Source organism: Lactuca sativa, chromosome 1, assembly GCF_002870075.4.
Source record: "Lactuca sativa cultivar Salinas chromosome 1, Lsat_Salinas_v11, whole genome shotgun sequence".
NCBI lineage: Eukaryota > Viridiplantae > Streptophyta > Magnoliopsida > Asterales > Asteraceae > Lactuca > Lactuca sativa.
Window position 1 is genome coordinate 23634968 of NC_056623.2, and position 144179 is coordinate 23779146.

General features: G+C 34.6%; 7 protein-coding genes and 1 long non-coding RNA gene across 13 annotated transcripts in view; 4 read left to right on the top strand and 4 right to left on the bottom strand.

The window, feature by feature from the left end:
* The window catches only part of LOC111876247 (protein DA1), a 2705-nt gene extending 1783 nt beyond the window's left edge, over positions 1 to 922 (bottom strand). Inside the window, exons 1-3 of one of the 3 annotated variants that reach the window (XM_042899575.1) lie at positions 714 to 922; positions 269 to 381; positions 33 to 114 (exon numbers count right to left, since the gene is read on the bottom strand). In XM_042899575.1, coding sequence (XP_042755509.1) covers positions 33 to 114; positions 269 to 373 — 187 coding nt within the window. In that variant the 5' untranslated portion in view covers positions 374 to 381; positions 714 to 922. Of the gene's footprint in view, positions 1 to 32; positions 115 to 268; positions 382 to 618 lie in introns of all 3 variants that reach the window. The other 2 variants (XM_042899574.1, XM_042899572.2) reach the window with 2 other exon arrangements.
* Positions 923 to 25803: 24881 nt separating this feature from the next.
* LOC111876325 (dirigent protein 11) lies at positions 25804 to 26674 on the top strand. Its single transcript, XM_023872870.1, has 3 exons — positions 25804 to 25832; positions 25889 to 25974; positions 26154 to 26674. Exons 1-3 carry the CDS (start codon positions 25804 to 25806, stop codon positions 26672 to 26674), a joined length of 636 nt encoding a protein of 211 aa, XP_023728638.1.
* A 4306-nt stretch (positions 26675 to 30980) lies between these two features.
* LOC128127034 (uncharacterized) lies at positions 30981 to 32507 on the bottom strand. Its single transcript, XM_052765257.1, has one exon. The coding sequence runs from the start codon at positions 32505 to 32507 to the stop codon at positions 30981 to 30983; it is 1527 nt and encodes a 508-aa protein (XP_052621217.1).
* A 4068-nt stretch (positions 32508 to 36575) lies between these two features.
* LOC111876246 (exocyst complex component SEC3A) lies at positions 36576 to 44105 on the top strand. Its single transcript, XM_052769120.1, has 25 exons — positions 36576 to 36914; positions 38763 to 38833; positions 38973 to 39053; positions 39151 to 39218; positions 39294 to 39396; positions 39486 to 39637; positions 40188 to 40305; positions 40400 to 40504; positions 40585 to 40686; positions 40776 to 40913; positions 40996 to 41124; positions 41239 to 41319; positions 41394 to 41468; positions 41552 to 41725; positions 41808 to 41955; positions 42048 to 42106; positions 42194 to 42364; positions 42441 to 42520; positions 42606 to 42687; positions 42809 to 42906; positions 42983 to 43091; positions 43183 to 43251; positions 43441 to 43506; positions 43595 to 43684; positions 43802 to 44105. The coding sequence occupies exons 1-25, from the start codon at positions 36737 to 36739 to the stop codon at positions 43910 to 43912; spliced, it is 2658 nt and encodes an 885-aa protein (XP_052625080.1). The 5' UTR covers positions 36576 to 36736; the 3' UTR covers positions 43913 to 44105.
* Positions 44106 to 48506: 4401 nt separating this feature from the next.
* On the bottom strand, positions 48507 to 50726 carry LOC111876245 (mediator of RNA polymerase II transcription subunit 18). The gene is made up of 6 exons (XM_023872781.3): positions 50572 to 50726; positions 50276 to 50349; positions 49614 to 49713; positions 49426 to 49483; positions 48984 to 49340; positions 48507 to 48719 (listed from the first exon to the last, which is right to left on the bottom strand). The coding sequence occupies exons 2-6, from the start codon at positions 50309 to 50311 to the stop codon at positions 48617 to 48619; spliced, it is 654 nt and encodes a 217-aa protein (XP_023728549.1). The 5' UTR covers positions 50312 to 50349; positions 50572 to 50726; the 3' UTR covers positions 48507 to 48616.
* Positions 50727 to 68558: 17832 nt separating this feature from the next.
* LOC111876244 (uncharacterized) lies at positions 68559 to 69922 on the bottom strand. Its single transcript, XM_023872780.3, has 4 exons — positions 69509 to 69922; positions 69365 to 69442; positions 69049 to 69273; positions 68559 to 68940 (listed from the first exon to the last, which is right to left on the bottom strand). The coding sequence occupies exons 1-4, from the start codon at positions 69863 to 69865 to the stop codon at positions 68731 to 68733; spliced, it is 870 nt and encodes a 289-aa protein (XP_023728548.1). The 5' UTR covers positions 69866 to 69922; the 3' UTR covers positions 68559 to 68730.
* A 27375-nt stretch (positions 69923 to 97297) lies between these two features.
* On the top strand, positions 97298 to 99251 carry LOC111876243 (allene oxide synthase). The gene has a single exon (XM_023872779.3). The coding sequence runs from the start codon at positions 97352 to 97354 to the stop codon at positions 98948 to 98950; it is 1599 nt and encodes a 532-aa protein (XP_023728547.1). The 5' UTR covers positions 97298 to 97351; the 3' UTR covers positions 98951 to 99251.
* Positions 99252 to 124367: 25116 nt separating this feature from the next.
* LOC111876242 (uncharacterized) lies at positions 124368 to 126317 on the top strand. 4 transcript variants are annotated; one of them, XR_006186698.2, is made up of 5 exons: positions 124368 to 124574; positions 124658 to 124725; positions 124900 to 125029; positions 125108 to 125381; positions 126105 to 126317. It is a non-coding gene; the product is annotated as an uncharacterized LOC111876242 (long non-coding RNA). The 4 variants fall into 4 exon arrangements; XR_006186700.2 differs by having other exon boundaries at positions 124383 to 124574; positions 125108 to 125385; XR_006186701.2 differs by lacking the exon at positions 126105 to 126317 and adding an exon at positions 125761 to 126096 and having other exon boundaries at positions 124383 to 124574.
* The last annotated feature ends 17862 nt before the right edge of the window (positions 126318 to 144179 follow it).

Genomic DNA, 144179 nt, shown 5'->3' on the forward strand with positions numbered 1-144179 from the left:
AAACAAACTAAGAAATATATAGTTTCACTTACTGATCACGTGATTTCCTCTTCTTTCGTCTGCAAATGATTTTGCAATTGCCCTGTCAATGCTTTCGATCTCTCTCAGTGGTATCTACAAAGGTAAAGCAATCATGATTAACAGCATTGATGACATATAAAGATGAAAGGCCTCAATGTGTAATATCATTATGGCACAATAGTTAACTCCCTAAATTAAATGACTGCATATATATGTATAGGTGATACGAAATGATAGTGATCATTACCGATGATGTAGAAGGAAGTATTGTTCCCATTGATGTTGTTCTCCCTCCATATCTCCCATTATATCGCCTGCTTGAAACTTCATGGGTGCTGCCAAACCAATCCATTATGCAGTCTGCACGTTTTCTTACGAATCAGCAAAATCTTCAATTTTACAAAACTCAAGGCAGCGAAGGGCGAGCTTGATAAATTATAAGAAGAATTGAAGCTCAGTGACTATGGATGAAAAGCAGGTGATTGTATATGTGATTACAGAATGTCAATAAATAGGGAAAGGGGACGGCTTAGGTTTATGATTCGTTTGATGTATATTTTAATTAAATTTAAGGAATCAGGAATCAAGAACTGTTACCATCATCAGTTGTAATTGATGAACAACTCAACGCGCATTAACTTTACCGATTTAGCAAAGATGGGCATGATGTTTAGCAGACGCTTTATTCGAACCTGACGATGGTGATTAATTGATATGTTCCAAAATTATTCCTTTTATTACACATCGTCCATCTTTTCGCCATTTCAATCGTTGCTGGGAGAACTCCATTCCAATATCGTCTTTTGCTTCTCGTTCCTTTACATACTTCTAGTTGCTGACTAGTAGGATATGATCATATGTCCTTCCATGTTCTTTTTACACGGAGACACGTTCCTATCAAGTCATTAAACATTCTTTCTTTTTGCGTTTGTTTTTATAGGTAGGAGTTACTATTATATAAAGTGGATAATCTGAATTTAATACTATCAGATATCTCAATTTGAATTTCAATTATAATATATTTTAGATTTTTGTTAACCATCTCTTCAATTTTTCTTTGGTTAGTATATGCATGGATCGAACCAGGCCCGTCATATGACGATTGTCCATGACCTATCTTTTAAAGGGGCCCAAATTTTAAATAGATTTTATTGACAAAATTGCAAAAATAGTCATCGTGGTTGTCAAAATTATGTGGTTTTGGTTTAAAAAAGTTTGGTGATGCATCATTGGTCCAATTTCGGATACATTGTGTGGTTTTGGTCCTTATATGTGTTATTTTTGTATGGTTTTGGTCCATACCCCACATGAAATGACAAACATGCCCTTCATTACTTCCTTTTTAATTTCTTTTAATTATTTTCTTACTATTTTAATTTAAAAAAAATGAAATATAACACCTACTCCACCCCACCTCCTACTAACCCACTCACCCTTAACTCTTTCCCCATCTCCAATCAACATCTCTTTCTTCATTGTTGGCCTACACCTTTACTTGTCGGACCACCGCCACTTGCCGGGCACCACCAACTGTCGGACCCCCCCCCCCCCCCCCCCAACACCCATCTCTCCCTAATTGACACCAACAACTCAGTTGTCAAACACCACTAACCTCCTGTTGTCAAACCCAACGTTACCGCCTTTGCCATCAAACACCAACGCTACCATCTTTTCCATCAAACACCATTGCCCACCACCATCATAACGACTTCAACTACAATTAATTGCTAAAAATTGAAATTTAAAACCTTGAAACCGAAATCCTAAGTCACACCCACCCACTGCCTTTCTCATTTTGGATACCATCACCACCACCACCACTCGGTTGACCACCACTGTCGCAAAGATGAACAGATCTGACTGATGGGTTTTAGCCATAAGAACTTTCCAATGTGCGCATGCAAAACCCTAATGCTTGGATCTAGGCTTTCTAATTAAACATGCTTTGAATCCAAGACTTCTAATGACTAATTAGGTTAAATAACAACATTGAAACAGATCTAGAACCATACCTTTGTATTCCTTGTTGATCTTGTAGTCTTGGAGCTTCTAGAGTCACAAATGTCACTCCTCTAATGACTTACAAACACCAATAGCAAGGAAGATGAGTTAGGAGAGAGGAGAGGGGAGGAAATCGGCCAGGGTTCTCTTACTTTAGGTGAGGTCCCGATTTCCCTTAGCCATAGGGTCTATTTATACTTGTAGACTCCTTAAGGGTTACAATCTAAACCCTAATTGGATAATCATCTCTTAAGGCTATCCAAATCCTTTCCTTAGATAAGTCATGGACGATTTTGAAGCTATCCTAGCTTCTAGAATCCGTCCACTATATATCTATAAGGATTTACAGTCTAAAGCTTAACTATCAAACAATTGACAGTTTATACCCCTTTATTTAATTAATCTTTTTAAGTGGCCAAATTAATTCCAATTAATTCTATGACTTATATTAATCAAATAACAATATATTATTCTTTATATTATTCCCATAATATATTAATAATATTTACTCTCTCATAATAAATCATCCTATCAAGTTGCTATGGTGAAGGCAACCCAAAAGGACCATGCACAACCGGGTCAAATACTTGTCTAATATAGTTGCAGCCTTAGACACTATTCCAATAGTCTCCCACTTGGATAAGTCTAGCAACTATATGCACAAGTACAATTCGGTTTGCAATCGTAGCTCTCAAAGACGCTGTCAAACTCTGATCTAATCAATCTTGTCCTTCAGATAAGGGATCGTACAGTCCTCTGTTAGATATCATGCTGACAATCATATGGAACGGTTAGTCAAGCATTTAGGTTTCTCGATCTCTGATTTATTCGACATAGAACTTAATCGAACACATCAATTCAGTTCTGACCGGGCCCGGCACATAAGTCAAATCAAATCATCGAGCGGCCGAGATATCGCTTTTACCTTCTTAGATAAAAGTTACACATAAACTTCGACTTATATGCATTTACTTATTCATTATCCAACTATACACAACAATGCGTTTTATAACACCGAGTTACTGATGCGTTTTCGCATTATCAATGTACAATCAATTAACAAATAACAAACCATTTATCTAGGTTTTAAGACTATATGATATTATCGTCTTGCGATCACCCTTTTATATCATATTCCATAAGGTGATTCCAGCAAGCGCGGGTTTGTTCCAATACTCAAAACTAGTTCATAAGCACTCATAAACATTGCAGCAACCCTTTGTTATGTCTAAAACCATTTAGACAATCTACACACCAATTCATGACAATCTTCATTCATATTTACTTCCAACATATGAACGATTGTGGACAATTTGAACAATTCGATTATTCCTAATAAATTCAATTATTCTGGAAGTCAAAACATACAAAGTGAAACAATAGTTAAACAATTAACATAAGACAGTAACATTACTCATAAATAAAACTCCTTTATTTAATCATCAAATGTTAATTACATTTATCTATTACACGTTTCTAATACTATCTAATCTATGCTAATATCATCCTTCAGCCCAATACTCCTAGCATGCTGCAAGTGCTTAACACTACTCAGTCCCTTCGTAAGCGGATCTGTTGGGTTATCTTCTGATGATATCCTCTTCACTACGAGTTGTCCTTCTTCTACACGATGTCTAATGAAGTGATATTTTCTGTCGATATGTCTTGATCTACCATGATCCCTTGGTTCCTTGGTTAAGGCAACCGCTCCTTCGTTATCACAGAAAATCTCCATGGGCTCCTTTATGGCAGGTACGACTCCAAGATCACCGATGAAGTTCTTTAGCCATATTGCCTCCTTCGATGCTTCGCTCGCTACAATGTACTCTGATTCGCACGTTGAATCAGCTACGGTTTCCTGTTTGGAACTCTTCCATGTCACTGCTCCTCCATTTAGGGTAAAGACCCAGCCCGACTGCGAACGGTAGTTGTCTCTGTCGGTCTGAAAACTGGCGTCACTATACCCTCGCACCTTCAAGTCATCACTCCCTCCGAGGACTAAGAACCATTCCTTCGTCCTCCGAAGGTACTTAAGGATATTCTTCACCGCAATCCAATGTGCTCTGCCAGTATTCCCTTGATATCTGTTAACCATGCTCAAAGCGAAGGCTACATCAGGGCGAGTACAAGTCATAGCATACATGATTAAGCTAACTGCGGAAGCGTATGGTACTCGGCTCATTTCTGCTATCTCAGCTTCGGTACTCGGACTTTGAGTCTTACTCAACTTGGCATTACTTTGTATCGGTAATTCTTCCTTCTTTGAGTTTTCCATACTAAAACGTTTTAGTACTTTATCCAAGTAAGTATTCTGACTAAGTCCAATTAGTCTCTTACTTCTTTCTCTTACTATCCTTATTCCCCAAATGTAAGAAGCCTCTCCGAGGTCCTTCATAGCGAAGCACTTCCCGAGCCAGGACTTAACCTCCTGCAGAGTCGGGATGTCGTTTCCTATGAGTAATATGTCATCGACATATAGAACGAGGAAGCTTACTATACTCCCACTGGCTTTGACATATACACAGGATTCGTCTTCGCTTCGTACAAATCCAAACTCTTTGACTTTCTCATCGAAGCAAAGATTCCATCTGCGAGACGCTTGCTTAAGTCAATAAATGGACTTCTCAAGCTTACACACTCTGTTTGGATGCTTTGGATCCACAAACCCCTCTGGCTGAGCCATGTAAACATCCTCAGCCAACTTTCCGTTAAGGAAAACGGTCTTGACATCCATTTTCCAAATCTCATAATCATGAAATGCGACAATTGCTAGCATCACTCTAATAGATTTTATCTTCGCAACTGGTGAAAAGGTCTCATCATAGTCAACTCTGGGAGTTTGAGTAAAGCCCTTCGCAACCAATCGCGCTTTATATGTGTGTACTTTTCCATCCACGTCGGTCTTCTTCTTGAAGATCCATTTGCACCCAATGGTCTTACGTCCGGGCACATAATCAACCAAATTCCAAACTTGGTTATCATACATGGATTGGATCTCGCTATCCATTGCCTCTTTCCATTTTGCAGACTCCGGGCCTGCCATGGCTTCCTTATAGCTATTAGGTTCATCAAGATTTACTAGTGTACCATCACTAATATACGTGTCCCCTTCGGCAGTAATATGAAAACCATAAAACTGGGGATGAACTCTAACTCTATCGGAACGTCTAAGAGGTAAGGAATCGTCAATCGGTTCAACCGGAGTTTCCTCCTCGGGTTGAGAGCCAGCGGTAAAGGTACCTTCATCTATCGACTCTTGAATCTCTTCAAGCTCGATTTGCCTCCCACTGTCTCCTTGGCCTATGAGTTCTCGCTCTCGGAAAACTCCTCTCCTCGCAACAAAGACAACATTGTCCTTCGGTCTATAGAAGAGATATCCAAAGGATGTCTGCGGGTAGCCGATGAAAATACATCGCTCACTTCGAGGTTCGAGCTTGTCATGAGTATCTCGTCTTACAAAAGCCTCGCAACCCCAAACCTTGATATGTGCCAATGAGGGAGCTTTCCCTGTCCACATCTCGTGAGGTGTTTTGGCAACCTTCTTGGTAGGGACTCGGTTAAGGATATGGGCGGCAGTCTCTAAGGCATACCCCCAGAAAGAGATAGGTAGTGAAGCACGACTCATCATAGAGCGAACCATATTCAATAAGGTTCGATTACGCCTTTCTACCACACCATTCAACTGCGGTGTCCTAGGAGGCGTCAATTGCGAAAGTATTCCACACTCCTTGAGATAATCGTGGAATTCAAGACTTAGGTACTCTCCTCCTCGATCGGATCGAAGCATCTTGATTTTCCTGCCCAATTGATTCTCCACTTCATTCTTAAACTCTTTGAACTTTTCAAAGGTTTCTGACTTTTGCTTGATTAAGTAGATATACCCATATCTACTATAATCATCGGTGAAAGTCACGTAGAAGCGGTTCCCATCCTTTGTGGTTGATCTAAACGGTCTACATACATCGATATGTATTAGGTCCAATAGACCCTCACCCCTTTCACATGTACTCGTGAAGGGTGACTTAGTCATCTTTCCAAGTAAACAAGGCTCGCATGTGTCATCTTCCCTAAGGTCGAATGACTCCAACACTCCATCCTTTTGGAGTTGGGTTATGCGTTTCTTGTTGACATGTCCAAGACGACAATGCCACAAGGATGCTTTATCCATACTAGTGGAAGAATCTATATTCAAAACATCATTTCCTAAGTTATCAACAATCATAACAGTTTCATATATTCCATTACATGGTATAGCTTCAAAGTAAAAGACACCATTTAGATAAGCTAAAATAGAACCATTCTCATTATTAAAAGAAAATCTAAATCCTTGTCTATATAAACCATGAAATGAAATGATGTTTCTAGCCATTTCTGGCGAATAGCAACAATTGTTCAAATCTAAACACAAATTGTTCCTAAGCACTAAAGAATACACTCCAATCTTGGTCACAAGCGACGATCTTCTGTTCCCCATGATTAGATTGATCCTTCCTTTCTCCACATCCCTACTTCTTCTTAGTCCCTGCACATTAGAACAAATGTGGTAACCACAACCGGTATCAAGAACCCAAGAAATAGCATGATTAGAATCGTTAGATTTAATTGTGTATATACCTGCGAAAGATGGCTTGATCTTTCCTTCTTTGATTGCTTGCAGGTACTCTGGGCAGCTTCTCTTCCAATGTCCTATCTTGTGGCAGTGGTGGCACTCTGCCTCCTTCGGGTTAGGACAGGGCTTAGCGGGATCAACTTTGGTCCCACTAGAAGAGGCACCATCTCGGGCTTTAACCTTGTGATAGTTCTTCGATGAAGCTTTCCTCTTCTTTCCCTTTCCTTGACCAATAGCCAAGACAGGAGCAGTAGGCGGATTGGGAGTAGGTGCAACAGACTTGTCTTTGAAGTTGCTCTCAGCAACCCTCAAAAGACCTTGGAGTTTGCTTAGGGTGACCTCTTCTCTGTTTATGTGGTAGGTCATCCTAAATTGGTTGTACATCGGAGGCAAAGAGTGAAGCACCATGTCGATTGCCAAGTCTTCCCCAAAGTCAACATTTAACTTGCGAAGGCGGTCGACATACCTTTGCATCTTTTGCAGGTGCATGGTAAGAGATTCTCCATGACCCATCTTAGCTGAAATCATGTTGGTGAAAATCTCATAACTCTCTTGTCTTGCGTTTTGGTGGTATCTCTCCAATAAGTCTTGATGCATCTCGTACGGGTACATGTCCTCGTAGGACTTTTGGAATTCGGAGTTCATGGTGGCAATCATGATGCAATGTACCTTCGTTGCATCTCGCTCATGAGTTTCAAAAGCGGTGATTTCATCCGGAGTAGCGATTTCGGGGTTGATCTTCTCAAGCTTCTCATCGAGGACATACTCCTTATCCTCATAGCGAGCAATGGTGCGAATGTATCTTATCCATTCGCTAAAGTTCGTTCCATCGAAGGTGACCTTTTGGCAAAGGCTCATCAACGTGAAAGAACTAGCAGCAGCGTTGTTAGCGTTCGACATCTACAAATAGAAAGGACAAAGATAGATTAGAATAAGAATCCCTAATTATCACCCAACAAGAAAATTAGGGCTAGGATCCAACAATAACATCTACATACTAGAAAAGGGATGCCGTAATCTAACATGCAAATAAATTGAATGTAAGTGAATGACGATTCACTAATTCTCCATCACAAAAACCTAAACTATTAGTCCTAAGTGTATTGAGAATTCCAAGGTTCGGATGACATTCATTGAAACTATTCAATGGCATGTTTAAATCTCGATATGCCCCTCTTGTTTGTGACTGGGATACCGAGGATCACAAAGCGGGTGTGAATTACCATACAAATTCACATGGTGCCTTCATTGTAACGATCACCTATTCGATGTGCCGGTAAACCACACACGCTCCATCGAATTATGATAAACAATGAATCACCCTTTGCCACCTTTGCTTAGAACCAATTAGTGTGCCGGTAAACCACACATGCTCCACTAACTTCTTAGCAATGGTGCAAAGTGTAATTTCATGGGATTGCATCAATTCACTTTTCCTAAAGTAACTAAGATTGGGAAATTTTAAAATATGTGTAGTTACTTTGTATTACTTATTATACTTTTAATGAGAGGATGAGGTTGCCCTATCCTACCCGTTCGGCTAACGACCCTCCACCAATTAAGCAAGCGGTGGGTGTGAGTGTACACCCATTAAGCGCCATTTTATAGGTCGCAACCTTATACCCACCTTATAGATCGGCTTCGTGAATGAGGCCTACTAACGGTAAGACTAGCATTTAGTTATACATATATATATATATATATATATATATATATATATATATATATATATATATATATATATATAATTCTAGTAATATCATATTAGTATAGGGTTGTATTTTAAACCTTTTAAAATCTAGGGTTTGAAATTTAAGTTGTATAAATTAAAACTTTTAATCACAAAATATAAATTTCAAAACTTGAGGACAAGTTTTAAACATTTAAAACATGGAGGATCAAATAACAAATAATTCTAATTAACAATTAATATCCTAATTATCTTTATTTGATTTTATTCAAGATTTCTTTTTAAGATAATTACCAAAATAATCAAAATAATTAATTAATTATCATATAAGGAAATTAAATATTTTATTAGTTGATAAATATCTTTAATTAGATCAAGATAATAGTCATATATATCAAAAAATCGGATTAGGGTTGATCTAATATGATTAAGGTAAGTTTTCATAAGATAATTATGAGAAAATCCCGAATCTGGCCATAAGATATTAGTATAGGGTTGTATTTTAAACCTTTTAAAATCTAGGGTTTGAAATTTAAGTTGTATAAATTAAAACTTTTAATCACAAAATATAAATTTCAAAACTTGAGGACAAGTTTTAAACATTTAAAACATGGAGGATCAAATAACAAATAATTCTAATTAACAATTAATATCCTAATTATCTTTATTTGATTTTATTCAAGATTTCTTTTTAAGATAATTACCAAAATAATCAAAATAATTAATTAATTATCATATAAGGAAATTAAATATTTTATTAGTTGATAAATATCTTTAATTAGATCAAGATAATAGTCATATATATCAAAAAATCGGATTAGGGTTGATCTAATATGATTAAGGTAAGTTTCCATAAGATAATTATGAGAAAATCCCGAATCTGGCCATTCCTGACGCCTGGACTCGCCGAGTGCACAAAGGGACTCGCCGAGTGCACAAAGGGACTCGCCGAGTCCACTTTGGAACTCGCCGAGTCCATGACTCAGAAACCAAAAAATCGAATTTTGCAGGTTTGTTTCAGTTAATCAAGCAATAATTTAATGAAAACCAAGCTAGGCTCTGATACCACTGATTGGTTTTAGCCATAAGAACTTTCCTATGTGCGCATGCAAAACCCTAATGCTTGGATCTTTGCTTTCTAATTAAACATGCTTTGAATCCAAGACTTCTAATGACTAATTAGGTTAAATAACAACATTGAAACAGATCTAGAACCATACCTTTGTATTCCTTGTTGATCTTGTAGTCTTGGAGCTTCTAGAGTCACAAATGTCACTCCTCTAATGGCTTACAAACACCAATAGCAAGGAAGATGATTTAGGAGAGAGGAGAGGGGAGGAAATCGGCCAGGGTTCTCTTACTTTAGGTGAGGTCCCGATTTCCCTTAGCCATAGGGTCTATTTATACTTGTAGACTCCTTAAGGGTTACAATCTAAACCCTAATTGGATAATCTTCTCTTAAGGCTATCCAAATCCTTTCCTTAGATAAGTCATGGACGATTTTGAAGCTATCCTAGCTTCTAGAATCCGTCCACTATATATCTATAAGGATTTACAGTCTGAAGCTTAACTATCAAACAATTGACAGTTTATACCCCTTTATTTAATTAATCTTTTTAAGTCACCAATTTAATTCCAATTAATTCTATGAATTATATTAATCAAATAACAATATATTATTCTTTATATTATTCCCATAATATATTAATAATATTTACTCTCTCATAATAAATCATCCTATCAAGTTGCTATGGTGAAGGCAACCCAAAAGGACCATGCACAACCGGGTCAAATACTTGCCTAATATAGTTGCAGCCTTAGACACTATTCCAACACTGACCATTAATCTAAGGCTCCCACCGCGACTGCCACCATTAATTGGTCTTCCAGCATATGATTTTATTGTGCAACGGAAAGAAAAACAAATGGAGAATGCATTTTGAGTAGGTTAGGTTTTATCGTCGGCAACTACGGATTAAGGGAATTTATTGACGGCGGATTAGGGTAGATTAGGGATTTATGGTGCGATTGATGTTGATCAATGGAGGTCACCAGAGTTGTTGACTTTTCCAACAGTTCCATGTAGGAAGATATAGATAATTGAGGGATGGGGAGGGTTGCAGTAGGATTGAGGGGGCCCTTGCGACTGTGTGTTGGATATGAATTTATCAATGAGAAGAAAAATATGAGATTTGGGTTTGCAGGTGTCCGACGCCATTTGGGTTTGTAGGTATCCGAAGACACAGATGAATTATAAATCCAAAGATAAATATCAAGTGTGGGAGTCGGAGAAGGAGATAGATAAGACAATGTAATAGATCAAATTTATGGTGGCTATTGGCAGAAGTTTCTAACGGAAAAGGGTGTGTCGCTGATTGAGGGTGGAGTCACGGATGAAAGGGCTTCTCCCCAAACGATTTTGATGAGAGGGGGTTAATTTTTTTTTTTTGCTTAAGTTAAAAAAAATGAGAAAAGATAATAAGAAGGGTATAAAGGTAATTTTAAGTGTTTAGGGACCAAAATCACTAAAAATATCCAAAATCGGACCATTAATGCACCACCAAACGCTTTTGGACCAAAACCACATATCTTTGACAAGCACGGGGACCATTTTTGCAATTTTGTCGATTTTATTATTATTATTATTATTATTATTATATATATATATATATATATATATATATATATATAGAGAGAGAGAGAGAGAGAGAGAAAACTACAAAAATGGTCCCTGTGGTTTCAAAACTTTTAACATTTGGTCCTTCCGGCTAACTCCGTTACCATTTAGCCGTTAAGTCAGGGGCATTTTTGTCATTTCACTACAGAGGGACCATTTATGAGGTTTTTAATTACTTTTTTAAAATAAATAAATAAATAATATTTAATATGCAAGGGGTCCCACCCCCCCCCCCCCCCTCTCTCTCAGCTTAAGTCACTAGATCACCTGCTTCAAAGCTTATCACGATTGAAGTCTTCTTCATCAGTGCCAAAGTTATCAAGGACGACTTCAACATCAATTTCAGTACATAATACTTCCAAAACCACCAGAAGAACAAATCAGCATCGTCTTCAGCGAGACATCTGACATCAATGAAGAATACAAGTCACATGTTATGTGGTTTACACTCCTTACATTCTTATGCTTCCTAGTCCTTTACATATCCTCCCTCTCCTTACATTCTGAGTTTTTTAAAGTTACAAGCATCACTATTTCCTCCGATTTCATCGTTTTATTCCTGATTTTCATGTTCAAATGAGAAGCCCTAAATCTACAATTGGTGTTCTTTACCATTACATATACAACCTGGTATGATATTGATGGTGATTAGCAGATTCAAACATCGATATATCTAAAATCAAATACGAAATATATCTGTTGCACTTCTAGGAATCCATAGTACAACTAGAATTCGAAACGCCTCTTCTGCAAGTAGAGCCAATCACATAGAAATTAATAGCTATGGGTATTAAATTTCTGGATTTGCATCTAATTACAATTTTTGTTCTGCTATAAATTAGTGATCTATATAGGATGTGACAGGGAGTTACGATTATGGTCATTGTTAGCATGCTTGCATACTTAGGTTTCATTTAGCAGTTGCTCATAAGACTTACAAGATTATTAGATATTTGAAATTATGTAATGAATATATCAATTTGATGATTTTGTTGAATGAAGGTCAAGAGATTAGGAACAGGTGTAATCGTCTCTTTCATTGGTAAACCCAAATCAAAATCGCCGAAATCACGAACTGGGTCGCATCGAAACTCGCCGAAATCAAAATGTAAATTGGTAAGCCCAAATCAAAATCTAATATTGAAACCTAGATTCAAGCTCTGTGTGTAATATTTGACATAATCGAAAGCATCATCTCCATTATCGCCTTCCTCTAAAAGCTCCGCATCTGCAAGCTTCGTCAATACAAGCTCACCAGGTTGGGATCTTCCTCCATCGATTTCAATAGGAACCAATCATTTGATTTTTATGGCACTGTTGTGGTAGCTGATAAGAAGAGGTAGCTGAAAGGAGGAGGCAATCGTCAATGTTCAGATGTTATCCAAAGCTTAGTGTTTACCGCAGCTCATAAAGAGCTAGAAGATTGCACGTATGGTTATGGGAGGTGATTTAAGGCCAAAGTCAGGTGAATAACAAGATATGGATCTTGTTTGATACCGATCTTCTCTTTTTCTTGTTATACACAAGCTTTACAGTAAAGAAATGGTGGTCTAGATAGTTTAGCTTCTTTTCGATCGATCGATTGAGAGAGAGAGAGAGAGAGGGTGGGATCCCTTGCATATTAAATATTATTTATATATTTATTTTTAAAAAAAGTAATTAAAAACCTCATAAATTGTAACGTCCGTAGATCCGAGCTAGTCAGTTTAGAGACGATAAGCATCAAAAATGACTTTTTGATTATTTAGAAGGATTAATCTTAACTAAGTTATAATATATGTTACAAGGATTCCGTACACATAAAGAACGCCGAAATCCGAGTTATAACGAAGAAGTTATGACCTATCGAAGTTTCGCGAAAAAACCGGCATGACACATCGCGACGTAAATAGTGAATTTACGTTAGAGCGATATTTAGCCAAAACAATCTAAATGAGAATTGAAGATCTCATTGATAGTAGTGCAACGACGGAAAGACAGACGAAAACGGACGTCAGACGAAGGAGTTATGAGTTTATAACGGAGTTTTCCTGTCCCGGCCTACTAAAAATAATATAAAAATAACATAATAAAAATAAAGTCAAAATTAGCCGACGGAGTCTAAATGAAAGTTGTAGATCTTGTTTTTACCTACGCGTCGATATAAAGAACATCGAAAACGGAGTTCGTATGCGGAAGTTATGAATTTATGAAGTTCGAGGCGCGAAACCCCAAAACTGTCAGATACCACGACGTGGCAAGTCTTCTGACACCTCCTGGAGTCCCCCAGACGCAACTTGCGATGACGCATGCAGTGACGATCAAGCCCACGACGTGGAAACAGTGCCCACGACGTGGAAAATGAGAAATTTGCCCTATAAATAGAAATCAAGGGCCAGTCGAGTTGGTTGCTCATTCTCTCATCTCTCACCAGTATTGCATCGATTTACGTGCAAAGAAATACCCCCGAAGCCCCAGTATCAACCCCGATACCCGAAGCAAGTCCCGAAGCCCGAAGATCCCGAGAAGGAAAGAGTTTTCGAGCCGAAGCTTTGTCTGCAAGAAACCCGGTGTGTGAAGTGATCCCGGTTTCGCCGAAGAATACTACTCTTAGAGCCGTAGTGCTGTCCGATCATCTTCTGATCAAGTGAGTGTATAGTCACTTTCATCTTACACATAGATATGAAGTATTTTATAAAATACGTGCTATGTGTATATATATTGTTGTTTATATTGATGGGTTTTGGTCATAAGACATCCTATGTGCTCATACAAACCCTAATGCTTGGATCTAGGTTTCTCTATTGTACATACTTTGAATCCAAGACTATAAACCCTAATTCTAGCATATGGAAATCAGAATTTACATGTAATTAGGTTTAAGAACATACCTTGATTGTTATATAGCAATAATAATCCAATTCCTCCTTGAATTGACCTTGGAAGGCTTAGAGTCACAAGTGTCACTCCTCTAATGGCTTACAAACACCAAGAGCAAATGGAGAAGGTATAAAGAGAGAGGAGAGGTGTTAGAATTCGTCCCTAGGACTTCTTGGAAAGGGTTGGCCGAATTCACAAGCCTTAGGGGGTTTATATAGGTGTAAAGATTAGGGTTTTAGTCCTTATCCTTATCTAGTTGCTTGCCCACCAAGCAACCATAAGATAAGTCCTAGAAATCCTTATCCTAGTCAAATTCTAAGGGATTTACACCTCAAATTCGTTCACCATATATATAAGATAATCCTTACCTTATTTTGTAACTATCACATAATTATAATTCAGCCCCTCTAGTTTAATTAATTACACTTGATCACAAAATTAATTCTTAATTAATTATTGACCAATATTAATTAAAAAAATATGATTTCTTCTTTAATATATTATTCTTATAACATATTAATATATCATAATAACCTCTCTCTCTATTTCTTTCTCCAATCAAGTTGCTTTGGTGAAGGCAACCCAAAAGGACCATGCACCATCGGGTCAAGTACATACCAAAATAGTTATGGACTTAGACACTAATCCAACAGTCTCCCACTTGGATAAGTCTAACAACTATTCTGCGTATGACTTCGGATCCTGATCTGCAATCGTAGCTTTCCAAAGCCGCTGTCAACTCTGATCATATCAAATACGCGTGTCCTTAGATAAGGGATCATATATTCCTCCATTCTAGATATCATATGGGATATGATTTCTAATCATTCTCTTTGTACTACTTCTCGATTTCTGATTTATGACGACTGACTAATTGAACAAATCAAATTAGCCCTAGCCCGGACGAGCATTTACGTTTGTCATCACTAAACCATCGAGGGGCCCAAAGATATCGCTTTTATCCTACTTTGGATAAAAGGAACGGATAAACTTTGATACAATGCTTGCTTGTACTCACGCACCGAATCACACACAACAATATGTTTTATAACACCAAGTTACTAGTGCATTTACATATTATCAATGTGCAACCGATTTGCAAGATACAACTCACACATCTCGGTTTCAAGAATATAAGATGTTATCGTCTCACCAATCACTCGTGATACAATCCATGGAGTGATCCAAGTGAGCGTGGGTTTAATCCAATGCTCAAATCACATTCATAAGCACTCATGAACGTTGCAGCAAACATTTGCTTATGTCTAATACTTTTCTAGACATTCCACACACCAATTCACGACAGTCTTCATTCATATCTACTTCCAACATATGAACGACTGTGGCCCGTTCGAATAATTCGATTATTCTTAATAAACTCAATTATTCTGGAAGTCAAAACATGCAAATGTGAAACACAAGAATAATACTAATCACATATGGCCTCAACCCTTTGAGAATAAATAAAACACCTTTTATTTATCACCATATTGATTACTCATTATTTGTCGTTTCGGGTAATCAACTTCTTACTTGAATTACAACACTTGTCCCATGCTCCTAGCATGCACACAATGCTTACCTATGGTTCTTACTTTGTGAAATAGATCTCATTGAACACATTTCCAATCATTCTCATTTCACAACTCCAAATCCTTTTCATAAGTGAAAGAATATCAAATTCTTGCTTCTTATATATTATGTTAGATTCTAACATTCTATGCAACTTATCCTTTCGTAATGTCACTGCACCAAAGTCACAAAGACTATTGCCAATGATATTACAAAATCTTCTATCGGAGATTGTTACAAGACAATTCCATAGACGTGATGTCTCTCACTCAAAGTACATTCTTTGAACATCCTTTTGCATAGAAGTTTCTAATCTAATCATAGATTTCTCAATATTCAATTCCCAATATGGACACACTTCCATATGTTCCAAATGACAACTCATTCTTAATAGAATCTTATCTATTCGTAATGATGTCGATATGGTCCATCCAATATGGAAACATTTCCATATTTTACTATACTTCCAACTACTCACAAGCGACCAATCCTCGTCGAACTTTGGATTGTCCTTTGATAGTTGTTTAATTGTTTTAGTCAAAACCAATTCTTGTCCTTTTTCCCTCTAAATGCGCTAGACATTTGGAAAATTTTAGAATGGTCAAACATTAAAGCATTTGCAATCGATCCTATACCCGAAGCGTATGGGATACGACGCATAATGTTTTATTTCCTATGTTCTCAAAATTCGAATTGTGAAGAGGGATGCCGTAATCATAATCGAAATTTTAAGAACACATTATGTACCTTTGACTAAATTTATTAACATTCCACAACCTAAGCCTTTAGATTTGAAATGAAGCATAATATTCTCTCCCTTAATTATAGCAAAACAACTCTTCAACTATTGCGACTTTGCAAAGTATGACTCTTGTTTTCTATAATTAATATTGCTAATATTGCAATACTTTCCTTAATAATCATACAATCATAAATTTTATGCTCCCACTATCTTGATGATTATTATAAAACATAACACTTATGCTCCCACTAGCTTCGACATGTATTCATAAACATCTTAACTTTCAGAAAAAACAATGCTTATTGAATTTCTTAAGTTCATATTTCTAATACTTAGTGCTTTGATAATCTTTTATCAAGGTTTCTTGAACTTATACACATTTGCCATCGATAGTTCATATGTGTGTCTAAACAATTAAGACTAATTGCCAAACCTCACAATTCAAATTATGGAAAGGGATGCCGTAACCATAATTGAATTCGAGAATGCAATTTTACAATCACTATCTTCTTAAAATCTGTCTTAGTGAAAGCATTTCCTCACAATCATTTTCATGAAGGAGGAAATCTTATGACACTTAGATTTAAACAGTGTATTTGTTCCTATCCATGTGAATTTGTCAAAACCAAAGTTTACGACAAATTCAACCTCATATGGATCGAACCTTTCTTAATCTTGATTTCTTGCCTTATGGTAGCACAGCTACCCACCATGTCTTCCAAGTAGTTAAGCAGCTCACCCTTTCCTATCAATGTACCTTTCATTGATTAAGGTGCTTTGCCTTTTATGCGTTCAAAATGAGAACTCATAGAACTCACATGCATAATTAACTCGATTGGATTGGCACAGAAACAAAATAATGTCAACACGATAGGTTGTAAACCTCAACTCGTGGCTAATGATGATCGATAAGGTTTATTTGATTTGTTCTTGAAACCTTTCAAGACCATTAAGACTCCCACTGACTCCTTGACATATAAGATTCTCTTGTCAAAAACCATTTCTTGACAAACAAATATTCAAGAGTTAGTGTAGCTTTTATCAAAACACTTCATAAATTGGTCCTAGTTGGTCTTTGTCTTATCCAAGACATCACAACTTTCCACATTTAATGAAAGTTACAAACCTTCTTAATACCTTTCACTCAATGTCACAATCTTAACTTTAAGACTTGTTATTGGAACGAAGTATGATTGACTTATTGATTTAACCATTTCTTCAATTCTTGATTCCTCTTCTTAGACATACAATTGTACTAAGACTCACTTAGAGGATCAATTGAGATATGGTTCTTAATCATTAAGACTTATCATAAAGCATAAAAGGTACTCTCCCATCTTCTTAGAATGGATAAACTTTTATCTTTCTGCCTACTTGATTCTTCTTATTCGTTCTACTATTGATCTAAACCCTTTAATCAATTCAGAATTACACTTAATCTTGTAAGTATAATCATATTTACTAAACCTTTAGTAAATCATGATGAATATCATTGTTACTCTTATGGTGGACTTGATCAACACGCAACATTGTGTGCTCGATCTCTTATTCCTTCACTTGACACTTTGTCAATGAATTTGTCTAATTTCCAAATATGAAATTTCTCATTCATCGTGCAACCAAGTTGCGTGATTCCAAATTTCTGTCCAATTGAAACTTTGGGCAATGAGAAACTCTCCCTATTTGGTAAATTCTCGACTTTTCCATAAACACCATAAATAAGAATCATATCCATTTGTTGTAGAAATATGCAAACTCCAATTTTCATAACGATTTCATTGCAAGGAAATAAACAAATAAATAAATAAGTCAAACGAAAATTTATTTTATTTATAAAAGCAGCGGAAAACATTTGTCCTCACAATGCAAAATCCACTGAAAACTATGTATTTCAAAAGAAAATTTTCTAACAACTCTATCATAACTATCTAAGATCAAAAATCTAATCTTCAAGTCCATGCGATCAAGATCCATTCCTTGTGATTAGATTCATCTTGCTCTTTCACCAAGCTTCCTTTCTTTTCACCGATCCTGTAAAATATTCAAATGCAATCTTATTACACTATGTATTAAGAATTAATGAATAGGAACTTAATGGAGTTAGATAGTGGATTTTACCTGAAGCGCAGCCATACTCTTTGACTCTCCCAGCTTCTGGACTCTTCAGGCTCTTTGGGCAGACTTGTATCCAACGCCCTCTCTTTTGGTAGCAAACGCAGGTCGGTTCTCCTAGAACGTCCTCGGAAGCATGGTCAAATATCTTCAATTTATCAATTTACTCAAAATAATTAATCAATTATCTTATAAGGAAACAATTATCTTATTTATTGATAAATATCTTCAATTAGATCAAAATTATAGTCAAATATATCATATAATCGGATTAATAATGATCTAACATGATAAGGTAACTATCCATAAGCAAAAACAGCAAGAAATCCCGAAGTACCCTCCTTCTGACGAGTTGACTCGTCGAGTCACCTTGGACTCGGCGAGTTCAGCCATGGACTCGGCGAGTCCAGCCTCCAGAATGCAAAAAATCGAATTTTTCAGTTACAACAAGCATCAATACAATAGAAACCAATCAAAGCTCTGATACCACTGATGGGTTTTGGTCATAAGACATTCTATGTGCTCATACAAACCCTAATGCTTGGATCTAGGTTTCTCTATTGTACATACTTTGAATCCAAGACTATAAACCCTAATTCTAGCATATGGAAATCAGAATTTACATGTAATTAGGTTTAAGAACATACCTTGATTGTTATATAGCAATAATAATCCAATTCCTCCTTGAATTGACCTTGGAAGGCTTAGAGTCACAAGTGTCACTCCTCTAATGGCTTACAAACACCAAGAGCAAATGGAGAAGGTATAAAGAGAGAGGAGAGGTGTTAGAATTCGTCCCTAGGACTTCTTGGGAAGGGTTGGCCGAATTCACAAGCCTTAGGGGGTTTATATAGGTGTAAAGATTAGGGTTTTAGTCCTTATCCTTATCTAGTTGCTTGCCCACCAAGCAACCATAAGATAAGTCCTAGAAATCCTTATCCTAGTCAAATTCTAAGGGATTTACACCTCAAATTCGTTCACCATATATATAAGATAATCCTTACCTTATTTTGTAACTATCACATAATTACAATTCAGCCCCTCTAGTTTAATTAATTACACTTGATCACAAAATTAATTCTTAATTAATTATTGACCAATATTAATTAAACAAATATGATTTCTCCTTTAATATATTATTCTTATAACATATTAATAAATCATAATAACCTCTCTCTCTATTTATTTCTCCAATCAAGTTGCTTTGGTGAAGGCAACCCAAAAGGACCATACACCATCGGGTCAAGTACATACCAAAATAGTTATGGACTTAGACACTAATCCAACATATATGTGTGAGTGTGTGGTTATTTTCTTCTAACATAAAGATATGAAGTATTTGCTATGAAATACATGTTATGTGTTTATATATTGTTGTTTATTTGAGATGAGTGTGGAATGGATGTTTTATATAGGTGTTAAATGAGTTAATTTGTATATGTATTTTGTATCTACAAATATGTTGGGTAGAACATGGGTAGATGAATTAGATGATGTGTGATGATAATTAGGTGATGATAATTAGGTGATGAGAAATAGGTGATGATAATTAGGTGATGAGAGATAGCTGATGATAATTAGGTGATGATAGATAGGTGATGATAAATAGGTGATGTGAGATGAGAGGAGATACCATAACCTTGACCGGCGATGTAGTCATCTACCAGAGTATAGATGGCGACCACGGACTATTCTAGATGACCCCGTGGAAACACCAGCAGGCTCATAACCTGTAGGTGATGAATTACGAGTTCAGGCGATGTTGTAACTACGTACTCATGCGATGATACTCTAATCCTTACTATGAATTACGAGTCCATGCGATGTTGTGACTACGTATTCATGCGATGATAGCCTAACCCTTACTATGAGTTACGAGTCCAGGCGATGTTGTGACTGCGTATTCATGCTTTAGGAACGAATATATATAAAGGAAATGCGATGTAAGGAGATGAGAGGTAAATACGATGTAGGAGTTGACCCTTAGGATAATTCCTTAGGGAAGGTACTTAAGAAATAAATGGAGATAACGGGGATGGGTAATTGGGTTGATTGTTTGATGATTGAATATAATAAATGTATTATTGTGGGTTGAAAACCCTATATGCTCACCAGGCTCCCAAGCCTGACCCACTCAGTTTTCTTTGTATCACAGGTATCGATATGAAGACATATTTCACCGAGAGATTTAAAGGAGATATAAATCATTAGTATAATTGAATGTAAGTTCTGTTTATGCTTATGTGTCTGTATCGGAACATGACATCCTGCGGTTTTATTATTAAATGAAAATACATTCTCTTTGAGAAATGTTTTGATAAATGGTTATCATATTTTGTTTTTGGGACAAATCCCACAACTGTTTTCCTTAAAAAGGATTACTCTGATTTTAAAACAAAGCATAAACAAATCGGTCTTTTCTGGCCGTGAAATTCGGGATGTCACATAAATGGTCCCTCTGTAGTGAAATGACAAAAATGTCCCTGACTTAACGGCTAAATGGTAACATTGTTAGTCGGAAGGACCAAATGTTAAAAGTTTTGAAACCACAGGGACCATTTGTGAGGTTTTTTGAACTTAGGGATTAAAGTTGATATTTTTGAAAACCATAGGACCATTTTTGAAGTTTTGTCATATATATATATATATATATATATATATATATATATATATATATATATATATATGTATTATTTAGGGAGCATGTATGTATAAATTTTTTGTAATCGAAAATATTATATTTAGATGCTAGTACAAGTAATTTCCTTCAATTGTTGAGTTATTATAAAAAGGTTAATGAAATTTGTGTATTTTAAGGGTTTTTTATTCCGTCTTGTCTAGGACCCAAAATATGTTTGGAACGGCCATGGATAGAACCCATAACCTCATTGTTAGAAACTCCTTGTTAGCTAAGTGGGCTAGTCCCAACTCTAACCATCTCTTCAAATTTAATATATACAAAATCGGGTAAATATCATTAGGGCGGACGGAATGAAAACGGGTTGGTGGTTCTAGGATGGCGGTACCAACGGTATCACTGCGAACATTACCCCAACTAGCAACGGGTTGATGTTTTTGGCTCATATGCGAGTGGAGGAACCCGTAATTCCTCCTCTCCAACGAAGTTTGATTTTATTTATTTATTTATATAATAAAACTTTTTGTTATTATTACTCTCTTTTACCTTTTCAAACCATAGCTTTCTTTTGTTTAATTACATTCCATTTTACTATATTCTTTCTACATTCCAATTCATAATTTGAGAGTAGATGTCATTTCTAGTCCAGTTGTATTCGCAGAATGGTTTGAAATTAAAGAAGTAGCATTGGCCATAACATACACTAAGACTTTCAAAAATAGCTATGTGAATGAACATAGCTCGTCATATTTTTGGATATCAGTTCCAACTCATTTTAAGCAACACAATATATGTATGTATTCTGTCGACTCTTGGCTTGTTGGGTTCAAATGCCCTCAATCTTATCAAAGACTATATATAATTGTATGTAAGTGAAATCTCATATCACTTTACACCATGGGTACTTGTGTCAATAACTGCACTTAATAAGTATACGTTTTATCTGATACAATATAACTAAATAGATACTTGTTAAACTCATCTACATTAGGGATGAATGCAAAAAAAAAATCAGTAACTGGCTGTCGAGGGTATTTCCCATAAAATCTATGCTCTAACATATACAGCAGGGAGACTGTTACAATGTATGTATCATCTAACTGATGAAGTAAGTCACTGAACACATGCATAACATCAATCATTCTCACTAATGGAAATACACGATGTCTGAACTGTGCAACACATGAACTAGGAAGGAAATAGTCCCCGAACCGCAAGCCGGTAATAAGTCAGAAAGCTTTCCTGTCAAAGCAAACCTGATAGTCATGTACCGAAAATAGAAGCTCTTGCGGATCAATTGGACAAAAAGTAGTATATTCCTTGCATATAAGATAGTGACAGGGTAAAGGGTAATATTCGACACCAATCGACATGTTAACATAATCACCATAACAAGTGGCCTAAACATGACCGTACAAAGTGGTATGTGTTGTAAACGGGCCATGATTTCTCGCCCGAGTTAAGGCCTGCATGTTGCAATCACAACTATTGCATATGTTTTGTCATGTTACAATAAAAAAAATCATTAATTATGCATTTGTTGTATGTTCCAGACTTAAATATATGTTCTAGACGACATTCTAGAACACAATTCTGTATCAGCATATTTCGGAACCAAATTCCGGATCAACATTTTGGATGTGCTCTATGTATTCCAGACATGTTCTACGCTTTCCTAACTTGTTTTGGACAATTCATAATTATAATATTTTTAAGATTTGTTGATCTAGTAGTGTACACATAACCACATATACAATAGCCTAAAAATACTAAAAACCAAATAAAAAACAAATAATACCTATATAATTGCATTTATAGACATAAAATTATAAAGATAATGCAAACTTACATATAAAAAATGAATCACTTTATTGCTACATGTAGATATTATTTCATTTGGATTGGTGTCAGAAATATTGTCTAGAATAAAGTACGAAATAAGTGATTTCGAAATAAAATCTGCAATGGGTTCAAAATGCTATTTATATTATAGGGGTTGTTCCGAACATAGTGATCATTTTACAAAAATAAAAAAATTATGGTTATTTTTTATAAAATCTTTCTTCTTAATAAAAGAAACCTTAATCCATGTGTCGTTCCTCTCAATACAGAATTCAGCCATTTTGATTTTACCCTTCTGCCCTTCTCCATTTGGTTTTCCCCCGTGTAGAAATCCCTTCTAATTCGGAAACTCTTTCAAATTGAATTAAAAATCTTCCATCAGTCCCTCTTCACTCTGTTGTTGTCCATAACCTTTTTTATGCAATTGCTTCTGAGATAATATGTAGGCCATGAAAAGAGATGGTAAGGAACATAAAGAATAATACTGGCATCTCTCAAAATAATACAATAGCATTGCCAATCCAAGTAATGGTGCTTCCAGTATACATCATATATATTTTTACAGCTTTTATATTGTATTGACTGTCTCCGAGGTTAAAACTATCAATAGGATAAATTTAAATGGTAAGAACAAATAGGTAATTAGTTTGAATAATGAGATTGTAATTTGAAAATACCAAATTTTACTTCAAAAGTCCAAATTTTTGGGAAAAATATTTTGAGATTAAGATGGTCATTTGAATATACCAACATTTATGATAAGTCAAAATTTGAAAAAAAATAATAAAATAAAAAATAAGAAAAAAACTATTCCGATTGAAGTCAAATGTGTAATTAGTTTGAAAAATGATTTCTTTTTAACTTTGGGCTTATTTGGCAGAAAAAAAAACACCAAATTGTATGATTATATGAAAGGTTATAAACAATAAATGAAAGTATGTCATATGTTTTACATGCAACATAATATTCCATTTCGATAATGTTTATTGGGCAAATTGTAGTAAAAAGAATATGTGGGGAGATTTATGATGCAAGACATTACAATGTGAAGTTATAAAATATTGTGTCGTCAAATAAGTGTATGTCGTTCTTCGTTAAATCCTTTTAATCATTAAGTAGGATGCTCTTTTCGAATTATATTACATTGTTGATTTTGCTGTATGTGTATTTGTAACAAATTGTGTATGTTCTTCTATGTTACATGTTCGCCAAGTCCATTCTAATTGAGATTTATTGAATTCATTAACCTTTTCCTTTTTATGTAATAATTCAATTGTGTTAGGTTCTTTGAATTTCCGGTTATATGAAATGGTTTTACACAGTGTTTTAAAATCCGGTTTGAACCGGCCGGTCGAACCGGTTGGACCGGGAACCGGGGAAGAGAGCAGTTCAACTATCACCGGTTTTATACTAATTTCTGAACCGGCCGGTTTTTAGAAAACACCAGTTGAACCGGTCAAAATAAACCGGTTGAACCGGTTAAACTAAATAAAAATACATAGAAAAAAACCATTTTCAATAATAAACTTTGGTGAATTTTTTCACATCTATATAGATTTCTCTAAATAAAAACATATGATAAATATTATAATGTTTTTTGATGCACTTGTATTCATTTGAAACTATATTTTGTTTTGGTGTTATACTTTATTTTCTTTTTGCCGTGTGTGAATTGATGTAAAAACTTATAGTTATGTGTTGTTTTAATGTATTTATATTGATCTACAACTTATTTTTATGTGTATTTTTAATGTTTGAACTTGTAGACGTCAAATTCATAATTTATATATGCATGCATGTGCAGAAAAATAAGAAAAAAAATGAAAATTATAGAAACCGTTGACCTGGCGGTCGAACCGGAAACCGATCGTTATACCGGTTCAACTAAAAAACCGGTTTTTAAAACATCGGTTTTACATTATATTAAATGGCAGTACATTAATGCATGTCTCAATATTTGATGTTTATGTTTGTGTTTCGCATTCAAGTACTCAGATTTGTACTTTTATTAAATTTCAACCAAGTTTCTTTGTTTATTATTTTTTCCATAACTTTTTTTAATAGTTTACTTATACCATAACAATTTGTACGTATGATATAAATCATATCCTACTAATAAAAAAAATTGGATTGAATAGAACTTGATCTACCTTTCCTAATTTTTTGTTGTGTGGGTATGTATGTGTTATAATAAAATACAAAAAATATTATAAAACTGGAACAATATTTGTAAAAAATCATATCCTCTACTATCTAATACATATCGTACTTTAAGGTTTGAAACAGTATTTGTAAAAAGTTAAAAAAAAAAATAGCATGTTTGCTTGTTTTTTCTTACACTTTATTCAAATCTATATTATATTCTATATTTTATAATTATATTAAATGTCTTTAAATACAAAATATAAGTTTACACAAAATTTATATCTTATTAATTTAATAAAATTTTATAAATCTTTTACCCTTGAATTTCACGGGTTGTAACTAATAGTATTATAAAAAAAAAAAAAAAATTGAACATATTACTCGATTTCCCTTCATAAAATTACTAATTTATATCATTTTATCATTTACTTCTATTTTGTTGTATTTGGGCCAGGCTAAAAAAGAACTTACCTTACGCTTCATCTTTTTCTACCTCCTACACTTCTCCTACTTCCCCTTCCATGTCAACTGCCGCCGCAACAGCGTCGTCGGCCGCCACCGCTAACATTACCGCATCCGTGATACAACCCTTGCACCGCCGGGATTTTCCAACTCACTCGTGAACTACGACTGTGATGTGAAGAAGATGAGACCTGACGAACAATTCCCTTCCATACACAACACGATATGACTAGGAAACTAGAATGCTTTGGTGATCTGAAGGTGAAGGAGGAAACTTCTTCTTTGAATTCATGAGATCCTCTTTCCCATTCTATACATGATAAACCCAACTGGAGAGATGATCCATCTAAAACAGCATGCTCGAAAGTAGACTCACTATGTGCCTATAGAGACTCAAAAGTCAAAACCGTCTACTCCAAAAAGACCTGAAGCTATGGCGCGCCGCGGCGGCGGCGGCAATAGGTATTTTGACACCGTGAATGATTGTGAACTTAAGTTATGATTTTTTTACTGTCCAGTTTATTGGGAATTCATTGTTTAAACACATCGGTAGATGATTTCCAGCTTATTCACTTTGTTTACATATGGTTAATTTTTGCATTAGGTTTTTTTATTTGATTTATAAGTTTATGATCAAATAAAATAATGTGTGTGGAGTTGGTAGCAATGGTGATTTAGGTGGTCAGAAAATAAAAAGCTTATAAAGATCTCAACCAAACTTAAACAATATCAATCATAAATCATACATCATGATTTCTAACGTCTTCGTATTTTGTGGTGCAGTGACACTAGCGATACTTGTGGTGATACAACTGGCCACCGTTTCACCATTACCGCATTCAAACTCATCTTCAAAGCCATTGGTGGCATTATCTTTATACATCCAACAACCACAAACCGCCGCCCTACCAAATCCGCGCACAGTGGCACCACCACCAGATGCCGGTGCCTTGATCTTCCATCGTGTTTTAACGGAGGGGCCAAAGAACACGTCAAGAGTCGTGGGGAAAGCCCAAGGCTTCTTCATCCCTGTCAAACAATTTGCACATTCGGGATTCAACATTATTTATCTTACTTTTGATACACATGAATATTCAGGTAGCGTTAGTATTCAGGCCAAGAATCCGGAGGATGATCAAAAGGATGAATTGAGTGTTGTAGGGGGAACAGGTTCTTTCGCTTTTGTACGTGGAATGGCTGTTTTGACAAGGAAAGATGAGCATGATACTGATCTTGTGGTTCCATATCACATTAGATTGCATTTGAAGTACCCTAATCGGTCTGAAACAATACCTGCAGGATGATTTGTAAACTAGTTTATTTATTTGTTCTTTTATTGAGTAATGGTTTTGGGGAACTTTTATTTATAATAAGTTAATAGTTATTAAATCATTTGTAATAATACAATTACCAAAGATAATCAAATATCATATTTCACTAAAAGGAAAAAGGCTATTACCGGCGACAAAAGTTGCCGGTAAAAGTCTCAAAAGTCGCCGATAATACTAATAGCGGCGACGCATCGCCGGTACTGAGTCGCCGCTACTGCCTCGTCGCTATTGATCAGTTTGTCGCCGCTAATGATAATAGTCGCCGCTATTGGTATGTCGCCGCTAATGATTATTGTCGCCGCAAATAAGCTAGTCGCCGGTAATGACATCCGCCGGTAATTCTTTTTCAATTTTTTTTTTAAATAATGATTTTCGTTGCCGGTGATAATATCGCAGGTAAAAGTGTCGCCGGTAATAACAATATTCGATTAAATATAAAAACCAATAGTGTCGACGCTAATTACAAAACAAACATCCTATTAAATATCAAACATAATAGTGTCAATGCAAATTACAAACAAACATCCAAAATACAATTAAATATCAAAAGTCATAATATCCGAGTAGCAAAACAACAAAATTTTTACAATCTATCAAGTAGCAAAACAAGACAACATATGCAAATAAAACCCATTCTTACATACCTTCATCGCCGTTCCCATCGTTTCCTTGATTATTTTGGGATTGAAAAAACGAATAAAGCTCATCCCTACATGCCGGGTCGGCGAGCATTGCACGAAGATTTTCCAACTACATAATTAATAACAATATATATAAACTTATAAGTTAGATCGTCAAACATAAACAAAAACTATCAAAATACATTATTATTTTTAAAGTAAGATAGAAAAAAGTACATTGCTATTTCTTGTACTTTGGACAAAAACCAAATTACCAAACTTTTTAGCAAATAACCACCACAAAACCAAAACTACCAAATCAACTTGCATTTTACGATGCTAAAGTAGATTGCTATTTTACCTGTGATGGTTGTGATGGTGGTTGTGATGGTTGCGAAGGTTGTGGAATCGTCGGGAGACCAGAAGGTTTGCAGCCAATGCCTCTAATGTGGCCACGTCGCTCTCCTAATACTTTCTCGAACGTAGCTCTTTCTTGAGTTGGCGTTAACTCACTTTCACCTTGAGTTTGTTCTAGCAGCTCTTCAACTAACCGATTCTGTAACTCCCAAAAGTGAGTAACAATTAAGTATAAATAAACATTTAAATATATGATAAAATTATAATTAAATACTTACATATTGTTGTTCCGATTCAGCAGTAACAAATACACCATTCTTATCGGTATGAGCTTTGCGAAATGTTTCCACTCTCGAACCCCCACGATTCACATTTGTTTGCTTTTCACGAATTTTTTTGTTCCTTTCTGAAGCAATTTTGTGTTCGTCAGTTTGAAAATACTCAACTGTCTTCTCCCAGTTATCAACAAGCATACCATCCGGAGGATTTGCCAATGCTCTCGGGATATCTTCATACCCTCCGACCATCTTGAAATATTCTTTTGCGTCGGCTTTACGCTCTCGAAAACCTTTTAACAAGGCTGCTTGAAAACTCTCTATCAATAGAGTAGCTTGTGCATCCTGGTACATTTGATTGAGATCAAACTTTGTCTACAATAAAAAAAAAGTTAACCAAGTAAAAAACAATTATAGTTAAACCTATAAAATATATTTAAATAAATAATTACCGCTAAATGTTGTAATACAGTGTCCTTTATATCAGGGGAAACTCTTTTCCAACTCCATTTGTCGAAAGGGACCATCTGCCACATTGTTTTCCCAACTTCTCGGGAAAACATGTCTCCCGCCTCTCCTACGGGATTAAATGTGATATCCCTATCAGATTACATGCCTATTGGTTTCCCCTGGTTCTGCAAGATTGCTTTTTCAAGTTTTATATTTTTTGCTTTTCCTCGAACTTTCCTTCGGGCACGTCCCTCAACTACAAATGTAATTAAAAATTATTAGAAACGACATTTAATTTATGATAATTGAACAAAAATAGTAAATAAAAATTCATGATAAGACTTACCGTCCTGCTCGTGCTGGCCAGGACCTCTACCACCTGGGAAAGGTAGGTCCTCAGCTCCGTCTCCCCCATGTCCACGACCCATGACAGCAGCCATGGTAAACATAAACAACAACCACACTCTCATCATTTCCTGAAAAATTATAAGATATACAAATACAATTTTTATTATAGATACACATTACATAGAAATAAACATTTAGATAGGAATAAACATTTCTATTTAAACTAGAAATCCAAATAAAGTTCATATTACAAACACATATTACAAATACACATTACACAAGAACTATTCTAATCAGAATCTTCCTCATATCCTTCAGTGTCTTCTTCGGTATCATAGTCAGAATCGGTGTCATCGTAATTAGTCTCGCAATCAGAAACATCATTGACTCTACCAGTTGGCGGAGGAACTTCAGATGCACTTTCTACATCAACAATAACTCTAGGAATGTTTTGAAAGTACATGCTGAAATCGATAAAAAGTGGAGCATCGGATGAAGAGATATTTTGAAGTACATCGACATCGTCTACATTTTCGTGTGAGACATTGTCAATATTTTGAACAAGGTCATCATTCGATGGTAGATCCTAAATACTTCGATGATTAACATGCTCGACAACACACCGATGGTTATTGTTTGGCTCTCTGATGTAGAACACTTGTTTGGCTTGTGACGCATATATGAGTTGATCATCTTTGTATGCTTCGCGTCGTGTGTCGATACTGGTGAAACTATCACTAGAAATAACTCACGTTCGAGTATCAAACCACTTGCAACGAAATAGTACAGTTGAATAATCATGTGTATACCTCAACTCTATAATCTCTTCTAACTGGCCATAATATTTCTCGCCTTTCTCACCCACCGCTAAAACCCCAGAGTTTTGTGTTGTACGTTGTGTGTCACGACTAAGTACCATAAACCTAACACCATTGACTATACATGCGGTGTAAGAATAGGCATTCATTTGCGGGGCCATTGCAAGAACCGACAACTCTTTGTGGAATTCTGGAGATTTTTCTATTTTCATTTAATGAACCTAACAATTATAAATTAATATGTATTATGTATTCGTTAGATCAATGAAACAAATTTGTTTATTAATTTATATTACCTTTTCACGAAACCAATTACGAAATTCTCTCTTTTCATCACTTTGGGGATGCTCAGATTTGAATTTCCTATGTTGATGACCAAAAGATATAGATTTAAAAAGATAAAATAAAAAATTAAGAATGAAAGTTAGAGATAAGATTAATTACTTGATATACTGTCTGACTTCTTCACAGCTATTCAATACAAACCATTCCATGTTATGCATTTCCGTTAAATTAAGAGTTTTGATTTGAGTTGTGCTGGTCGGTCGACATTTAGACTCAAACATCCAAAACTTTGTTTTTTCAATGACAACATCTACATTTCTTTCCGGACGATTCTTTACATCTCGAAGGTACATTGAACAAAATGATAAAGCTTCTTCAGCAACATAACCCTCAGCTATAGAACCTTCTGGCTTCGCCTTGTTTCTGACATAGTTTTTTAGTTTTTTCATATATCTCTCGAATGGAAACATCCATCTCATACAAACCGGGCCTCCAACAATTGCTTCATCAGGTAAATGCAAAAGTAAATGAACCATAATGTCAAAAAACGCCGGAGGATAAATCAATTCTAACTTGCACAAGATTGCAATAATGTCTACTTTTGCTTTCCTCATATCCTCCACCTCAATGTTCTGGAACAAAGTTGCTTGAAAAACGTACAAAGGTCTACAATAGGTGTATAAGTATCTTTGTCTAACAACCCTCTTACTCTAATCGGTATCAAACGTTGCATAAGAATGTGGTGGTCATGCGATTTCAACCCAATAATGTTAGTATTGGTATCGTTCACTTTCTTACTAATGTTAGAACCAAACCCATCCGGCAGTTTAACCTCTTTTATAAATTGACAAAAGAGTTGTCGACTAGATTTCGTGAAAGAGTATCTTGCCTAGGGTCTATGAAACTTGTCACCATTTTTTTGCAACCATTCATTTCTCCGAATGTTTAGAATTCTCAAGTCCTCTCGTGCATTTGATGTGTCTTTGCTTTTATCGTTCATTAGGAGAGTACCTAACAAACTCTCATCCACATTTTTCTGGACATGCATGACATCTATGTTGTGTTTCAACTGTAGAGAAGACCAATACTCGAGTTCGAAGAAAATGCTTCATTTCGACCAGTTCAACTAATAATCTTGCCGCTTTGGCTCCCCGCCTCCATGCTCAGGATGTTTACCCGGTTTACGAGTTAGTAGACGACCTAGTTGCTCTTGTATGTCATCATTACTAAAGTGTCTCGGAGTGGGTCTTGTCTCTTCCATCCCGTTAAAGTCCAACCTCTTTCTTAACGAATCATTAGCATCTAGGAAACGACGATAACCGATATATACGACTTTGTTTGTTGCACGGTACGAAGGAATGTCTTCATTGCAAGTAGCACATGCTCTATACCCTTGCCCACTCCAACCTGATAAACTACTACGAGCTGGCCAATCGTTTATTGTCCACAACAACATAGCTCTCATCGTGAAGAATGTGTTTGTCGCCGCATCTTTAATATGTACGCCTGAGTTCCACAAATGTTTAAGCTCTTCCACCAACGGTCTAAGGAAAACATCCATATCCTTACCTGGAGCTTTCGGTCCTGGAATCAACAAAGTCAACATGAATGATGACTCTTTCATACAAAGCCAGGGTGACAAATTATATGTGGTGAGTATGACCGGCCATGTGCTATGTGGATTACACATGTTTCCAAATGGATTGAAACCGTCAGCTGAAAGACCTAGGCGTACGTTACGGGGTTCACTCGAGAAGTCGGGGTATTTTTTATCAAAATCTTGCCAATGTTCCCCATCAACGGGATGAATCATCACACCATCTTCTGAACGTCTGGTACTATGCCAAATCATATTTTTGGCAGTGTGCCTCGAACAATATAAACGTCGTAGTCTAGGGGTCACAGGAAAGTACCGTAACACCTTATGAGGTACTTTCTTACCCTTGGTGTTTTTATCGATCCATCGGCTCTCTTTACAAACGGGACAAACTTGCAATGAATCATGTTCTTTCCAAAAGAGACAACAATCGTTTTTGCACACATGTATCGACTCATACCCCAGGCCAATAGACTTTAGTTTCTTTTTGGCTAGATAATGTGAAAGGGGAACCTTGTTGCCTTTGGGAAATGCTAATTGCAAGAGCTCAAGGAGTTGATCAAATGAACTATCAATCCATTTGTTGTTCACCTTGATATGCATTAACTTTGCTAGAAACTCAAGGGAAGAAAAGATGCAACCAGTATACAATTGAGTTTCCATTTCTTCCAACAACTGTGCAAAATCATCATCTACACCGCTACCCCTTGTATTCGAGGTTCCTTCATCGAGGTTGGTATCATTTTCTCTCGACTCCCACATCACATCGTCGATTAAATCGACCATTTCGTTACTTGGCAAGACGACTGGAGGAATAAAAGATTCACCATGATAGATCCAAATTTTGTACGCCTTACTGAAATCATTTATAAATATATGGCGTTCAACTGCAGTCGGGTACTTGAAGTAACGGTTATCACATTTTTCACACGCACATCTGATTTTACCATTACTATCAAGGTGCGACTTGGACTTCTCAATAAAAGCTTTGAGTCCTGTTTGGAACTCGGTATGGTTTCGATATGGATTAGTAGTCCAGCTTTTATCAATAGACATGATGTTGCTGAAACATAATTTTGGGTTTAGAGTTTAGTATACAGAATTAGCATTGTTTTTTTTTTTCAATCCACATTTTTTTTACATCTAAAATAATACAAAAATTAAGTAATAAAGAAATGAAAAAAATAAATTAAAAATTTTTATTTATGCATTTTTTTAATTAATTTTAATTAAAATTACTTGTAAGTTTTTAAACAATTTTATAACAGACATTATGTTATTGTGTTGTTCTTTTTTACCGTCGAGATTAAAATATATATAAGTTTTTAAACAATTTTATAATTTTTTTTGTGTTTTTTTTCCAATTATAACAATAATTTATTTATTTATTTATTTTTTCAATTATAGCATCCTTTAACCTATTTTTATGGTAACCGATTATTATTGGTTATAGAAATATAATCTTATGAATTAATTTGAAGATTATAAATTAACTATATAACTTATTGGTTAATTAATTTGGAGTTAGCTTGGGTAAAGACTAGAAACTTTCTAGTTTTTGTATATAAGTTTTTAAACAATTATATATATATATATATATATATATATATATATATATATATATATATATATATATATATATATATATATATATATATATATATATATATATTGTGTTTTTTTTCCAATTATAACAATAATTAATTTTTATTTTCTTTTTCAATTATAGCATCCTACTTATAAGAAAACCACATAATTTTACATAATACATAAGAACATTAAATTCACATACTTTTACATACATATTATGTTGTTGTGTTGTTTTTTTTTACCGTCGAGATTAAAATATATATAAGTTTTTAAACAATTTTATAATTTTTTTTGTGTTTTTTTCCAATTATAAGTTAACTATATAACTTATTGGTTAATTAATTTGGAGTTAGCTTGGGTAAAAACTAGAAGCTTTCTAGTTTTTGTATATAAGTTGTTAAACAATTTTATAGTTTTTTTTGCGTTTTTTTTTTCAAATTATAAAAATAATGTATTTTTATTTTTTTCAATTATAGCATCCTACTTATACCAAAACCACATAGTTTTACATAATACATAAGAAGGTGAAATTCACATACTTTTACATACATATACCACATATACACCAAATACAAATACACACAAAATAACATCCTACTTAAACCAAATACACATAATTTCACATATATACATAATAACATCCTATTTATACCAAATACAAAAGTTTCACAATCATATATCACATTTACAACAAACATACATACATTCACATACAAACAATAACATTCTACTTATAACAAATACATATAATTTCTACCAAATACTAATATACCACATATACATCAAACACACATACATTGGAATATATATACCAAATTCACATATATTCAAACAAATACGGAATATACAATCTAATTTTCACATAATTTCACATATAAATACAACTTGAAGCTATACAACTAATTGCAATTCAATAACCACAAACAAAAAATTGAATAACTTGCTTCTAATCCAAAACAACACCACCAAAAACAAGAATATGAACAATTTATTATCATTCAATCACTACATAAAGCTACAAATCGAAATTCATACAAAATAAAAATGAAATCATCAAAAAAACTTACCTTTCTTCAAGAAATGGAGGTAGAAATTGATCCCAAATCTTTAACCACACCTAGAGACACTTGCTTGGAACAATGTGGGGAGAAATTTGCTTTGAAGAAGCAGATTGAAGAGGAAATCGGCGAGATGGTGAAGGAAATTGGAAGCAAACAGAAAGGAAAATGAAGAAGAGAGGGTATCTGCGTGCGTTTTTTTTTATCTGCGACAGGCAATAGCGGCGACACCAGGGGCTTTACCAGCGACAATGAGTAATAGCGGCGACAAACTGGAGGGAAGGGTACCGCGTCATTTTTAGCGGACTATTAGCGGCGACTTTTTTTAACCTTTAGCGGCGACATCTGTATCGCCGGTATTAGGTTAGACAGGATAAGGCACCCCACCCGTTGGATTTGATATCTCATCGAACGGTTGAGATGCAATAGAGGGGGAAAGTGCGGATTCGGGTGACAACCCTTTAGCGGCGACACTATTACCGGCGACAAGGGGCTTTACCGGCGACTTTAGATAAAGTCGCGGGTAAAGCCTCTTGTCGCCGGTAATAGTGTCGCTGCTAAAGAGTATGTTTCTTGTAGTGTTTGAATGTTCCTTTATATTCATACAACAAATATAATTAAAAACGGAAAGGGAAAAAAGTAGAAAGCAAGGATTAAATTTATCCCCATGCACCATTGATTAATCTACCTTCTACAATAATTAACCTGTTTGTTTTTCTGTTTTTACCTTTTCCTTAAACTTAATAGAGTTGCGACTTATGTTTCTCAACAAAATTAAAACATATTTAACATATAAGTATTGGATATACATTATGATATTCAATTTGGATAAGTACCCGTGAATCTTGAATAAATTTCATTGTCATCAAAGAGTGTATAAATAATAAATGCATAACAATCTACAATGGGCCCAACTATGGACTAGATAAAACAGTTGGGCTAATAAATATGGGCTAAACATATTTACAACGTATTTGACAGTAATACACCTTCGTAGTTAGAGTGAAAGGCAGAGACCAAATACTCAAGCTCGATAGAAAATTTGTGAAGAATGAAATAGGAAGGTCTTTGTGGAGAACCCAAATACTCAAGCTAAAGTGTTGAGGGTATATGGAGAATCCCAATTTGACCGGGCAACTTTGTCTCCAACAAAATTTACATCAATCTCACTATATTTCATATGTTGATATTGGAGTCAGATTGTTGGAGAGATACTACACTCAGGTTATCATAGTCGCCAGTGGTGGCTTTCTTGAGAGGGAAATAAAGTTTGTGGAGAAGGTTACATAGGCACCATGTCTCGACTACGACATTAGCCACGCCTCAATACTTAGTATTGACACTACAGCGGGATACAATAGTTTGTCGTTTTGACTGACTAAGATAAATTGTTATCTTCAAGAAATCATACATGGTCGAGTGGTAGAGTTGTAGGCCAAAGTATATAGTATTGTGAGCATAGCGCAAAATACATTTGAGATCATTCAATCAAGCGAGGCTCCTGCAGATCATGCATGTATAGACATATATGTCAGATGACATATAAAATAGTTGATATAGTGAACATGATATACTACCAATAAGGTTGCAATATAAACCCGGATATTAAGCAAATTCCCGATGTGGTCAAGCTTAGACTACGTGTCTGTGGGTATTTTGCAACTTAGGTTACAGTTCAACATGTTTGCCCGTAAAAGCAATTCAAGGAGCTAGTTTACTTAGATAAAACTTGTCCGTCTTTATCATTGTCGCTGATATAACAAGTCATTGAGATTAATCATGGTAAACTTGTTTGAAAGCGATAAGATCGGTGGATGATACGGTGAGAACAATGTCATCAATGTACAGAAGTAAGTAAGCCAACGTATCATCTCTTTGAAAATGAAATGTGAGGAATTATATTTCCTATGAACAAATCTCATGGTAGTAATCAAGGTTTTAAAAAGCTCGTTATGATTCTAATGTTTGTATTTGATGTCACGTTTTCACAAAATGTCGTTTTAAGTCATACATATATATAAAAATAAATGATAGTAGAATATATATATATATATATATATATATATATATATATATATATATATATATATATATATATATAATACAAAATTTCCGTCTTAAATCACGTTTTACCAACGACGTGCTTCGTAATGACCCGTAAAAACTTGAGACTTAACAATTTCTGTCAAGTTCACGCCTAACTTTATTTAGAACCATGGTTGTAATATATTTTACAAACCATTAAAAAACGATGAATAAAATAAATATGTGTTAGAATTATGAAAAACTTTCAACACAGTAATCAACTCCCAACTTATTCGTAAATGGTATGTTTCATTTTGGCATTTTTCATTTATTTGTATTAAATTGGAAAAGGTTTGTATTTTTATTATTATTATTTTTTGGCCGATACTAGAATTTAGGCTAAAGAACTGAACCATGTATATCTTCTGATTTCAACAAAGACGACTTCTAAAATAAAAAGAAAAAAAATTTGACTAAAACTGAATTTCATGAGATTAGTAAAAGGTAAAATCTTCTTCAATCGTCAAGTCCCAAACTGTAGAACAAAGTTCATTTATCTTGCTCCGAGATCTGGTCATCATCTTCCGTAAGAGGAGAGGTAAGCAGGAAGAAATGGCGAAATCGAGCGCCGATGATCTGGAGCTCCGGCGAGCCTGCGAAGCTGCAATTGAGGGCACCAGCCAGAAGGTTGTACTGTCGATCCGCGTCGCAAAAAGCCGTGGTGTTTGGGGTAAGACGGGCAAAATCGGCAAAGGTCAGATGGCTAAGCCTAGGGTTCTTGCAATCTCCAGTAAGCTTTCTCTTCATATCTCTATTTGTTTTCCTTTTTCTTTACTTTTTGTTTCAATCACCGGTTGCTAACATTAATAATCTGTTTGGGACGATGTGGTGCCGGTTTCTATATTGTAGTGTTTATTAGTTCAGCTGATGATTTACTTAGCCAATTGGTTGTTTTTGCCACTTGATGCACTTGATACTTTTCGAGAACTTGTGGATCTTTAATTGAACTTAGGAATTTTGTTAATGGCGCTAATTGAGCAATTCAGTGGTGCCACTACAGTTATTTGATTCTAGAGGTGTAAGCATAAGAATTCAAGAAAATACGCTGTACTGATTAGAGCAGAAAAGCTAATTACATAGTCGTTGGTGAAGTCAGGATTGAGGTAGATAACATAAACATGTTAAAAATGATGGAATTTATCTAGAAAAGAGTTGTCTGCCTTGGGCTTAGTGATAGAGAGAACAGTCCAATGAAGAAACTAAAAATGAAGGATAAATCACCATAAAGATCAATGTATTTCCAATCGAGCTAACAATGCAAATATCTTGTGCATTTTAAACAACTATGATGATTTTTAATATATGATTGTCCAAAGACTCCATATGTGGCATATCATACATGTTATGTGACAATGTGGCATGCCATTTTGGGTTTGAGAGCCTTATTGTTCTAAATTAGAAAAACAAAAGTTATGAGGCCTAACAATAATAAAACAAGAAAACTCTAGAGGAAGATGATGAACAGCCTCATACTGCCACCATCCTTTGTGTCACACTACCTCATCTACCCAATCCCTGCCACCATAGACAGAGAAACACATGCACTTTTTGGCTGGATAATTACAAACTTGTCAAACTGGCTATAAAAAACTAATACAATGGAAACTTGTGAATAACGAATAAATGGTGGTCATTTTGGTAATTAATACAAAAATGGACTAAAAAGTGATTAAGCAGAACAAAAGCTAGATAAATAGATTGAAGGTTTTAATGTTTTATGCTTATCATGTTGATTTGAAGTAGAATGGTATTAAATTACTTTAGAAACAAAGTGAAGTAGGGAATGCAATTAGACTATTAACAACAACAAGAACGTACACAGTAACAACTAGATACCATTTATCTCAAGGTCATCATTGATCCTACATTTTTATATGTTTTTGCGTTCATAGTAAAAGAAGTTACCATACTACACATGATCAGGCCATATAATAGAGGCTCATTCTGCTGATTAAGATCATCAAATATAAAGCTGTTAATTTTACATAGGTAATCTTTATAAGTGACAATATGATAAAGAAAAACATTAGTTACTACTTACTACATGTAGTCATCTTTGTTGTTACAACTTACAATGGTAGTGAGTAGTGACCATGATCAATTACTCAGTGGTTAGCTAGATCTTCCTATAATGCCCCTTTTTTGTATTTTCTAGAAACTGATGTATGTCCTAATGGCATAATTACAAGTATCTGATATAAATAACTATAAGATTCCTATATTTTCCTTTTTTTGGGGAACTACCATGATAAACTTACTTATACATAAGTCAATAAGTCAAGTTATATAATAAGAATCATAGACTATGTAAGACAGTTATGAAGATTTAGCAAATGATAAGGTCAAGGTCAAAGTCATACACATCAATTTGCTTTTTAACGTACAACGTAAGTTTTTATAGAATTTGATTTAAAATAATAAATGTATAAATATACTGAATAGAAACATAAACAATGATATAGATTTTTAAATATTTACTGGTTCCTATCATCTTCCTACTCTCCAAGTTGATTGCATGACCACAAAATAATAGTCATTTTGTGTAGTTTGGTCATTTAACTATTTGTGGTTAATGCAGCAAAAGAAAAAGCTCAACAAACTAAGGCTTTTCTCCATGTCTTAAAGTATTCAAATGGAGGAGTCCTTGAGGTACATAACACACTTTTCCTTCTTCCTCTCAATCTTGTTCTACCTAAATCCATGGACACAAATTTCATTTACAGGATAAGTTATTTGGTTTTGTTGCTTGAAATGTAATTTTTATTTTTATTTCTGAAACTGTGTTTAGCCTGCAAAATTATACAAGCTGAAGCATCTTTCAAAGGTGGAGGTTTTAACTAACGACCCTAGTGGATGCACTTTTATGCTGGTAATTCTTCTTTAATACCAAATTAATCCATCACATTACATTACATAATCTTCTCTTTAAATTCCTTAATTGACTTCATCTTTTTTTTTTTTTCTAGGGTTTTGATAATCTTAGAAGCCAGAGTGTTGCCCCTCCTCAATGGACCATGCGAAACATAGACGACAGGTATTCTTCCCTCAACCATAATACCAAAAAAAAATTAAAAATCTATAAATTCTAATGTATTTTTTAATATTTTAGGAACCGTTTGTTGCTCTATATATTAAACATATGTAAAGATGTGTTGGGCCGATTACCAAAAGTTGTGGGTATTGATGTAGTGGAGATGGCTCTTTGGGCCAAGGTATTTTTTTTTTTTTTACTTTTGATATTCATAATTTGCTTTATCTTCTATTACTACATATAATGTAGCTTTTTTTCATACTTGTATAGGAAAATACACCTGTAGCCCCTAAGAAGAGAAACATTGAAGATGGGCCCACCACAGAAGCAGATGTGGTTTCAGAAAGTGACATGAAGGTTACAGTTGAAAAAGAACTTGTGTCTCAAGCAGAAGAAGAGGACATGGAGGCTCTTTTAGGCGTGTGCGTATACTATATTACTATTATACATCTTTTGTCCCTGAGTATATCTGATTTTTGCAATTTTGGTCACCAAAAGATTTTTCTTGCAGTTGTGGTCCTTATTTGTGGTTTTGGTAACGTTTTCGGTCCCGTTCCAAGTAAAATAACTATATTTTTTACTCCAAAATTGGAAAAATCAGTTATAATCGGGGACCAAAAACGTTATAAGAACCTCAAATAAGGATCAAAATTGCAAGAGAAAACTTTTTGGGACCAAAATTGCAAAAATTAGATATACTAAGCAACAAAAATAATTTACTCTTATTAAGTTTGCACCATTTACCTTTTTCCCACTTGAAAAAAAAAAGAAGGCTGCATAATATATAGAGTAAATTACAAAAATGGTCCCTGTGGTATAGTGATTTCACAAGTTCGGTCCAGCTTTCTATTTCGTTACATGGGCAATCATTGTGGTGTTCGTTTGTTGCAAGTTTGCTTCCTACCATGAACTCTGTTAAAAATCAGATGCTACTTTTTTTTTATATGACCATTTTGCCCCTTGTGTTTCCAGATATGTGATGGGTATTGGGGAAGCGGAAGCCTTTTCTGAACGTTTGAAACGTGAACTTCATGCTTTGGAAGCAGCAAATGTACATGCCATTTTGGAAAGCGAGCCTTTGGTAGATGAGGTAAAAAAAACCTTTAACTATTTTAAAAAAAAGTTTAAAATTTTCACAATTTCTACCATTTTTTTATTATAGTTTTATTCTTGTTGTCTTGCAGGTTTTGCAGGGGCTTGAGGCAGCCTCAGTCTGTGTTGATGACATGGATGAATGGCTTGGGATTTTTAATGTTAAACTTAGACATATGCGAGAGGACATTGAATCAGTATGCATATATTTATTTTATTTTTCTTTTTAAAAAAATATGAAAATACTTAAAAAGTTATAAATTGTTTAATGTTTCAGATAGAAACACGAAATAACCAGCTGGAAATGCAGTCAGTAAATAATAAAGCTTTAATTGAGGAACTGGATAAGCTTCTTGAGAGACTACGTATACCTTCAGAGGTTGGTTATTAATCTGAAATTATATATATTATTTTTTTAAAAAAATTATATTATAATAAGTCTAATAATTGTATCTATCTTTATTCCAGTTTGCAGCATGTTTGACAGGTGGCTCATTCGATGAAGCCCGCATGCTTCAAAATATTGAAGCATGCGAATGGTTAACAGGCGCTTTACGTGGCCTTGAGCCACCTATTTTGGATCCAAGCTTTGCAAATATTAGAGCGGTATTTATTATTTAAATATATTTTTGTCTTTTTCTTTTTCTTTCAATATTCCCATATGTTTTTTTTATAATATGTCCTACAGGTCAGGGATAAGAAGACAGAACTTGACAAATTAAAAACCACTTTTGTTCGAAGAGCTTCCGAGTTTTTAAGAAACTATTTTGCTAGTTTGGTTGATTTTATGATAAGTGATAAAAGTTACTTCTCTCAGGTTTGACAAATTAAAAAAGAAAAAAAAACTACTTTTTCTTATTTATTTGATAAATGTTTAAGGAATTGGAATCAAGAACATTGAATTTTGGTGTTTTGACTTTTGATTGAACAGCGGGGGCAACTAAAGAGGCCGGATCATGCGGATCTCAGATTCAAATGCAGGACTTACGCTCGCCTCTTGCAACACTTGAAGGTCAATATTTTTTTAAAAGAATATTTTATTTAAAAAAAAATTGTGTTAAAATTTTGTTTATTTATTATTTGCAGAGTCTTGACAAAAATTGTTTAGGTCCTTTGAGGAAAGCTTATTGTAGCTCTCTTAATCTGCTTTTACGGCGTGAGGTAAGATCCACTAATAAATATAATACGTATTCAGACAGAAAATTTTAAATAGATATTAAAAAGTTAAAAAATATTTTTTCTAGGCACGTGAATTTGCTAATGAGCTTAGAGCAAGTACAAAAGCATCAAGAAATCCAACTGTTTGGCTCGAAGGTTCAACTGGCTCAAATCAAAATGTAAACAATGCAGATACTTCCACTGTTTCAGAAGCTTATGCCAAAATGCTCACCATATTTATCCCACTCCTTGTTGATGAGGTTATTAATATAATTCTTCTTCATTTTTTTTTGTTTATTTTATAACAAAGTTTCTAAATTGATTTATTCATTTCGTTTACAGAGTTCGTTTTTTTCACACTTCATGTGCTTTGGAGTTTCTGCACTCGCTCAACCAGGAAGTCCTGCAAATGGCAATAAATCCAACGAGGACGATTTAGGCATTATGGACATCGATGATAACGATGACAGCAACAATAACAACAACAAAAGTAAAAATAAAAAACAAAAAAGTTCAATTCATTTCCATTTTTCCACCTAATTTATATACTATTGTTGACCTTTTATATTTGAAATCTTGTAGGTATATCAGAGCTAGGGGCACTAAACGAGTCACTTCGTGATTTGCTTGATGGAATCCAAGTACTTAATCTTTCCTTTTAATAATTTTTCTTTTTTTTGTTCAGTTTAAGGTTTTTGTTATTTTAATTATATTTTGATTTTTTTCAGGAGGATTTTTATGCTGTTGTTGATTGGGCATACAAGATTGATCCTTTGAGATGCATATCAATGCATGGAATAACAGAAAGATATATTTCTGGTCAAAAAGCAGATGCAGCAGGATATGTTCGCCTCTTGCTTGATGCTTTAGAAGAAAGAATCACTGCACAATTTACACGCGTAAGTTTGACTTTTATGTTGACCATTTTAAAATTTTAGGATCCACCTCTAAAGTTTTTTCACTTGTAATATATAGTTTGTAGATGAAGCTTGTCACCAAATAGAAAGAAACGAAAGAAATGTCAGACAAATGGGTGTTTTGTCCTACATTCCCAGGTAAAAAACATATTTTTTTTTTTTAAAATACAATTCCAATTGGGTACTAAATTATAATAATAATTATTATTATTATTTTGTGTAGATTTGCGACACTTGCTACACGCATGGAACAGTATATCCAGGGGCAGTCTAGGGATTTGGTTGATCAAGCATACATTAAGTTTGTAAGTATTTAAAGATAGACCTCTTATAATTTTATTTTAGAATATTGACTTTTTTAATATATATATATATATATATATATATATATATATATATATATATATATATATATATGTTTGGTAGATTGGGGTGATGTTTGCAACTCTGGACAAGATTGCTCAGACAGATCCAAAATATGCTGATATTATACTTTTGGAGAACTATGCTGCATTCCAAAATAGGTAAAATGGTAATTTTAAGATATTATGATTATACAGTAAATTACGATATTAACCTTGTGTTTGACTTGACTTACAGTTTGTATGACCTGGCAAATGTAGTGCCGACTTTAGCAAAATTCTATCATCAAGCAAGTGAATCTTATGAACAAGCTTGCACACGTCATATCAGTGTCATTATATATTATGTAAGTAAACTGAATTTACTTTTATTTAAATTGAAACTGAAATTTTTTTACTTTTAGTAATTGTATTTGACTATTTTATAAAATTTTGCAGCAATTTGAGCGACTTTTCCAGTTTGCTAGAAGAATAGAAGATTTGATGTACACTATCACACCTGAAGAGGTTAGTTAGTGCTTGATAGATTGCTCTGCAAATACTTTAATTATTCTTTCTGAAAGTAATTTTTATTTCTATAGTTGGGGTAGATTTTTCAAAGTATAATGTCCTTCCTATTAATAATAATAAAAATAAAAATAAAAGTACAATGCCTTGATAAGAATAAAAAAAAATGATGTATTGGTGAATACATAGATTCCTTTCCAGCTTGGACTGTCAAAAATGGATCTTCGGAAGGTGGTGAAATCAAGTTTATCAGGAGTAAGTAATTAATATTTACATGATAATATATATTGTTTAGTTTTACTTTTATTAGTAAAAAAAATTGAGGTTTTTTGCATGCACGCAGGTGGACAAGCACATTGGTGCAATGTATAAAAAGCTTCAGAAAAATTTGACCTCCGAGGAATTATTACCATCATTATGGGATAAATGCAAGGTAGTTATTTCACCTTTCTTGAATTTTTACTAAAATAAATGGGTGCTTTAAAATCTGATGAAATGAAATGAAATGATATGATGATTGACTTATATAATTAATTTGTTATACTCGCAGAAAGAATTCTTGGACAAGTATGAGAGCTTTGCTCAACTTGTGGCCAAGATTTACCCGAGTGAAACCATTCCATCTGTTACTGAAATGAGAGACCTTTTGGCAACTATGTAAATTTGTGTCTTCCCCTTGTTTGTAAGTTCAGTTTTATTGTAACGCATCATTTTCAAGGTTTTTTGTTTTTTTCTTTTTTTTTTTTGTTGTACTTATTGGATTTTGATTATACATACAAAACATGGTGGTTTAAGGCTTAATGTTGTAAAAAAATCAGCCAATGATCTAAGAACTTCACGTTAGTCTCTCACAAGTTGTTTTTACTATTAAAAGTCTTCTTTAACATTATTTTTTACTTCAGCCATATGAAAATTATAAATGTATTTCTAAAATTTTTCTCAAGATTCAAGAACTTTCAAGAGGTATTAAGAAGGTGGTGGAATGGCATATAGTATTAAAGGGTTGTGTAGAATTTTCCTTTTAATAGTCTATAAGATGGTTTATTCATTTACTTGGCTCCTTGTATCACATGGGGACTCAAGTATATATATAGGGCGTTGGCTTTGTTTGTAAATCAGTCCTCAATTCTTTTACTTCTTTCTTGTAAACGTTCTTAGAGTAATACAAGTCTAAGAAAATAATTTTATGACTGCGTATGACTTAGTTAGTCTATAACTAGAGGCAGGGATGGTCCATTGGTTTTCCATGTCCAGGGTGATGCAGAAAAAACAATGCCCCTATGTTCTTAGAGTACTATAGTGAGCCTATGTAAAAAACAATAAAGTGAAACTAAAAAACATCAACAACTCCAAATGCTCAAATGCAAGACCAAAAAACAAACAAACAAACAAATTAAACTGCAACCAAGTTTAAGTGTGAGAAAAAACATCAAAACCCCAATAGGTTGGGCAAAAAACATTAACAACTTTGTATATAGTAGAGTCAAAACACACAGGAACTTAAGGGGGCGTATATACCAATGAACTTGTCCAAACCACCTAAAATGGCAATACACTTTGACAGCTACAATCCTACTTCATGAATTTATTTAGAATTTAACTAATACAGGAAGCCTACATCAATTTGAGCTGCCGAAGGCAAAACCAAAAGCTATATCGAAGCCAAAATCAATGATAACCCCCACCAGCTATATTAAAAATAGCTTGATTGCAATAAATGAATTTTTTTTGTTAATAGATAATAAACACAACTAGGGCACTCGGGTTACATCACATGTGCTACTTAGAAAGTTTCTATATGCCCCATTATCCATGGAAATCTTTGAACTTACACCACCTCTCAAATCTCCCAACAATGCCTCATGAATCACAAAAACAGAACACAACTAACTCTATAAGACTATAAATGTATATATGAAGCTAACCATAAAAACTTTGAAGTTCTACCTAAGCAACCCATAAAAATCAAACCTAAAAGCAATAGATTTTGAACTCAAATATAGAACAACTCGAGACTGGTCGTACTCCAGCAAGCCTTTCTACTACTGTAATCATCCTTCAACAGCCCACAATAAACAATCCACCTCCTGAAACAAACAACAATCAAACTCATTCAGAAATCTAACACAAATTGGAAATTAACTTGAGAAAAAAAGAATCAAAATATGAGTCGAAGTCTCCAATTCAGAAATTGAAAACCTCGAAAAAAAATCAAACTCAGAATACAAGGAAGGGTAAGCAATCGAACTCAGACCATAACCACCACACACACACTGGACAATGAACACAAATCGGGTCTCCCAATCGTCATTGGTTATGCAGTAGGTTTTAAAGAGAACTAGAGAAATTAAAATAGGAATGAAATATAATGAAAAACGTACCCAATCGATTATCGATTAGAGACTTCTCGATCTTTGCGTTTTTCTAGACGTCGGCAGATTTGGCGATTACGTTTTCATTTGGCGCCCACACTCTTATATTTCGTAGATATGATGCCTCCAAGACACGAGACGCCGATATATCAACATTGGACCAGTTAATGGACTAAATATTAGGCCGAACTCATATATACACTATCACTTATTGGATTAAATTTATGTCCACTATTTTTCTGTGCTGCCCTGGGCCATAGCCCAACTCGCCCATGTATTAGGTCGGGCCTGACTAGAGAGGATATAAATATTAAACATACGGGGGATAAAGATAATGGTTGAGGGATATGTGGACTCTAGTAACAACTCTTGGTTTGTATAAGAGAATATAAACATTATAACAGTCTTACTCTAAATTTTGCTTATGATAACAGTCTTGGTTTGGATAATAGTTTTTTTTTTCTATTTTGAATGTATGACTTAATCACAGAAAGAGGGACAAGGGAAAACACGATCAAATCGATTGAATGTAGGTTATTCGGTGTAGAAAGAAAAATACGATTAAAAAATGACTTTTCAATTTCGGGTCGGGTATTTAGAACCGAATAAGCCCTTATTTGGGTAACCCGGACCAAATAATCTGAGAACCGAATAAGCTAATATAGATACCCGAGAACCAAATCGAAGTGCTTATTTAGGCCTAATTCGGTTCAGTTCATGTTTCCGGGACAAATTCTCATCCTTACTTGTGAATACTCACTAGACAAAATGATCGATACTCACTCCAACTACTTACCCTCTATTTATAATATCCCTATACCGACCTAACTAAGAAAATAACCAAACTGCCCCTGGTTAGCTACTTTATGGCATACTTGTCACTTACTTCCTAACCTTTAACACAAGTGTACCAATTTTTTAGTTCTCGAGTTTATGTTTTCAAGCCCTAAATTGTTTTTCACATTGGTATAAAATTTATTTTACTTATTCATTGTGTTATGATGTTTGTCTTTTCAAGCCAAAAGAACTTAGTTTTTATAACTTTACATGGAATCATATAGACCATCCTAAATGTGGCTCTCTAATTGATTGTGAACATTGTATTGAATTAACTCGCATACCCAAATATATATATATATATATATATATATATATATATATATATATATATATATATATATATATATATATATATATATATATATATATATATATAAAGCTTGTGCTTGTGCACATGTATGTGTGGTGACAATGGTATATCTTCTCACTATGGTTGTGTTTGGCACGGAGCTTTTGGAAGCGTTTAGGAGCTTCTAGCTTTTAGCTTTTGACAAAACGCTCTAGTTTAAACAAAAAGTTTCGTTTGGCAGTACGAACGTTTAGCTTTTAGTTTAAACAAAACGTTTCAAATCTAAAAGCTTCTTCATGTAGCGTTTAACAAAACGCTATTGAACTTTAGAAATCAATTTTCCTAATTACCCTTAAAAATATATTTATATATTTATTTGTTTATAATCAATTTTCGTTTTATATAATTTTATATATTTCAAAAGTTTCCAACTACTTTTGCCAAACACTCATATAACAAATAAAAGCTACAACTTCCGCTACCAGCTACCCGCTACATGCTACCCGCTACCAGCTACCTGCTAACCGCTTCCAGCTAACAACTACTTTTGTCAAACACGCCATATATCTTCATTTTCCTTGTGTGTGTGATGTTTTACCTCTTGAGATTTTACTGCATGTATGTTTAGTGCAAACAATGACAATGTACTTTATTTATTATTTTAATGCATGTATGTTTAGTGCAAACAATGACAATGTACTTTATTTATTTGTTATAGCATTCTACTTATCTTGACTACCTTCCTGTTTTGATCTATATTTTCTATTAGTGGGTTCTCAGGCTGAACAGTGTCGTGATATTTTTGCCTACGAAAATTTGGTGCCACATAGGCGCCACATGAGTTTTACCATTCTTGCTAGGGTGTGTATGGGGCGGTTTGGTTCGGTTATTGGCCAAAGCCGAACCGTAACCATTATGATTGGTTAATGCATTTTTGTAGCCATTGGGTATGGTTAATATTGGTTATGGTTAATGGTTTTTTTCGGTTAACAGTTTTGGTTAATGGTTAATATTGGTTAACCATAATGTTCAAAACAATATAAATGGCGAAGGTATAGTGGCATAAAAAATGAAAAGAAAATTAGAGATTCCTTGACCCCAATGTTTGTAACCTAACTTATACTAATAGAATAAAATATGTACCTTTGATACTCGGAGTGAGATAACATATAGTCACATTCAAAATAAAAAACATTCAATAAAAATATAAAACATTAAAAAATTGACATTAATAATTTCATATATTGATAATTGGTATTAACATTAAAATAAAGTCAAACATTCATATACGTTCAATTCGATTAAATCAAAAACTATAAAATAAAATAGCCAAACATTCATATTATGTGTTATTTGGAATTCTTACATAGAAGAAGAAGCTGAAATTCTTACACAGAAGAAGGTGAGCAATTACACTACAATGTGAGAGCTTTATTAAAAACCTTCATTATTTTTGTTAACCGGTTGTGGAACATACTTTCCTCTTTCTACCAATATGGCAATGTACTTTATTTTTTACCCATAATAACAATGTAGTTTCATTCTTTTTACCTATATAACAGCATTTATTGAGCATAATAGCATCAATAATTTAACTCGAAACTTAAATATACTTTTAGCATCTCTTAATCCGTTCCTTTTTTTTAGATTTATCCTTTTTAATCCGTTACTAATAGACTATAACTCAGATCAACACAAAAGACGTTTTGTCTATAAAAAAAAGTATTCCCAGATTTCGACATGAATTAGCAAAGTAAAGGGAAATATAAGCTGCCTTTAACCTTCTATTAAAATATAACATTACATACAAAATCATCAAGAATTAGGCCTTAAAAGACACATCTTTTGTTTTCTCTTATTTTGCCTACATAATTGTAGTTCCACCATATGACATGAGAGATGCAGCTGCTGCTGCAGCTGTTGGAACAACTCCTGTTGAAACACCAGGTTTTGACAAATGCAGCAACCTGAAAAAAAAAATTATATAACAAATTCATCACCAATAAATAATTTTATCTTTTAACATTTATAAAAAAACAATAAAACCACCAAAACCAATTATCTCACATCTTTCATGGTTTTCAAGATTCCAACTATGGGAATTTCTTTTTGACTTAATGCAAAGTAAATCAGGGAAATGAGGATTTTCCCACTAAGTCCTACCATTTTATGAATTTGCCCTCGTTTAATTTTGATCACTTAATGGAAAAATTAAAAAAGAAAAGACTTACGGAGCAAGATATTCACAAAATGATGAGACTGAAGCTGCAACTTCACTGTAATTTTCAGCTGAAGCAGGTGCAGTGACTTCCACTAATTGAATGCCAGGTGTCACAGGAACAGCCTCATCAGTGGCATGTAATTTTAGCATCTTATTAACAGATGAAACTGTAACAGCTATTTGAGCACCCCTTTGAAAATGGAAAGCAAATCCTACTCTCAACAGCTCATGATCTAATTTATAACCCAATAAGTAAAACAATCGAAGCACATTTTTGCTCACTTTGCTTTCCACCATTGTCCTCACAAGAACTGATATTTGATCAGCACCTGCACCCCTCATTGAACCCCCCACATGTCTAACAGTCCTATAATAAATAAAAAAATCCCATTTTTGTAACTATGAAAAAGTTTATAAAAAAGGAAATTTTTTAAGTTTTTTTTATTTATTACCAAGTGGGCTCAGGCTGCTCAAGATCACATAAAAGTCGAACCTCTGATGCTTCAGAACCTATATGATTGATTGATTATGAACATTGAAATGAGAAGTGGAATAATATGTAATCTTTGGCATACTTATGAGGTCAAGATTTAAAGAAATGTAAAAAAAAAAGGTCTTTTTTTGTTACATACAAACCGACCTAGATTGGGGCCACTTTTAAGGCATAATTCATGAATCCTTAAGCGTTCCCTGTGAACACCACAGAGGCCTTGAAGAAGAATCTCAAGGGCTTCAACATGCTGCAAAAGAAAATCCATGTGTGAAAATATTATCTTTTTTTCTTTTTCTTTTCAAGAGTTTGTGGAAAAATCATTATCACAAAAAATAGTCACAGTTACAGATATATTGATGGATATACACCTCTCCTTGCTCTTTGACATTGTTGTTCCTTGGAACAATGAAGTTACTGAATTAATTTATGTTTAGGAAAATATACCTCTAACATAGAAAAGTTGAATTCTTTACAATAAAAAGTGTCAACAGAACATGTATATTGAAGGAAATGAAATCAAGAAGAATCATTTCTATAATTCTATTTCTATAATTCTATTTAATCATTTTCACATTCAACAGTTCAGTGGGCATTGAACTCCAAATTCATTGTATGCTAACTTGGCATTCCACCTCAATTGTGGATTTAGGTAAGGAATATCAAAGGCTCATATTACGCCAATGTGGTACTGCTTAATAAGCACGGTTACGGTTAAATATATGAGGGTAGTTGGATAAAGAATTTCGATCGTTATTGTAGTTCAAGAGAAGAATGTATAATCAGGTGTTATTTGCATAAACAATAATAACCTGTGTTTCTATGATTCCTTGAACCACGCACTCCATTGGCACTTTGCTTCAACAGGTATACCAGTTTAGTTTACCTGTAAAATTGATTGAAAGAAGATAAAATTTTAGCCTCCGCATAGGTCGATTTCATGTGTCAATACGTTAAAATACCAGCGGAACGAGGTGACGTTCCGGAATTTCGATTCCCAAAATTGGGATCAGAGAATTCATTTCATATACAGAACCAAACAAATTCCCAATTCCAAATCTTGAATTCTACGATTCCAGTCACTATTAATAAAGCGGAATATACTTACCTGAAACGATGGAGGGGTTAAATTCTGCAGTTTGATTGGTGCTGCTGAGAGAATAACAGAAAGAAAGGGTTTGTGTGTTTGTGAGAATGGGAGAATTTGGGGAAGATTCAAATATTTACTTTCAGGTCCGGAAGTAATTTATGTGTACGTCGAAGCCCACCCTTCAAAAAAAAAAAGATTAATGTAATATATATATATATATATATATATATATATATATATATATATATATATATATATATATATATATATATATATATATATATATATATATATATATATATTAAGATTGTGAAAATTTTCAACAGTAAAATTGTTGAAATTTGTCCAACAATCGTCCCTCTTCTTTCCTTCCTTATATTTTTGCCGATTTCTATGATTTGTAGAGGGTGTTTTGTAATTTTTTTTCAGCGTGTCTTTACGTTGTTTATTGCTTCATTTTGTCGGTCGCACGTGTCAATCGATGGCCACTACTTCCTACTCCTAACACGGTGTCCTCCACCGTTTCTATTCCCCAATAACATTACTCCACCACATCTCCCGACCACCAACGTCTCCACACCTGAACACTAGATGCTTTCAAGCGTCCTCATCGATTGTGCTTCCCACCCCACCGCTTCTCTTCTATTTCTTCACCGAATCCTTTTTTTCCTTCATCCACCGCCATTCAATTCAGTCCCTGTCACTTCCTCCGATCTCCATCTATGTCTGACTACCATCAACAAAAGGGGAACAACGGTCACTAGGTCGATTGTCTCCACCGTAGAGAAACCCTCTTCGTTGTTGAACGAAGCAAAATCATAGAGAACTGTTCATTCGTTCCTTTCAACCTCCGTATTGCAGCGATTGAGATCAATTTTTCCAATTTCTAAAATCAAACACACACAAACACATCAATTTCAGTAAGTCAATCCTTTTCCATTTGGTAATTATTTTGTATTACTTTGGGAAATTTTCCATACTTTATTCACCCACAGCTCCATTCACCGCTGACTTCTGATTTCAGACGAAACCCAGTTCGATTACACAATGATTCGAACTTCCACCGCTTCCAGCTTAGCTGTTCCAAAATACATGAGAGGGACGATAGATCTACATTATCTCTGATTTCATTTTCCAGCTTAAAATTGATCACAAACGATCTATGTAGAACAGGTTAGCTTATTGTTCTACATATTAAATTGTATTTTGTCTGCTGATTTGAATTCAAAATTAGGTCCTTGCACAAAGAAATTGTGTCTTCAGGTGGAGTTTGAAAGATTGCACGCCAGGTGTTCGATGAAAGTACCCAAATATGTCAACCGTGTTGTTGGGTTCAAGAACAACCTTAGTGTTGTCTACAAACGAAAGAGACTTTGTATATGTATCAAGTGTTGTCTGGCTAGACCATGTTTATAAATATGATTTTTGTTGCTTTATTTTTAGAACGATTATCACATTTTCTTCTTTAGCAGATGTATATATAAGTCTTTTTTTTTCTCATATTAGGATACGCCACGAAAAAGTAACTCCATTAATGAATTCACTTTGTTAATTTATTAATTTAATTTTGTTCGTGGCGTCTCATTCAAATCATGTCTGCTTCAGTGTAACGTCCCAAAATTCAAGACTAAAAATTTCTTTTAATAAAATATTACTTAAAGTAAAATCATCATTTCAAAACATAACAGAGTATTCGTTTTCAAAACACATGTTCATTATCAGAGTAAAACATTCTCAGGTTGACTAATCTATGGTGTGTGTCATGCGATCATCCCGAGCTCCATTATCCGCTACCGGAAGCACCTGAAACCAAAACTGAAAACCGTAAGCACGAAGCTTAGTGAGTTCCCCAGATACCACATACCATACAAACCATTCATAGCTAAGTACCATACGTAACCGACTTATCCATAATCAAGTAAGGTGCTATGTGTCAAACATAGTCTTGCCTAGGGGTGTCGAACGGGTAAAATTTTCGGGTTTCGGGTAGAACGGGTATTTCCTTAAGAAAATAATACCCGATACCCGACCTATATTGTAATTCGGGTTTTCGGGTTTCAGGTATTCGGGTTTGAGGCCGGGTCAGGTAATTATCGGGTATACCCAAAAATTTCTTAAATAACACTTATTGATAATTTTTTTTATACATGTTGGTTGGTTTAATAAAGAATCAGGTAGGAAAATACTCCATACAATTAACAAGTACATATATAATAACAATACAAATCATTATAATATGTTATGTACTTTTTTAAATTCCATTCCGTGCGAAAGTGAGAAACTGAGAATTGTGATGACGGTTCAGGACTTCAGCTTCAACGTCGTATTCCCTTTGCAAGTTTGCGTCAACTGTCGAGTCGTCGTTCATAAGAAGGAAACGAAGGGTTTTGTTTTATTTGAAGTGTGCGTACGTGATTGCATTGTATATTTGGTATTATTTAAAAAACGAATTCGGGTATACCTGAAAATAAATATCCATACCTAAAACCCAACCTATATTATTATCAGGTTAACCTATTACCCGAATGTTCATACCCGTTATCCGTTCTACCCGACCCATTCTACCCGAATTCAAAACGGGTCGGGTGGGTAGAACGGGTTTCAGGTTTTTTCGACAGGCCTAGTCTTGCCATTATGCCACGGGCCGCGCGTGGTCTTCCTGGTCAAGCCTGGGCCGCTCCCTGGGTCTTACAGACAAGTGCCAAGGGCCACTCCCTGGCCTTACAGACATGTGCCAAGGGTCACCCCTGGTCTTTTATGCAAGTATCACAAAGACAACCGTACATACTACTCTACTTAGCTAAACAGCATACAGTGTGCCAGAAGCCACCTCCTGGTCTTTCATATATAATATCATACAATACGCTAGGAGCCACCTCCTGGTCTTTCATACATATTGCCTAGGGCTAACCCCCGGGTCTTCCTATCATCCATAATAACATACTGTGTGCCAGGAGCCGCCCCTGGTATTTCATGCATATTGCCTAGGGCTAACCCCCGGGTCTTCCTACCATACATAATAACATACTGTGTGCCAGGAACCGCCCCTGGTCTTTCATGCATATTCTAAATGGACCGGCATTGGTGCCTTAGACCCATACAAACAGTGAGGAGACTCGCCTCGCACTGCTAAACTCTACTGATACTCCTCTGGCTGCTGACCGACATCTCTCTGAACTCCTGCTCCACTAGCTCCCCGAGCTACCAATATCAATGCAACACTTAGTCTAACTATCCCCCGAAAGTCAACTAAGTCAACTCTGGTCAAGGTCAAAGTCAACCTTCCAGGTCAACCCTACTCGCCGAGTTACCCTATTGACTCGCCGAGTTTATATGTTCAGAGTCCTCCTCTTAGCGACTCGACTCGCTGAGTCAGTCCATGACTCGCCGAGTCTACCGATTACCGAGTCCTGACCTGTCCAACTCACCGAGTCTCCATTCGACTCACTGTTTCGAGTCTCAACTCGAAGGGTTTGGGGTTTCGCGACCTGACTCGTCGAGTCCAAGACAATCTTCATCCAATTCGCCGAGTTGTTCTTCCAACTCGCCGAGTTCATGCCCAACTTCATCCGACTCGACGAGCTGTTCATCCCACTTGTCGAGTTCCTCCTCATCTTCAAGCTACTCGCCGAGTCCACTCAAAGGACTCCCCGAGTCCAACCGGTCCTTCATACATGCAGAGGACTTTTGAGTCATGCAGGGACTCAAATCTGTAGATCTACCCTTCCCAAGCCTATTCCTCACGTAAAGTTGCAAACTTTACGTGTAGAGAAGGAGATCTAAGCAAAATACACCATAAACTAGGGTTTAAGGCAAGGAGGCTCCATAATCAACTCAAAGGCTGCTGCTTTATGCTTCTCAAGACCATAATATGCTTAGATCTGAAGTAGCAACTTCAGATATGGCTTCTAACTCAAAATAATAACATTATGGCTAAAAAGCCCCAACAACCACACATAGATCTAGGTGCAAAAAGGGTCCAGGAACTAGTTTATTACCTCCAAATGCTCAGAATGAACTCACAATCCCATATCTATAGTCCCTTCTTGCTCCTCCAAGTTCCTTCTTCCTTCTCCAAGCTTTAATGCACCTTCCAAGGCAACAAATGGCTCAATCAAAGGATATGACGGCTAGGGTTTGGTATCCAGGGCTAAAGAGGCAGTAAGGAACCCTAGGAAGAAGATTAAGACGTTTATATAGGCTCTAAGTCCCGAATTTAGGGTTTTCCATGCACAGGCAAGACTCGCCGAGTCGGTCACTTACTCCTCGACCCGGATCCCGCTCGGACTCGCCGAGTCGCCCCTAAAAATTAGGGTTTTCTTTCCTTTCTTGGCCTCCAAAACTTTGGGTGTTACAACTCTCCCCCACTTAAACTAAACTTCGTCCTCGAAGTTTGCCATGGTCCACTGCCTGCGATCTGCTTTCAAAACCCGCCAGTTATCCCAACACCAGCTGCCTACCTTCACTGGTCTTCCACCTGGTCATTTTGACTAACACAAATCCTTGCGGATAATTATTTCGGGTCAACTCTGACCCTGATCATTCTGGAAACACAACTTACTCAGCCGACAACCTTCTGGTACTCTCCGAGTACTGCAACTGGACCCATAGGGATTCACCCCTTCTTTCCTCACGCGATTCCATTGCCTTCCCAAGGCGATGCCCCAAAACAACTATCTCCCCTGCCACTGTGAAGATCCTATCTTCACCAATCCATTACTCCCGCTACTTCCAGTACGGGTCATTATCGCCAGTATCCACTGGGCATTCTTTCTACTATAATTGGTGTCGAGCACCCCACGACCAACTATCTGAATTTCACCATAGACTGCTTACCAGCACTGCTACTGGCTGGAAATTTCTGCTATTCCTTATCTGCCTCCCGGATGAACTGAGGCCACCCTGGTCCCTACCAATCTACCAATATCTGGATTACCGGCTCCCACCGGTCGCTAGCCCCAACTCAACTCCTAGTCGCTCCCAGCGACTTTCAAAGAAACTTCACCAATAACCGCTCAATCCATTCTGCCACTAAATCATACACTTGATACATTCGCTCTAACGAATAGGGACCGATGAATGCTACGGGCCGCCCTGTAGTCTTACAACACTTCTATGCTGTCAACCAACCAAAGCTACGGGCCGCCCCGCAGTCTTGCTAAACCAGTGATATGGGCCACACCGTAGCCTAACCCTACTCTCATACGATTGTTGCGGGCTGCACCGCAGTCTTGCAAATCTAATGCTACGGGCCACACCGCAGTCTTACTAATCTAATGCTACGAGCCACACCGCAGTCTTACTAAACCAGTGCTATGGGCCACACCGTAGCCTAACCATACTCTCATACGATTGTTGCGGGCCGCACCGCAGTCTTGCTAATCTAATGCTACGGGCCACACCGCAGTCTTACTAATCTAATGCTACGGGCCACACCGCAGTCTTACTAATCATCCTCACATACGATTGCTATGGACCACACCGCAGTCTTAATATACTTCTCTTATTATTTAGCCACTGGTGAATGCTACGGCCATCCGGTAGTCTGACAACACCTTTCCACACCGACTAGCTGCTAGTGGATGCTACGACTAACCCATAGTTGGTCATACAGCACAATCGAGTACTCCCAAGTGGTACTCATGTCCCAAATGGAACTCCCAACCGATTCCTATGTAATCCGCGACCAGAAATTTCGAGAATGAGGTCTCACAATTGGCAAGTTTTCCCAACTTCCAATCATACAGTCACCTGAGCCGTCTTTCTTCCTAACAGGAGAGCGAAACTTACCCTAGTTTCAAAACCCCTTCTACTCCCATAACCTGATTGTTTCTCCCCCACTTAGCCTCAGCTAAGTCTTTACTGCCTGCGAAAACCCGAAGATTTCCATTCCTTCCTTCCTTACACGATAGGCATGATAACCACCATCGCCCTATCCCTGCTAGCGATCCGCCTCTAGCCCACTCCAACTACCGTATGATTACCGAATACTAGATGAACACCTCCCGCATCCCTGATGCTAAAAAAAAATCCTCTAAGCTCTGACTACTGTCCTTATAGTCTGAATAACTGGGCACAAACTCCTTGGTGATAAGCCACTTTCCTTGATGCTTCCGAAAGCCATCCCGAACGCCCAGATTAGAACCATCAAACCCTGATGACGGTGGCTGACCACTCCCCAAACCATTTTCAACCGTAACCGAGATGATACTGGACACTTCGAACCTGAAGTGAAAGATGACCTACTCTAGCTACTAATAGCTCCTGATATGCAATTGGCATATGACAATTCCAAAATACAATCCAAATACAAGCAGAGAGACAATCTTCATCCAATTCGCCGAGTCCAAGACAATCTTCATCCAATTCGCCGAGTTGTTCTTCCAACTCGCCGAGTTCATGCCCAACTTCATCCGACTCGACGAGCTGTTCATCCCACTTGTCGAGTTCCTCCTCATCTTCAAGCTACTCGTCGAGTCCACTCAAAGGACTCGCCGAGTCCATCCGGTCCTTCATACATGCAGAGGACTTTTGAGTCATGCAGGGACTCAAATCTGTAGATCTACCCTTCCCAAGCCTATTCCTCACGTAAAGTTGCAAACTTTATGTGTAGAGAAGGAGATCTAAGCAAAATACACCATAAACTAGGGTTTAAGGCAAGGAGGCTCCATAATCAACTCAAGGGCTGCTACTTTATGCTTCTCAAGACCATAATATGCTTAGATCTGAAGTAGCAACTTCAGATCTGGCTTCTAACTCAAAATAATAACATTATGGCTAAAAAGCCCCAACAACCACACATAGATCTAGGTGCAAAAAGGGTCCAAGAACTAGTTTATTACCTCCAAATGCTCAGAATGAACTCACAATCCCAGATCTATAGTCCCTTCTTGCTCCTCCAAGTTCCTTCTTCCTTCTCCAAGCTTTAATGCACCTTCCAAGGCAACAAATGGCTCAATCAAAGGATATGACGGCTAGGGTTTGGTATCCAGGGCTAAAGAGGCAGTAAGGAACCCTAGGAAGAAGATTAAGACGTTTATATAGGCTCCAAGTCCCGAATTTAGGGTTTTCCACGCACAGGCCAGACTCGCCGAGTCACCTTGGCCGACTCGCCGAGTCGGTCACTTACTCCTCGACCCAGATCCCGCTCGGACTCGCCGAGTTCCTCCTTGGACTCGCCGAGTCGCCCCGAAAAATTAGGGTTTTCTTTCCTTTCTTGGCCTCCAAAACTTTGGGTGTTACATTCAGTGAGAAGATCGACCCAGATTCGATGAAGAAGGTGGCTGAAAGTTCAATTTTCCGGTCAATGTTGATGTGGTTGTTGGTGAAACCACTGTTAATCTCGACCTTTGGGATATTGCAGGTAATTATTTCTATTACCTCTTTTCCGATTCAAATAGGTTACGTGATTATTGCAGAAACGCTTGGACGAAATTGATGCATTTCGAGTTGCTGATAGTCATAATTGATGATTTACTTATGAAAATTGTGATAGATTAACAATACTAAAGGTGTAAATTGATGAAGAATTAGGTCAGGAGGATTATAATAGACTGAGACCACTGAGTTACAGAGGAACAGATGTCTTTTTATTGCCTTTCTCTCTTATCAGCAGACCCAATTATGAAAACATTTCATTTTCTTAGACGATGAAACAACTGCTCAAAGTTGATATAAAGATTTGAAGTCTTTTATTGTTGGGTAGATATGTACCATCTTTCTGTGATTCTGATTCTTCATAACTTCATATGGTTTTCACCTAGATTGAAATTTTGTGTAAAACAGGTCAACGTCTATGGAGAAGAAGGGGCGCCAATACTACTCGATTCCAGATGAAAAAATCCGTGACAAACAATTGGAATAGTGCGTTAATAATATAATTATGGTATATCTATTTTTATGACGATTATACCCCTCTGCCATTAACATCTAACATGTGGATAACCACATTGAAATATTACGTTGTAGAAGGAATTAGAATCGAATTCAGTTTTTTTAACCGAATCAAACAAGAGGTACATCTCCATTTTCCTGCATAATAAGTTGAATGAAAGAAGGGATAATAGAGACATTAATATCAGAAAACAAGGTATTCACTCAGTATTTCACACAATATTTTTTTCAAAATTTATGTGTTTGTATTTTCTTGATTTATATTTTATCAGGCGTTGCATTCTGAAGTCGGGATGTTAGTAGTTACTGTTAAGAAAATTCAAGATACTATGACACGTATGGAGGAAGATGTCAGAGAAAATGTTGATTATAATCACTTAATATTCAATTTTATAAAATTATAAATTCATCAACAATTTATAAAATTTGTCCATTTCATTGCAGGATAGAGCCGCTTTGCCTTTAATGGTGGCAAACCAAGAAAAAAATGCAGCAAATTCTCATCACAATGATTCTAGGGCAACTGTATCAGAGGCAAGTAGAATACTCCATATCTTATTATAGATTTTCATGACCATTTTATCCATTTAGCTATTGAAATGTTGTTTTTAAGGAATACATGCAGGAAATAGCAATATGCTTTCATTTATTTGTGTATTACAATTTACAGCATCCTACTTTCAATTATTTTCTTATTAATCAATGTATTTTAAAAAGATTCAAAAAATACAGGATTGTAGTTTTAATTTGTGAAAAGATGTATCCAATTATAGAAATTAAAAGTGTTTCACATTTTGGATTACATTGCTATGATTGGGTATATTCTCAAAGTATAAGGTTGTAATTGGGAGAATGAAAGTGATTATTATGTATGATTCTCACAAATCTTAAAACTCTAATTTTAATATGTTATTACAACAGGTAGATTCAGAATGCTCAACCACACAAGGAGGAATTTGTACATAATGGAGAACCAACATACATTGTATCGGTTGAATGTGATGAATGATTTGTTACATCCACCGGCATTTCCAGCTTCCGTTGAATCCAGGTTCCGATCGAATCCTCTCTACTTCTCCCTTTTCTCATGATCTCCAGAAAAAGTCTGACATGGGTACTGTGTCTGAGAAACTTCAGCCTCCATGAACCTCAATTGGTGTCCCAATCAGATTCATCACAAGTTGCTGGATCGGATAAGGGCTAAATGTGATGAACATCATCTTAAATTTGAATTTTTTTTACAGATGTCCTCAAGCAAACTTCAGATGACGAATCAAGAAACAAGAAAGATGACCACTTAAAACTTTTCAACCTACCTTGCTTTTCTTTGCTTAATGACCAGGTTACTATCTCTCTTAAGATTTCATAGAATTGACCTCAATTTTAGCCTTTTTGTTGTTAGAATTGAAAGAAATTCAACAACTTTTTATAACTGAAAACTTGGAATTTAGTACTAATTTCACCTTACATCCAACAAGTTTTTATTACTGAAAAGGAAGCCAAAAAGAAACTCAAGGTATGGAATGGAATCATTGATTCCATTAGAATGAAGTTAATGGTAGTGTGTCGGTTATGTAGAGGACATTTAATATTTCTCAACATTATTACATTCAACAGGCATGAGAATGGTATTTTGGTGTTTTAGTCAAAAAATAATAAGCTGTTTGGGATTGGATATTCCTCAAACAGAAAGAAACATGTATTATGCTTTTATTGTAGTACCCAAAACATTTGACAATCAAGGTAATCATGTCTTTTACTTTTGTTTTGACTTTTTTTTTTAAATTTATCATTATGGTTTAAACCAAAAAAAGTACAATTTATGATTATATTTTTTTCAAAAATCAAGGAAATGAGGGTTTAAGACCTGCTGATATATATATATATATATATATATATATATATATATATATATATATATATATATATATATATATAAGCAAGTTTTATCATTTTGTAATGAAACCTATTTGATTTGCAGGTAAAATCAACTTCTCACATCATCTTTGTACGGATTCTGAATGATCGATTGGTTCGTCCGATATAATTCCCCTTTCTAAAGCATCTGTTTAATACTACACTGTAAAATCCGTTGTTTTGCGATAAAATAGATTTGTCTACACATGATGTTCTTTGGCCGTTTTTTACATTCTCTCTTAGCTAAGCTGTAGAATATCAGTGATTTATGAGCCTCTTAATCTATATTTTTTGTATTGAATGTCTTATTAGGTGGATGAGGAGTTTCACAAGTCTAATCACTCTTGGAATTTTACCAGACAAAGACATTAGGGCTTGATACATAAACATTTGTTGGTCTTGATATGAATCGGATTTCTCTACATACATCACGACTTTCATTTAAAACTACATGGATTTAAGATTGTATTTTCATTGTTTCTGAAAATCTATTCAAATATAGCATTCTACTACTTTTGGTAGCATGATCTATCATTACATTTCCATTCATCCGATTGATAGAAAATTACACAGAATAGCAACATACTTTAATTTGGATACCAATTTATGCAACGTACTTCATTATTTGTCTCACAAAACGAACACATTCCGCCCTACGCAACACGCGGGTAACCCCTCTAGTTATTATTATTTTTATTATTACTAACAGTGGCGGCGAATGAAAAACCGTTTTCATATCGTACCCGTCCAATATTTTCAACTTTTAATCTGGACCCTTATAATTCCTTGTTTACGGTTATTTTGATTCCACCTCTGGAGTCTCCCACGACCTCCCCCTAATTTTGCAACCTCCGTGGCTCCGTCAACATCGATCCCTTCCCATGTTCTTCAACCGCCATCAAGATCGATGTCAAACTTCTAACCTCCTAACAGTTGATTACATCGATCTCTTCACACGACTTTCGCATGTAAGGATCTTTTGTTATGATTTTTCATAGTTTTTCCCTCCTAGACTCAGAATCAGTGTGTTGATTCATCCTCTTCTTAATCTCATCATACTTTCGTAGTTCATTCAATTTTATGATGTAATGTTCTCTCTAGGAGCCATTTTGATTTTTTGGCAATGAAGCTCTTCATCCAGGTAGTCCCACCAAGATCCTTAAGATTTCAAGTTCCTCTCTTATCTTTGTTACATTGATTTTTTCGTGGTTTTAAAGGATTTACCACAGATCGTGGCTCATTGGTTGAAGGTACGAGCTGTAATTAATATAGGCCAGTGATGGCACTATAGATCTCGATCTTCCTCTTTATGCTTCCACTTCTTCGGTTTTACAGAAAATTTTTGTATATTTCACTCCCTACCAAATCTAGCTAAATGCAGAAAAATATGTTAGACACTCAAAAAACTGACATGGCAAGGTGCTAGGAATGGTAGCACTCCTAGCACCTTGTCACGTCAGCTTTTTGAGTGTTGTCTCATTTTTCTCTATTTAACTCCTAATATTAACATTCGGTAGGGAGTGGTAACACTCCTATCACTCCAATCAAATTCATATCCATGTCAAGTTTATCAAGTGATGTTCACCCCGTTATGTGATCTATACATCTAAAAATATATCATACGTTTAAGTATGTTATTCTACACAAAAATTTACTAGTAATCTTCATCGCCATAATCATTTCTGGATTTAAAGAGCCTTCTAACAATAGATGCCACAACACCAAGAAGCATAAACAACACCAAGGTATCAAACCCACTGCCGACTCCCACAGCCACACTAGGCCCAGGTGTAAAGAATGAAAATGACGACCACCCGCAACCACCATACCCATAACCGTATCCACCGATCAGCGGTGGTGCAACCGATGGGTTGATGTAAATATTGGTCCTGCCACCACACAAATAAACATCAAATTACTTTGATATAGAGAATATATAACCACATGAAATTACCTTGAGTTATTGATTCTTAGTGAAGATGAATGAGGTGTTGATTGATTTGGGGTGGAACGGAACGCCTGACCACCGACACGTCCGCCAGATTTTGTTACGAAAGCTGGATCGATTGATCCAAATGTTAAGACCCAAGTTGTCATTGTTACCAAAGCAAGCTTTACCAGTTGATTGTTGTCATTAACTCTGAAGGTTCATGATTTCCCACGTACAATAACTATCAAAATAAACAAAATTAAAGTGTAATCGAAGTGTTGAGTAATTGAAATTCGAGATTACCTGGATGAAGATGACTCTATGGGGTTTTGTGATGGAGATTTGGGGGATTTTTTACCAATCAAATTCCTCTCTCTCTCTCTCTCTCTCGTCAAATCTATAACAAGGTATGGGTGGCGACCCCCCTAGCGAGAGCTATGGCTGGTGTTCATGGATTGTTGGCGAGCATAACGAGTGAGTTTGACACCTGTAACAACCATAAAATTCACGAAAAAATTAAACTTTTAAAGTCAATCTACAAATCATCATTGTTTACAATTTAGTTTTCAACACATGTTTAATATCGAGTTTTCCCGAAATCATAAATCAAAACACAAGGAGGTGCACGATCACACCTTTTATTTCCCACGATCATCTGAGGTACCTGAAAAATAACTCAAAACTTAGTGAATTTCCCCCAAAGTATCAACACAACACATAATCAATAATAATAACAGAAAACAACATGCAAATAGAGCTTCCAGTCTGACTGGAATGCTCCATCGTCCTACAGTCTATCAGGTACGCTCACAGAACCTTCAGCATGACTAGTAAGCCTCACCGGGCCTTCAGCCTATCTTGAACGTTCTCCGGGCCTTCGGCCTGACTGGTAAGCCCTACTAGCCTGCAATCTATCTGGGACGCCCTAGGTCTATTCGCCTTGAGAACATAACAGGATCGCCTCAACCCAACATACCAGCACATATCAACATATACCATATCAAACCCTAGGTAGCATATACAGACAATCATACATATCTAACAGATCACTAAGCATAACATTATCCTATATATCATGATACAGATCTAACATGTCACTACAACATACAAGCATGTGATAAACCATGATAACAATCCAAAGGGGCCGACCTTGGTGCCTTCGACCCAAAAGTATAGTGAGGAAAACTCACATCGCAAACTAAACAGAACTGATGAGGTCCGACTCCGAATCTCAGCTCTCTAACCAATACCTATTTCCACCAAGTGACCAATTCCATCAAAATCCCAAAATACCCTCAAGGTGAAACTTGGTCAAAGTCAAAGTCAAATGGTCAATCCACTAAGTCAGCTGAGTCAACCCAATCGAGTCAACTCAACAAGGCTAACCTATGCGAGTACGTGGGGCGTACTCTAGAGGTACGCTTAGCGTATGTGAAGCCTCACATAAGCAAGCAATTAAATATAAATAAAAAGACAGGGAGAAGATACATACCCGTCACCACGTCGGGAGTTGCACGCGCCTCCTCGACCGTCAACTGGAATGCCCTGATCTTCGTCATAGACACGTTTGCTCGGCCCCGACGCCCGTTAGTAATCCAAAGAGTTGCAGGAGCGGGTGTTGACACCGGTCCTGCTGCATCCAAACTCGGACAATGGCCCTTCTTGTGGCCCCTCTAATTGAAATGAAAGCAAAACATATCAGATCCCTGGGTGGTGATAGTAGTACAATCCCTACTATAATGACCTGTCCGGCCGCACTTGAAGCAGCCAGAACCACCATCCTGCACGGTCCCTTGTGCGCCTTGCCGCACTTACCACAACGACTACGACCCTGATGGCCTCTCGATCTGGAATCTGATACCTTGGGCCTCTTTCCCGAACCCCTTGATATTTGAACCTCATCCGAATTCCTCTTCCTCTCCATCTCCAGGTCAATCTCCATCTCCCTAGCTCGAGCTATCATATCCTCCAGCGTCTTGCAGCTGGATCGGCTCACAAATTGTCGAATGTCACTCATCAACATTTCATGATATCGAGCCTTCTTTGTCTCCTCATCCTCCACATACTGCAGAACCAAAAGCGCCCTCTCCCGGAACATCGCAGTGATCTCATCCATCGTCTGCGTAGTTTGGCGGAGATCCTGAAACTCTCGCGCCAACTGTTGTACCTCAATCACCGGTGCAAATTCAGCTCGGAACCTGGTCGAGAAATCATCCCATGACATCATATCAACGACATCGTCACCCACTGAACGTTCTATCTCCTCCTACCAGTCTCGTTCCCTGTCCTTCAAAAGGCAAGAAGCTAGTCTGACCTTATCCCCCTCGGGACAACGACCAGTGCGAAAGGCGTTAGCAACACCTGCTAACCACCGTTGACTCGTTATGGGGTCCTTCTCCCCATGATAATCTGGAGCTCCACATGCCCAAAACTCCCTGAATGTCAAAAAATGTGCTCCTGCTAGTGCCATTATCTCAGAACGAAACGAGCTCAACCGCTCATCCAGAACCTCTAGAATACCCTCCTTGACCGAGCCAAAGATCACAGGAGTCTGATCAAGAATGCAACGAGTAATCTCATACGATATGAAATCCCTAGTCTGCCCATCGAGCTGCCCGACTCTAGATCCTGAGCATGAACCATCACCAACACCAGAATTGTCAACAGGACTGATAGTTTCATTTTATTTACTTCTTTTTATAGTTTATTTTAGCATAGGGATGAGTGTGTGACAGAATCGGTACCGACCCGTACCGTTTCCGATTTCCCAAAAACCGAATTTAGTCAAAAGTCAATCTCGAATACCGAACCGAATTAACATCACCGGTACCGGTACCGGGAATGGTACTGGTTTTCGGTACTAGTACCGGTACCGGCGGTACCGATTCCCGAATTTCCTGGTATTTAGAGTACCAGGTACCGTCCCATATTTTCAAATATATGAGATTCAAGAAAAAATGCTAGCTTTATAAGTATATATGAAGATTATGTCACAGATAAATAAATAAAGAAAATCAGTGATTCGAATACCATACCTCCGATAGTTAAAGCAAACATCTTATCCACCAAGCTATGAGTCTTTTCATGGTTTAAGCTCTACTTTCAATTATTGTGTTCACTTGAATCCTTTATTATAATTTTAATAATAAAATTATTAAAATTATTATAATTTTTATTATTATTATTATAAATATATGTTTTAAAAACATATATTAATACTATTAAAAAAATACATACAAAATCATATAAATACGTTTAAAAACATATAAAAATTTTATACGTATTATGAAAATATACATACAAAAACATATAAAAACTTTATACGTATAAAAACAAATTTATATGATTTTATACATATTTTTTTAATAATAATACATTTTTATGTATAAGTATGTTTTATACCTAATTTTTAATAACATTAAAATGGTTTGTGTGTATAAATATGTTTTATTTGACATTCTCTATTTTCAGAACCAGAAAAAAATTACGCTTTAAAAATCATAATACTTTATTTTTTGGAAAATCCCAATACATAAAAATATTTTTTAGTACAAGTGGTTGTCTCAAATAATAAAATCTTAAAGATGTCATAAATCAATACACTACATGTGTTACAGTGGTGTAAAAACTTCATGGTCCTAAACACTATTACGTGTCTCATCTTCGATCACTTAGCATCCTACTCACGTCTTTAGGAGTCTTAACACCGCTACCTGTGATACACATAAATTAAGTGGGTCAGATTGGAAAATCTAGTGAGATGCATATGATTTAATCATTAATTTTCCCAAAAATTTAGGATTTTTTTCAAGATTTCCGTAACTAAAATAGTTTCAATTATAGGATGGAATGCTAGCACCAGAGTATTAGATTTTAGACAAAACTGCAAGAATGGTCCTTGTGGTATGTCGAAAATTGTCATTTTGGTCCAAAAAGGTTTGGATTAACACCATAATGAGTTTGATCTAATTTGTTTTGAACTTTTTCATAATGACGATTTTGTCTTTATTATTTTTTTTCTTTTTTGGTTTATTTATTTATTTAAATATTTTTCTGATTAAAAGAAAAAGTAAAAAAATACCTTTTCTATTTTCTTTTTATAATTTTTTATAAAGAAATAAAAATAAATAAATAAAATATGATCTCTCTCTCTCTCTCTCTCTCTCTCTCTCTCTCTCTCTCTCTCTCTCCATTGATTCTTAAAGACATTACCACCATTCCAACCTACAACTCCGTCACCATAGAACATTCTGAATCCCACCTCCATGCATGATGCATCGATTCATCAACACTGTTATTAGAACCAACTGTTATACAAGTGAAATTTATGTTTTAAAACTAAAGAGTGGTTGAATTGATACTCTAAAGATGGAGAAGATAATTTGTAAGCTACATTGACTGATTTCAGTGACCAACACCTCAAGGATTTGGAGCTATATATATATATATATATATATATATATATATATATATATATATATATATATATATATATATATATATATATATATATGCTTTGTTCTTTCCAACCCCTATGCATGATTCAACTCAGGGCCGGCTCAACCAGTTTGGGGGCTCTAAGCGAACCAAAAATTTGGGGCCCTTTCAGTTCACAAATGACGGAGTTAATTTTTTTTTTTATGTATATGTTTTTTGTGAATATATTTTATGAAACATTGTGCTTTAATCAAAAGACATTACATAACTAGATGTCAAACAAGAATCTCATTAAAAACAAAACCAAATATTGAGGCCAAACCACAGAATTCAAATCAAATATCGCATGTTTGATCAAAAAACTTGTACTATCATTCTATACTATGGATACATTCCATCATAATTCAATTTTGTTTTGGAGTACTAATGAAGAATTTTCCAGATAGTAGAGTTTGGAGTTTGGGGCCAATCAACCAAACCTAGAGCCAAAAAGCATCAATCTATTTTAGGAATGATTCACCAAACAAAGCAAATTGAAGATTTGAAGTAGTGGGACAAATCTTATTGGCTTGGCGACCATTATTCCATTAATCAGCAATATTAATTGAGATTTTTAGAACATTGGTTTCAGGCTTTAAGCTAATCGGCTATTAACCCCAACTACATAATAATACAATAGGAAAATCAAAACTCAAAAGGGAAAATACAAGAAGTCATTAGTCAAGCACGTTACCGTTTCAAATTAAATGAAGAATCGATTGTTGTGGAGAAACCGAGAGGCGAGAACCGCAGTGATAAGTAGAGCAATAGTGATTCAATCGACAGCAGTGGAATAGTGGAAGAATCGATTGGAGAAGATTCGAAGAAGGCCTGAATCGATTCCGAGGATGGAGAAAAGAACGGAATGTTGGCGTGTTTCAGTCGACAGCAGCGAGAAGTTTAATCGTCTTTAATGTTGGCGTGATTGTAGTCTTTAGAATCGCAACATGATTTTTTTGGGGCGTGAATATATGGATAGAAGAGTCTATTGGATTGGAATTAAATTGGGCCCCTTACAATTTGGGGCCCTAAGCCCTACCTTAACAAATAGAAGCATAAGATCGGCCCTTATTCAACTAATCACAAGGACCATTCGTGCAGCTTTGTCTAGATCTTAAAGTTTACCAGGCGGTTTCAAACACGCAAGTGACGCAACCTTCCAAATATTAAACATGCTCCACTACCATCTAACACACAGAATGTTTTTATAATTTAAGTGTCTGTATAATATATATTTAATATTTTTATAATTTAAGCGTGCGCATGATATATATTTAATATGTCAACACAAATAAGTTGATAAATATTAAGAAACCAATCCATAAATCGCTTTAATAACCCAAATCCACATCGCATCACCATATACTTAATGACTTCATTCTCCACTTTAAACAACAAAAGTGTACTAAAAGCAAATAAACTCCCTGTTTGACGCCCTCCAGCCTCTCTACTCACCATAGTTTTTTTCTTTTTTTTTTCCTAAGTAAAAAATTCCAACATTTTAATAACCCCGCCGACTCCTCTACTTCATGAAAAGTAACTCCACCAACATCAATTGTTAATTAATTTATTATTTTGTAAATTAATTTTCAGCCCAATAACCGTATTTATTTATTTATTTATTTATTTATTTATTTGTTGATTGACTGCAGATAACGAACATGCACACACCGACACCCCCTCCCTATTCTTTTGTGTTCGTTTTTGGTCCAATCAACCATTTTCGAGACCATAAGTTTCCACAAAACAGATTTATTGAGTCTTTCGTTTCAATATACATACGAATATATATATAAAAGTACCAAAATTTCTCAATAATTTGTGGCAAAGTCTTACAACACTTAAACTTTTTTACCTAACAACTATAACCTATCTACCAAATGATTTTTACTAGTTCAAAGAATCGTGTGTTTGGGTTTAATTTATGCATATACTATAGATACTTGGTATATGTTTTAAATTCATGTATCTAGACTGAGTTTCGAAAGAATAAATAAAGCAGCAGATGAAACAAATACAGCTCCAGCAAAACAAGCTAGATCCAATCCTGTAACCAATGGTACACTCTTGAATTTCTCCAACACTCCCACTTGAAGCAACAACATTAAAGCATACCCGATCATGGACTTTGCTTGTGTCACTGATTTCATTCCAACCCATGATGGAATTTCCTGAATTAACACACACACACACACACTAAATAAGAACACAATATGTATATCGTATATCTATATCACTATATATGTATAGATAGCTAATATTTTTTTTAGTAAAAGTACCTTGAGATGGAAATTTCCGAAAAAGTTTGATGATGGAAGTTGCGATCCTTGGGATTGAGATCCCACGAACATGACATGCAATCCCATTCCAAATACAAGCATCGCGGTTCCAATCAAGAACATATCTAAAGATTCGATCAGTAGTTGCATGATTCGGCCATGATCGGAATGGTGCGACAGAGAATGGAAATAATGGAAATACGACTCAAAAACCAAAAATGTTCCCTGTAATTCAAATCAAAATTTCCATTTTAATTTGATTTTGCGTTAAACAAACATGATTGTAATGAAAATTCTTAGGGTTTTGTGATTTTACCTCCAAAAAGCACAAAACTGAACCGAGCAAGGTTCCGGCTACAGCGAACATGGTGAAAAACCGGCAATCGATTATAGCCTGAAATTTTCATGGATCTGTAAGCATTGAAAACTATAATGACAAAAAATTCAAGTCAATTAATACCTTTTCGATGAACAATTGAACAATTGATCTCCATGACCTAGATCTCGTAACCACATATAACCTCCTAAACACCGACGTTCTCACAATCGCCACCAGAGTAGCCACGTCTACTCCTTGGCTTGTTTGCGTCGGTGCAGCGACTACGACATTCACCGCCACCTCAGAGCAGGAAGCAGCCTTAGCTAACACCACTGGTTTTCTCTCTCCATCTCCGGGCAATCGATTGTTCTCTAAGCTAAACCCAATCGCGTTGCTCATACACTTCACCTTCACCGATGTTAACGTCGTTTGCGAGGATGAAGGGGCGGAAATGGCAGACGATGGCCTCCAAGCGCGTATCAATCGAGTGGCCGCCATTGTTGTTCGTGATTCTGATTCAACGAGTGAAGAACAGAAGATTTTATATGGCAATGATGGCAAAAGGGTAGTGGTTGGTGGGTTTTTTCAGCACTTTTTGGGTTGAATTTTTGTGGTCAACAATTTTGAAAAGTCAAAATCCGAAGAATATACGGGGAAATTTTGATGCATGATGAATGTGCTTTTTGTGATATGATATGCGTGTGGGAGCGGAAGTGTTTAAATCTTGACACGTGGACGTATAATTGCATTGTCGACGTGGCTAAACAATGTTACGTTGTGTTTTCCATGATAGAACAAAACAAAAACGTTCTTCAAGTGACATTTTGTTTAGAGATGGTGTTGGCTTAATGGGTTCCTTTTGTACAGCCTATTAATTAAAATTTATTCAATAAAATCGACATATCAAAGTAATTTAGGTTGGTTTTTTTTATTAAAATTCGACTAACTCCTATGAGCGTGTGTGTAGTGTGTTTCATATTGGTGAGTAAATTAAATAATTCTATATGAGTGAGTGTATTTATTACATGTAAAAGGAGAAATCGTGTAATCTAACTAAAATTGGAAGAGATTTTTATATAATATAATAATAATAAAAATTAAAAGAATAACGATTTTTTTTGGAACAGTCATTCACTCATTCTAGAGAAGATACAAATGGGCCAAGCCCAATGCGATTATACAAATATGTGTTCACATATTCACATGTTGGAGATATTGTTTCGGATCATACTCATTTCTAATTTTTGGTATCCAAAAGATTGAAGTTTGTTCACGTTTGATATTATGTATTAATCAAACCATGCTACTTCTACTTATTTATGTACATACATTTAAGTTTTTATTCGATTTTATGTACTCCAAAATGCATAGAACATGTCTGAAATTCGTAGAAAGTGTCGGAATGACGTATTGCATGTAGTAATATTGTTCGTTCTAATAAGCGGCTTAAAATCTTTTAGCAGCACTCTGTAGAGATTTTTATAATGTAGATTATGTAGTGAATATGATTTTGGAATGAGGAATATGCATTCAGAATTCGTGGAATTCGTAGAACATATCTAAAATATGCGAAATACGAAGAATAAGTCTTTAATGTGTGTCATTTTTTGTGATATTCTCAAATTGAGAAGTAATATTGATTTGCATTAAACCAATACATACAAATATAGTCTGAAATCAAAACCAATGTCTTTGAAGATACTCATTATCATTTTGCATTGATGTTGCTAAAAAAAGTGAGTTTTACCGACGAAGAAATTATATACCATCTACAAGAGCTTTCAGAATTGGTCCCGATAAAAGTGATGTTTAGTTAAAATATTTTTTTATAAATATTAGATACTATACTTTAAAATTGATTTTTGTTTGGATTGTTTTTGCAGATAAAAAGCCGGATATGGAAATAGGAAAAAAAATCACAAGTAAACCACCAACGACACTTATAAAACTAAGAACGAAATCAGAGAGAGTGTTAAAGCTTAAATTGAATGCAGATAAAACTCTAAAAGATGAAAACATATCAAGTTTAGAAAAACATGTTATTTTAGACTAGTTTTCATTTTATAAATTTTGCTATGGATACGTTTTAGATTGTATGGTTATATTTTTGAACCAATTTACTTTTATAATACCTTTGTATATTTTTTTTAATGCTAATCTCGGACATTCAATGAGTCAAGTAATCAGTATGCGCTGCCAACAGAATATGAACAGCTACGCCTTGAGGACGAGCAACATGGTATTGTTGATACGACTGTGTTATAAATGATTTGTGATTTTCAATGTGTAAAAGAGTGAATGGTAATATTGGAAAGCCTATTATCGCCTTTTGTGACCGAAGATTATAGAAAAGTAGCATTGTATAATATGTAAATGCCCTTATTCAATATTTGAAGATATACGACGGTTTGTAAACACAATGGACATCATCGAAGAAGCACGTTGGACAGGACCAACAATAGAAGAAAGAGTGCAAAATGACTGATAATGTGTTCTGCCTAATGGTGTAACATTTGTGTTCCATGTATGCTTCTTCCGAGTTTATTTAATTTAAATCTAAGCTTTTGGGATTTTGGCTTGGCTATGACATGGTGATGGAATGACCATGACGTGGCAATTCGCTTCAGAAAAGACACATCCATGAATCACCATGACGTGGTGGCCGATGGGGTTCAAAACCCTAGATTTTGGGATCTGTGCCATATTTAAAGGTGTTATCTCCTAGGGTTGTCTCATTTGGCAGCCTCTATCCTCTGAAATCGATCCCCACAAACCTAGCCTCTATGTGTGCGTGTTTTGAGCGTGTGAAGCCATCTTTGTGAAGAATGAATGTGTCCATCTTGTGGTTTGCAAGCTTGGTTTCGGCTTAGATCCACTATCTTCATCTCATTTCTAACCTTTTGGAGGTATAAAGTCTCAACCTTGCTCATTACTTCTCTAGATCTTGTTCTAGGTCATTTTATGAGCTTTTTGGTCCCAATCTTCTTGTTCTTGGAGTTTGAGTGAACTCCAGAGCATTTGAGAGCATCACTTGGCTTCTAGACCATGGTGTTGGTTTGAAAGTGGTCTCACATAACTTAGTTTGGTGTCCATGCATTTGGTGCAACCATTAAGAACTTAGGATTACAGATCTTGACTTAGTGGGATGTCTTAATGCATAAAGTTGGAAACTTTAATCATCAAGACCTTGAGGAGTTTCGGATATGAGCTTTGGAGCTCTTGGGATTGGGAGTTAAGATATTAATCCATTAAGTTGTTCCTATGTAGTTGCCATGATGTGGTGGCTGGTCCGGTCACGACTGCTCTGTCGTGAAGCTGTCATGACGTGGCCAATGGGTGGCCACGACGTGGAGGTCAGCTGGCGCTGACTTGGACCATTGACTTTTTGACTTGATTGACTTTTGGTCAAATTGCTAGTTCTAGAGTATGAAGGAAAAGTTGTACGCCAAATTCTCTAAGTGTGAAATTTAGATTAGAGATTTACACTTTTTAAGGCACATAGTTAGTAATAAAGAAATTCATGTTGATCCTTCCAAGATTGAAGTTGTGAAGAACTGGGAAGCACCCAAGACACCAAATAAATGCGTCAATTCCTAGGTCTCGCAGGATATTATTAGAAATTCTTAGAAAACTTATCCTGAATAGCCAAGCCTCTCATAACATTAATGCAGAAAGAGATAAAATTTGTTTGGGGAGACAAACAAGAATCTGCTTTCCAAAAGCTGAAGGAAATGGTGTGTAGTGCACCGATACTATCCCTCCCAGAAGGCACCGAAGACTTTGTTGTGTATTACGACACTTTACATTACGGATTAGCATGTGTATTGATGAAAATAGAGAAAATTATAACTTATGCATCACGAAAACTAAAGGTACATGGGAACAACTACACCATCCACAATTTGAGTTGGGAGTTGTAGCTTTTGCCCTAAAAATATGGCGTCGTTATCTTTATGGAACGAAATACACAATCTACACGAACCACAAGAGTCTTCAGCACATCTTCGATCAAAAGGAGCTCAACATGAAACAACGAATATGGTTAGAGTTGCTGAACGATTATGAATGTGAAATCCGTTATCGCTCGGGTAAATCCAATGTAGTGGCTGACGTTTTAAGCCAAAATGAGAGAGTCAGAACATGGAGAGTTAGAGCACTCACCATGAAAATCTAGTCCAATCTAACTGTACAGATTTTGTATGCTCAAATGAATGCTCTCACGGGAGAAAACTTAAGTATAGAAGATCTGCGAGGAATAGAAAATCAACTCGAAGTCAAGGAAAATGGAGCAAGATATTTCATGAACCGAATCTGGGTTCCAAAATTTGGTGATACTAGGAAGCTAGTCGTGAATGAAGCTTATAAGACGAGATATTCTATTCACCCAGAGAAGATAAGATGTACTTAGACTTGAAAAGCTTTCTTGGTGGCCAAAAATGAAGGCAGAGATTGCTACATATGTAGGAAAGTGCCTGACTTGCTCGAAAGTCAAGGCGGAGCACCAAAAGTCATCAGGGTTGTTACAAAAACCATAAATCCCATAAGGAAGTGGTAATAGATTGTAATGGATGTCATAACAAAGCCACCAAGAACATCTAGTGGTTTTGACACTATATGGGTAGTGGTCGATAGACTGACGAAGTCCGCCCACTTCCTACCAATCAAAGTGACGGATAAAATGAAGAAGTTGACAAATACATACCTCCAAGAGATAGTCAGATTACATGGGGTTCTATTATCCATTATCTCATATAGAGATAGTAATTTCACCTCACGATTCTGGCAAAGCCTACATAAATCTCTTGGTACCCGTCTAGGTATGAGCACAACCTATCATCCTCAGACCGACGACCAAAATGGAAGGATAATCTAGACGTTGGAGGATATGCTTAGGGCATGTGTGATAGATTTTAGAAATACATGGGATACTCATTTTCCCTTGATCGAGTTCACATATAATAATATCTATCACACTACCATCAAATATGCACCATTTGAAGCTCTATATGGTCGTAAGTGTCGATCACCAATATGTTGGGCACAATTAGGAGATTTTCAAGTAACAAAGGAATTCGTGGGAGATACCTTGCTAACAGAACCACAAATCATGTATGAGACAACTAAGAAGATCATGCAAATACGAGAGCATTTGAAGAGCGCTTGTAGTCATCAAAAGAGCTACGCTAATATCAGATGCAAAGCCCTTGAATTTCAAGTTGGAGACAAGTTTATGCCAAAGGTCTCTCCTTGGAAAGAGTTCATAAGGTTCGGGAAACGGGTTAAGCTAAATCCAATATACATAGGTTCATTTGAGATCCTCGTAAGGATTGCTCTAGTAACTTACTAGCTCAAGTTGCCCTAAGAACTCAACGGGCATTTATGACGTCTTCCATATGTCAAATCCTAAGAAGTGTCTCTCTTATGGTGCACTTATAATTCCTTTCGACGAGATTCAAGACAATGCTAAATTAAACTTCGTTGAGGAACCAATAGAGATTATGGATCAGGAAGTGTGCGACACCCTGTTCCGGGTCATATCTTAATTCAAGGTTATGATCAGAATTTGATCATGTAAAGGCTTTTGGCTTTGAGAAAGTAAAGTTTGGACCTTATTGAAGGATAATAATATTGGTCGTGAGATCTAAGCCCCTGATTCGCATGCTGGAACCATATGGTAGAACATGAAATTTATACGTCGGGCTTCTTGCATGGATTATGGTTTTAGATCGGCATATGTTAAGACAAAGGTAAATAGATATGATTGTTGGGTTCGTCAATACCTTTTCATGCATATAAAGAGCACTAAAATGAAAGTTGAAACGAAGAAGTTATGGCTGTCTGAACTTGAGCGGGAGGATGGAAGTTTTCGCCTTCTTTGCTGCCTCGCTTGCTGCTATATACTTTGATTCGCAAGTTGAATCAGCCATTGTTTCTTTCTTGGAACTCTTCCAAGTAATTGCTCCTCCGTTTAAGGTAAAGACCCAGCCTGACTGAGAGCGGAAATTATCCCTATCAGTCTGAAAGCTAGCATCACTATACCCTACAAGTCTCAAGTCATCACTCCCACCGAGGGTAAGGTCCCAGTCCTTAGTCCTCCGCAGGTACTTGAGGATATTTTTTACTGCAGTCCAGTGAGCCTTGCCAGGGTTCCCTTGATATCTGCTAACCATGCTCAAGGCAAAGGCTACATCACGACGAGTATAGGTCATAGCATGCATAATCAAGCCTACTGCAGAAGCATAAGGTACTCGACTCATTTCTGCTATCTCAACCTCATTACTCGGGCTCTGAGTTTTACTCAGTCTGGCGTTACTCTGGATGGGTAACTCTCCTTTCTTAGAGTCCTGCATGCTGAACCTCTTCAACACCTTGTCCAAGTAGATACTCTGACTAAGTCCAATTAGTCTTTTACTTCGGTCTCTCAGAATCCTTATCCCTAGAATATAGGCAGCTTCTCCTAGGTCTTTCATAGAGAAACACTTCCCAAGCCAGGACTTCACTTCCTGCAGAGTTGGGATGTCATTTCCTATGAGTAATATGTCATCCACATATAGTACCAAAAAGCTGACTATACTCCCACTAGCCTCGACATAGACACAAGATTCATCTTCACTCCTCGAAAAGCCAAATTCTTTGACTTTCTCATCAAAGCAAAGATTCCATCTGCGAGGTGCCTGTTTCAATCCATAAATGGATTTCTCGAGCTTACACACTCTATTAGGATATTCTGTACTGATAAAACCCTTTGGCTGACACATGTAAACATCTTCAGCCAAACTTCCATTAAGGAAGGCGGTTTTGACATCCATTTGCCACATTTCATAATCATGAAATGCAGCGATGGCTAACAGAACCCTAATGGACTTAATCTTTGCAACTGGTGAAAAGGTCTCATCATAATCAACTCCCAGAGTTTGAGAAAATCCCTTTGCAACCAGTCGCGCCTTATATGTGTGTACATTACCATCCATGTCGGTCTTCTTCTTGAAGATCCACTTGCACCCAACTGTCTTACGACCTGGTATATTTTCAACTAAGTTCCAAACTTGATTTTCATACATGGACTGTATCTCGTTGTCCATTGCCTATTTCCACTTGGCAGACTCGGGGCCTGTCATGGCTTCCGCGTAACTGTTAGGTTCATCCAGACTTACCAATGTCTCATCACTGATAAGTGTCTCACCTTCCGCAGTAATATGGAAACCATAATAATGCACAGGTGCATTCCTAACCCTTGTGGAACGCCTCAGAGGTACAGACATGTCAATTGGCTCAACAGGAGTTTCCTCCTCAGGTTGAGTGCTAGGGTTTGAAGTTCCTTCACCACTTGACTCTTGAATTTCTTCAAGGTTAATTTTCCTCCCACTGTTTCCTTGGCGCATGAACTCTATCTCTCTCAAAAGACACCCCTCCTTGCTACAAAGACCACATTGTCACTAGGTCTGTAGAAGAGGTAACCAAAGGATTTCTGTGGGTAGCCGATGAAAATACACCTCTCATTTCGAGGTTCGAGCTTATCATGAGTCTCGCGCCGCACGAAAGCCTTGCAACCCTAAATCTTGATGTGGTCTAGTTTGGGAACTTTACCAGTCCACATCTCATGAGGAGTTTTGGCAACTTTCTTTGTAGGGACCAACTTAAGGATATGGGCGACAATCTCTAAGGCATACCCCAAAATGAGATTAGTAGCGAAGCTCGACTCATCATGGAACGAACCATATCCAACAAGGTTCGATTGCGCCTCTCAGCCACACCACTCAACTGTGGTGTCCTGGGAGGTGTCAATTGTGAGATAATCCAACACTCCTCAAGATAGTCGAGGAACTTTGTACTAAGATACTCACCACCACGATAGGATCAAAGCATCTTAATGTTCCTACCCAATTGATTCTCGACTTCCTGTTTAAACTCTTTAAACCTTTCAAAAGTATCTGACTTATGCTTGATTAAATAGACATATCCATATCTACTATAATCATTAGTAAAAGACAAATAATAACGATTAGCATCCCTTGTGGCTGATTTGAAGGGTCCACACACATCCGTGTGTACCAAATCCAACAAACCTTCACCCCTAGCACAAGAACCAGTGAAGGGTAACTTTGTCATTTTTCCAAGTAAGCATGATTCACAACTATCATCTGAATTTAGGTCAAATGACTACAAGACTCCATCCTTTTGGAGTTGGCCTATGCGTTTCTTGCTCACATGTCCAATACGACAATGCCATAATGATGCTTTATCCAAGTTATTATTACTCGAAGAATCAATACACAACACATTAATTCCTAGATTATCTACAACATATACTGCTTCATACACATCATCACAAGGTAATGCTTTAAAATAAATAACATTATTAAAGAAAGCATTTATTCCACCAATTTCATTATCAAAAGAAAAGGTAACCCCTTGTTTGTACAAAGCATGAAAGGAAATAACATTTCTTTCCATTTGTAGCGAATAACAACATTTATTCAAATATAAAGTAAACCCACTACTTAGAAACAAAGAATAAACTCCAATCTTGGTGACATGTGAAGCTTTCCTATTCCCCATGATCAAGTTTATCTTTCCATGCTCTACATTCTCACTTCTTCTTAGTCCCTGCAAATCAGAACATATATGAATACAACAACCAGTGTCAAGGACCTAAGAGTTAGAATAGGGTGAGTTATTAGATAGAATAGTGTAAATACCTGCATGGTTGGGTTTAACTTTCTCATCCTTCACATCTTGCTAGTACTTTGGGTAGTTTCGCGTCTAGTGCGACTTTTCATGACAATAGAAGCATTCAGCCTCTTTTGGGTCAGAAGAAGGATTCATGAAACCTTTCTTGGTTCCATTTGAAGAAGAGCCATCAAGGGTCATAGCCTTGGTACCCTTCGATGAGCTCTTCCTCTTCTTCCCTCTACCTTTCCCGATTGCCAAGACAAAGGCAGAGTTTGGAGTAACAGTAGGAGTGTTAACAACCGACTTACCTTTAAGACCTGTTTCTACAGTCGTTAGGAGTCCTTGAAGTTTGCTGAGTGTGACTTCTTCTTTATTCATGTGGTATATCATGCGGAATTGATCATAACACGAGGGTAAGGAGTGCAAAATGATATCTATCGCAAGCTCCTCGGGAAAGTTCACATTAAGCTTCAACAAACGATCAACATACCTTTGCATTTTTTGCATGTGGCTCGTGACAGATTCTCTGTCCTTCATCTTGGCTGTTATTGTGACATCCCCAATTTCACGGCCAGAAAAGACCGATTTGTTTATGGTTTGTTTTATATAATCAGAGTAATCTTTTGATTAAAAAAGCTGCGGAATTTGTTCTCAAAACAAAATATGATAAGAATTTATCAAAACGTTTCTCAGAGAGAATGTATTTTCATTATATAACAAAATCTCGGGATGTCATATTCCGATACAGACCAAAAGCATAAACAATATAAAATACACCTTACAACAGTCATGTATAACTACTGATCTTATAATCCAACATCTCTCGTCAAGTCCACTAACTTATACTCTTGTGCCATTACCTGTAATGCAAAGAAAACTGAGTGGGTCAGGCTTGGGAGCCTGGTGAGCATATAGGGTTTTCAACCCACAATAATATAATTATTATATTTAATCATCAAACAATCAACCCAATTACCCATCCCCCATTATCTCCATTTATCTTAAGGATCTACCCTAAGAATCATTTATCCTTCATTCTTAAGGATTGACCTGAGGTATAGGCACGAAGTCACATCATCGCCAGGGTTTACTCAATAGGTGCTAACTCCATAGTCACCAAGGTTTATACAATAGGCGCTAACTCCATAGTCACCAACTATCCCATCTACCCATGTTCTACCCAACATTTTCGTATATATAAATACTTACACAGTTTAAATCATTTAACATCTGTATAAAACATCAATTCCACACCCATCTCCAATAGACAAACAATATATAACACATAGCACATATTTCATGGCAAACACTTCATATGTATGTGTTAGAAGAAAGTAACTACACACTCACACAAAATATATACTTAATACATTCAAATAATACTTGTATTAAAATCATGTTTGTGAAAGGGACTATACACTCACTTGATCAGAAGATGATCGTACAACACTACAACTTGTAAAAGTAGTATTCTTCGGTAGATCTGGAAGATCTTCACAAAAATCGGCTTCTCGCAGGCAGAGCTTCAGCTCGGGAATTTCACTTCTCGGGATCTTCGGGCTTCGGGACTTGCTTCAGGGCTCGGGAATGATATCGGGGTTTCAGGGGGTTAAAATAGGGCTTAGAGAGAGTATCGGGAGTGGGAGAGTAAGAGATGAGCAACCAAACTCGGCTGACCCTCAATTCCTATTTATAGGGTGAGAATGCTAAACTCACCTCGTGAGTTTTTAATTCTCACCTCGTAAGTTTCTAATATTCACCTTGTGAGCTCGATATGTCATTGCTTTCATCATGGCCACTTGCCCTGGAAGACGTCCATCATCTGCTCACCTCGTGAGCCACTTAATGCTCACCTCGTGAGCTCTGACAGGGGTGGAAGTTCGTGCCTCGAACTTTAGAAATTCATAACTTTCGCAAACGAACTCCGTTTTCGATGTTCTTTATATCCACGCGTAGGTAAGAACAAGATCTACAACTTTCATTTAGACTTCGTCGGCTAATTTTGACTTTCATTTTAATATACTATTAATATATTATTTTTAGTAGGCCGGGACAGGAAAACTCCGTTCAAAATTCATAACTCTATCATCTGAACTCCGTTTTCGTCTGTCTTTTTATCGTTGCACTACCATTGACGAGATATTCGACTCTCGTTTAGATTCTTTTGGCTAAAAACCGCTCGATCTCAAATCGAGTATTCGGGCTGTCTACTGCTAAGCCGAAACTTCGAAAAATCATAACTTCCTCATGCGAAGTCAGATTTGGGCGTTCTTTTTATGCACACTCTCGGTTTAACGTATTCTACGACTTTCATTTAGATCTATAAGAACAAATATTGCTCTAACGTAAATTCACTATTTACGTCGCGCTGTGTCGTGCCGGTTCTGTCGCGAAACTTCGACAGGTCATAACTTCTTTGTTATAACTCGAATTTTGGCGTTCTTTATATGTACGAAATTCTTGTAACATATACTAAAACTTAGTTAAGATTACTCCTTCTAAATAATCTTCTATAAAAAAGTCTTTTTTGATGCTTAACATCTCTAAATTGACTAGCCCTGATCTATGGGCGTTACAATTATCACCCCCTTAGGATGATTACGTCCCGGAATCATCAACGAAATTGGGCTTGCAAAATGATTCCAATATTCTGACTTAAGTCAGATGTTACATCGAACTTGGTTCTCCGAACCATGTAACAAACTCATTGTAGTCGGACTCAGTTTGATATGACTACTAGTGTCGGAATAACCATCATCCCACTAGTCATTACCGAAACAAGGGTAATGACATACTTGAATAAAAAGGAATCAGTTACTAGCTTCTTGGTAACCTTATGACTTTTCCCTGATCCAAGTGCGAGTCATGTGCTTCCGATAGTATATATCTCTACTACCATTCACACCTACTCATACTTGTCTCAAGTATTGTCTCGCAGTCAACCAAGTCACCATACATAAATCATATAATCATTCAACACATCAGATAACAAAACCAGGGTTTATATTAATTCTTGAAACTATTACACAAAAGTTCAAGTTCACCCTATACTATGCCTCTAACAGGCTATGTTTCCTGACACAGACTTTATATATTAATATGAAGTCTTCATCTTTTAATCCTCCCATCGTTTTCTGCTACGTCGAGGAGCATGTGGAATGCCCTCGGTTGTGGCGGTGTGTCTTTCTTTGAGCAGTCAATAGAAATATGCCCTTCTTCGTTACATCTGTAGCACGCCTTCTTGATAGGCGCACACTTGTTGGCGTAATGCCCTGTCTTCCCACATCTGTAGCAAGTCGTCTCCTCACTACATTTCCCGAAGTGTTTCTTTTTACACTTCTCACACCGCTTAGTTTCATATCTTCCCCCATATTTCAAGAATTTGCTTTCTTTGTTGATCACTGAAGATCCTTCATGTTTCCTTTTCTCTCCAACTTCAGCTCTTTCCAGACTCTTTTCCCTTATTTGGGTCTCAACATTATTGACTGCCCAGATGGCGGCTTTCAGAGTGGTTGCTTGCTTGACTATTAGACCAAAGTCAGCTGGTAATCCATTGGCAAACTTGTTGACCTTGGAAAGTTCAGTTGGAATTAGGTATGGAATAAGCTTCATCTTCTCCGTAAAGCTTGTAGCGTATTCAGTGACGCTTAATTTTCCCTTCTTTAGATTTTGGAACTCATTGTTGATTTCCAGAAGATCCGGCTCAAAGCAGTATTGCATATTCAGTTGCACCACAAACTCTTCCCAAGACATCTTGCTAGCTTCCCCCTTGGGCATCGAACCAGCCAGTAACTTCCACTAGATCAGTACTTCAGATTTTAACAGGGGAACTGCAAGAGCGGTCTTCTGTCTGTTGCTACACTCGCAACTTTCAAACATTGTCTCCATCTCGGAGATCTAGTCCATGACTTGTACCGGTGTCGGGCTCCTAGAAAGACACGGTGGTTTGGATGCCATGAAATCCTTGTACTTGCATCTATGTCCGTCATTTCCTCCATCCTGGTTGTTTTAGTGAACTATTGGTGGGTTGGCTTGACCAACGGTCCCACTGTAGTTCCCTCCTTCCGAATGCCCTCCATTTACTTCAGGCTCTTCCACTTAAATTGACAGTTCTTCACGATTCTGTCGAAGCAACTTCCTGGTCTCCTCCATTTGACGATCCAACATCGCCTGCATCATTGCTTGTACACCAGCCATCTTCATTGGCTCAGGTGCTGCAGCTACAACAGGTATTTGCTCAATCACTGGTGGTTGATTCCTGTTCTCAATTGCGTTTCCAACTCCACTTCTAGTTCTTGCCATTCTTGATCTATACACCAAATAAGGTGAATTTAGATCCTCATTCATGATAGATACATATATCATCCTTATCACTCCGAAACGTTTACATGCTAGATTTAATATCGTAGACGTACGCTTAGAATCCTACAGACATAAGGTTTTAGATCCGGTCGGCAACAGACCATAAATCCGAACAAATAATATCATATATGTAAAACATATAACATTTAGCACATAAAAACATTTTAGGCATCATTCCTAGATAAACTAGTGCTTGTGTCAATTTAGGTGTACTACCTAAAATATAAAAGACACACTCAACTTACAATAATCGCTTAGCATCCTAAGTTTAAGTCTAGAAATCCTACAAATTCCTAGTTCGCTTAAACTAATGCTTTGATACCAACTGTGACATCCCCAATTTCACGGCCAGAAAAGACCGATTTGTTTATGCTTTGTTTTATATAATCAGAGTAATTTTTTGATTAAAAGAGTTGCGGAATTTGTTCCTAAAACAAAATATGATAAGAATTTATCAAAACATTTCTCAGAGAGAATGTATTTTCATTATATAACAAAATCTCGGGATGTCATGTTCCGATACAGACCAAAAACATAAACAATATAAAATAGACCTTACAACAGTCATTTATAACTACTGATCTTATAATCCAAAATCTCTCGTCAAGTCCACCAACTTATACTCTTGTGTCATTACCTGTAATGCAAAGAAAACTGAGTGGGTCAGGCTTGGGAGCCTGGTGAGCATATAGGGTTTTCAACCCACAATAATATAATTATTATATTTAATCATCAAACAATCAACCCAATTACCCATCCCCCATTATCTCCATTTATCTTAAGGATCTACCCTAAGAATCATCTATCCTTCATTCTTAAGGATTGACCTGAGGTATAGGCACGAAGTCACATCGTCACTAGGGTTTACTCAATAGGCGTTAACTCCATAGTCACCAAGGTTTATACAATAGGCGCTAACTCCATAGTCACCAAGGTTTATACAATAGGCGCTAACTCCATAGTCACCAACTATCCCATATACCCATGTTCTACCCAACATTTTCGTAGATATAAATACTTACACAGTTTAAATCATTAAACACCTGTATAAAACATCAATTCCACGCCTATCTCCAATAGACAAACAATATATAACACATAGCACATATTTCATGGCAAACACTTCATATATATGTGTTAGAAGAAAGTAACTACACACTCACACAAAACATATACTTAATACATTCAAACAATACTTGTATTAAAATCGTGTTTGTGAAAGGGACTATACACTCACTTGATCAGAAGATGATTGGACAGCACTACAGCTTGTAAAAGTAGTATTCTTTGGTAGATCTAGAATATCTTCACAAAAATCGGCTTCTCGCAGGCAGAGCTTCGGCTCGGGAATTTCACTTCTCGGGATCTTCGGGCTTCGGGACTTACTTCGGGGCTCGAGAATGATATCGGGGCTTCATGGGGTTAAAATAGGGCTTAGAGAGAGTATCGGGAGTGGGAGAGTAAGAGATGAGCAACCAAACTCGGCTGACCCTCAATTCCTATTTATAGGGTGAAAATGCTAAACTCACCTCGTGAGTTTTTAATTCTCACCTCGTGAGTTTCTAATATTCTCCTCATGAGCTCGATACGTCATTGCGTTCGTCATGGACACTTGCCCTGGAAGACGTCCATCATCTGCTCACCTCGTGAGCCACTTAATGCTTACCTCGTGAGCTCTGACAGGGGTGGAAGTTCGTGCCTCGAACTTTAGAAATTCATAACTTTCGCAAACGAACTCCGTTTTCGATGTTCTTTATATCCACGCGTAGGTAAAAACAAGATCTACAACTTTCATTTAGACTTCGTCGGCTAATTTTGACTTTCATTTTAATATACTATTAATATATTATTTTTAGTAGGCTGGGACAGGAAAACTCCGTTCAAAATTCATAACTCCATCATCTGAACTCCGTTTTCATCTGTCTTTTATCGTTGCAATACCATTGACGAGATATTCTATTTTCGTTTAGATTGTTTTGGCTAAAAACCGCTCAATCTCAAATCGAGTATTCGGGCTGTCTACTGCTAAGCCGAAACTTCGAAAAATCATAACTTCCTCATATGAAGTCAGATTTGGGCGTTCTTTTTATGCACGCTCTCGGTTTAACGTATTCTATCATAAAGTCATTTTTGATGCTTAACGTCTCTAAGTTGACTAGCCCTGATCTACGGGCGTTACAATTATCATAGAGGAGATTATTTCATACCGCTCTTGACGAGCACTCTGATGGTATCTTTCCATCATATCTAGGTGCATCTCAAAAGGGTAGTAGTCCTCATAGGACTTCTGGAGTTCATCTGTCATGGTGGCCATCATGATGCATGCCACTTTGGTGGCATCTCTTTCATGAGTCCGGAAGTCAGCGATCTCCTGGGGAGTAGCAGTGGACTCATCGATCTCTTTTAGCTCCTTATCGAGGACATGTTACTTGTCCTCGTAACGATTCACCATCCTGATGTTCCGAATCCAATCCATAAAGTTGGAACCATCGAAGATGACCCTCCCACATAGGTTCATGAGGGAAAAGGAGCCAGTAGGGTTTGAGCCTGAAGCAGTGTTGTTGGAAGACATCTAAAAAGAAGAGAACAAGTTTAGTTTAGATACAAAGATTGTCCTTAACAAAACACCCAAATGTAATATTAAGGCTAGGATCCAATCACAATACATCATAACTTAGAATAGGTATGTCGTAGTCTAAGCTATAACATATTTGAAAGGTAGGTGAATGACGATTCACTAATTTCCATTAAAAACCGAAATATAAATATTCGGTTTTAATTGGTTCTTAGAAATTCCTAGATTCTTTTGAGATTCAATGAACTTTTCAAAGGCATGTTTCAATCTCGAGTGTGCCCTCCAAGTTTTGTGACTGGGATACCGAGGATCACAAAACGAGGTGTGAAGTAACCATGCAAATCACTTGGTACCCTTAAAGTTTATCACTCAATCGATGTGCCGGTTAACCTACATTGTTAAGTCCAGGTTAGTGTGCCGGTTAACCACACACGCTCCACTAACGACTTAATCAAAGTGTAAAGTGTAATTTCATGGATTAGCACCTTATTCACATTTTCCTAAAGTAACTAAGATTGAGAATTTAATAAAACATTTAGTTACTTTATAATATTCATCATACTTTTAATGAGAATTTATAAGTCTTTGTCCTACCCATTTGGCTAACGACCGCCACCGATCAAGGAAGCGGTGGGTGAGAGTGTACACCCATTAAGCTGCCATTTTATAGGCAACAACCTTATACCTCCCTTATAGACCGGCTTCATGAATGAGGCCTACTAATGGTAAAACGGCTTGCTCTTATATATATATATATATATATATATATATATATATAATTATTATTATTATTATTATTATTATTATTATTAACTTATAATATTATAAAGTATAAGGGTTGACTTTGAACTTTTAAAAATCCAGGGGTTGGAACTAAAGTTTATTAGATGACTTTACATGTTCCAAAACTTGAGGACAAATTTTGTAACTTAACAAAACTCTTCAATTCATAACTTATGAGTTATTAAAATGAAGACTCTTCATTTTATAACTTATTTGTTCTTTTAATGGTTTTTAACACAAAGAGACTTTTGGTTATCCATAACTTGAGGACAAGTTATGGACTCCAATAAAACACATAAAGATCATGAATTAAACATTTAAACAGGTAATTCCTGTGATCTATCAAAAACTCATAAGAACATGAATATTCATATAAAAGTTTCAAGAACATATGAACACATAAGATCATGAAAAATTGATATTAGCCATTGTAAATGGATTAGAACAATCATTACACCATCTAAAACAAGTTTTACAACACCAAAACAATTTAGGGTAATGTTTCTAGTTCATTTCTAGCAGCAAAAATCGAAATTCTGCACCCTGCCTGGCCAACTCGTCGAGTGCACGAACCGAATCGCCGAGTTGGTTGCATTTTCACTTGGACTAGTCGAGTCCCCCATGGACTCGTTGAGTCCCCTGTGCAGAAAACTCAAAAATCGATTTTTTTACTATTTTGCATCAAGTATTTAACAAAAACAAGCCTAGGCTCTGATACCACTGATGGGTTTTGAGCATTCTAACACTCCTAAGTGTACATGCAACCCTAGAAAAACCTTGGATCTATGTTTGTCTAAAATACATGCAAAATATGATTTCCAAGGTTCATAATCCTATCTAGCATACATGGGGAACTTTTAATCTAAAAGATGGCTAGAATTACATACCTTGTAGTTGATTTGATTCCTTGAAAACCTTGAGAGCCTAGCACCCTAAGTGTGATGCCTCAAATGCTTCACACAACACCAAATGCTTTGGAATGCTTTAGAGTATGTATAACACTTGTAAAAATTGGCTTGCCCTCTCTTGTTATTAGTGTAGCCAATTTTGGTGAGTATTATGTTCCTTATATAGTGTGTCACATCTAAGGTTACACCATGTAAACCCTAATGTGACACGACTCTTCATTTCCATGACCCATGAGTTTGTAACTCCCATGGATCATCCTATGGGTTTAACCAAACTTGATAATCCATGGAGCCTTTAGCCCACTATACAAGTTATGGATGATTTACATAATCAACCCATATGTTTAATTAGTTATCTTTTGATCACTTAATTAATTCCAAATTAATTCTTGATCAATACTAATTAAATAATATTATTAATTTATTAGAACTTATAATGTATTAATAAACCACAAGTGTTATTTCTCTCATTAAGTCTATCCAAATGCATGATGCGATGCAACCCAAATGGACCATATCGGGTCGAGTCAAGTATATACCAAATATAGTTATGGTCTTAGACACCTTATCCAACAGCGTTGTGGTGGGAAATTTTCAAGTCATATAGCTCGACTATATGAACTCATTGTAACATTGTTCATCAACCTTAATTAATTAAACTGCCTAGAGGAGAATGCCTGGGAAGTAGATAATGTATGAAAAGATAAGAAAAAAGAATATAAATCTATAAAAGAAAAAAGTTATCGGATAAGTGTTAAAATAGTAGCTTGTCCTAGGAAATAAAACACAACAAATAAAAATCGTTTAAAAATGATAAAACTATTCTAAAAAGTATAAAACCTTAAAAACATGTGAACTCACCAACATTACGTTGACGTTTTCAAAACCCATGTATTCTCAGGGAAATGAGTAGCAATGGAAATAAAGTGTTAGAGGAAGCCATCATCTGGATGATAAGAGTTTTTATTTATTTTCTTATTGTTTAGTTTATGATTTATGAAGTGTGTTTGAATATCAAACAATGTAACCCCTTTAATAATGAATAAAAGAAGTATTTGTGTTATATTTCTGTGTACTGTTCAATATATTTGCCTCAAGATCCAACATCCCTACCGTTGCGCAACTCGACGTTTCCACTGTCGGTCAGAGGTGTGACAGTCTTACCCATTTCACGTGAGTGATGTTGGAAACCGCCTCACATGCGGTCGGGGTTAGCCTACAAAATTTTTTCTTCAAAATTAAAAATAATATATGATTTGCATGTACGCCAAATAAAAGTGTTCTGTTTCAATCTCCTCTTGAGCGAACATGCAATATCACACTCTTCCATCAATACACATGATAAGAATTAGGGAATACCTGACCTAGGGGAGAAGTTGTCACATCTTCCATATTGGTTATGCACAATACTTCCCTAGTGTCTACGAGAGTTTCCTTCAACCTCATCAGGAACCATGTACACGAATCGATAATATTTGGCACACCCATACAAAATGGTATAGACAGGGTATGGTTATTTTCGTCCATAACAGCCGCAACGAACATTGTATTTAGGTAGTCTCCTCTTCGAGAGACATTACCTATAAAGATGACACATAACGAACAACGTATAAATATATGAAGTTGGATTTTTTTGACAAAATAAAACAATTTGTTGTAAAAATATTAGAAAATTTAAATAAACAAGTAAAATTTGAAACAAAATTATTTTATCATACATCCAATAGCTATTATACACAGTTGGAAACCATCCATAAAGTTAGTTTTTATGTTGGTGAAACTATAAGGATTTGTTCTCCAAAAGTTATATAACAGATTGACAAAACTTTCTTCATAAGTGCTGTCTAGAAAAAAGAGAGCCCATTCTCTTAAATGGACTTGGGAACTAAAGTGACAAAACCTATTCTTCTTAAATAATTTGAATCTAACCTACCAAACTTTGTTTCTTTTTTTGTTGATCGTTGTCCCATTGCTTCACCTGAGTTTCCACAATTGAGTTTTTTTTTTTTTTACCAACCCAAAATCTCTTTCTCTAGCTCTTGTTTTCTCTTTATAAGGTAGGTCTTTCAAAAACCTTAATGTAGTTCTTAAATGTTTTGGTATATGATTTCTATTATTATTTATAAAATTAAGTGGGTCATGTGACCCACCTTAGCCATACAAAAACTCAACTCGGATTATAAAAAACATACAATTATAGATTTTGGTTGGAAGTAAAACTAAATTCGAATACGCATGTTTATATAGTCGTTATGTGTCTGGGGTACGATATTTAATCCGTACTGTCAGTGTGATATGTACGGTTTTTACTAGGATGGTTCGGAATTGACCATGTCAGTGTGGAATGTACGACCAAAATCCAATCTCAACCAACCATATTAGTCGTAATGCATGTTACTTCTTCGGAATACCCTATTTGGAAGAAGGTGGTCATTTAAAAAAAAAGTTAATTATTATTATTAAAAATTTCTTATCTACAATTTCCATTAAAAGAATATTAATGATGATAACAATGAATAAATATACCAGATTTGGAAGACACACTAGTTGAAGCTAATATCGGGGTTAGTATCTGCACAACTGAAACTTCTTCGGGGTTTAATATGCGATATAATGACACTTGTAGGGGGGTATGATGTAATCTTCCTTAATCGAGACTGATAAGCCACCGACAAATGGATCTCCGTCCAGCCCACAGCAGCCTTTTAAGTTTCATACCCGAGTTCTCATGTTAAACAAGATGGTCAAAAGTCAAAACACTTGAATGTGGAAGTCTTTATATATTAAAATTCAAGTTTGAATTATTTTTAATTTAGCTAAAGTGATATTCTTCTTAGTTGTTAGTAATAAAATTAGTGTATTTTTTATACATGTTAATCTGGTTAGACATTATTGTGTTTTTATATAAAATAAAAATATATTTGAAATGTTCGTCCACCGATAAGGGTATTATTTTTCTTATTGTTGTTATATACTATTATTTGATAATTAAACTAGTTATAATAGTTGTGTGTTAACAAAAATACATTTAAATTGATAGACACAAAATAAAATATTTTGTTATGTTATTTATATATGCATATTTTTAACTGAAAGACATTCAAGATTTCTTATTTAAGGGATATATTATTTAAAATATTACTGATTTACAATCCATAATTATTTTATACATAGAATCAATTTTTTTACAATAAGAGAGGGAATCCAAGAGGAGAAAGAAAGAGATACTTATATCTTATCATCTAGTAAATATGAAAATGAGTTAGAAAGATTTAATATTTTTATTTTGATATTTAATATTTTTTATTTTGATACTTTTACACCTTTTAAAATATACGCCCTAAACCTCACGATGAAAAAAAAAATGTCGCACGGATTTATGATTTATCGACTTTGACCATACACACCCAGTGGGTTCCTTTGACCATTTTGGAAGCTTATTTTATTTCTATTAGATAACTAAAAAAAAGTATAAATTAGATTGTAAAATATAATATGCCCATTTGGAGAGTCTAAAACGTGGAATCATATGATTCACTTTGTATTTAAATGAAACCGATAGAAATAAAAAAAAATTAAAAGATGTTTGTTGCGGGACTGTATCAGGTAGAATCATATAAACAAAAAAAAATAATACTGTAAATAAATTTCTTACAGTTGTTTATATCTTCATATATTTTTACAATTGTATCACTTTAATGCTTTCTAATATATATATATATATATATATATATATATATATATATATATATATATATATATATATATATATATATATATATATATATATATATATAGGGTTAGGTTATTTTGTTTCTAATAACTATTGTGTGTCAGAATGCACAGATCTGGACCATCGGATGGAATATAATCAAAGGTAATGATCTGATGGTTTATAATAGTAGAATAGAATAACATATACCATATAATCACACAAATTTCAACATAAGGGCATTTTAGTCAATTAACCTATATTAAAAAAAGGAAATTTTTGGATTTTTAGGGATAATTAATTCCTTTATTTTTAAAAATCTGAATATTTTAAATTAATTCAAAATTAGAAATTCGAATTTATTCTATCAGAATGGTAGAATGTTAACCATTAACTAGTAAATATATTCGTCGATTATATTCTGTCAGAATGACTGAATGCCAACAATAAACTAGTAAATATATTCTAAAAAGAATACACAAAATCAATTCTTGAACTAATAATATCCAAATAATTACATTGTATGATTATGATAAATTGAATAATAACAACATTCTAAAAGAAAAAAGAAAAAAAAAACATCACAATCTAACAAAAACACTAATCTATTCTCATAGAATATTATTTTTTAGCAAAACTTTATACATTGTAGCATAACAAAATTCTGGTATAATACACTCTCGTTCTCTATGTTTTTTTCCTTCTCCACATCAATGTTAGCCTCTTCAAAACCTAAATCCACAAAGAAAACATAATCAAGTTTCAAAAATTAAAAAATTCAATGCATTCTAAGAGAATAAAAACTACAAATTCTGACAGAATGTACTTGTTGTTGACAATTATTCTCAAACATTCTAACAGAATACATCTATATAAAATAAATTCTAATAGAATACCTAGCTAGAAGAAGGCTTGCGTTCACCATGTAAGACAACCACCCGTAAACACTCAGTAAACCCATGAATTCCCCTGTCAAATACCAAAACCCAAACAAACCATGAGTTATGTTCAAACAATCAAACCCATATCCCTTTCATTATCATCAATTTTTCCAGGAAAACCCAAACACAAATTCTTTCCTTTGATTTCTATCAAGCAATCAAACAAAAACAAAAAGAAGAAAAAGATTTTTCTTTTGCCTGTTGGCACAGTTCACCGGAGAAGAAGAAGCAACGATCCACGAGCACCACAGAACCACCCTTGTGACTGCTTCCCACCAAGTTCCTCTTCTCGAGAAGACAAAGACATAGGACCGAAGTCCTTTCTCCCCCTTCGTGAGTGGATACCGATCGAACCAGAAAAGAAAAGAGATCGGCGACGCAACCCTTCCTGCCGGCTATCCCTCCCTCGGCGGAGCTGCTTCGCCAACTCCGATTGACGATCGAGTGTGTGTATATACCATTTCTGTTTGTGTTGATTGTTGTTTGGTTTCTGGAAATCAGAATCCAAAATCAGGTACCTGAACTTGAAATCAGAATCAGAGAGTTTGAAGGACGATTGAGAATTGAAGATGGAAGGGGAAAGAACCCTAACCGAGGACAAGGGTTTGTGGATTACCGGACCAGAGAAATATTGATTCCTTGAATATAATACACAATGCAAGAGAGACTAGGTCAAAAATATTGATTTTGTTTCCTTAATTGCAGGATTTCAATTGAATGATTCCTTAATTAAAAACTACAAAATGTTCAGAATACTCTTAAATGATTTATTTAATTGTTTATTATTTCTTGAATTCTCATTGGTGCATTTAGGTGTAATACCCAAGATCAGAAAGGCCAAGAAAAGGAAAGAAACCCTAAGTCAAGGAGTGGACTCGTCGAGCCCAGGGAGGAACTCGACGAGTCGGAGCGGGATCCGGGGGATCGAGTAAGTGACCAACTCGGCGAGTCGGCTCGTGAACTCGGCGAGTTGGGTCTGAACGAGGAAACCCTAATTTCGGGACTTGGTACCCTATTTAAGCATCTTATTCTCTTCCCTAGGGCTCATTTGCGGCCCTATAGTCCAGAACCAGAAACCCTAAGCCTCCATTGTTTCTCATTCAAGCTTTCTTGCCATTTTGGGTGATTTGAAGGAAGAAGGAAGAAGGCACACATTCGGGATTCAATAATTGACAGTAGATCCAGAGTTTGTGAGGTCTTCCAGAGCATTTGAAGGTAATGAGTCGCTACCTTCCCTCTCTTGCATATAGATCAACCTTTATCATGGGATTTGGGGCTTTTAAGACAAGTTTATGAACCATTTCGAGTTAGAAGCCCAGATCTGAAGTTGCTACTTCAGATCTATGTGTATCTTGGCCTAGAGAATCATAAAGCATCAGTCTATGGGTTGATTGTTGAGCCCCTTTGTCTCAAACCCTAGTTTATAGTGATTCGAGCCTAGATCTCGTTAGCTACACGTAAAGTTTGTCACTTTACGTAAGGAATAGGCTTTAGAAGAGTGGATCTACAGTTTGGAGTCCATGCATGACTCAAAAGTCCTCTGCATGTATGTATATCTGAATGGACTCGGCGAGTCCTTCGAGTGGACTCGGCGAGTAGCATGAAGACGAGGAGGAACTCGACGAGTGGGATGGACAACTCGTCGAGTCGGATGAAGTTAGGCATCAACTCGGCGAGTTGGAAGAGCAACTCGACGAGTTGGTTGAAGATTGCCTTGGGCTCGACGAGTCTATTATTGGACTCGGCGAGTCAGGTCGCGAAACCTCAAACCCTTCGAGTTGAGACTCGAATCAGTGAGTCGGGTGGTGACTCAGCGAGTTGGACAGGACAGGACTCGGAAATAGTTGGACTCAGTGAGTCATGGACTGACTCGGTGAGTAGGGTTGACCTGGAAGGTTGACTTTGACCAAGATTTTGACTTTGACCAGAGTTGACTTAGTTAACTTTTAGAGGACTGTCAGACTAAGTGTCATATTGATATTGGTAGCTCGGAGAGCTGGAGGAGCAGCGGCTCAGGAGATTGTCGATTAGCAGCCAAAGGATTATCGGCAGAGCTCAGCAGTTCAGGTGAGTATCCTTCCAGTAGGAACGGGTCTAAGGCCATAATGCCGGCCCGTTTAGCTAGCAGTAGTTTCCAGATTTTAGTCTGATGTAGTAGTTAGTATGTTTGATGCCTTCGTGGCTCAGACAGGATTTATGTGTTATGTGTTCCGGGCTACGGCCCGATGCAGTATGCAGTATATGTGTGTTCATGCTAGTTGATATGTTTATGTTATGTTCTGTTCAGTTAGTTCCGGACTTCGGTCCGATGCAGGGGGAAAGGCCCCAGTTAGTCTGGACTTCGGTCCGATGCAGGGGGCAAGGCCCCAGTTAGTCCAGACTTCGGTCCGATGCAGGGGACAAGGTCCTAGTCAGTTAGTCCGGACTTCGGTCCGATGCAGGGGGCAAGGCCCCAGTTAGTCCAGACTTTGGTCCGATGCAGGGGACAAGGTCCCAGTCAGTTTCTGGACTTCGGTCCGATGCAGGGGGCAAGGCCCCAGTTAGTCCGGACCTCGGTCCGATGCAGTGGGCAAGGCACAGTATGTGTTTTATATGTTATTGTATGGTATGTGGTAGTTTGGGGGAGCTCACTAAGCTTTGTGCTTACGGTTTTCAGTTTTGGTTTCAGGTACTCAGTTTTCAAAAGAGGAGCTCGGAGAGATTGCAGTGCACACACCATAGTCAGTTAGCCTGGGAAATGTTTTACTATGATAATGAGATTATGTTTTGAATTTAATACTCGAAAGTTATGTTATGACTTATGATACGTTTTTATAAATCTAGTTTTAGTAATGTTTTAAAAAGAAATTTTTAGTCATGATTTTTGGGACGTTACATTAGGCATACAATACTTGCTAAAAATATTTGAACCTAGCTCTCTCTCCCCCTCTCTCTCTCTCTCTGTCTCTCTCTCTCTCTCTCTCTCTCTCTCTCTCTATATATATATATATATATATATATATATATATATATATATATATATATATATATATATATATATATATAATAGATGTGTGCCCGCGCAAAGCAGCGGCGATAAATAGTTTTTTTGGCGAATAATTTTCTTACGGGAAAATAATTATTAATTTTGTTATTAGTTATTATGTAAGAAAAAAAATTATCATTTTTAATTAAAATATTTATGTTTATAATTTATATTTACATTGTATGTTTATACATTTGATGTAAATTAATTATTATTGTATCTAGTTTAATAAATATAAATTAACTTATATTGATGAATTTAATATTTTAAAACTGTTGTTTTGCTCTAAATTAATTTTTTAATAACCTTTCTTAATTCAAGTCTTCAAAATTTTGGTATGTATTAATGATTTTGTTATGTATAATTGATTTGTACTAAAAGCTTTGTATTTTGTACCTCTTAAAATTTAAGATATAACTAATATATATATATATATATATATATATATATATATATATATATATATTCAATATTTGACATTAAACTATCACTTAAAAATTGATCACCATTTTGTTGCATACATAAGTCTTTACCAACTTCATTACAGAAAATGCACGAACCATTGTGATCAACGATTTGTGATTTGTGAAGCGGTAATTGAGGCTTGAAGGAAACTATGTTTGGAACTGAATACTATTGATTCATGATTATTATTTAATTTATTTAATTTTTTACTTTTTTGTTTTAACTTGTATTGAGCTATTCGTATATGATTACACCTTAAAAATTTTACGCTTTTAAATTATAGAATATGGGTTCATATTTTAATTTGCTAAAAATATTATGATACTCGAGCATAAAATTAGAACTTACATGGTGTAATTTTTATGATTATTTTATTATTATTATATTCAAATACACAAATAAATTGATTTTATAATCCAGTAAGTTTTACTATATTATTTGTTGAATGAGGGCTTTGAGGAACACCCTTAGGCTAGATGGTGTGGACAAAATGATGTTATTGGCATCCGATGTAGCTTTGAATATCATTGGCATACACCGATACACCATCCCACAACAATCACATCCTTGACCAAGTGTTTTTCTTATGTTTTTTTTTATTTGAAATTTGTTTTCTTCTTGGTGTGATGTGCTCCCACTGATTCCGAGTTGCAAGGAAGAGTTCTTGTTGTGCATAAAAGCCTCATCTATTGGTAAAAAGCGGAATAAGCTCTTTTTGATATACGGTTTATGGTTTATTTGGAATGCGATAAACTCGTTGGTGTTCAACAACATGAGATGTTCTCCTTTGAGAACGGCGAATGATATCCAATTAGTTGATTTCAATTGGATCAAACATAAGTCTTTCTTTAAGTATGGAAGTTGGTTTGATCCATGTATGTTTCCTTTAAATGCTTGTATTTTGTAATTTTTTGTTATCTACTTGTTAGTTCTTCAATACATTTATGGTTCCCAAGAAAATGTATAATTCTCTCTCATCATCAATGTGTTAAATACTCCTATTTCTTTTTATGCTATTTTTTATTTTTAAAATTAAATTAAATGGATTGTCATACCATTCCCAAACAAAGGTATGAGATGACTTGGAATAACATCATACGTGGCAGTTATGTGTCAGCAAATGTTGGCGGTATACTCTCTTTAACTTTAGCAGGGTGATTCGATATTTTAGATTTAATGATTTCGTGAATTGCGATATTTATTTCAAACAAACAACATGTTCCATACTATTATGTAATTTAGAGGTTGTTTGATAGTTGTTGATTGAGTCAATGTGGACTGAGTAGGACTCAACAATAAATCTGACCGAGTAACATTTCAAAAGAGTCATAACTGAGTTAGAGGATTTTAAGTGTGATATCAAACAGTTTGAATCTAATTGAGTCATATTCAGCCTTTTAACAAACTTAGTAAAAGACATATCAAACAATCATTAACATTTATTTGTTGGCAATTTTAAAAGAAATTAACAAATTGGCTAGTTTCTTTTTTCCACATAGGTGGGAAGAAGAACTTTAGTAAGTTTATAAGGAATCATTGGTCTTTGACTTTCAAAGACTTTAGTGGGGGTTAAAAGGACGAGTCAAGCCAATATATTCGTCTAAACATGGGTATGGATGTGAGATCCGAGGTTTGTGATTAAACGTTGCATAGAATTAAGGAGCTCTTTGTATTTTGAAGGGTTCGGCTTGGACCGGTCGGGTTCTTGTCGACTTTAGTAGGGGTTAAAAGGATGAGCCAAGCTCATGCCTAACCGTGGCTATGGATGCGAGACATGAGGTTTGTGATTTAGGGGCACTTTACATGGAATTGATGAGCTCTTTATATATATTAACTCCTTATCTTTGTATTAAATAGACAAAAAAAATCATATATATAATTCATCAAATTAAACCATGTGTTAATATAAATATCACAAATATATCAGTGATTATATCACATATATGCCCTGAACTCTATACAACATAACATGGCATCATAGTTTCTTTTTAACATGCAGCCTTACTCATGTAATTTTCATCTATTAAATGATGTTTAGATCAGTCTCACAGTACACTCTATCTCATAAAAAACGTGTTAAATAAAATAAATTATAAAAGTTTGTCGTCACTTTATATAACCAAAAGTAGGCTGATTTCTTTGGCGTAGAATTTGAGGTTAAAGTTAGAACATTACAAAATGCTACCTTTAAAGTAGCTCAAATTATTAATGTATGAATTCAACGTGCCACTTTCTGTAAAATTAAATGGAGCACTAATGGGAAATAAACAATTAAAATAATTGCATAGCAAATGCGTACCACATGTTCAGATTGTTATTTATTAAAGCCAATGACACTCGTCCCCACGTCAATTTTAACGTCTTCCTAGTCAAACGTACAACCATTTGATGCATGTACATGTTTTTCTTGTTAACTTGTACTCTTTTGGTCGGTTGAATTGACATTTTTCACCCTCAACTTTCTATATAATCTCAACCTTACCCAAGTTTTAAATATCAAATTCTCAACATTCGAACTTAGATTTGGTCAATAAACAAAAATGGCGACTTCATCTTTAGCTTTCCCTTCACTCCACAACCTGAATCTTGATGTACCCAAGACAAACCCACGTCGACGCGCCACCGCCGTCCGACTGATCACTGCCTCCATCAAAGACTCTGTTCCAGTTCCACCTCTTTCTGCCACCTCCGCCGATGTAGCTCCCACCGTCAGCGGCAACTCCTCCACCAATCTCCCTCTCCGGCAAGTCCCTGGCTCCTACGGCATTCCATTCTTTCAACCCCTTAAAGATCGATTTGAGTACTTTTATGGTGCCGGCGGACGTGATGAATTCTTCAAGTCTCGGATTCATAAATTTCAGTCAACGGTGTTTCGTGTCAACATGCCACCTGGTCCGTTCATCGCCAACAACCCGAATGTCGTCGTTCTTCTTGACGCCAAGAGTTTTCCGACGCTGTTTGATGTATCTAAAGTCGAAAAGAAGGATTTGTTCACCGGAACATACATGCCGTCTACTGAACTCACCGGCGGCCACCGTGTCCTCTCGTATCTTGATCCATCGGAGCCCAAGCATGCTCCGCTAAAAAATTTGATATTTTTCATGCTCAAATCTTCCCGAAGCAGAGTTATGCCGGAATTCGAAGCGACATACAGTGAACTCTTCGATGAGCTTGAAGCAGAGTTAGCACAAAAGGGTAAAGCTCTTTTCAACGACGCCGGCGAACAAGCAGCCTTCCGGTTTCTTGGTCGGGCGTATTTGGAAACCAACCCGGAAGTAACAAAGATCGGAAAAGATGGTCCGAAGTTGATCGGGTCCTGGGTTTTATTCAATCTCGGACCTTTGCTCCGCCTTGGACTTCCATGGTTCTTAGAGGAACCTCTCCTTCATACTTTCCGGCTGCCTCCTGCCCTGATTAAGAAAAACTATCAGAAACTTTACGAATTCTTCGAATCCTCTTCGTCTCCGATCATCGAACAAGCAGAAGCTTTAGGGATTTCAAAAGACGAAGCGGTTCATAACATCTTATTCACAGTTTGTTTCAATACTTTTGGGGGGATCAAGATTTTGTTTCCCAATACACTGAAATGGCTCGGCCGCGCCGGAACTAATTTACATACCCAGTTGGCGGAGGAGATCAGAGGTGCGATCAAAACCCACGGCGGAGGGAAGGTAACCATGGCGGCGATGGAGCAGATGCCCTTGATGAAATCCGTCGTCTACGAATCCCTTCGAATCGAACCACCTGTGGCCTTACAATACGGGAAAGCCAAACGTGATCTGACGATCGAATCACACGACGCCATTTTCAAAGTGAAAGAAGGGGAAATGTTGTTCGGATACCAGCCATTTGCGACCAAGGATCCCAAAGTGTTTGACCGGGCGGAAGAATTTGTTCCGGATCGGTTTGTGGGTGACGGCGAGAAGCTTTTGAAGTACGTGACGTGGTCAAACGGACCGGAGACGGAGGGTCCGACGGTGGGAAACAAGCAGTGTGCCGGAAAAGATTTCGTGGTGATGATTACTCGATTGTTCGTCGTGGAACTCTTCCGTCGGTATGATTCTTTCGATATCGAGGTTGGTGCTTCTCCTTTAGGTGCCAAAATTACATTAACGTCCCTCAAAAGAGCTCGTGTGTGATTTCTTCTTCATGGCATCCGATGAGATCGCCGGTGTTTAGTCTGCAAATTTCCGTCGGTGAGGGTAATTTTGGAAATATTTATTTATTTTTGAAGTCCACGTTTCAGTTTAGTCTACAGACCAATAGGAAATGAACTGAATATACTTGTTTCAGGAAATATTTACTTACTAGAATTTGTTTCTCTTGTTTTTTTTGGTATATTTGTTTTTAAATTGGTATGAACTGAATATACCAAAATTTGATATGATGATGTTTGACAAAAAATTTGTAACCATTAAATAATAAATGAAGCTTCTTGAATATTGAGCATAGAATATGCCAAAGTCACTACACAAAAGAGATCAAATGGTCGGTTATCATTGTGAATCAAACCATATGCAATATATTGGATCCTTCAATCCATATGCTGAATTGTTGATGGTCAATGTACTTTGGGGCGGAAATTGTTGGTGTTTTGTTTGAAAGGCGAAAATTTTTGGTGTATGTTCGTCTAGAGGTGATCATGGGTTCGTTTGGGATGTTTTGGAGTAAGATCAAACCCAAACCGGAAAGTACAACTTTTTAGGGTTGAAAACTATCCGGTTTTGGGATTTTTGGAATTGAGTTCTCGGTTTGGAACTCGATTTTTTGATTTGAATACATAGGTTTCAGGTTTTTCTTTTTTGGGTTCAAACCAATTAAAATACGTTACTATAAAACAACTATGATATAATCTAATTCTATAGAACATACGGTCAAAGGGCAATCGCTATAAACAAAAAATAAAAAATAAAAATCACAGATACAAAACATAGATTTTTATAACTAAAAACGAGTTTAAGGGTAACATAATAATTCATTTAAAAACTATAATTTTTGAACAAAAATGAGAACGCCAAACCACAAAAGTAATAGTAGTAAATACATTATGATAAAACTAAATTGTAGAACTGGATAATTTAGATTGAATTCTATAGTTCATATATTTAGAATTTTGGATTGACTTTCAACAAAATTAAAATATTATTTTGGTTTTCGCATTACTTTGGTTTATAAAATAAAACCCATATAACAATGCTTTATTTATTTAAAATTAACTTTTGTTATATATATATATATATATATATATATATATATATATATATATATATATATATATATATATATATATATATAAAATTTACAAAAGTGTTTTTTAACATATTAGAAAATCACAACCAATAAAAGACCTTACATATATTTTTTTACCTAAAGTTTTTATTTGCGAAATACAAATTATAATATATTGTTTAATACTTGTTTACAAAGTTTAATAACAACTAAGCAATTTGTTTTGATTTTTTTGTTGAGTTTTCTAATATTTAAGTTATATGTATTTTTAAATATCCCGATTCTTTAAATACGAATTTGAATTGCCTTTGCGAACATATATCGATTTGTTTAACTTGGAAACCATAGACTTTGGATCTCTTTATATAAAGTCTTTTTTTACGATATAAATCATTTGTCAATGCTCTATTTAAAAATATACTAGTTTTTACATCCATTTAATGTAGCTTTATGTCAAAATGATCCACAAGAGCCACTATTATTTTACAAGTCTTTGGGTGAGAATATTAGAAAGAATTCTTTTTATAATCTATTCCTTCTTCTTAAGTAAATCTATTTGTGACTGGAATATATATATATATATATATATATATATATATATATATATATATATATATATATATATATATATATATATATATATATATATATATATATATATATATATAAATTCAAAGGTGATTAAGTTAATTTAAACCAAATTAAACTAGTAACTCAGATAAAGAAATTTGATGGAGAAGAAAGAAAATTTAGAGGAGATGTGAAATATTTTATATCTTATGAAATTTTTTGTGTCGTCATATCTTTGCAATAGCATGTTATTTATATTACAAAAATTACATATCATATATCATGTAAATAGTATGATATGATAGCTTTCATCAATTCACCAATTATTGGTATCATTCACAATTATTACAACACTTCCCCTTGGATGACACCATTTTAGATTTAGAGTTTAATTTTGAAGTACCGCTTCATTAAAAACTTTGCTAAAGATAACCTAATGGGAAAAAACTTTAGTGAAGAGAAAAAGAGCGCGATGTATAATTAACTCCCCCTCCTTTAGACATCTGTTACATTATATTTTATGTACGTGTCGCATTCCGATGCCATGGACATGTGTCCTGAAGATTGCAGTACAAAGTGCTTTCGTAAAAGATCTGTTGCATTGTTGCTGGATTGAACGTATTTGATTTCAACTTAAATGCCTTTTATAAGCTCTGGAGTGTATTCAAAAAACTATGGAGGTATATGTATTGTCGTGTCACTCTTGATATACCCTTCTTTCATTTGAGTGACACATGCTGAGTTATCTTGATAAATTAAAGTTGGACTTGTATTCTTTTCAAGTCCACATTAAGTTAAAACTAGTTGTGTCATCGATCTTAACCATGTACATTCTCTACTAGCTTCATTTAGTGCAATTATTTCAACATGATTTAAGGATGTGGCAACAAGTGTTTGCTTTTGAGAACGCCAGAAAATTGCAGTACCTCCATTCATAAATACGTATCCAATTTGAGATCTAGGTTTATAAGGGTCAAACAAATAACCTGCATTTGCATAACCAATCAAGCCTTGTTTTGAATTGTTAGGATAAATAACCCTAAATCGCTAGTTCCTCGAAGGTATCGAAAAATATGTTTGATCTCATTCCAATGTCTTTTGTTGGAAATGAACTGAACCTTGCTAGAAAGTTTACTGCGAAAGAAATGTTTGGTCTAGTAAAATTTGTAAGATACATAAGAGCCCCAATTACGTTAAGATATGACACATCTAGACCAAGGACTTCTTCATTTTCTTTACAGGGACGGAATGGATATTAGTCAATATTTAATGATCTAACAACCATTGGAGTGCTTAAAGGATTAGCATTGTCCATATTGAAATGTTTTCAAGACCTTTTGTAACACCCAAGATTTTGAAAGCCAAGAAAGTAATGGAAACCCTAAATTTAGGAGGGACTCGGCGAGTCCAAGGAAGGACTTGGCGAGTCGGAACGGGATCCGGGTCGGGGAGTAAGTGACCGACTCGGCGAGTCGGCCAAGGTGACTAAGCGAGTCTGGTCTGTGCGAGGAAAACCCTAATTCCGGGAGTTGTATCCTATATAAAGGGTGTTATGTCCCTCCCTCAGCGCCCATATCACTCCAGAAGACCTGTAAACCTTATAACCCGTGTGAGCTTCCATTATTGAGAGAATAGCTTTGGGAGGAAGGAAACTTTGGAGAGAAACTTGAAGATCAAGAAGGTTGCTTCAAGGGAGAAGTGTGTGCTCGAGATTTACCTCAGTTTTGCTCATTTTAGAGGTATTAAGCTGTCATTTTCCCTTCTTTGCATCTAGATCTATTTTGTCATAAGATTTGGGGGGTTTTATGGTTGTTTGAGACCCAAATCGGGTTAGGGGCTTAGATATGTTGTTGCCACTTCAGATCTATTGTTGAGATGGTCTATTATGTCATAAAGCATCAGGAGATGAGTAGTTGGTGAAGCCCTTGTGTCCTTAAACCAAACCCTAATGTGTTTTGAGCCTAGATCTCTTTAGTTATACGTAAAGTTTGCAACTTTACGTAGGGATTGAGCTTTGGAAGTATGGATCTATGGATTGGAGTCCCTGCATGACTCAAAAGCCCTCTGCATGTTGGGAGATCTGAATGGACTCGGCGAGTCCTTTGAGTGGACTCGGCGAGTACCATGAAGATGAGGAGGCACTCGACGAGTGGGATGAACAGCTCATCGAGTCGAATGAAGATAGGCATGAACTCGGCGAGTTGGATGAACAACTCGGCGAGTTGGATGAAGATTGTCGTGTGCTCCGCGAGTCTGTTCTTGGACTCGGCGAGTCAGGTCGAGTGGTCCCAAACCCTTCGAGTTAAGACTTGAGTCAACGAGTCGAGCCAGGACTCAGTGAGTTGGACAGGATAGGAATCGGGGATCAGTAGACTCGGCGAGTCAGGGGCTGACTCGGCGAGTAGAGTCGCGAGTGGAAGGACTCTGGACTTATGAACTCGGCGAGTCAGTAGGGTGACTCGGCGAGTAGGGTTGACCTGGAAGGTTGACTTTGACCAGGACATTGACTTTGACCAGAGTTGACTTGGTTGGCCTTTGGAGGCCAGTTAGACTAAGTGTTAGGTTGATATTGGTAGCTCAGGGAGCTAGCGGAGCAGCAGTTCAGAGTCAGTGGTCAGGTAGCGGTCAAAGGGGTTAGCAGCAGCAGTTCAGCAGTATCAGGTGAGTTTCCCTTTGTATGAATGGGTCTACGGCCACAATGCCGGCCCATGTAGTTATGAGTAGAAGACCTGTGGGTTAGCCCTAGGCACAGTATGCTAGTATGACATTTGGACGAGGTCCAATGACAGAGGGCGGGTGCCCAAGGAGCGGTTTATGTGATAGTTTATACTTGTTGTCTGTGTGATACTTGTATGTGCCTGGTAGGGAGGTGAGTGAGGGCGAGGTCCCGTATCTCACCAATAGCAGAGTGTGGATGGTGTTCCACATCTCAGTAGCAGCAGAGCAGGGGCGAGGCCCAAGTTAGGAAAGGAGTGAGGGTGGGCTGGGCCCGTACCTCACTATCAGCAGGAGTATGGACGAGGTTCCATGACTCATCAGTAGCAGGACTCGGGCGGGGCCCAGAGATAGGCGAGGCCTTAGAGCAAGAGTTGTTAGTATATGTTCAGCTTATGTAATGTTATGTGATATGTTTATGTGCTATTATATGTTAGTGGGCGAGGCCCTGTGACAGGCGAGGCCTAAGTGAAACAGATCTGTATCCGAGCGGGGCTCGAAGCCAGGCGGGGCCTGGAGCGGCGGGGCCGTTATAGCGGGCGAGGCCCGAAGTAGAGGGCGAGGCCCAGGATAGCGGGCGTGGCCCATTATGTGCAGTATGTGATTTTGCATGGTATGTGGTAAGGTGGGGAACTCACTAAGCTTTGTGCTTACGGTTTTCAGTTTTGCTTTCAGGTACTTCCGGTAGCGGAGGGAGGAGCTCGAGGTGATCGCATGGCACACACCATAGAGTAGTCAGCCTGGGAATGTTTACTCTGATAATAAACATGTGTTTTGAAAACTTATACTCAGATTATGTTTTGGAATGATGTTTTGTTTAAAGTAATGTTTTATTAAAAAGAAATTTTTGGTCTTAAATTTTGGGATGTTTCAAGTTGGTATCAGAGCTAGGGCACGGGTTGATGTGTTCGACAGGGACGTCGAACCCTATAATGGGGGGTGAAAGTGGGTTAGATCTGATCCCACATCGGCTGGGAAGGAGAACTAAGCATTCCTTATAAGGGGTGCGGATACCTTCCCTATCACAACGCGTTTTAAAGCCGTGAGGGCAGCATATCCCATAAGAACTCTGCAGTTAAGCGTGCTCGGGCGGGAGTAGTACCAGGATGGGTGACCCCCTGGGAAGTCCTCGTGCCGAGTGGCCCAAAGCGGATAATATTGTGATACGTGTCAGAGGGGGATGTTACAAGTTGGTATCAGAGCCTTGGTTTGAGGGATTCGGGCATACTCTCGGGTGTGCCTGAACTCAAACTGAGGGATCGGATAAAAAGTTTTCAAAAGTGAAAAGACAGTTTTGTAAAAAGAATTTTGAGAATGAAAAGCAGTTTTAGAAAAGCAAAAAGAATTCAGAAAGAAAAGAACTTTGAAAAGAGAAAAGAGGTGTGGTGCATGCAATCAACCGAGCTCAAGTAAGTACCCCAAAATACTCATACAAGTTTATGTTATGATTATCAGTTGGTAGAACAACATGCTAGAATAGGACTAAGGATCTAGGGATGATGCCTTATGTGCCTGTTTTTGTGCTTTTGAGCTGCATGATAGTGCTGATTAGACAGTAGTAGGATAGCCTGTTTAGGTTATGCCTGAGTTTATGAGTTTGTGTTGCATGCTAGTTCAGGTTCTTGCTATGTGGATATGATTGCTTGAGTATGTTATGGTTAGATTTTCCCTTGACCGAATGCTGCTTGCTTTGTGCATTGTGGGATTCTGAGTGATGGGAGTTAGACATTAGGTGGATACGACACGCCGCATGTGATCAGGGTTGAATAATCTCAGAGTGTTGGATTTGGTCCTATTGCGCAGCTCTTGTTTGAGTCCAACCGTTGTAGGAACGAGTCTTATACTTGAAGGATTATCTGAGCCTCGTCACATGTGATGGTATCCAGGTGGTGGCTAATTGGCATCGCGAGGAAGCCTTCAGCAGCTGAGGACTGGTTTGAGTAGTGTCAGAGGTTTCCCTAGGGTAAGCCTAGGATGAGATAGTGCTGGGAGCAGTATTAGTGGATGAGGGACCTGGTGGAGTCAAAGCAATTCCTGAGGAAAGTACGGATAGATGTGGAAGGTAGTATGGGCCCGTACTACTGAAAGCAGAGGATCCGTACTCGATTCGGGAAGGGCAGAGACAAGACCGGGAACCTGGTAGGGCATGTTTGATCTCGCATCAGTGATAAGTATTCTGATAGTGGTTGTGGTATATTTTCAGCATGGTGACATTGCGAGAGAGACCAGCGGGCGGATCAGGCACCGGAGAGGGATCAGGCTCGGGTTCAGGGACCGAGCAGCTCGAGGAGCGGATGAGGGAGTTGATATCAGCTGAGGTTACGCGTAGTATTCTAGCTCAGACTCCTATGATCTTTGGCACGGTCAAGGAGGGCATACTGGAGATCTTGGAGGAGAGGCTGGGAGCCTTCCGTACCGAGATGATGGCATTGATGGGAGTGCGTACCTTGACATTTCGAGAGTTCAGAGCCTGCGGGGCACCAGATTATCATGGGGCTAGGGACCTCATTGCTAGCAGCAGATGGTTGGCTGATGTTGCCAACGCTTTTCGTACGAGCAAGTGTCCCGAGGGGGACAAGGTTAGACTCGCCTCCTGTCTTCTGAAGGACAGAGCGAGGGATTGGTGGGAGGAGATTGGTCATGCTTTGGGGGATGATGCCGCGTTGGACGCGATGACTTGGAGCGATTTCTCGGCCAGGTTCAGGGCGGAGTTTTCGCCGATTATTGAGGTGCAGCAGCTAGCACGAGAGTTTCAGGATTTGACGCAGACTACTGAGACTGTGGCAGAGATCACCGCCAAGTTCAGGGAGAGGGCTCTTCTTGTACCGCAGTATGTAGCGGATGAGGAGATGAAGAAGGCTCGGTACCATGAGATGTTGAGGGACGACATCAGGGAGTTCGTGAGCAGGTCCAGTTGTAAGACGCTGGAAGATATGATTTCTCGGGCTAGAGAGAGGGAAATCGATTTGGAGCAGATCCAGAAGAGGAAGTCGGATGAGGTTCAGGTGGCTACGGGTTCGGGCAAAAGGCCCAAGGGATCGGATTCGAGTTCGAGGGATCATCATGACCGCAGTTGGTGCGGAAAGTGTGGCAGGGCGCACGGGGGCGCATGCAGGAGTGGTAGCGGTGGTGAGTCTGGCTGCTTCAAGTGCGGTCGGACTGGTCATTTTAGCAGGGATTGTACTGTTACCGCCGTGCAGGGATTTGACATGATATGTTTTCATTACAACCAGCGGGGTCACAAGAAGGCTCAGTGCCCCAGTTTGTCTTCGGCAAGACGGGTGATGGCACCCGCCCCTGCAACCTTAAGGATCGCGAATGGTCGTTAGGGCCGGGTAGAGGCACCTGCAGCAGGGAGCAGGGCTTTTCAGATGACGACCTTGGAGACGCGAGCATCGCCGGACGTTGCAGGTATGCAATTTCTATTCTCAGTTCTTTTATTTTGTGCATGATTTCATTGTTATGGTTTTGCATCATTATCGGTATGAGTATTTTATTTTGATTGGTTGATTGTGATCGAGTTATATGCCATCTGCATACCTTGGATATTTGTATGGTAGTTAGGGGATGTGCTCTATTGAAGAAGGTTTCGAAGGATGCAGTAACTGTAGCATGCTTGGGAGGGATTTGGTACGTTTCGCTAGTTCGGAGTAGTACAGTGATTGTGATGGATTGGCTAAAACCCTAGCTATGGCGGGCTTGGGTTCCTCAGTAGATGGGTTATGGAATGGTAGCAAAGATCGGGATCTCTTTGAGTACTGAGCAGCAAGGGGTAAGCAGGATTGAAGTGGGGGAGAATCCTCCGGGTGTGCCCAAAGAGGAGCACGCAGACCCAGACCAAGTACGTGACCTCCGAGAGGGAAGAGAAGTAGTTCAACGTTTGATGGATTGAGGATTTCAGGGTTGGGAGTTTGAGAAACTCCGTATCAGCTAGCGCGTAGGATGGTAATGGTTGGTGATGTAAGACTACGGGTAAGCCGTAGCATTCCTTAGTAGTTTCGTTAGCGGAGTCGGGGCGAGGCCCTTATCTCCTAGTGACCTGGTAGGGATCAAGATTGGGTAAGTGGATGAGAATGATAGGGAGTTGCCTATATAGCTCTAGAGAAGTGAGACCTTGAGAGAGGCCACTCCAGGATATAGTTGGGTGAGACCCGTGGGCGAGGCCCGTATGAGATTAGCAGTGTAGATGAGACCTGGGAGTAGGATTGCTCAGTAGTATGGTTGGGTGAGACCCGAGGGCGAGGCCCGTGAGTTCTAGCAGCGCAGGTGGGACCTGGTAGGGACTCTAGTGTCAAGATAGGGGATCGGGGGTCCCAGGTTTGTGGTGCCTGGATGGCAGGATTGTTTGAGCAGTTATAGGTGGTCGAGGTTTCTTTGGAAGTCGCTGAGAGCGACCAATGATGGTGTTGGGACTAGCTACCGGTGGGAACCGGTAATCCAGTCATTGATAGGTTGGTAGGGACCAGGGCGGTCCCAGTTTATCAGGAAGTCAGTCGAGGAATAGCTGAATTGCCAGTTGGTGGCAGTGCGAGTATGCAGCGTATGGTGGAATTCAGTTAGTTGAGTCGAGAGGTGCTCGACACCAAGTGTTGGCAGGAAGGAGTGTCAGTGAGTGCTGACAGTGATGACCCATTCTGGGAATAGCGGGGAGGTGATGGAGTTAGTGAAGGATAGGACCTTCACAGTGTCAGAGGAAGGGTTGATTATGAGGCTTTGCCTTGGGAAGGCAAGGAAATTGCGGAAGGAAAGTAGTGGAGAATCTCTGCGGGTTCAGTGCAGTACTCGGTGAGTACCAGAAGGATTATCGGTTGAGTAAATTTTGTTTCTAAGTTGTTCAGGGTCAGGTTTGACCCGAGGTTTACTCGCGAGGATGATGATAGTCAGAATGACCAGACGGAAGGCCAGCGCAGGTAGGCGACTGATGTTGGGTGTTGGAGGCAGTTCACATTTGATGGGCCATGGTAAACTTCGAGGACGAAGTTCAGTTTAAGTGGGGGAGAGTTGTAACACCCAAGATTTTGAAAGCCAAGAAAGTAATGGAAACCCTAAATTTAGGAGGGACTCGGCGAGTCCAAGGAAGGACTCGGCGAGTCGGAACGGGATCCGGGTCGGGGAGTAAGTGACCGACTCGGCGAGTCGGCCAAGGTGACTCGGCGAGTCTGGTCTATGCGAGGAAAACCCTAATTCCGGGAGTTGTATCCTATATAAAGGGTGTTATGTCCCTCCCTCAGCGCCCATATCACTCCAGAAGACCTGTAAACCTTATAACCCGTGTGAGCTTCCATTATTGAGAGAATAGCTTTGGGAGGAAGGAAACTTTGGAGAGAAACTTGAAGATCAAGAAGGTTGCTTCAAGGGAGAAGTGTGTGCTCGAGATCTACCTCAGTTGTGTTCATTTTAGAGGTATTAAGCTGTCATTTTCCCTTCTTTGCATCTAGATCTATTTTGTCATAAGATTTGGGGGTTTTTATGGTTGTTTGAGACCCAAATCGGGTTAGGGGCTTAGATATGTTGTTGGCACTTCAGATCTATTGTTGGGATGGTCTATTATGTCATAAAGCATCAGGAGATGAGTAGTTGGTGAAGCCCTTGTGTCCTTAAACCAAACCCTAATGTGTTTTGAGCCTAGATCTCTTTAGTTATACGTAAAGTTTGCAACTTTACGTAGGGATTGAGCTTTGGAAGTATGGATCTATGGATTGGAGTCCCTGCATGACTCAAAAGCCCTCTGCATGTTGGGAGATCTGAATGGACTCGACGAGTCCTTTGAGTGGACTCGGCGAGTACCATGAAGATGAGGAGGCACTCGACAAGTGGGATGAACAGCTCGTCGAGTCGGATGAAGATAGGCATGAACAACTCGGCGAGTTGGATGAAGATTGTCGTGTGCTCGGCGAGTCTGTTCTTGGACTCGGCGAGTCAGGTCGAGTGGTCCCAAACCCTTCGAGTTAAGACTTGAGTCAGCGAGTCGAGCCAGGACTCAGTGAGTTGGACAGGATAGGAATCGGGAATCAGTAGACTCGGCGAGTCAGGGGCTGACTCGGCGAGTAGAGTCGCGAGTGGAAGGACTCTGGACTTATGAACTCGGCGAGTCAGTAGGGTGACTCGGCGAGTAGGGTTGACCTGGAAGGTTGACTTTGACCAGGACATTGACTTTGACCAGAGTTGACTTGGTTGACCTTTGGAGGCCACTTAGACTAAGTGTTAGGTTGATATTGGTAGCTCAGGGAGCTAGCGGAGCAGCAGTTCAGAGTCAGTGGTCAGGTAGCGGTCAAAGGGGTTAGCAGCAGCAGTTCAGCAGTATCAGGTGAGTTTCCCTTTGTATGAATGGGTCTACGGCCACAATGCCGGCCCATGTAGTTATGAGTAGAAGACCCGTGGGTTAGCCCTAGGCACAGTATGCTAGTATGACATTTGGACGAGGTCCAATGACAGAGGGCGGGTGCCCAAGGAGCGGTTTATGTGATAGTTTATACTTGTTGTCTGTGTGATACTTGTATGTGCCTGGTAGGGAGGTGAGTGAGGGCGAGGTCCCGTATCTCACCAATAGCAGAGTGTGGATGGTGTTCCACATCTCAGTAGCAGCAGAGCAGGGGCGAGGCCCAAGTTAGGAAAGGAGTGAGGGTGGGCTGGGCCCGTACCTCACTATCAGCAGGAGTATGGACGAGGTTCCATGACTCATCAGTAGCAGGACTCGGGCGGGGCCCAGAGATAGGCGAGGCCTTAGAGCAAGAGTTGTTAGTATATGTTCAGCTTATGTAATGTTATGTGATATGTTTATGTGCTATTATATGTTAGTGGCGAGGCCCTGTGACAGGCGAGGCCTAAGTGAAACAGATCTGTATCCGAGTGGGGCTCGAAGCCAGGCGGGGCCTGGAGCGGCGGGGCCGTTATAGCGGGCGAGGCCCAGGATAGCGGGCGTGGCCCAGTATGTGCAGTATGTGATTTTACATGGTATGTGGTAAGGTGGGAGACTCACTAAGCTTTGTGCTTACGGTTTTCAGTTTTGCTTTCAGGTACTTCCGGTAGTTGAGGGAGGAACTCGGGGTGATCGCATGGCACACACCATAGAGTAGTCAGCCTGGGAATGTTTACTCTGATAATAAACATGTGTTTTGAAAAATTATACTCAGATTTTTATTCGTTTGACCATAACTTAGTGCAACATCTTCCTTTCCTGGGGTAATTTTGATAATTCGTGTTTCTCTAAGAACACTTTCCTCATGATCTAGTGCATTTTCTACTCTTCTTTTTCATGGGTTTTTATCCTTAGAACCAAACGGCCTTCCACACTTTATGTGTGTTTTAGACTCTTGAGTGACTTTATCATCAGATTTTCCATATGGAATTTCAATTTCAGCTGGAACATTGGCAACTAATATATATTATTTAGTCACCCTTTTTGTGTCAGTAAGTGCATCAGGTAATTGATTTTCCATTTCTTAGAAATGCATTATCTTTAGAACTTCCATTTCACATTGCTTTGTGCGAGGGTCGGGATATGATAAAGAAGGCTCATGCCATGAAACATCCATTTATAGAATCTTCTTGTCTCCTCTTAATGATGGGAAATTTGCCTCATCAAATTGGAAATCAGTTAGGCGTGCTATAAAAACATCACTTGTTAATGGTTCAAGATATCTTATAATAAAGACTAACTCATAACCAACATATATTCCCAACCTTCTTTGAAGACCCATTTTTGTCCTTTGTGGTGGTGCAATGGGGACATATACTGCACACCTAAAAATTCTCAAATGAGATATATTTGGCTATTGAATATAAGCAAGTTGTAGGGGAGAATATACATGATATGAACTTGGTATCATGCGTATCAATGATCCAACATGTAAGATTGCATGACCCGAAACAGAAACAGGAAGTTTGGTCCTCATTATCAATGGTATAGCTATTTTCTGGAGACGTTTAATCAGCGATTCAGCTAAACCATTTTGTGTATGTACATGAGCAACTGGATGTTCAACAACAATTCCTACAGATATATAATTGTCATTAAATGCTTATGAAGTAAATTCACCAACATTATCAATAATTTGAGCAAGAAACTTTGCAAATGCCATATTACGAGTTAATAATAGGCAAATATGAGACCATTTGTTAGATGCATCTATTAAGACCATAAAGTATGTAAATGGTCCAGATGGTGGATGAATATGTCCATATATATCACCTTGATTTCTTTCTAGAAATCTAGGTGACTCCCTTTCAACTTTAATTGGAGAATGTTTTGTAATTAACTTTCCATGGGAACACAACGTATATTGTCTTATGTTGTTGGATTGAGGGAACTTTTGGTCCTTCAATGGGTGCCCAAGCGTGTTGTCAGTTATCCTTCACATCATTGTTAATCCTGGGTAGCCCAACCTATCATGCCATAAACTGAATGTCCCAGGATCACAATGTTTTCCTTTGATTACCATACTTGATTCAATCATATGTATATATGTATAATGCAAACCAAAATCAAGTGTTGGTAGTTTTTCAATCACATGGTTTTTGTCTATAATATATATATATATATATATATATATATATATATATATATATATATATATATATATTTCTTATTTTCAATAGTCACGGTTTTTGTGTCATATCCTTTGAAATATATGTCATTTGTGACATCCCCAATTTCACGGCCAGAAAAGACCGATTTGTTTATGCTTTGTTTTTAAAAATCAGAGTAATCTTTCAAAGAAAACGGTTGCGGAATTTATTCCCAAAACAAAATATGATAAGAATTTATCAAAACATTTCTTAAATAAATGTATTTTCATTATATAACAAAATCTCGGGATGTCATGTTCCGATACAGACACATAAACATAAAAAGAACATACATTTATTTACACTAGTGATTTACATCTCCTTTAATCTCTCAGTGAAATATGTCTTCGTATTAATACCTTTGATACAAAGATAACTGAGTGGGTCAGGTTTGGGAGCCTGGTGAGCATATACCTTGTAATATTTATATATGAATATACTTGTAATATTCATAAGTGAATATATCATCTAATATTCACAAGTGAATATACTATGTAATATTCAAATGTGATATATCATGTAATACTATGTAATATTCACATATGAAATATCATTTAATATTTATAAGTGTATATACCATCTAATATTCACAAGTGAATATATCGTCCAATATTTAAATATGAATATACTATGTTTATTATATGCTATATTCATATATGAATAATACTTAAATTGTAAAAAAATCTTACTTTTTATTCATAAATGAAAAACGAATATACTGTAATAAAACCTGGTGCATTTTTATTAACTTATGAATAATGATAGCTGAAAATATAAAAAATATAATTTTTTTATTTTATCTTAAAACTATATCAATATGGATGTCTCTTTGTAGAGAATAAAAAATCATGAACTTTGGTATATTTAAAATCATTTTTTTTTTTGATAAAAATAGCTTCTAAGAATTAAAACAAAAAAAACTATGTTTTTGTATATATTAAGGTAATAATTAGCATAGTTTAAGGAATATGTCTTGTTGGAAAACACATGTCTATTCATTTCTATTTCCGCTGGTACGACGGAGGCTTTTGCGGCAAAAGTAAATGAATGACTGAGAATGATCACCCCATTTTTAACCTTTTTTTTTTCTCAATTGAACCTCTCTCTCTCTCTCTCTCTCTCTCTATATATATATATATATATATATATATATATATATATATATATATATATATATATATACACTAGCTGTCTACCCGCGCAAAGCGGCGGACGGCGAATAATTTGATCTCTTTAGAGTTAAAACCATTTTGCGTTCACTTCGAGAAATGAATATTAAATGACATCTATTTTTCAAGAGCATTACCATACCATATTAAGAGGGTGTTTGGCTAAGCTTTTTTAAAACAACTTAATAGGTTTCACATCACTATAAGTTAAAAGAGTGTTTGGATTAAAATAACTTATTCCGGTGGGGAACCTCTAATACGTCATTTTTTCATAAGTTACCCTACACTTACTTATTAACTTATAAGCTAATAAAATAATAAGCAATAAGTTTTTTTTGCCAAACACCCCCTAAATTGTTATTACTTCCATTTATACATACCCAAACCACTTGTACTGTTTATTGTCCTTTTTTTTGTTTTTCGTTTTTCTTAATTCTTTTATTAATTTAATGTCCTACTAAGTAAAATGCTAAAATATATAAATAATAGTTTATAAAAATAAACCTTTAGAATGTCAGGTGTTGTGATTCAAAAGTCGATAAATAGACCTTAGAGAAAGCCAAAATACTCAGGTGTCAACTTGTTTATTGTGATTTTAAACCAAGTTTGGTCACAAATTAAAACATTTTCAACGATGGTATGTAACTCAAGGATTCATATTGATTTAGGTTCTCGAAACATTAAAATATTGAACAAAATCTATATAGAACCTTATAATAAGGACAATAATCACCGTAATCAGGAAGTCCATGTGATGAAACTTGATATTATAAAGACCAATGATGAAAAAGGTTTCATTTTTAGACTAAACAAGATGAAAATATACAAACTACTTTAATCATGTCAAATCTTGTGTTTAACCGTTCTTTATTCCAAAAGTAAGATGCCAAAATATACAAACTAATGATAATACAATGCTCTAACTGGCCCTCTTGGTTGAGTTCTTTGAACCTGCAAAGCCAACACATTAAAGAAACATAGTAAAACCTTTTTAGGAACAAACATGATATAATAAAGCCTTCACCCAATATATTTATAAGATAAAAATACAAAAAGTTAAAAATGATGAAATCAATTACAAGTAACGATTAAAATAAAACATGTTAAGAAAGAGTCATCTGCAGGAGGGATATTTGAATCAACATGTATTTTCTGATGGTTTCAAATTTTGAATTATCCGAAATTCAAGGAAAGAAATAGAATTTGTTTAGAAATATAAGGATTCAAAACACATGTTAAAATTTAATATTATTTTATTGATGACTACTTGTACTATTAGCTTAATGATTTGAACGTCTTAAAAAAATAATTTTATTATATTCAATCTATTTTTACAAATAGTGAGATTTCTTTTATAAGATAGTATATATATATATATATATATATATATATATATATATATATATATATATATATATATATATATATATATATATATATATATATATATATAGTGTGTGTCCTTTAAATGTAACAATTGATGTCAACCATAAAGAAAATAAAACATACAAGATTTCAGAGTTTAATTGTGTCTAACTTTGGAACTTCGACGAGCTATAACCGATGTATAATGGTCTTCGTTCACAAATACCTTTATCATTTTTTAAGCAATCTTTGATAATGAAGATCAAGATTGTATTAGAAATATTTTATGTGTATTTATACGATTGAGGATCAACCACATTTTATATTCCAAATATTATAGGGTCCATTAAACTCTAATAACACATAACCTTTAATTTAATCATGAATAGTCTTAATAACTTGTAAAATTTAATTTAATCTCTACTATTATGAATTTATAATATTAAATCTCTATTATTTGAAATTCTAACAAATAACACAGTTTTTTTATTTTCTACTCTTGATTTAATAAGTGTCTATAATAAAAATTAACCTTTTTATAAAGTATAATAACATTTCTTTCATTTTAAGCAATTTAAATTATGAAAGTAAAGCAAAAAATACATTTTCAATGTTTTAAGGGACTTTTTGTAAAATGTTTACAATTAAATAATTAATCTAATGGCAAAAAATCAAAATTCTATAGGTTCAAGAATATCCTGTCCATCGTCTGATCAAAATATGCCGAGCTCGAATTGAGTTAACCTAAAGTTGTAATTAACTCTTCTTGGGCCTAAAGCAACTTTGGGCCCAATCCTATTGATATTGATTGGTTAACCAAATAAATTACTTACTTTGAAGTTGAATCATTATTTAATATTTAACTAAAATAAGTTGCAATAGAGAATCCGACATTAATGAAGGATAAATGCTTTGTCACAAATGGCCATAGCTAATTTTTTAAGGCAACATTGACGTTAATTTGCTTAAAATATCCCAAAATGAATTTGCAATGGATTAAAGACGAAAGTTCCATTCCTAAAAGGGACAACTTCTTTATATTTGGGGACAATAATTTTAATCCGTTGGTACTTATAGAAAGAATGTTGCAATGAAATGTCATATAATTAAATTAATGCATTTGTTGGTTCAAACCAACTTGAATCACGACATCAACTAATGCAGGACAAGGCTAGGCATGGATATGTGGACTTGGCCTATTCCTATAGTTCATTAAAGCTTTTGAAAACCTATTAAGGGGAAAACCATATAAACCCACGAAATGTTTCTTTCCCCACCAATGTGAGATAGAGGAAACCTGCCAACTTGCAATATTTCCTCTATAGTTTTCAACATTCATTTTCGTAGCTTCCAAATTATATTAATCATTACATATTACAAGAAAATTATAGCATTAAAAGATTAAAAGTAAGTAACTACATGTATTAGTATATACTAGGTTATAATCCGTGGAAACTACGGGTAAATAATTTATAATTTTTTATTAAATTAATAGGATTTAAGATTTATAAAACATATTATAATTAGGTTGTATGCGCGTATTAATAAAATTAAATAAAATTACTTCTAGTTTTCCTTTTTTCCAATTGGGCTGTTCTTCATTTATGAAATCTTTTGGTTTGAAACCTTGCTGATATGTTCTTACTTTATCATCATCAAAGTCAAATAAAAAATCATAAAATTTTAAATAAGTTCAAAATGGTAAATTCATCAAAACATGTATAAAAAAGAATGTAACATCCTGCATTTGGTAAACATTGCCTATTAGGAACCAACTTAAATATAATATCGACAACTTTCATGTAATTTGTAACAAATTTTAACTAAAAAAGTTTTATAACTATCGTAATAGTTATAAAGTTAATAACTATCATGTGATGCAAAAAACTAACATTGTATAAAAATAAAGGGATTTTCTAATATGTGCCCTAAGGCACATATAATAAATATTAATTATAAAAAATATTACTATAATTAAATATGAAATGCATTTATTATATGAAATGCATTTATTATGGAAATTATTATTGTATCTCACGTTTAATTATGGTAATAATCTTTATAATTAATGTATTTCATATTTAATTATGATAATATTTGTTATAATTAATGTTTCTTATATATGCCCTTAGGGCAAATGTTAGAAAATCCCAAAAATAAAATCTAACCAATTGCAAAACCGGCACTAAATAAATATATGACACAAAATAATATCTTATTAAAAATTCCACTTGATACAAATACAGATACTTTATTAAAACATTTAGCTTGAAGCAATAAAAAATTATCTCAAATTCTTGCTCACAAAGTTCTTTGATTTAGCGCTTTACCAAAATGAATAGAAAATTCATAAGTTACCCTTTCTGGTATGGAAATAAATGTAATTAAGCAAATAGCATTAATATGGTAAGCCTTAATTGGATTGAAATCTTATTTAAAATAGAACATATCACAATTCAAATATTAATAAAAACCATATATATATATATATATATATATATATATATATATATATATATATATATATATATATATATATATATATATATATATATATATATATATATATATATATATATATATATATATATATATATATATATATATACTAGTTGTGAGGCTCGTATGTTATACGGGTTGGATAAAACAAAAAACTTAAATATTATTGTTTAAACAAAAATTTATTAATTTGAAATTTGAAATTTAAAATTTGGATTTAAAAGGAAACATAATAAATACTATGAGTTGTAATATACTAATATTGTAATTTATTGGTTATTTTCAATTAAGGCAATTATTAATTAAGGTGTAAATATGATTTGTTAATAAAAAAAAAAGATTAAAAAAATAAGAAAATGACAAATGGAAAGAACATTTATTCAAAAATACCAAAAAATGACATGTGTCCAAGTTAATGAGAGAGTGACATGTGGCAAAATCATTTTCATTTATTAGGAATGATATATATATATATATATATATATATATATATATATATATATATATATATATATATATATATATATATATATATATATATGGGTATTTATTTTATACAGGTAATATTACGTGATTTATATTAACAAATAATAACTTTACCGAATTTTTAGCATTTACTATCTATTGATTACATGGTTTGTTAATATTATGTTTTTTAAAGCTTACCATATTAAATAATTTATAACAGGAAATTCAAAAATCAAAATAAGTAACTTATCAATCTCCCTATTCAAATAAAAGAATAGTTTTATTTTCTTTTTGACATGTGTTACTCTATTAAGTTTCTTAATTAATGCATATTGTATTCTTTTTTTTGCCATGTGTCATCCTATTATCCCTCCTAATTAATGCATGCCACTTGTCAACATATTGATTCTTCATTTTAAATTTCAAAATTTAAAATTTTGACTCTAATTAAATTAAATTAATAACAATAGAATAAAATTTAATACAAATTATAAAATGATATAATTTCACATATTTATTTAAATCAATGATTATAAATTTATATAACTAAAAAAATCTCTTAATTAATAATATATTTAAAATAATTGGTTAAAAATTTTAAGTTTTTACTATAAAATTTTAATAAATTTTGTACCCATGGTTTCCACGGGTTATAAACTAGTTACTAAATTAAATGGAACTGAAATAAATGTTGTTGATCCAAGGATATAATTACCGGAAATTAAAATGAATGAAGGGTATTGGAGTAAATTCACATCTAAGGAAAAAACGAATTGTGGAAGATAAGGGTATACTGGTTAGCAAAAACATATAAATTGGAGAAAGCATCTACTTACATATTTTTTGAAAGTAGAATGCTATTTCTGCTTATTTTCCAGAAAAAACGAAAATTAACAAAAAAAAACCCCTTAAAAATAACATACACATGTTAATATTACCAGAGTGTTTTTTATATAAACATGTAAATATTTTCTCTTTTATGGACTTCTGTGATCAGCAAAAACATATATTCCTAAATGGAATGATCACATAAATGGAAAGGAGTTCAAGCATGTGATAAAAAAAATGAAAATGCAAGGCTTTTGAAAGTCGGTTAGATGAATGTTAATTTTACAAAAATGTCATGATACTGATATCTAACCCATTACCATTTTAGCATCGGGATACATAGCATGCATCAGACAAGATTATACTAAGGATTTTACAAAGAGATAAGTGGTAGTGGCTATAAACCTCATTGATAGTATTATGACAGGAAATTAGAAGGTATTGCTACCACTATCCTTTGAAGGGTTGAGACAAAATGTGTCACAACCCTTTAAAAAATCAATTAGAGGTTATGTCCTTAAGCAAGTGACATATAATTAGTGCTTCATAATCCATAAGGGCAAGGTAGTCTTATCATGATCAGACATTAAATTTCTTGAATTTATTCTAATATTCTCATTGCTATGCTATTAATACTTTCTAAACTAAAAGCATAGCAATTGAAGTATCCCATGTTCTCTTGAACAAAAAACTAACTTCAATTTCGTACCCAACTATTCTCAAAGCAGTTGCAATAGTAAGCATCAACGTTTGTTGTGGATCAACCAATAGATCTGCAAATACCTACAAAATGGAATTAATAGAAATTAAAATTGAAAACGATTAAAGATGGATATAACTTGACATGTGAACGGTTATATATGTAAAATTTTGGAAAAAATTGCATTTTCTTAGTGCATTTTTATCTCTTGATTACTTGGCTCCGATCTCAAGGCAAAATCCATATATGCAGTTAGTTAAAAGATCAATGTAATTGGATATGTGAAAGGTTATACAAAGGTATTCTAGATATTAAAAAATACCTGCTTTTGAATCTTTAAATTTACGAAGTTCTTTTCTACAAGTTGAACGCCTCGAGTAGGCTTTAATATATCGAACATCTACATTTAAGGCTTTCGTACAGTCAAATTTCAGGACCTGCAGCAAAAAAAAACATATACGCAATTAGAGATCAGGGGAGATGTGCTAACAGGCGTTGAACTACAACAACATGAGAAAAAGAGAGAGATTAGGGCAGATGTGCTAACAATGAGAGACATGGAGAAATTTCAGTGAGGATGGATAAAAAATAGGGTTAGAAATTGAAAAGATAAAGAAAAATCATAGAAGAATACAAATTCACCTTGTTATAAAACCAAGACAAAAGCTGATCTGAGCCGATCCTTTTGTTTCTTTGCATAAAAAAAATCCAAAGGATGAAGAAGAAACACCAGAATCAACCCTTCAACACCATCGAAAACACTAAACACCACAAAATCACCACCACAACATCCATTATTGCCACCAATCGCAACCCTTAAGCCACCACCACTACCAACCACCGAGCACCATCACCTTCTACATGTCGCCTCCTCGATCTGAAAACAGTCATATGCCTCACTTTTTCGTCAGTATTATCACTACCTCCAACACCACAAACCACTTGCCACTTTAATACCATTCTTTTACCACCCTTGCTCAAGCGGGATTTCACCATGGAACCAATCGAACCAAGAGAGAAACGAAATAAGGAGAAAGGGCCCATAATTAGGGATTTCAAAAATGATATTCATATTTCACTTCTCATAGAGGTTTACGAAATAATGGAATTAGGGATGGAGATTTTAAAATGGCAAAATTTAAGGAAATCAATAGAAGAGTTTCCGATTTTGAGGCAATCATAGGGTCATTTTCGAAAAATCACTTTGAGAGAATGGGCGGAAAAAGAAGCTTGGGAGGGGACAGAAAATACTTCGACATATTTGTATTGTTTTATTAGAATAGGGAATGTGTCGGTATATACGTATATATGTTCCATGTATTTATATTTGTATGTATGTAGGGACTAATCTCCAAATCAAAACTAAATTAAGAATATTTTATAAAACTTAAAATAGGATTTAAAAAGCTTTTAAAAAATACATTATTGTGTTTTTAATTCACCAATAAATAAATAAATAATGTGATAAAAAATTATGACAAAACTTTATAAATGTATTATTGTGTTTTTAAAAAATCGGAAGTTTCGTCCCTAATTTTAAAAAACTTCACGGATAGTCATTGTTGTTTCAAAACTTTTAATGTTTAGTCCTTATGGCTCACTTCGTCAGTATTTGTCCGTTAAGTAAAAAACATTTTGGTCATTTCACTACCTAGGGACCATTTATGAGGTTTTCTATTATTATTGTTTAAAAAAAAAGAAAAAATGAAATTTAAAATGCAATGGTTCCATCCCATATCTCTCTCTCTCTCTCTCTCTAAGAAACAACCCACGATAAAAGTTCATCCCTTTCACCCCCAATTCAGGGATTCCATCCTCGACACATCCATGTTTGGTATCCTCTCTCCTTCTCTATCTAATCTCATAGTTCTACAATTCATTGACCTCAACAAACTTAAAGAGCACCGACCACCCTTCCCCTCCTTAAATGTCTCTTCACTTTTTGGAAAAAAAAAACCTCTCACTTGTAACGCCTGTGTTTCCGGACTTGCCATTTTTAGCAATGTAATGGTCTAGGTTAACCTTTGTAACCCGTTTTGAAATAATAAGATTGTATTATTTGAGTATTATGTGTTTTGTGCTTAATTGCTTAATTATGTGGTTTGATTAATTAAGAATAAAAATAAGCGTCAAAATTTAAGTGTAAAATAAACTTAATATCTTTGAATAATGTTGTAGTAGTTGAAACGAGGTTTCCGAATATATATAGAACGCCCAAATCTGACTTCGTATGAGGAAGTTATGATTTATCGAAGTTTCGGCTTTGCGGCATGCAGCCTGTTTTACTCGATTTGAGATCGAGCGGTTTTTAGCCGAAGCAATCTAAATGAGAATCGAAGATCTCATTGTTGGTATCGAAGCGATAAAAAGTTAGGCGAGAACGGACGTCAAACGAAGAAGTTATGAATTTTTAACGAAGTTTTTCTGTCGCGGCCTATTAAAAATAAATAATAAAAATAAATAATAAAAATAAAGTCAAAATTAGCCGACGAAGTCTAAACGAAAGTTGTAGAGCGTAGTCTCACCTTTCCGTGGATATAAAGAACGTCGAAAACGGAGTTCGTATGAAGAAGATATGAATTTCCGAAGTTTATTAAATAAATTATATTTATTTTTAATCTTTAAATCCGGCATTATCCGAAGGGGAGTCAGCAGTCCGATCCGAGGTATGCCCCGTGTACACGAGTACGCCCCGCGTACTCCGAAGAGTGTCGACACTTCGGATGACGCATGCAGTGACGACTTCGGAGACCAGTACGCCTCGTGTACTCCGAGGCTCCAGCCTCCTATAAATAGGATGTGAGGGCAGCCGACCCATTTGCCAATTTTCTCTCTTCTCTCTCCCGTTTTGCATCGTTTTGCGTGCCAGAAATATCCCGAAGCCCCGGTATTGTTCCCGAGCCCCGAGGCAAGTCCCGAGATCCCGAAGATCCCGAGAAGTGCGGTTCCCGAGCCAAAGCTCTGCCCGCAAGAAGTTCGATTTTTGAAGAGATCTTCCAGATTTGCTGAGGATTACTACTTCTGCAAGTCGTAGTGCTGTCCGATCATCTTCTGATCAAGTGAGTGTATACTACCTTTCATAAACACGATAATAATACAAGTATGGTTCGAGGGTATTAAGTATATTGTTGTTTATAGGTGTGAGTGTGTGGTTATTTTCTTCTAACGCATAATTATGAAGTATTTTATACGGAATACGTATTATGTGTATAATTTTGAGGTTATGTGTGTGAATGTGTATTCACTTTCTTCTAACTCATAGATATGATTTATTCTCTATGAGATATGTGTTATGTGTGTGTGCCTCATCTGTTATGTGAAATATGTGTTGATTAAAGCATGCTATACAGGTTTTTAAACTATGTATACAAATTGTATAATTTTTATCTACTAATATGTTGGGTAGAACATGGGTAGATAGTTGGTGTGCAATAAACAGATGAGAGGCCTCGTTGTTGTTTGATCTAGTCATCTAGCGGAGTTTAGTTGACGACCACATACTTTTCTAGATAGTCTTGTGGAAACATTAGCAGGTTCGCTACCTGTAGGTGTTAATGAACTTGGATGTTCATTTGCTGCACTCCATCCCCCTCATGGTTGCCTTATTTGACTTATATTGCTGAGGTACCCCCGAAGCATGTGTTGTCGCCCCGATGAAATATTCTTAGACTAGGTCCCTTATGTTAGTTGTCTTAGGGACATTAAAGTGAGAATAACGGGAATGGGTAATTGGGTTATTGTTGGTTGGTGAAAATTAAATATGATTATTTATTGTGGGTTGAAAACCCTATATGCTCACCAGGCTCCCAAGCCTGACCCACTCAGTTTTATTTGTATTACAGGAAGTGGCGCAAGGGCATGAGATGGATGAACCATCAAGTTGTTTTGTTTACAAGTCTGTATATGTTTATATTTGTTGAAAGACTTGTAATGTTATCGTTTATGCTTATTGGTCTGTATCGGAACATGACACCCCGAGTTTTGATTATAATGAAAATACATTTCATTTATGAAATGCTTTATTAAACATTGTTTTATCATGTTTTGTTTTTGGGAACAAATTCCGCAACTCTTTCAAATCAAAAGGATTTACTCTGAAAATATTTTAAAAGCATAAATGAAAATCGGTCTTTTCTGGCCGAGATTTTGGGGATGTCACATCACTCACCTCCTTTCTCCGCATAATCATCATGGTTACCGACAACTGCCTCTTACCCGTTGTGTGCCAATCATCCACCACCATCTCTTTAATCCCCTTATTTTTTCATTGTTTTTTATGGGTATTGAAGATTTTAATCTCTTAACTGTTGTTTCTTGGATTTTAATTACTATTATTTTGTCTTTGTAGTCAGTATAGCCCTAGTCCTATGGTGGTAGATTAATTAGTTCGAAATCGGCTTATTGTCGACTATGAAAGACGATGAACTGGAGGTGGTCGGATGTGGGACGATTATCATCGACTAGAATGGCGATTACAAGAATTTGGGAAGAGGGCAAGATGATTTCATTGTTGATAGAATTGTGCCCTTCACTTCTTCTTTTACAAGAACAATCGAGGATCATCACTATTAATCTTAGGTACGAATCTCCCTTCCTTTTACATCTAGTTTGTTCTAATTTTATCTTTTGGCAGCAGAAGTTGAATTTGAGGAGCATGGAAACAAGCAAAGTGAAAATAGGATGTGATTCTAGTGCTTTTTTTAGCAATGAAGCATGAGAGAAGTGAAAGAGTTATGTGGGTATGTGTATGTGTGTGTTATGATATATGTATGTATGTGTACGTGTGTGTTCTTGAGTTATGTGGGTAAGTGTATGTATATGTTCTTAAGGTTGAAAAACAAACGCGCGCGAGAGAGAGAGAGAGAGAGAGAGAGAGAGAGAGAGAGAGAGAGACCCCCACATATTAAATGTCATTTTTTCCTTTTAAAAAAATTATAAATAACCTCATAAATGGTCACTGGTGAAATGATGAAAATACCTTTTACTTAATGGACAAATACTAACGGAGTGAGCCGTAAAGACTAAACATTAAAAGATTTGAAACTATAGGGATCATCCATGAAGTTTTTTTAAAGTTAGGGAAGATACTTCAGATTTTGTGAAACCACTTGGATCATTTATATATATATATATATATATATATATATATATATATATATATATATATATATATATATATATATATATATATATATATATATATATATATATATATATATATACTATCTTATAAAAGAAATCTCCTTATTTCTAAAAGTAGATTGAATATAATAATAATATTTTTTTAAGACGTCCAAACCATTAAGCTTTAAGTACAACAACTCTCTAATATAATAATAATAAAAATTTAAATATTCAAAAAGAATAATATATTGAGTACAAATAATAAAACATCATGTACAATTTCACAATGCCACCTTTATTCCTTGATTATCTCCATCTCAACCTCATCAAATTGAATCAAAAGTGAATTGTCCGGTAAATCCTGTTGATCGAGTCTATGTTGAATACTAAAATCTCGGCAAATATCCATGTATTTTGGTTGCCTTCCCTTATACCTTGCGTAGCTTTTCTCCATCGTATAATCTCTCTATCTCTCCACAATATTTCCCATCCTGTTCTTATTTTTTGCACTGAATTTCATTTTTTCAAGTAAACACCTCCTATTTACAGGTTTCTCTCGATCCAGAAGAAACTTTCTCCATTTCTCTAACCGTGTATGTATGTGATTACAGGTCCTGAAAGCAAAAACTTTTTTTACTGATGTTTGTATTTGGTTTGTTTGGTCACATGTATGATAAAGGTATCTCTCTCTTTCACTCATGTTATGTTTTTTTTTTTCTCTCAATCATACAAAAAATTTGTGCTTTTTGTTGGTTAAAAACTATAATCCCTTTATATTTCGAACTTGATTGTGATTTAAACTGTCTTTTTCTTCTTTGATTCTTGACTTTGGAATGTAATTATCCTTGACTAGAGGCAAGAAATTGGTACAATGGATCGAGGCCAAGCATTGATAAGTAGAAGACGAAACTGTTAATCTGTTAAGCAATAAAGAAAAGTAATTGATGTTGTAGATATGGTGTTGTTTGGGGTTCGTGTTGAAGGTTTTGTTCGATTTTCAGTCTCAATTCCTCATTTTCATAGTCATCTATACTGATATGAATCCTAAATTGTTTTTACAGGAAAGCGAAAACAAAAGGAGGGTTGTACGGTGTTTGAAACTATAATTTTCTCCCCTTATCTATTTGTCTTTTCCGATTTAAGTTTTCTTATTATTTCTGGTCTTCGGTATTTTGCTATTGTGTTTTCCGATTTAGCTTTAATTATTTTTGTTTTTATGTTTTTTACTTGCAAATTTAGATACTTATGACAATACAATTATGCAGGTGTGATTTACCAAGAACATGGTCAATTTAATAAACTGTGTGAGGTGTTGCGCAAATGGAAGTATTGCTGGTAGGTTAGTTTATATCTTATTGATTTGCAAGTGTGAGTTATAATGAAGAACCAACAAACAAATCCCAATTCAGATCTAAGGCTTTGAGCTTCTGATGTTTATTTTTAGTGTAGCCTATATTTATTCTTTTCTATGTTCAAGTACATTTCTATGCTCAAAGAGGTAAAATTAATCGATTCTCACATTATTACCACCCATTTTGTTTTGAAGAAAAAAAGTAACGTGTTTTGAGTTAAGTCTTTTGGGTATGTTCCTTTATACCCATTAATTGGCTGCTTTCAAGTGGTTATCACACTGTGCATTAAAATAGTATTAAAGTCATATTCTCAATTACACATGGATTGAGGTTTAATCGTTTCATTTCATTTTGTTATGTAGGAACAAAAGCACATTCATAATGAAGTTTCTTTTAGCTTTGGATTTAATATGATTATTTGACCTACTCTACATTTTTATTAAATGTAATGCAATGCCTTTTTTTATATTTAAGGAAGTGGCTTTTCTCTAATCATACATAATCCAAAGTTTACCCCAAGTTGTGTGATTAATCTTTTGGTTTAAAGCTTCAGGCTCAATTGAAATAAACCCCCTATGTTTTATCCTTATGTAATAATCAAATTTTGATAAAGATCTTCCATGTTTGGTTGAAGATTTTGACAAGAGATTCATTATGTTCTGGTGGTTAGGAGGGCTAACTTCAAATTTATGGTTTTTGCTTTTAGCTCTTGCAACGCAAAACAAGCTCCAAGTCAAGAAGATGATTTTCTAATATGAATTGTTTGATACTTTGGAATTTGGTTAGCAAGAAATGAAAGGGAGTTTAATAGATAAACATTAAATTATTTTATTATATTTATTTGTTTTTCAGATATTTTTTGTTCTCTTTGTCATTTGATGTTGTATTTAGAACAATAAGATTAATTGGTTGGTTTTCATGTGGAGGAAGTTGTACAAGTGAAAAGATTGCAGGTTGATAAAATACTTCGTTGGTTAAAGTAAGGTTATAATAAGTATTGTTTTTTTAGTCTTTTTTAACATTCAAATTTAAATGTTTGGTTCACATTTGCACGAAAGTTATACAAATGAAAGGATTGAGGGATTATACAATTTGTATTGTTGTTGTTGATATTTTATTTTAATGATGTTTTTTATTTATAAATATATTATTACAAAATCTATTTCATTACTATTTTAATATTTTTATTTATTGAAAGAAATTTACTTATTTATTTTGTATTGTTAATTCGTTTTTGAACGTGTTATCTACGGGTATAAGTTGATTAAAAAATTATGGTAACTTCAATTTTAAAAATAAAAATAAAACTAGAATGTGTGTATTTTATTTTTGATTTTTATTAGTGATTTTAATTTCAATGATTTAAATAGTAATAAAAAACCAACTAAATCAACAATATATATTTGCTTTTAATCTAAAATTATATATTTTAACTTTATAAAAAAAAAGCAACCTAATTTTATTTTTGACCCAAAATATCAACAATGAATATAAATATCTTTTAATAGTATATGATATTATTAATACGTCATGTGTTCTTTGAAAAACAATTATATTCTGAAATGAAATTGTTTGTCATCCACCAAAAAGAAAAGTAATAGACACATGAAAATAATATGCCGAAATAAAGTTAAACTCATCAGTTGTATTGGTTTAAAGTCATGAAACTATTCGGCCTCGGTCGTGTTTCATATGTAGTAATATTATATAATTTTATGAGCTAGAGCTCAAAGTGAATTAGTTACATCTTAAATCGATTATTAAATTCTACATCAACTTAATGTTTAACAACAAAGTAGTGTCTCGCAACATTGCACGGGTAATTTACAAATTGCAAGACATGGTTACTTGTGAAATATAGTTTTAGTTTTGAGTTATGAACTATTTTTCAATGAAAAAAATAATTTGAAATTTACAAGTTGCAAAATATTTATGAGTTTCGCAATACATTTTTCAAAGTCTTAAAAACTATAAGAACTTATTTTTGCTATGACAACATTTTGAGTATAATTTGAGTAATTATAACAATTTGGAGATCATCAATAAAATTTAAATGTCTAATTAAAAATTTAAGGATTTTTTATTTGAAAAAAAAAACAACTTCAGAATCTCTTCGAATCAAAAAATGACCAAATTCCAAATTTGTATTATTTTTACTATCTCTAAATAAAATTGCGTAAATGTTAGATGCAGCAAAGAAAAAGTTATTATTTTAATGAATATTGTTTTTGAAAGATAGTTTTTTTTTTACCGGCAAATCTGAATACACATATCTCCAACAAGACTTGTACTCTCAACCTTTAGGAGGGAAAACAACATCGATACCGTTGTGCTACAAACATTTTGGTTTTTTGAAATTTGGTTTTTTGAAATATAGTTGATTTTAGTTTTTTTTTTATTACCATGTTTTAAGAAATAAATATATACAATTGATATCTTAAGTGGATAAATAAATATAAAAAACACATTATTATTCCTTTCTAAAACCTTTGGCTACATAATACATACTAAAAACTTTCATTATCTAATGTCAGCCACACCATCTTCACGTTGAGCACCCTAAACTCTAAACTCTTAACCCTAGACCGAGACCCCATACCTTAAACCCTAAATCCTAATACCCAAAACACGAAACTCTAAATTTGATGACTTAAAAAGAACTACTCTAAAAAAACTATTCACTGCCCATCAAAAGGAATGTGATGGATCGGAAATATATATATATATATATATATATATATATATATATATATATATATATATATATATATATATATATATATATTCACCGCACCACTTCTCCCCCCTCCTCACACATACACCCCCCCCCCCCCCCTCTCTCAAAACCTTGGACGTTGATGGACATATATATTGTAAATCTCTTAACCATTGGTCACCGATGTAGATGTTTATCTTCTAGACCCAGTATTTTTGTATGACTAACAATATGGTGTATTGTCCAGAGGGATCTCACGTGCAAATACAAAAGTATTAGTAAAGTCTAACAAAAATTTTTAAATTAATGGAGTCTATACAAAAAACGTGGTGTATAAAAAGTGGTGTGCGCTTAATAATGTATAACCAGTCATGTGTTATTACATATTTTGTGTATTTTTATATAATTCTATTATTTTTGTTTAAACGGCTAACACATTTCATATTTTGTGCCGCCTTAAACCTTTTCTTTTTATCGATTATTTGATGTGTCATGTCACAATTGACGCCAAAGTTGGAATCTATTATTTTAGAAATATACTATCTTTGGAACATCACACTTTTGTAAAAAAAACATATTGTCAAAGAAATTATTCGTCACCGCCGCTTTGCGTGGGTCTACTATATATATATATATATATATATATATATATATATATATATATATATATATATATATATATATATATATATATATATATATATACTACCTTATAAAAAATATTAGTATTTCTATAAATAGAATCAATATAATAATAATATTTTTTTTAAGACGTTCAAGTTTTTAATCTTAAAGTACAACCAACTATTAATATAATAATATTATAATATATATTTTACAAATGATAATGCTAGAGATACAAGTATTAAGAACACATTTAAATTAGTATTTCCTTATTTTTAGGGATTGAATTAGTATTTTCATCAATTTTGACCCAACTTGTACTCCTAAAATATCTCTTCTTTGCTATCTGGTGCATTCGAAATCTGAAACACTTCTTTTCGACAAATCATTTGAAATTTAAAAGCTCATTCAAATTGGAGTTCCCTAATTTTTTGCATAAAATAGTTGACTGGAGACTAATTCAAATCTTCATCTCGTTTTCCTCCATGGAATCTACCACCACAATATTTTTTTATTTTGGCATTACACTTTTTATTTTTGTGAAACCGATCGATAATGGTGCAAGTGTTCTTAGAAATATAACATTTCTCCGAATGGAACTAATTGCTTGAAAGAAACTATTCGCCGCCGCCGCTTTGCGCGGGCAAACGGCTAGTGTATATATATATATATATATATATATATATATATATATATATATATATATATATATATATATATATATATATATATATATATATAAATATAAAGTTTTGTCAAAAATTAACAGTTTTTTTTAGTAATTCTAACTACTATACCAGATAACCATGTTATATTTCATTTTTACACTTTTGACATATTTTATATATTAATACTAAGTAAACTAGCGTCCGACGATTTCAGACCTCTCTTCCCGGCAGGATCAAACGCCAATCAACCACTTGCAGCTATCGCCTCTTTCTTCTTTTTGTTTCCGTTTTATGACCTGCTTCTTTGTTGGAAGGTTCGTGGGATTGAGTCTTTCCTCAATTCGTTGGATCAATTAGATGGTAGGAAAGGAGAATTGAGATTGGAAGATTGACAATAAGTTTTCAAAGAACGATGCATGGAATGTTGATAAGGTATATGTTCCATTTTTCTTTAGGAATTTTCATCCTAATATTGATTCAAAGAAGTTATGGTCAGTACGTGAAACATTTTGCATTTGTTCGGTCCATTAAAGTGAATAATTAGAGACAATTAGAAGTTAATTTACGTTTCTTTGGCGAAATTTGAGAGGGGTTTTACTCAAAAAATGTTGGAACAATCTAAGGAAATTCCTAATGTAGGGTTGGATTAAGTTCAAGATTATATAAAAGAATCATATGTAATGACTTCATAATTTTCTTTGGAACGATATTTATTAAAACCTAAGAAGTTACAAGGAAAATTTTGAAGTCAAACAACAATTGAACTTAAGTTTGATACCTTTTATTATAAAACCAATAGAAAATTTACAAAACTATATAATAAAATCTAACGACTTTGGTTGTTTTAACCATTCTAAAAATTGTATCAAATTTCCAAATTATTCAACAAGTCATGAGGAGAACTATATGAGCACACTTTTTTCGTATTTTTTTTTAATAAAGAAGTAATTTTAAGTTGATTATGCGAAAAACAAACTCGTTTGCGTACATAACTATGACGAATTATAGATGTCTGTTTGAAAGAACATTAATATCTTTTGTTATTCAAACAATTGAATTTAATCTCGGGTAAATGACACAGAATAAATTATTTTTATACAGAAATTCGATTTTGACACCGTGTTTTTTGTGTCAATTTTGACACTGTATTTTCCAATTTGTTACAATTCTGACAACTTGACCGGTTAACCAGGTTGCATGATGACGTGGCATGATGACGTGTCAGTTTTGATGACGTGGCATGCTGACATGATATGCTGACGTGTTAAAATTGATTTTTTTTTCTCACAAAAAACACTAAGTTTTCATTTTTCTTTTTCGATTTTGACACTAAGTTTAATTTTTTTCTTTCAACTTTGATACTATGTTTTTTTGTTTCAAATCGAACATCATTTTTTCCAATTTTGTTCAATGTTGACAATTTTTTATTTGAAACTGTATAAATATTTTTTTAATACATTTAAACCGTATAAATATGTTTTTTTTTCATTTAAAAACCATAGTTTTGTATAAATACATTTTTTTTTACACTCAAACCATATTTTTATGTATAAATATGTATTACTTATATAAAAATTATATTTTATATTAAATATGCAACTTTAAAATGTGGTTTTTAAACGAAAAAAATATGTTTATACGGTTTAAAATGTAATAAAAAAATATATATTTATACGGTTTCAAATGGAAAATAGACCAAATTGAACAAAATTTGATAAATGATGTTCGATTGGAACAAAAAAACATAGTGTCAAAATTGAAATAAGAAATTAATCTTAGTGTCAAAATTGAAAAAAAATAAAAACTTAGTTTTTTTTGTGAAAAAAAATCAATTTTGACACGTCAGCATGTCACATCATCAAAACTGACACGTCATTATGCCACGTCAGCATGTAATATGGTTAACCGGTCAAGTGGTCAGAATTGTAACAAACTGAAAAACACAGTGTCAAATTTGACATAAAAAAAACACTGTATCAAAAATCGAATTTCTGTATAAAAATAATGTTTTTTGTGTCATTTACCCTTTAATCTCTTGTTTAAAAGAACATTACATTCTTATGTTATGCAAATTATTTAATTCAATATCAATTAAATCTCATCTTTTTCACGTGGGAATCACATCGCTTGTTAACACATCGCTTTGAAGATCAATTCGAATATATTAATGGAAAAGCCGAAAGAATACCCTTTAATAATAATAATAATAATAATAATAATAATAATAATAATAATAATAATAATAATAATAATAATAATAATAACTTATCCCTTACTAGTTCACTTTAAACATAAAAATCAAATATAAAGTCTTTGTCCATTTGATCTATATAATAATCAATTGTCGGAATCTTATTTGTTTTTGTGATAAAAAAACAGTAAATCAAAGGAGACGATTTGGAATACTTTGGAATCTTATTTGTCCATTTGGTCACACGGTGTTATATTAGAGCTATTTGTCACATGTAACGTTGGTCTACGACATGTATCCGAATTGTAATTGGCGAAGTCAAACTTTTTCCAATATAAATTGAGCTCCATTAGGTTTTGCATTTAACCCTTACATCTTCACATTGATTATGGATGATGTACCATGTTGTGTTGATGATTTCATCAGGTGTCTTCTGCAAAAGTAGTGTCCATTTCAGTAATTTTATAGATTTTTTCATTAAATCCTAAAAAATAATAAAGCGAACTAGACGGCTTTATTTATTTTTTTTCTAAAAAAATTTCACTTAAGTTTTTTAATTGTTGTAATTAATTTATGAATTTCTAATCTTTATTACCATAAACGATTTAAATTTTATCATGAAAATGACACGTGTTTTTTTATATCTTTATATCTATATATACTTATCATGAAACATTTTTCTTTTCACCACATTTATTTGAAACTCTTATGTATTTTTTCTTTCACCACTTTCTTTGAAACTCTCATTATTTTTCAATTTCTTTCTAATAATGATTATAAGTTGGTTAATAAGATTAAATAAATATCAATATTAAAGAATATATATTTACTTATACTTATAACATTATGTTTTTTAACTTTTAACATATTATAGTTAATTTATTAGTTTTAATATATTGTTGGATGTAACCATTATCATTTTAAAGCTACAACTTTAAAACAATTTGTATAAAATATTTAAATTATAAATTTAAATATAACATTACAGGATCAATTTAAATATAAATTTAGTTTAACTTAAACAACCCAAAGAATATTTTGTAAATAGTTAAAAGTGATAAATTGTAGTGTCTTTTTTATAATGATTATAAGTTGGTTAATAAGATTAAATAAATATCAGAACTAAAGTGAAATTATAAATAAACTAAATTTTGATATTAAAATAATATATTTACTTCTATTTATAAACTTATGTTTTTAACTTTTAACATATTATACTTAATTTATTAGATTTAATATGTTGTTGTATGTAAATCATTAGCAATTTAAAGCTACAACTTTGAACAGTTTGGACAAAATACTTAAATTATTAATTTAACTATAACATTACAGTGTCAACTTAAATATAAATTTCAATTCCACTTAAAAATCCATGAATATTTTGTGAATAATTCAAAATAATAAATTGTAGCGCTAAATGCAAAAATTAAATTATAATCTCAATTTAACTAAAATATTTCCTAAAGATTTTTATATAATCATTAAAAGTTTTCAAATAAGTAGCTTAAAATAACTTACAATAATAATAGTTAAAAATAACCCTATATAATGATTATATTGTTACCTTTAAATTAAAAAAACAATGTTTGATGTTTTAAATAATTATAATGATAAAAATTAAAATGTTAAGCAAATAAATTTTAAAAAATTAATTAACAATAACAACAACTATAAATAACATTATACCATATATTATAATTAATTTTATTCATGAGTAACTCGCGGGTAGAAGTCATCCAAACCGTTGAGATTATGCAGTTATAATAGATGTATATATTATCATATAATTCAAAATAATCAATATATTATAACAATTTAGTATACGAATTATTATATCAAATTTAACAACAACATTATTGTTATATTTAAAAAAAAACATATATTTATAAAGATTTCAAAAATATAAGTGTTTCTATGCAATGCGCAGACATTCGTCTGGTATTCTTATAAAAGATACATTTTACTTGGACCACATGTATTTGAAACCTCCATGACTTTTCAATTTTTTTTCTAATAATTATTATAAATTGGTTAATAATGTAAAATTAATGCAAAAACTAAATTTTAATCGTAAATTAACTAAACTATAATATAAAAATAACATATTTTACTTATATCTAAAAAATTATGAGTTTAATTTTTTAATATATTATAGTTAACTTATTAGTTTCGATATATTGTACTATGTGAGCAATTGTCATTTTAAAGTCACAACTTCTATATAATTTTTGATTTTATGCAAAATAGTTAAATTATTAATTTCAATATAATGTTAAATGGTTAACATAAATCAAAATTTCAGTAAAACTTGAAAAAAATCGGGAGACTATTTTATAAATAATTAAAAGTTATAAATTATAGTGTTAAACATAAATTTTAATCTTAAATTAACAAAAAAGCCATTAAACTATTTTTTATAATTATTAAGAATTTTCAAATAAGTAGCTTAAAAATAACTTACAATAAAAATAGTTAAAAAAGAATATTATATAAAAAGTTATAATGTTGTTTTTGATGGGTTTTGGGCAAAACATCAATCTTATGGTGTACATGCAAACCCTAATAGCTTTTGGATCTAGTTTGTCTAATGAACATGCAATTGAATATCCATAGCTATAAACCCTAGATCTAGCATACAATTAATCATATTAACATAAAATAGAGTTTAGATATGACCTTTGATTGTTATATAGCAATAATAATCAATCCTTAGCTTCAAAAAGCTTAGTGCCTCAAGTGTTGCACCTCTAATGGAGTCACAAACACCACTAAGCAACAAGATGAATAAGAGAAGAGAGGGGAGGGGAGGCACCAAAAACGGCTGGAAACCCTAATGCAAGTGTTAGCCACGTTTTTGGTGCCTAAGGGCTCCTTATATACTTAGGCAATTAGGGTTATCTAACAAGGAAACCCTAATTTGACAGCTTAAGCCCTAAGCAGCCCATAGACTCCTTCTTTAGAAGCCTTGGACGGCTTCTAATGGGTTTCCCCCATAGAATTCGTCCACTCCACCTCTTATGGAGTCCATAAGCCCATCTATGTAATTATCTTATAATTACACAATAAGTCTCTTAAGTTTAATTAATCTCTTTTAGCCACAAAATTTATAATTAATTAATTCTTGACTAATATTAATTAAACATTATGATTTATCCTTTAATATATTATTCTTATAATATATTAATAAATCATAATTAAACCTTTCTCTCCTTAATTCATCCTACATATTGCTATGGCGAAGGCAACCCAAAAGGACCATGGTCATAATCGGGTCAAGTACATACCAAAATAGTTATGGACTTACACATTAATCCAACAATTTTGAAATAAAACAATGTTGTTTTAATAATTACAATCAAAGAAACTAACAATATTCTTCAAATAAATTTTAAAAAAGTTAAATTTCTTAAACCAAATTAAAATATAAGTTATTTTAAATATTTATAACAATAATAGTTAAAAATAACATTATATACAAAGAAATATATTGCTATCATTAAAAACAAAAACAATGTTTGATGTTTTAAATAATGATAGAAATAAAAATCTTAAGCAAATAAAATTTTTAAAATTAATTAGTCATAACAAAAACTATAGATATCATTATGTATATATTATATTTAATTTTATTCATGAGTAATCTGTAAGTAGAGGTCATTGTGACAATTGAGATTATAAAATTTTAAAAGATGTCTACATTATCATATAATTCAAAACAAACAAAGTTTGGACCAACTTATTATAAGATTTATTATATAAGAGCTAACAACAATGTTATTGATATATTTAAAAACTATATATATGTAAAGATTTCAAATATATTATTGTATTCTGCACAACGTGAGGATATTCACTTAGTTATTACAAAAATAGTTTAGGCAGCTAATTAATCGACGATTAATCAACTTGGTCGTTTCCATTCACCTATAAATAATGTTAAACGGCTATATTAGGTGAGCTCGGTCATTAATCAGGAAATACGGACAATAATTAATCAAAAAAATTCAAATGGTAGAAATTATAAAAAGCCAACTAAACTGGAAAGAAAATCAAAATTAAATAATGGAAATATACGAATGATAAACTAAATGCCTTAAGTTTAGTTTCAAATATCTTTGTTACGTTTCTTTGTCTTTCATCATGTCGACGTTGACCTTCACGTCTAAACAAAATAACCAAATTTTGTTATTTGTTTTGACTCTTACTTATTTCTATAATCTTTGATATGTATCTTAACAAATCAAAGTTTACTATATGACTATATTTATTTATTTAAAAATATATATTTTTACTATATGATTATATTTATTTATTTAAAAAAAAAATATAGGGTACTTGTTTAATCTTTAATTAATTCTTAGATTAACCAATTAATCCCTCAGTTAAAAAAAAAGATTGAATCGTTCCCAAAATTAGAAAGGCGTTTTTTATAACGTTTCACTTAACTTACTAATTTATTTATTTCAGTACTATTTTATTATAAAACAAACTGGGGAAGAACTCTACGTTGTGGGGCTGAATACGCCAAAAAATGGACAAAATGCCAAGATTTTATTGAGTCACATTGGTATTTTTGCACAGTTAGAAGCCTTCAATGAAAAGTTAATTTTTAGTGTTGTATGTTTAACAATATGAAACATGAAATCAAAGAGAATCACATGTTACTTTAACTTAACTAACTTAAGGGAGACTTAATCAATAAACTATATGTGTTTCACAGGGAGCTGTATCGTGAACCTATAGTCTATCATACTGACTCCCAAATTTGATAAACATTTGCAAATACAAAATAAGGGAAAAAGAAGCTATCAATTGGAATAAATGAGAAGTCCTTTTGATTATTAAAAGAAAGTAAATAAAAACATGTTCATGTTGTGCAATCGATGACAAAATATTTTTAATATTGCTTGATATGGTTGAAAATCCAGAAAATCCAGAAAGTCAATAAAAACTAAAGTGATTTTAATCTTCATGTCAGAACACTCAGTACCCATCATAAACAATCTTTTGAGTTATTTATACACAAAAAAAGTTCTTTGTATCCATAAATGTAGAAATATGTTTAGTCATACATTTCTATTTAGTTAGAATATGAAAAGTATTTATAAACAAAAGTCACATCAAACATAGACAAACATGGAATTTTTTGAAGTTTTCTAATTGCTTGTTATGTGCATAATAATCACAGCCTTCTTAAGTACAATTTGATGAAAGTTTGGAGGAAAACAGATGATAAATGCTAGGTTAAAAGGCTTGAATCATCTAGTATGATGAATGAGGTTTTGATTTCAATGTAGCTATATAGACAAAAGGAGCAATGCACTCTCCAAAAATCAAATTTGAAAATGTCAACATACTTTTATATTTCAATCTAGCTATATAATGTACAATAAATACTTATTAAAATTATCTTTCCAAAGGGAAATAAACATACTTATTAAAATTATCGTTCACTCAAAATTTTCGTATACCCTGTTGTTACTGCCAACTTCCTTGATAATCTGTCAAAATCATACACAAATTAAGGTGGACAAACAGAACAAAAGTGGAGGATAATTGACTTACCGATATGTTTTTAGTAAAAAAAAAGGATGCATAATACTTTCATTTTATTAGTTACAACATACAAAATGAAAGTGCAATTTATAATTGGATAAAGACTTATAGTTTGATCTCCTAATAAGAGTAAAAAGGAAAATGCAAAGCTTATTATAACATCGTCGTTGTCAAATTTAATATTTTTATTGTTTGTTTTAATCATCATGATCGGCGGAAGGGAGCGTGTGATTGTTTAGAATTCAAAATTCAAAAAAAAAATGGATTTGACCTAATTTCATCTTTAAATGCTTAAGGATGTTTAGGTTTGTTGATTATTGAAAATCACAGCAAAAGAGAAAGTAAAAATATATGCATTTAAAATTCATAAAGAATTACCCAAATAATCTTGTATATAATAATACTACTAATAATAATAATAATAATAATAATAATAATTATTATTATTATTATTATTATTAATTCGTAGCTACCCTTTCAAGTTTGTTATTGAAATTTGATTCTCTCTCCTCTCATTTCACTCCATGTTCTATTTTTGTTCTTTTTCAACTGCCATTGGTCCCCAAAGAAGAGGGTAATACTTACATCAGATATTTAACTTTGAAATTACAAAAAACAAAATTTATGACCTTATAAATGAAAGAAATCGAGTTCTAAAATACAATCACAAAAACTTGGATATGTTTTCAGTTAGTTCAAGTTTCCTCTGTACCTGACCTGAGATGAGATGATGTGGGGATGACTTCACTAAGCAGATCCGTTTAAGAGTGTGTATAGTTGAACTCATGCTTTTAATCGAAATGAAAAGTTATATTTTTTTTTTGTAAAATAGAACCTCACTTCTAGCAAAGAATAGTCATAGCAACACAAAATAAGCAACAAATTAGCATACAAACAAAAAAATGGAGGTAAAAATACCAAGTCATGAGCAGAAATCAAATTTTCAACCCTCTATGCCTTAGTTCATAAAATCCTTTCCTTACAAAAATCAGAACATGTAGCTACCATTCCTACCTCTATGTCGAAAGTTGATGAAAATGTAATTTGTGTTCTCTGTGTTGAGAAACCCCGCGATAAATAATAGTTAACCTACTTTATGCAACTGGAAGTGATAATCCAAAAAACCTAAATGTGCATATGATTTAGAATGAAGTTGAGAAGCATTCGAAATCGAAAGTGAATACGGAACAAATTATAATATTCCTCAATTTGATAATAACGTCACATGAAAACGGAGAGGGGTTTAATCGATGAACTTGAGATGCTTTGTGGTAACTATATTTCCTGATGTATCGAAGCTTGAATGAAGAATCTTTTGAGAGTGGAAGTTCGCAGAGGAAAATGAACCGTTAGCATTATCATATCCAAAACCACACATCCGGAAGGCAGCCTTGCAATCGGTGAGATCCAACGGTTTGAGGAGGTTAGGTTGGAGGTGAGAGGCACTATTTTGTGGTCGTACTGCTCTGTTTTGACAATTGTGGTCGTATGGCTCTGTTTCCTTCACCCTTCACCATGGATCGGATGAAGATTAATCAAATGAAGATGCCATAATATTTTTTTATTTGATTATATAGATAAAGGAGAGATAGGCGGTGGAGAGGTGGGTTGAGCAGAAAATGTGAGGGGTGGAAAGAATTGGGTGGAAGGAACTGGAAGGTTGAAGAATGATATCATCGAGACGTCGATCAATGAGCCAAAAGCGATCAACAGTATGGAATAACACCTGTCCAACATTATTCTGAAGAACGCAAAGAACACCACCATGTAGATGGTGTAGATGGAACAGAATACACGTGTAATCCATTATAAAAAATAAAAACAGATAACCATAAAAAAAGAAAGCAGAAAAAAAAGAACAGCCAATGACAGCAAATAACTGTTCACAAAGATACCTCATAATTAACTATTGTATACATTAATAACATACAAATATATAAATTTGAGATACTTCAAAATGTAGACATACAAACCAACCAATAACGGATAAATACTAAACAAACAAAATTTAACATGATACACATAACTGATAACATTCACAAAAATAACATCATACATGTAATTGATATTAATATTAAAAAAAAAAAAACAGATGTGTTTAGCAAGACTAACTGGAAGTTGGAAACTGTAACTTTTATTATATGAATGTTGGAAAATATATGTGAAAACTTTTGAAATGTATAAAATTACATAAAATGTACGTGTTTAAAAGTTAAATATGAAAAAAAATGCAATTATGAAAATTTATTCAAAAACTCGATAGTTTTTGCTTAAACGCTACATGAAGTAACTTTTAAATTTGAAGCGTTTTATTTAAACCAAAACCTAAACGTTGGTACTGCTAAACGAAATAAATAGCAACCGATATTTCATATAACATACATTAAATAATAAAGGAAATACAAGATTATAAATAATCCAAATAAGAAAACGTTGATTGGCAATAAAAAATCACAACCTAGATCGGACACGTGCCATGAATGGATATGTTTTATTTAGATAATATATTTATTAAAAAGTTATAAAAAATATATCAAAGTTATGATTTTAACTTTTTTCTTAAAAAAATTCTTACGAATAAAATATAATATTATTATATTATATATATTTTAAACTTTCATATGTAATGTAACTAGTTTAAACTTTCATATAAATGTGATTAAAGAACAAATAATCCAAACCTATTTTTATAATTTAGGGTTACTTTTAGTTTCTTAATTGATTTTTTAAGAGATATCACACAAATAGTCCAAACCTATTTTTATAACTAGATATTTTATATAAAAAAAAACCTTTTAAAAAAAGTTTTTATGTAGAAAAAATAAGATTTTTATGTGAAAATATCTTTTTTTTTGTATAAAGATGAGTTTATAAAGAAAAAACATATTAGAAACAAATTTTTGAGAAAAAAAGTTGTAAAAAAAACTAAAGTTATGATGAATTCATAATAAATTTCTAAAATTTGGGCAAAAAGGGTAAACTTTGGACCAAATTTGTAATAAAAATTAAAATCTGGGCCAAAAGTGTAAAATTTGGACCAAATTTGTAATAAATTTTGAAATTTGGGCCAAAAATGTAACTTTTGAAAGTTGAATGACCTGTTGAACGGGTCAAAGGGTTGAATTGAATACGATTACCGGTATTTGGGACTTAATTGAATAAAAAAAAATATATAAGGACTAAATCGATTATGAGGCCAATATGTAGGGACTTTATTGCAGTTTTCCCCAACATCAATACAATAGAAACATTAAGGGAAAACTGCAATAAAGTCCCTACATATTGGTCTCATAATCGATTTAGTCCTTATATATTTTTTTTATTCAATTAAGTCCCAGATACTGGTAATCGTATTCAATTTAACCCTTTGACCCGGTCAACAGGTCATCCAACTTTCAAAAATTACATTTTTGGCCCAGATTTCAAAATTTATTACAAAGTTGGTCCAAATTTTACACTTTTGGCCCAAATTTTAAATTTTTTTACAAATTTGGTCTAAAATTACTCTTTTTGCCCAAATTTTAGAATTTTATTATGAATTCATCCTAACTTTAGTTTTTTTACAACTTTTTTCTCAAAAAATTGTTTTTAATATGTTTTTTCTTTATAAACTCATATTTATACAAAAAAAACATATTTTCACATAAAAATCTTATTTGTTCTATATAAAAACTTTTTTAAAATGTTTTTTGTATATAAAGTATCTAGTTATAAAAATAGGTTTGGATTATTTTTGTGATATCTCTTAAAAAATCAATTAAGAAATTAAAAGTAACCCTAAATTATAAAAACAGGTTTGAATTATTTGTTCTTTAATCACATTTATATGAAAGTTTAAACTAGTTACATTATATATGAAAGTTTAATATATATAATATAATAATATTATATTTTATTCGTAAGAATTATTTTTGGAAAAACGTTAAAATCATAACTTTGATATATTTTTTATAACTTTTTAATAAATATATTATCTAAATAAAACATATCTATTTATGACACGTGTCCGATCTAGGTTATGATTTTTTATTGCCAATCAACATCTTCTTACTTGGATTATTTATAATCTTGTATTTCCTTTCTTTTTTAATGTCTGTTATATGGAATATCGGTTGCAATTTATTATCGATAAACATGTTTTTAGGGGAGGGAGAAATGACCAAAAATACAATAGCAATATAAATATATAAAATATTATAGCTATTAATAACACAATAGAATACTTTAACTAAAGTTCTAAGGAATTTACACATGAGTTTTGTTAAAAAAATTCCTTGTGAAGCTCAACTCAAGCATTTTTCAGATCTTTGAGTAATTTTTTTTAACCAAACTCATGTGTAAATTCTTTAGAACTTTAGTTAAAGTATTCTATTGTGTTATTGATAGTTATAATATTTTATATATTTATGTTGCTATTGTATTTTTGGTCATTTCTCACTCCCCTAAAAACATGTTTATCGATAATAAATTGCAACCGATATTTCATATAACATACATTAAATAATAAAGGAAATACAAGATTATAAATAATCCAAATAAGAAAACGTTGATTGGCAATAAAAAATCACAACCTAGATCGGACACGTGCCATGAATGGATATATTTTATTTAGATAATATATTTATTAAAAAGTTATAAAAATATATCAAAGTTATGATTTTAACTGTTTTCTTAAAAAAATTCTTACGAATAAAATATAATATTATTATATTACATATATTTTAAACTTTCATATGTAATGCAACTAGTTTAAACTTTCATATAAATGTGATTAAAGAACAAATAATCCAAACCTATTTTTATAATTTAGGGTTACTTTTAGTTTCTTAATTGATTTTTTAAGAGATATCACACAAATAGTCCAAACCTATTTTTATAACTAGATATTTTATATACAAAAAACCTTTTAAAAAAAAGTTTTTATGTAGAAAATCAAGATTTTTATGTGAAAATATCTTTTTTTTTGTATAAATATGAGTTTATAAAGAAAAAACATATTAGAAACAAATTTTTGAGAAAAAAAGTTGTAAAAAAAACTAAAGTTAGGATGAATTCATAATAAATTTCTAAAATTTGGGCAAAAAGGGTAAACTTTGGACCAAATTTGTAATAAAATTTAAAATCTGGGCCAAAAGTATAAAATTTGGACCAAATTTGTAATAAATTTTGAAATTTGGGCCAAAAATGTAATTTTTGAAAGTTGGATGACCTGTTTACCGGGTCAAAGGGTTAAATTGAATACGATTACCGGTATTTGGGACTTAATTGTATAAAAAAAAATATATAAGGACTAAATCGATTATGAGGCCAATATGCAGGGACTTTATTGCAGTTTTCCCTCTACAAATTGATGAAAAAACAAAACATTTTAAGGGAAAAATCTCCAACTTTCCAAAGCAAACTAGAGGTTTAACTAGTGAAAAAATGAAATTTTTTTAGATTGTTTTCATCAAAAAAAAAAAAAAAAACGATGTAAAAATAAAACAAGGTCAATACAATACGCCTTAATGGGGTCCATGTCACTATGTCCGGAGTAAACAAGGTTTTTTTTTTTTTTTTTTTTTTTTTTTTTTTTTTTTTTTTCAATCTCATCAGTAATATGGGTTTCATATATAATGTACTTCAAATAGAAATAAACGACACATATTATTGTTTACCTTTATTTTTAAAAGGGTTTTTCGTCAGTGGATTGTTGATGAGGATTCGATATTGACCTAAAAATTTACATGTTTTATATTTTTATTATATATATTTTAATAGTTTTTTTTTGGTTTAATTTAAATTACAATAGCCATATTAATGTCAATTTATTATCGAGTAATCGTTAATTATAATTAATTAAGATATTTGTTAAAAATTATAAAGTTTTTGTCCACTTTGAAAAATCTTTGATAAACTGATACTGCAGATATGTTGGTATAATGGGATGACGTAACACATTTGAAATACTAATGATATTATATCAATGTAAATGTTTTAATTTTTTTTATCAGGATACTTATTCCATAAAATTAATGGTTTTAGAAATTTAGAATATGTTTATTATATTTTAAATATTATAGTGACTAAATTAAATGATTTATAAGCGTATGTTTTAATTTAATGCGATTAATCTACTTTAAAAAGAAAGTTATAATTGTCTTTTCAACCGTTTTAAACTAATAAAAACCGGAAGGGCTATTCACTTTAGAGAGAACCAAAACTTGTAACGTATAATTTAATTTTGAAGGGGCCATTACCATAAAGAATGAATAATTTAAACATAAAAATCATAGTTAAATGCTTATCATAAGTAAAATCATTTTGTTTAACTTGTTTAACTCGTTATTCAGTTATAATGTTAATGAATAGTCCAAATCGGTTGAATAAAATTGATAAAAAAAATAATGTTATTACATACATCGATGACATGTGATCACAAGACGGCGTGATGTTCTCCCCAAAACATTCGTCGCTTAAAAATCAATATTCTCGTACTGTTTGTTCCAGAATAAATCACGGTCGGCAACGTTCATTAATAATAATAATAATAATAATAATAATAATAGTAATAATAATAATAATAAAATTAAAAATTTTAAGGGGAAACAGTATAAAAAATGTATATTTATTCTACAAAACATAATATTAAAATAAACATTTAAGGATATATATTTTATGAATTTATAGACTTATAGTGACATCATTACTATTAAAAATTGAACTTATAAAACAATTTTTTTTATGTAAAACTTATAACATCGAATTTCTTAAACATTGATTTCACAAATATTTTTTCAAAAATACAAATTAGTCAAGACACATAATTACACGAATATCCCCCCTAAATATTATGTGACAAATATTTGTAAGGTAAATAATTTATGTATAAAAACAAAAAATTACGATTAAGATTAATATTGTCGTTATCTCTTTGTCATCTACTTTTGTAAAGTAAGCACTAACAAACAACTTCCCGTATCAAAGAGGTTCGTTATTTGAAGAATCAATAAGTTTAATTAATTTCTTATACAACAGAAAAAGAAG

Bases quoted from the DNA above. Each gene is read 5' to 3' on its own strand.
- LOC111876325 (XM_023872870.1), top strand. From the start codon at position 25,804: ATGGCGCGCCGCGGCGGCGGCGGCAATAG. The intron at 25,833-25,888 runs GTATTTTGACAC...TTTACTGTCCAG, and splicing joins CGCGGCGGCGGCGGCAATAG to TTTATTGGGAATTCATTGTT. The intron at 25,975-26,153 runs GTTTTTTTATTT...TTTGTGGTGCAG, and splicing joins ATGGTTAATTTTTGCATTAG to TGACACTAGCGATACTTGTG.
- LOC128127034 (XM_052765257.1), bottom strand. From the start codon at position 32,507: ATGTCTATTGATAAAAGCTGGACTACTAATCCATATCGAAACCATACC.
- LOC111876246 (XM_052769120.1), top strand. From the start codon at position 36,737: ATGGCGAAATCGAGCGCCGATGATCTGGAGCTCCGGCGAGCCTGCGAA. The intron at 41,726-41,807 runs GTTATTAATATA...TTTCGTTTACAG, and splicing joins TCCCACTCCTTGTTGATGAG to AGTTCGTTTTTTTCACACTT. The intron at 43,092-43,182 runs GTAAGTAAACTG...AAAATTTTGCAG, and splicing joins TCAGTGTCATTATATATTAT to CAATTTGAGCGACTTTTCCA.
- LOC111876245 (XM_023872781.3), bottom strand. From the start codon at position 50,311: ATGGAGTGCGTGGTTCAAGGAATCATAGAAACACAG. The intron at 49,714-50,275 runs GTTATTATTGTT...TTTCTTTTGCAG, and splicing joins AAGGAATCATAGAAACACAG to CATGTTGAAGCCCTTGAGAT. The intron at 49,484-49,613 runs GTCGGTTTGTAT...TCAATCATATAG, and splicing joins TAAAAGTGGCCCCAATCTAG to GTTCTGAAGCATCAGAGGTT.
- LOC111876244 (XM_023872780.3), bottom strand. From the start codon at position 69,865: ATGGCGGCCACTCGATTGATACGCGCTTGGAGGCCATCGTCTGCCATT. The intron at 69,443-69,508 runs GTATTAATTGAC...TGAAAATTTCAG, and splicing joins TTCAATTGTTCATCGAAAAG to GCTATAATCGATTGCCGGTT. The intron at 69,274-69,364 runs GTAAAATCACAA...TTTGAATTACAG, and splicing joins CAGTTTTGTGCTTTTTGGAG to GGAACATTTTTGGTTTTTGA.
- LOC111876243 (XM_023872779.3), top strand. From the start codon at position 97,352: ATGGCGACTTCATCTTTAGCTTTCCCTTCACTCCACAACCTGAATCTT.